The sequence below is a fragment of the Atractosteus spatula genome, chromosome 14 (genome assembly GCF_055471065.1).
Source record: "Atractosteus spatula isolate fAtrSpa1 chromosome 14, fAtrSpa1.hap1, whole genome shotgun sequence".
Lineage (NCBI taxonomy): Eukaryota > Metazoa > Chordata > Actinopteri > Semionotiformes > Lepisosteidae > Atractosteus > Atractosteus spatula.
Genome location: NC_142719.1, coordinates 42181764 through 42287593, shown reverse-complemented (window position 1 = coordinate 42287593; position 105830 = coordinate 42181764). Strand labels below are relative to the sequence as shown.

General features: G+C 45.8%; 2 protein-coding genes across 6 annotated transcripts; one reads left to right on the top strand and one right to left on the bottom strand.

Annotated features, from left to right (window-relative positions):
• Positions 1 to 5896: 5896 nt before the first annotated feature.
• On the top strand, positions 5897 to 10854 carry prr7 (proline rich 7 (synaptic)). 2 transcript variants are annotated; one of them, XM_088933358.1, is made up of 3 exons: positions 5897 to 6098; positions 6171 to 6248; positions 10395 to 10854. In XM_088933358.1, the coding sequence occupies exons 1-3, from the start codon at positions 5897 to 5899 to the stop codon at positions 10823 to 10825; spliced, it is 711 nt and encodes a 236-aa protein (XP_088789484.1). In that variant the 3' UTR covers positions 10826 to 10854. The 2 variants fall into 2 exon arrangements, with proteins under 2 accessions (XP_088789484.1, XP_088789483.1); XM_088933357.1 differs by having other exon boundaries at positions 5897 to 6248; positions 10392 to 10854.
• Positions 10855 to 17141: 6287 nt separating this feature from the next.
• dbn1 (drebrin 1) lies at positions 17142 to 105448 on the bottom strand. Of its 4 annotated transcripts, none has more exons than XM_088933140.1 (15): positions 105232 to 105448; positions 43511 to 43566; positions 41655 to 41767; positions 39622 to 39711; positions 36477 to 36623; positions 35311 to 35388; positions 33847 to 33998; positions 32968 to 33034; positions 31998 to 32051; positions 31400 to 31514; positions 28941 to 29063; positions 24182 to 24313; positions 21503 to 22056; positions 20068 to 20173; positions 17142 to 19760 (listed from the first exon to the last, which is right to left on the bottom strand). In XM_088933140.1, the coding sequence occupies exons 1-15, from the start codon at positions 105312 to 105314 to the stop codon at positions 19693 to 19695; spliced, it is 1938 nt and encodes a 645-aa protein (XP_088789266.1). In that variant the 5' UTR covers positions 105315 to 105448; the 3' UTR covers positions 17142 to 19692. The 4 variants fall into 4 exon arrangements, with proteins under 4 accessions (XP_088789266.1, XP_088789267.1, XP_088789268.1 ...); XM_088933141.1 differs by having other exon boundaries at positions 39637 to 39711; positions 105232 to 105447; XM_088933142.1 differs by lacking the exon at positions 28941 to 29063.
• Positions 105449 to 105830: the final 382 nt, after the last annotated feature.

Here is a 105830-nt window from a genome sequence, read left to right as displayed (position 1 = left end):
AACGTGGCCCTGGACAGGGGTGAGCTCATCCAGTCCGTGAAGCGTATGCCACTGGAGATCCTGAAGTTCCTCCTGGGAAGCATGCCTGGATACAAGGAATATAAAGGATGTTTTCAATATTCTCAACCCCATTTCCATTATTACAGCTCATGCCAATCAGAATTCCAGAAGCCCAGGGTGCAAGGCAGTTCTACGCCCTGGATGGAATGCCGGTCCCTTGCAGGGCACTTTCACAAGGGGCAATTTCTAGAGGCCCCAGGCAACCTTGCCAGCATGTCATTGTGAGGGGCGCCTGGAAAAAAGGCCCACGAACGCAGAGAGGTACATGCGAAATCCCGCACAGAAGGTGCCCCAGTCCACAGCTCGACCCAGGACCCGAGAGTTGTGAGGCAGCTGTGCTGCCAGTGCTACAACAACTCCCATTTTACCGTTACTGAAGAGTGTTGAATTCAGATCCTAGCAGATTTTAATGACTTTCATCACATCAGAAGGATTGGGATTCCAAGCACATGCTGTCTCGAACTTCCATACAGTATAGTTCTGACCTCGTCCCCCGAGGTGTTGTACAATGTGATGGGGCTGGTGTTTTACACTTATATAAAGCCAAGCTCAGGTTCTTTATTGGGGGGACAAGGAGCATAACCTTCCAATTCATTGCAATAATCTTTCTCAAGACCTGAAGACCTTCCTCTGTCCTCCAAACCAGTGTCTCCTGGCTTCTGTTCCAGCTGAACTCCGGAGCTCTTAATTGAGCCCTTAATTGAGGTAGTGATGAGCTTAGCTCGAGCCTTTTGTAATTGTTAACCTGTTGGAGATGGAACTGGAATTCTGCTTAAGATTTTTAAAGCTATCTAGTAAAAGTTTGGATAAGAAAGGTAAACTCCTAATTGAGCAAGATATGAACTCCAGTGCCTCTAAGTAGGGATTCACTGTAGCTGAAACGCAGGCAGTAGACAGTGGTGGGGAGGGGGATGCTGTCACGTCAGCTTGTCACGTTAGCCAAAGGCAATTTCAACATGTCCAGCTATTATCTGTGAGCCAGGCCACAGAGAAAGAAATGATTAAGGTCAGGGGAAAAAACAAAAATTGGAATTGTAATAGCAAAGTCATAGCGCAGAAAGGGAAATTTATCAAGACTTGGTTCTCAAATCTGAGCAGAATGTACTATGATCTAGTTGGAAAACCTGAAACGGATCCCTAGAGTTATGTACAGTTTGTGAATCCAAATATGGCACTGTATACTATAGACACAGGCCTGATGGCTCTGTCAGAAAAATGGGTGTTTTACTGGTGTGAAGCCTATTGACTACAGACTGAGCAAAAAACTACCCTTGACTCAGCTTCATTATTCCTCTTCAGGGAGTTTCTAGGTGAGGTGACAGAGCAGACGTGAGCCGGTTTATTTCTGAGGCTGAAACCTCAGGGTCTTGGTAAAATTCCTTTATTCTTCTCAGCTAGATTTAATTCGGAAAGGTCATGGAGATTAGCATCATGGTCTGCACTGGACTCGAGATAAAGAACTGCAGCAGCATAACCACAAAGTGACTGGTGAAGACAGAAGGGTCACAGTCGAGTTCCTGCTAGTGGATGTCCTTCAACAGCATAAGATGTGGGTTATTATTGGCTTGGCTTCAAGGAAACAGGAGAAGCACATTTGGAAAGAATTCTGTCTTATTCTGGAATCAGGTATAGTCCTGTTAAGAGTGTGGACATTTGTGTTGCTGCTGATGGTAAATGCTGTGGTGAGATCAGAATGGCTTTCCTGAACTGCGGAATTGCTGCCTAATCCTACTGTCATAGGATTGGGGTATTTCAGCCTGGAGAAGGGAGTTTCCTCAACTGCAGGGACTGTGCTTTGCTGAACAGTGTTTATTCCAGCTCTCAGTAGCTGGGGCTGCAGTGTCAAAGGTCTCTGTATAATTTTGTTTGTTTCTGGGACTTTGAAATACTGTGCATTTTGGGGGAGATAGCTGTTAAATTAGACAGACAGTTATGCTTCTTGGAGAACTATGATTCATCACGTATCTCTTGAGCATTGTAATGTGTGTGGAGAGGCCCTAACGCAGCTTCAAGGGCCTCAGTTACATCCCCAGAAACACAGTTAACATGAAATGGCACAATCAGGACTCTCCTTTGTTTCCCTCTTTCAGTGAGTTGTTTTATGGAGTCAGCGGTTTTGAAGAACACCTCAGTAAATTTGATGACTCTGCAAGCTGTCCTTGTGTAGTCGAGGGCCTTGTGTCTCCAAGGGCCACCGGTTCCACACCATTGCTTTAAACTGTTTCTCTGTGGAAGCATCTTTGTGGAAGGGCATCTGAAGCAAGCTCCGGACAGAGTCTTGACCTCTGCCAGTGACGTTTCATGGGTTAGCTTAGCAACAGTTCCAAAGAACCTAAAGAACTGTCCTAACTGAGTGTTCAGCAGGCTTCTAGATACTGTACTGTATGTGCAGTCCAGAATCCGGGAGGCTGCTGTGTAGATGCAGGGTTCTCAGATGTGTGCACTTAATATACTGACTCTCAAAAAAGATCATTTTGGTTAAATCAAGCCCCCGTGCAGTACGTATTGGTCACACCATGTTGGCTCAAGGAACTCGGGGTCTGTGCCCTAGTGTTTGTTAATACCAGCATGGCCTGTTAGTCTCTATCTGGAACAGACCTCGTGTACTGTTGTCTCTACACACCTGTATTTTACAACTTTATAACTCACTTGTACCGCCACGTGGGGAATATACCACAGTCACTTCCGGCTGCTGCGCTACATAATAAGGAGCTTCTACGTTTGAATGAGTTCAAAGAGTAAGCAGACAGATTGCCAAAATAAAAGGCCATTTCATACACAGTGTTCCTGACTTTCCCTGTGGGCAAACCGTTGGCAATTCATTTACCCTGGACTGGGCACCATGCCCACAGTTTTCCACTGGGGAAATAAGGACGGCGGAGCAGAGAACCGAGACACTTGATTCAGAGATTGAAGAGGTGAGACGAGCTGCTAAACTGAGCCACTGCTTCACGCTCGGTAAGGACAATAATTTTGTGACCTAGGCTGTTTGACCGAAACTGATTCTGTCCAGTTTGCCTTCTCTTGAGCTGCTATAACTGCAAGGAGAAATATGCTGCTTCTCCAAGTTCTCCCACTCAGCCGTTCTCCGGTTTCAGCCCCGTGTCGCTGCCTGCTGAGGCTCCCCCCTCGATGGGAGATATCATTGAGTCCCGCTACCTACTGCGCTCGTCAAAACTGTAAAATGTCTATTTCCTCTTCGGTGTTTAGGCATTTTACTGAAAACTTCATTGGTGTATCCAACTAAAATATTCAAGAATGCAAAAGTAAATTGGCAAAACAAAATTTCCCTAGCAGAACCAGCAGTTCAAATGATTTTTGGTGGTCACACTTGTATAAATCTACTTAGCAGGAAAGAAACGGGGAATTAGCCCATAATGAGATGGGAAGTGTATCAGAAGACTGTGAACATGTGGTATTTACTTTGAAAAAACAACTTAAATAAATACAGTATGTAGTTTTGAGAGATGTATTTCACATGTATGTGCTCTTTACAAAATGGATTTACATGGTGTAATTTGTAGAGAGTAGATCCTTTGAAAAAGAAAAGCTCAGTGCCCTTTCTGGTGCCACCTGTCACATGGAATGTGTGTGGTGTTTAGCCCTGTGCACCTGTGTGCTGAATGGTTTTACCTGAACAATCGTCATCTGTGGTCTGTCCAATTCATTCCATACTGTGGGGTTAACCAGGTGGAGTTAAATTGGGGAAAAAAAAGGAATGTGTCCCTAAAGGCTATCGTTTGGAAAATGTTTGTTTCTTAGCCATCGTTCGAGACCCCAGTCTTGGCCAGTGAAACGCTGAGACAAGTGTACAGGCATATGCATGCTGCTCCTGCATGTGTTTGCGGTTGCTATGTCTTTCAGTGGATAAATAAATAAGAAATAGAGACAAGTCAAATCTCTGCATTTATTTAAAAATCCTTGTTTGTCTTGAGGCAAGACAAGTGTGGGCGGGCGGTTGTCTGGCACTCGGTGCCACTTGCCTCAGTCCAACCAGAAGGACTAACACAGTTACCAGTCTGCACATGGAGCTGAGTTCACAGGCTGTGCCACAGTCTTCGCTCCGCTGTCTGCACAACAGCTTCACCGTTAGTGTCACTTTTACACGTTTATTTCTCCAATCAACAGCAGTGAATTCGGCTTGCAGTAGCCTCTTGTGTTAATGCGATTCATCCGGTATACATATCAATAGGGCTGTTTACATTACTGCTCCTAAACATGTTCACTGTTATAATCCGTACTGATCCATTTACTTTGTGAGGCTCTTGTGATGCTCTTCCAGCGTGTGCGAGCCTCATACCCATGTCATTACACTTCTTTTTATTTTCCTGCATTTGCATGCTTGGTTCTTGTTATACTTTCTGTATAGTAAGTCTCTCTGGGAGTCTGCTAAGCAAATAATAGTAATGTTGTAATGAAGAATCATTCATTTATTGCTTCTTATTATTTCATAATTTAACATAATGTTGATGATGGTGGCACATTGAGCTGCTCTAGGGGAAACCAAATGAAACCACTGAATTGCTGAGCAGAGTTAATCTGTGATCTTGTACTGTATTTCAGTTGGCAAAAGAATCCGCTGCCCACAGAAATATGGTCTAGATGTGGTCTGGTTGATAGAAACAGGATTTGTCTACAGGAATTACTTACATGGACACTTGAGAAATATTTCAACTCGAGTGTATGCCTGAGTGTAGACCTTATGCAATCTTTTCACTATCAAGGCAAAACGGCATTTCTCCTGGTGCATGGAGCATGGTGTTCCTTTCAACCAGAAATGGATCTGGTCACTTCTGTACTGTTTCTGGAGCAGCAGGATCTCTTCTGTAGCTTGGTGGCCAAAACTAAATTCAGATATTCTTAGTATTCTTGTTTCTTAGAATGCATTATCACTAAGCAACTACGTAAAGTAGTTTTAGAGACGCAGATTTGGGACTGTTGCTAATCAGCGACTGCAAAACCATGCCATGGTGATATGCATGTGCTTTTATGTCAAAGCTGCTCATTTTAATATGGAAAGTCTTTTTCACTCAAACCATGAGGTAACTAACTCAGACAATACATTTGCATGCAAATACTGTACTTAGCTGCCTCCTTCTATTTTTATAGCTTTCTGAAATGTCAGACGCCTCGCCAAGGTCAGGAATCACCCTGCTGCTGTGTGTTGTTTCTCCACTGTGCACGCAGGGTGTTATTTGTTCATTCTTTTTGCGTGAAATTGAATTAAATGGTCGTGCACACCCCCTGGGGTAACAAGTGTGGCTGAACAGCTGAGGCAGGGCTGGGACATCCCAGCGAAGTTCTTGGAAGTGCTGCATGCTTGCAAAAAACTCACACATGTCCCTTCTTCTTCTGTTGCAGCTCAGGAAGAGTCCTCGATTGCTTCCGGAGACCAGGAAGAAGATGTGGGAGCTTCTAGCCAGCACTGAGGGCCAGAATCAGTTTGGGTTGACCCTGCGGCAGGGTCTCCCCCTGGCTGGCTTCTGACAGCTGTCTCCACTCGGCAGACTAGAGCGCTGGCTTCTCCGCAGTCACTGCAACACCAGCTGCGCCCAGTAAGGACTGATCTGGCCAGGCCTGCCCTGTCAGTCGGAGTACCTTCTGGAGTGTCTGGGGTCAATCGGAATGGGATTTTAGAACGGCAAGCAGGAGAAATACGGAAGGCAACCTTTCTCTCTGGCTCAGGATAAAACTGAAGGAAGAGCTGCTCTTCGTGACAAACCCAGTAACGCTCATTCATGCAGGACTGAAGCCCTAGAGGAGCGCGGAGTTTGCTGTCTTGTGTCCGAGCGTGGATGTTGGTCCAGTGCCCCGTGGCGGGCGTGGTCTGCTCAGCATGGTGATGTCCCAGGGTACCTACACCTTCCTGACCTGCTTCGCCGGCTTCTGGCTGGTGTGGGCGCTGATCGTCATGCTGTGCTGCTTCTGCAGCTTCGTGCAGCGGCGGCTGAAGAGGCACCGGGAGGCGCGTCTGCGGGAGCGCGGCCTGCGCAGCTTGGAGATGGACCCGCTGGCCTGCAGGGGCCACCCGCCCCAGTTCTACCCCGCGCCCCAGCCCCCGGCGCCGCCGCTGCCCCTGTTCTGCCCCGCGCCCCAGCCCCCGGCGCCACCGCCGCCCCACTTCTGCCCCGCGCCCCAGACCCTGGCGCCGCAGCCCCTGCCTCCCGCCACCTGGACTCTTCCGCAAGGTACCGCTAGCCTTTCTGCTTTGGGGTTTGTCCGCCAGGAGTCTTCCCAGGTGTCATGGGTCCGAGCCTCAGCACGGAATAAACCTTGGCTTGTTTATTTCGTGTATCACACCGTATGTTAAGTATTAAATTAATATTAAAAATAAAAGTAGGGAACTTTAACAGAGCCAAATTTCTCAGCCGAACTAAAGCAGTTCTGACAGCTTCACTCCTGCACTGGCCTTCGTCATCGTCTGGGGGCGTCACGGTCTCTTTGTGTGGAGGGTTAGAGATTTCTGCACTGGCACATTGACGGAAGGTGAGGAGTTAGATATGAGGCTCCCAGGGTGTTTCTTGGAAAGAGTAGGGGTGTTACCCCAGCATCCTGGCCAAATTTCCCATTGGCCTTTACCAATCATGGCCTCCTAATAATCCCCATCTCTGAACTGGCTTCATTACTCTGTTCTCCTCCCCACTGAGAGCTGGTGTGTGGGGGGGCGGACTGGTGCATCATCCAGGTGGGGCTGCACACTGGTGATGGTGGAGGGGATCCCCATTACCTGTAAAGCGCTTTGAATGGAGTGTCCAGAAAAGTGCTATATAAGTGTGAGGATTATTATTATTATTATTATTATTATTATTATATTCAGGATTATTTTTCAAAATGTGATGCTCTCATCTCACAATTGCTTCAGCTCCTAACACTAATCTCTTAAACTTTTCTGTTTTCGGGACCAGTGACTCATGCTGGATTCGAAACTTTTATTGACAAGGTTTTTTTTTAACGCGATGAGGGGCAGGTTCTAACCACAGCAACAGGTGACGTGGGTTGTTTAGGATATGTGGTTTAATTGCTGACAGGTCAGTCGCATTTTGATTATGAACCCCTGCGTGTTAAGCAAATACTGTAATTATATAAAAAGAACAGCCATGATGTAAAGCTAGAACTATATTTATACAATGCAGTACAAAGCATTACATGAAGTATATCCCCTTGGTTTAAAAACACAGGAGCCTTTCCTTATGTCATATGCAAAGGCTTGTGACAGAAGGTCATAGAAAATGACCATATTCGTACCCAGGGAAACCTGGGCATTTGAGCATGAAGCATTGCTCTGTGAGGAAATTCATAAAGCAGTAGTCATGCTATGTAATATCTAACATTTGATATGCAATTTCCAGTTCCATACTGGAAATGCTCTGCAGATAGCTTATGCAACCACATACTTAAGCCCGTGTATGTGTGAGGCTTGGTTTATATTTAATTTTAGATGCGTTACTGGAACATAGACTGCTCCGTTGCATAACCTAAGATCAATGCTCAATAAAATCGTGTTTATTTCTGCAGGCTCTCGAAACCGATCTCTTGGTTTAAAAAGACATTAAAAAATAGCTGGTTACTCGCAAGGAGTAAGACTGGATAGGCAGACACTGACATCACAGCATCTCGCATGTGTCAGCGCAGGGTGGCAGTCGAGGGGGGAGAGAGGGGGTCCCAGGGCTCGGTTTGTCTCCGCAGCCCGAGGGCATCGCTCTGACTGACGGGGAGGAAAGACAAGCGGGAGGGAGGGCCTGTGAGCTGGAAAGAGGCCAGGCCAGGTGGAGGGTCCCAGGGCACCTACACCTTCCTGACCTGCTGCGCTGGCTTCTGGCTGGTGTGGGCGCTGATCGTCTTGCTGTGCTGCTTCTGCAGCTTCGTGCAGCGGCGGCTGAAGAGGCACCGGGAGGCGCGCCTGCGCAGCCTGGAGATGGACCCGCTGGCCTGCAGGGGCCACCCGCCCCAGTTCTGCCCCGCGCCCCAGCCCCCGGCGCCACCGCCGCCCCACTTCTGCCCCGCCCCCCAGACCCTGGATGGTCCTTGACTTAGGCCCCAGTGTTTCCCGGACCAGATAGCTCAGAACCGGCTATTCTTGTCCCGGGTCAAGTCCCGCATCTCAAACGTAAAATGAAAGTTATTTTCTCAGTCCAGCCAGGAGCGACTAACCGTGGTCCTGGAAGGCTGTAGGATATTCGTGGTCTGGTTGCAGACTGAATCCCTTGCTTACTGTACTGTGACTCAAGGCCTGGAGTCTCGTGACCCCGGGGCTAAAGCAGCAGTGCTACACCTGCTGTGTCTATTGATGGTCTCGACCCACCTCAAAGAACAGTATTCTGAAGACACAAAAGGGTTTGATCAAATACCTGGAATCATACCACCTAAACCATTTCCATTATACAGTATACCCCCTTGATCTTTAATATTTATGGACACTGAACCAAGTGCCTTGGACACGGAGCTGTAATGCACAGAAATGACTGAAATAGCCATGGTTTATTATTTGGTGCTAGGAGTTCATTCACTGGCTAAGAACCATTGAAAACCCATGAAAAGAAACTGGGTCTCATCATAGGCAGGAACAAGTAAAGGGATGGAAAATGAGAGACAAGTGGCTTCCTCTCGTATGTAACCATTCATATCTGTGCAAGTTATGAACACAAACGACGCACATAAAAGTGATCAGTGTGTTCACAGAACAAATCCAGACAGACCTGGTTTATACCTGTTATTACCTAAAAGAAAATCAATAATTATCACAATTACTGGTTGTGAAAACTGCAGGAAGGGTTGTCTTTTTTCCCCCCTTATACTAATGGGAAAACTAGCCACTAGCCTTGCTAGTGCACAGTTAGGCGGTATTGTAGAAATAGGAGGAGCGTTTCTAAAGACTGACAATGTGTGTTTGAGGCATAATTCAAAGTGATTGACCCTAAACCCCGAATCAAAGTGTTTTTTTTGTTTCGACTGCTTTCGCCCGGCCCTGGGTCGCAGGCTGTTGGACGAAAGAGCTGCTAAGTAGATTTCAAACGGCTACACTAGTCTCTGGACGATGCTGAAGCCTGAACATGGTGATTGTGTGACAGAGTGGCCAGAGTGTGTGTGGGTAACATAGCTAACAAAGTGGGATATGGCGATGTGCAGTACTTCCTGTTACATGTTCGTTTGAGGAACGGAATAACATTTCATGTGAATCGACAATTTGTGGTGGAGACTCTGTCAGAACTGTGTTTCAGTGAGGCAACCTGTTCTCCCCATGATTTGTAAGCCAATGTAAATATTCCAGGAATTGAATCACTGTTGCTGGTTTAGAGAGTTGTGAGTCTTGTGAGTTTTGTCACTGCAGGAAGTTGATTCCAGTCCTGGGGAAGTGCTTCTCTTATGGCCCATGTATTACATGCTGTGTCTTCTTAAAAAATGATTAATGATTTGTTTTTTTAGTCATATGAAGTGTAGAGTTTACTCATCATTGCTTTTGAACAGTCTAGTCTAAAGAAGTCTTAGAAAATAGATTGTTCTGTAAAGAAAAGCTTGATAGATCCAACTTTGGACCGTATTGCTGACTTTGTTACTGTTGCTTGTGAGCGTGTCCACTTCCATTTACAGAATCACTATAAAGACTCTTTCTCTTTAATCTTTAATCTTTCTCAGGAATAAACTTTAGCCTTAACTTCTTATCTATGGAATAATATAATTATATATTAGCTTTATACTGTATGTCCTGCAGTGCAGTAAATCTGGCCTTGTCTCATGTCTGTGATGTAGATAATTCAGAAACTATCAGTGTATCAGCAGTCACATGAGCACGACTAAAGAAACCTGAGCTAGAAAATGGCATTTTACTGTGATGAGAATGTTTCCTGAAGGCTTTCTTTCCCTGCAGACATTATTGTACTTAAGATAAGCCTTGTTCATGTGACTGCACTGGGGTTCTTCTTAGGCATGATGCCACATGAAAGCAGTCTTGTGTGAACCTGCTTGTTACTTGGAAAATTTTGAGCTGTGTTTTTATACCACTATACGTTTTTATAATATACTTTTTGCAATCTGCAAAATGTTGTTGTTCTTCATTGTTTAAGTGATGCACGAGTGTTACAGATCAACACCGATTGCATTGCGTTGCAGCACGATGGGATTCCAGCAATGGAGGATGTTGCTGACTTATTTCTTGTGCTTAACGCAGGATCTTATGCAGATGCTCACGGGGGTGGCTGAAGGTTTTTGCTGCAGGTTTAGCTGGTGTTATGGGGGATGCCTGAGGTTGTTTTAGGGGTGCTCATTAGGTCTTGCTGGGGCCCACCCGGAGGTTATGCTGTTGTAATCGAGTTTCCCCTTTTCTTCTTCCTCAGAAGCGGATGCTTACGGCAAGCCCCCCTGTTACGAGGAAGCAGTGATGATGGAGGACCCCCCTCCCCCTTACAGCGAAGTCCTGGCTGACTCCAGGGGGGGGATGTACACCAAACTGGCTGCCGGGACGTCCCGGAAACAGCACGATCCCGAAACTAGCAAGACAGCCCCAGAGGCCGTGTTGTCCGACAGGAGCTACGCCCCGCTCATCCACCTCCCTGGGTCGGGGCGCTGGGACTCCCTGGGGCGCCTGCTGTCCACCGCCGACCTGAACCGCAATAACCTGCCCTCGCGCCCGCGCGCAGGGGTGCTGGTCCCGACTCTGCCGAGCAGCGGGCGCGTGGGCGCGGAGCTCAGGAGGGCCGTGCTGCTGCCCGACCGGACTTGCACCTTGCCCACTGCCTTCCCTCTGTTCGGCAGGAGCACAGCTGTGTGAGGGAGCGAGTTAGCGAGCGGCCGACCCTGGAGGGAGTGTGGGCTTGTCGCAGGGCCTGGGTCCCCTATCCCTCTCCCAGGGAGCCCTACACTATACATTTCTGTGAAGAATCTGGGGAGAATGGACTTGCAGGCACTGAAAATAAGCGACTGAAGACCACGTGTGAGACAGGAGCAGGCTCCTCGCATAAGCGGATGAACTGCAGGGACTGTGGAGTCTCGGATTCCGTTGTCAGGGGTTACCGGTGACACCGCGGAGTGCTGTTCCCCTCCCGGCCTCCGGAGGAAGCGCCGTTACATCACCTCCCCTTCTCTCCCCCCCCCCCCCCACCCCGACGCAGACGCATGTGTTGCCATGGCGCCTCTTCTCTGGACCATTCTTGGCCCTCGGTAGGCCTTTCCCATCAGACCCTGCAGTCGGGGGCTGCAGAAGCTCTGCCAGCTGAAGCAGAGGGATCACACCCACTCTCCGTGCGACTGCGGACACCTGTCACTGCTCCTGGGCTCAAGAAAAACAGATCGTCAAAACCAGGCAAGAGTAACCAAAGAGAGACTAACCGTGCTTATTCTGGTCTAATAAACCTTACATTTGGTGTTTACAGCGCATTCAACATCTCCAGTATGTATACATATTATACATACACGCACATAATCGCACAGTTTCCTCACAGACTGGCCTGGGCTTGCTCAGTGTCAAGCAGCGCGTGATGGGTTTGAAGACCAGGAGGCAGACTTCCATCACCACCCCTGGCCGGAACAACGCCCAGACCTCAGTCCTGCTGGGACTCTCTCTGAGGTGCGATGTGCAATCCAGCCCCCACACACCAGTGGAAATTTGCATTTCAACTGAAGGCATTCCTACAAGATGAGTGGCACTGGACTGAGCCTCCAGACGAAGAGGAATTGTATAGATCAGGACTCGGAGAAGCTGGATTTGTGGTCCAGCAAGCTATTTTGATGTCAAATATTATTCTGATTCATCGGGAATAATCCTGTATTGCTCTGGGATATACTTATTCCTGACAAAACATTGCACATCTTGCTATTTTTGAATTTCACAATTGCCTACTGGAATCACAGAGGCAGTGTATTACGTAACCCTTTACATAAGTGACTGACTCCAGAGACTGACGTTTAAAGCCCAAGAGTGTCACCAGAGCTCTTTCTTTGCTCCGTTAATGGTAAATATATTACTGTGAGAGACAGGGACAGCAGGATCTATCCCTGAAGGATGCTTTAAAAGCAGCAAGTTTAATTAGAAATGGTGTGGCTGGAGAATGACTGCCTGAGCATCTCACAAGCACCAGTTCCAGAGGTTTTCCGAGGTGTTTGTCCTGTTCCCTTGTGCTGGACTCTTGTCTTATCAGAGCTTATTTTTGTAAACGTTTTTGACCTTTGTACGATGGAGCAAATATACTAGACTGCCCTCTTGTTGCTGAAGTTTTCAGTAGTGCCATCCAGCACTTCACCTGTATACAGACCTGCACATGAGTCTCCGGAATTGTGTCTCAGTTTTTAGGGAACTTAATGGTGCAAAACATGAACTCCTTCTCTCTGAACTGTGCTGCTTTCCTTTGAGAACAAGGCCAAGGGACCAAGACTTTACTGTACTGCCAAACTCCAAATCTGGTGTCATTGACATGGTCTTAATGCAGCCTGATGGGAAGTATTAACTCACGTGATACAGGAATACACTCTCCCTTTTTTTCTAGTGCAGCGACTTGTGTACTCTACCATTTCTCCTGTCCAAATGTCCTGAATTAACCTTCTCTACCTCACAGCATCCTGTATTTTTTTAACTTCTCATAAATGACTGTGGAATAACGCTCGGAGGTTCCTACAGTACGCTGCGACTGTGAGTTGAAGAATCACTCTTTGTGATTTTTTTTTAAAGATTTTTTTTCCGATTCTTAAATGTAGACTACTTGACTTTAAAGAGCACACTAGAAAAACAAGTTCTGTTTAGTGAAAAAACAAATACACAGTGGAAAAGAATTGCAGTGATTCATCTTCTAGCGCTACAGAACATGGCCTTCATCCCAAATTTGGATAAAGGGAAGATGGAAGAAATTGTGCTTGAATTGCTCTCATGGATATCTAATGCTGCCTGGCCTCTGGAGGAGCAAGCAAACGATTTCCTCTTCAGCTAAGAAACTTCATGTAATATCATCTCGATGGGTCAGCTAGACAAAGCTAAAACGATCTGGTGTGTGTCATGACAGCTGAGAGTGCTGGTTTCTCACATGTTCTGGAGTTCAACATTTTTTTCCAGGTTTGGCAGAGTTTTGGCACATGGGAGTGTTTTAAACCTTTACTAAGAGGGTGAGTTTACTACAGCTGATGTAACAAGTCTCACCTTTCATTACTGCTAGTGAATAATAGCCAGCAAACCGCCTAGCTCAAACTCGCCAGTTTATTGCTGGCAATCATGCCATGGTGGTTTCATGGCAGCTCACAGATTCCCAAGGGAATGAATTAGGTTTAGGGATTTTTCGGTGCTGCTTCCACTGAAAACAAAGCAGGGCCTGCAGTGGTGCGGTGGCGAGTATTGCTGCCTCATAACACTGGGGCCCTGGGTTTAATTCCTGGGGTGCTGTCTGCGTGGAGTTTGTATGCTCCTTCCTGTGTTTGCATGGGTTTCCCCCTGTTGCTCCAGTTTCCTCCCACAGTGCAAAGACATACTGGTAGGTTAATTGGCATCTTGGAAAACTGGGCCTGCTGTGAGTGTGGGTTTTTGTCTGTGCGTGCCCTGAAATGGATTGTGCCACTGTGCCCATTGCCTGCTGACACATCACCTCCGGCTTCCCTGCAACCTCGGATGGAGAGGTTAGAAAATAGAGGGATGGCTGAAAACGCAATAGTTCGACGAGGAGCAGAGGAGCCAAGCTCCAGTCCTTAAGTGCTGCTGCTTACAGGTCTAACTAAACCTCTAGCTTCTGAAGAACAAGGAGAGGCTTCAACTTGTCGAAGAAAGGAAATAAGGAGTTCGATTCGGTAATTAAGTGCTCCTGTGGAAAGAGAAACCTTCTGGGTCTGTAGGACTGTTCTGTCTCCCTCTGGTGTGATGATGAGAGTGATCTGTGGTTTGATTTCTCACTCAGTTACAAGGCGTCTCGAACCCTGGTTCTGGGGATCCCCAGTCCAGAAGTCTTTACAGTTCACCATGAAGTCAGATATGGCACAATTCTAGTATGATTAATTAAACAGGTGGTTTGTTTCATTAAATAATTTGGGGAACCATTCAAGACTGAAGTTTTCTTTAGCCCTCAGGGACCAGCGTTCTCTTGATTGAATTGATCATTTGATTGATTCATCAAAAGCCTACTGGAGACCTATAATTCTAAGGGGATTGGGGCTCTCCAGGACCAGGGTTCGACACACCTGCCCTCCATTTCCTAGTGAGTAAATTCACCTTTACCTTTCTTACACAAAGATCTAATATTAAGATTTCAATTTACCCCTAGTCAATACAGGGGAAATTAGTTTTTTGCTGGTTTTTTTCAGAATGTTACACATGAAAGGATAAAAGAGTTTTCCATGTGTCAGACAACAGCTGTCTGAGCCATTCCAGTAATTTATGGAAATAGAATGCTCTCATTCAGTACTGTTAAAAATGGTGCTTTTATGATGGACTTGAAGCATGTTCAGGCAGTGTGGAGCTTGTCAGCATCCCACATGCTTGTCTCCAAATGTCTTTTTTCTTGGCGCTCCGCTTTCTCCTTCAGACACACACTGAGAGTCCCTTTGAAGGGCTGTCAGCTCTCCCTGGGCTGCCCTGTGGGCATCTCGTGGCACAGAAGTGACCTCAGCCCAGTAAAGGCCTCTGGTGCCCCTAGCAGCTGTTCTTCAGCTACACGCGTCCCTCGTGCTCCTGATGTTCTCGAGCAAGCCGGCGTTCTAGAGCAGCGACCTCAAACGCGGACCCTGGGGGGCCGTGAAATCCTTCAGACATTCATTTGCCAGCTAGTTACATGTCTTTTTTGTTTATATTTTCCCCCACAGAGATCAGTTACTCAAAAACCACACTTGATGATTATTTTTATGTACGGAACCTTGAACTACTTGTGGGGCTGGAGAGAAGGGTGGCCTTTTTCCAGGCAGATTGAAAGATTGAAAAGGAAATAAAAGAACAAAACTTGGGAGGAACGAGAAAGGCAGGAGGCACTGAGGGCCCCCCTAGGTACCGGGTCGGAGGACCCTGGTCTGGTAGCGGGGATTATTGAAGTGAAATGCAATCATTCACAAATGCATATCCAGTACAGGTGCAGCAGGTACTGTTGGATAGTAGTTGAGCACCTCACTCTCTCCATCTCGAACTGTTAAAGCAGGGCTGTGGGAAGACCAGTGCCCTGACATGGAGCGTTTACATGCTCTTATGTAACCAGGGGCAATGAAGTAACTGGAAATGCATGGGTACAAGGGACAGAGTGGTGACGCAGCAGACAAAAACACTCTGCAGGTGAAAACCCATGAGATGCGTGCAAATGTAGGGTAAAACCAAGTAAAAATGTTGCAGAAATCACCTGAAGTTAAATTTCTCCTTGCTCTGTTTCTTGAGATTGAGAGGGGTGCGCGGAGTGTTTGTTAAAACACAACCATCAGCAGCTGAAGTAAAAGGAAAAATAATGCATATTCAATACTTACAGTTGTCTTCAGTTTACTTTATGAATTGGGCCCTCTAATTTACAGCAAGAAATAGAAGCTGAAAAGAAAGCGCTCCGATTGTCAAAAATCTGCTTTTCTGTTAGGCCAGTTATCAGAGGCCAGGGCATTTGGAGGTCCAGACATTTCCGAGTCTCTCCGTGTACAGTATTTCTGAAAGTTCCTTCAGAGGTTTTGTCCTGAGCTCCAGATCTGAACTTCCACTTTGTGACTTTAGAAAATATGCCTCTGCCTTCCTTAAAGTAACAATTAGCATTCATATGTGGGCAAAGCCTTCATTTTTGGGGTGTATTTTTCCATTGTCCTACAGGACGTTTATTAATCTTAGTATCGAAGTAATTATTTTGTAAAACATTATCAATGTCCATACGTGTATATTTTCACAAGTCTGTGCCTTAATGGACCATCAGTATTCTTGGCTTGTTTTGTTTCTATATAAACATATACCTGGAAATGTGATTAATGGAACCAAAGGAGCTCCAACATTTGTTTTTAATTATTCAACATTTAGAGCGCTGCACTCGCGGGTAGGAATGGAGCAGTAAACCTGATTTACTAGGTAAATAAATCTCTATGGCTTCCATGTTTTGCACAGCTGAGGCAGAAATGAACTGTGTTGTCTGCAACACACAGCTTCAGGCTTTACTCTTGATCATAAAACATGAAGGTACAATATTAAAAACCATTCTTTTAATGCACCACAGCTTTGGGAGCGCAGGGTGGAACAGAAAACACTGTGGGTTCATGTGAAGTTATGTGCCCCAGCGGAGTTTCCTTTAGGGGCTGACAAAAAGAAGCCATAATGAAAATCGAAGCAGAACTGTAAAAAGTCCAGTGTTGTTACTTAGATCTTACATTAATCCGCGCAACTGGTAAATGGGTTATGTACTGTACTGTCGAGCAATTGTACATGTGCTCTGTTCAGATCCTCAAACTATTACATCCTACATCTGCTTCCCAGGAGGCGAAGAAGACAAATAGCTGTACAGACCCACAAGTGAAGGTGCTGCAGTTCACAGGAATGCCTGCTGTGCATCACCTGGCTGCAGTGACAAACATTTGCCAACGTTTGTTGGACGTGAATGTAATTCTTGACAATCCACTGTCGAGGTATTGCTGTTAAGACTTTTAGCCTTGTTTGGGTCCCTTTTTATTTATTTTTAATGTCGGAACATAGGCCAGTGTAAGTACAATAAAACACAATGAAATCCCAGTGCACTTTGTGCGTTTTGTTTTTAAACCAACCTCACACCCCTCCACCTCTGTGATTGCCCACCAGAACGGTGGGAGCCCAAGGCAGAGCCGCGTAAATACTCACAATCCCTGGTATGACATGTGATGTTCTTCCTGGCCATTGGTGAGGCAGGCTTGATGGGAACTGAGAATTCCCATTTCTGCATCAGCTTGGCCAAACACCAGGAGCAGAGCTGCTCGACTCGCAATGCTGGTCTCCTGTTGCACAGCTGAGCTGACTGAAGCAACCGAAGTCAAGTACACAGCACACAACAGACTACCTGCAGCCCTTGAGGCATACCACTGGAGCAGGAGCCATGTCTCCCAGCTGTGCCCCCTTTCCATGAGCTCCACTCCTCGTGGGCCAGAAATACTCGAAACGCACTACCAAGAAACGCAGCAGCACCCAAACAAAAACGTTCGGAGGTTTCAGAAAGTCTTTTTATTAACATACATCAGCACTTAGCATGTCACAAAAAAATCTTGTGCTTATTTCGAAAAACAGAGTGCATGAGGTGCGGACAGAAGGAAAAAGAGTAAGAATGAAAGGAAATCACTCGAAACGAGCAAAGAAACAGGCTAGCCTGGCAGGAGGGGCGATTATGTCCTAGCGCTCTGAAGGAGAGGGGAAATGGAATAATAAACACTACCATGAAGTTTAAAAGAGAAGAATAATACATTAAAATGATTTCAAAAGCTCCACGGTTAACGTTAAAGATGCTGGCTCCTGCGTATAATGCTTGATGGATATCAAAGCTAAAAGAAAAGTAGAAATCACACACTCCCTAACACTGCCCAACAATGACCACACAATCCCACAACACACCTCCAGTATGTCATACAGGCCACAATTGCAAGTTATGTCATTATTACAATTACAGTTATTAATACAACTGCGCTACCTAGGTTATTCTTATTGCTTGTTCTGCTCAAATCCCTGCGTCCTGAAACATTTTTGCCCGTGTTTAAAACTGTGGAAACAGTACTTTCCTGGCCACAAGCCTGCTACTATAGGACTGAATCTTGTACCTACAGATGGAGTCAGTACCTCCTATGGTATGGAAGACAGCCAAACATGAAGGGTATTTGTTTGCATTTGGAGATAAAAAGGTGGGAATTTTAGATTCATGTTAATGATTTAGCAACCTCTGAGCCGCTTCCCTTGTTAGAGACTGAATTCCTACCAAATTAAACAGTCTTGACAATATATGAGGGATTTGAGTTACTGTTTTGTCAGTGGTCTTGTAAATGTTACTTTGAGCTTGATGGAGAAAAGAGCAGCAAAGCAAATGCAATATCACCTCCTGCTGGAATTACCAGCTCTTATGATGAACATTAAAAGGAGGGAAATTTCATTTTGCTGTATCTCACACCAGAGGTAAAAGCTTGGAAATAAATCACTTTCTTGTGTGAGGATGGTTTAAAATAAATTGATTCAACTTTAACTGCAGCAACATATGACAAGCCATGAATGTTTTCTCCCCATATTTAACACACTTCACTTAGAATACATCAGAAAAGTTGAGAAGTGAATACATTCAAGCAGAGGAGAAAAACCTCTGCTTTCAGGATTATCAGACAGCAGCCAGTTCTGTTCTTCATATGTTTTATTTATTTCAAGGAAAAAGCAGCACAGTTCTGATCATGTAAAACGCACTTTGTGAAACAGAATTTCAGTGTCCAGTTCAGAATAACCTGCATGTCCAAGTCTTTCCCCCTCAGCTCCCAGCTCCATTCCGACCTCCTGTGCAAGGATTATTGACTTGAAGCTGGTAAAATCATTACTTTTAACATACAGGTTACAAGAGACACTTTATAGGATGTGATTAGGAAACTATTAACAGTGAATTACACATTTGTAGAAGAGAACAGTGTGCCTTTTTGTTAATAACATGCATAACAGTGAAGTTAGTATTCGTAATGATTGGCTACTAGTAGGTTAACTGATGTGCGGCTTCCTACTTGCTCTCCTGCGGATATATTCCAAGTTTCTATCAGGGATTTGTAACCCCTGACGTTAGCATTATCACTTCCAGTGCACACATACATATAGAACTGGTTAAGAAGACGTAAGAGCAATTTTAAAATGCTAGGTTTAACACATAGAAAAAGGGACTATACCACTGTAAACTATGCTGGAGCACAGAATGCTGAGGCTTGAGGGTACAGAGAACAGTCTAGTTTCGGCTAGCAGTACTGGTACGGTTTCCACAGTTCCATAGTTAAAGATTGCTGTCCCCAATAAAATAAAACGCACACCATCTATCCATTTTCCCTCGACTGAGTCTTTTTTGGTGCTCAAAATATACAAGTACAAACAAAGCTATTTAAAAAGTGAATTGGCACGATCCTAAAACAGTCATTAGTTATGTAGTTGGCCTCCCGTTCTCAGAAGCAGAGTCAAATGGATCCTCTGAAAGCAGCAACTCTCCAATGTTGATAAAAAGGAAGGGACACTCAAGGAGCTCGCACGGCCTTAGGACCCCTCCCACACACACAGACTAGGGGGCCTCAAGGCCTCCTTTCAGGAGGTGGGAAAAAGACCCGATGGAACTCAAGAGAACTGACTGCAGGATTTCTTCTGCTAACTAAACAAGAGGAAGGGATCCACACAGGAGGAGCTAAAGCTACAGCAGCAGCTGCCAAGGAGTGCGAAGGGACAGCGAGGCCTCTACGCGTCTAACACACCGTCCACTTCTAGTGAAGCCAATGCAAAGTGCTTTATCTGCCTTACTGATTTTGCTCCCAAGTTAAGCTTCAGTCTTCCCTATAATATGCACCCAATCTTCCGTGCTAAAGTTTGCTTCTTTACCGAGGGCAGAGCAAGGACAAATGGAGCTCTTTTGCATCTTTAACAATAACCAGAATCTTTCCAGTAGTTTACCTTTTTTTTTTTACATTTTACAGATTTTTTTGATGCAAGACTTATTATTACATTATTAGTTTTTCGAAGACGCCTTCACCTTCCTCTCGTCACTCCGCAGCTCCGTACTCATCATCCTCCGTCACGGGGTCGTTGTCCCAGCAGGTGATGTCGATCTCTGTGGGGAGCACAAACACATTCAGGGTTTTCTTCGCCAAGATACGGGCTACAGTCTAACCAAGGGGAGAGTAAGTATTTAGCTCTTGGGGAAAAATGTCATAAAGTGGGCTACAGATGTAAAATAAATCCAGCTCATGAGTCAAACTTCTAAATTCGTGATCAGAACATCTTAAGCCAAAAAACAGGGACACCTCCAACAAAATCAGTGGCTCTTCAGTTACAGACCATGGTCTTCTTGTACTTCCTCTAGAAAGCTCCACTGCAGTTTCCACAGGGTGGCTCTATGGTTTCAGTGTCATCTTTACCTGGGGGCTTGTTATAGAAAACTGGTGTGGGGGTAATCTTCGCAGAGCTCTCCTCCGACTGGGCAAACTCTTCCTCCTGCGACTGGCTGAAATAGCCTTCGCTTGCCTGTACAAGGAAACATTGAACACCATGTTAGCCATATTAGTCACGGGAACATGGACAGAACCAAACTCCCACATCAATCTATCAGAATTTATTCAAAGGAATTAATATAATTTGTATAAGCATTGTATAAGAATACAGAAATATATATACACACATACTGTACTGTAGATGACCACATCAAAAACAAAACTTTTTTAATAGAGAAATCTAAAATACTGTTTTATATTGTAATGCTACAAGGTCTAAGCAAGGCTGTAGTGCTCTAGGTTATGATCTTGTTGCTTTGTCTGCCCTCTAATGGACACATGCAGGTCTGCTGCGAGTCCCATGTCCTCCTCTTGACACACAGGGTGTCAGTAGGGGCTCTAGCAGGCTGCAACACTCTGCTCTGATCTGAGTTAAGGCAGATACATAACCCCCAGCCCGTTAACCTCCCACTCCCACCGACAGCAGACAACTAAGAGCACTAGCTTCTCTTATAATCAAACCGCTGGAGCCTCTTTTAGATTGGCAAACAGCGAGGTTGAGTGATCCATACAAGACGAGAGACACCCCTTAATCTGTTTGGAATAGCTATCAGCTCTATTATATCAGCTCTTCAAATTGTTCACATGGAATAACCAGCTGCTACAGAGCTTTCTCCTGAGGCTTCTTCCATTACAAGAAAGCTGCTTATTCTTGGAATGTCTCAGAAGCACTGGGCTCAAGGTGGAAACAGGAGCCGGGCAGAATCCCAGTCCAGTGCAGGGCGAACAGAGAAACACCATTCAACCCAACCAGAGAAGCCCCCCCGACAATGGGAGAACAGGAAAACTCCACACAGAGGTGGTCACCACAGCCCAGAAGGGAACCCAGGACTGAAGAGCTGTGAGGCTGCAGTGCTCATGGACATGCTACAATGCCTCCAGTGTCACAAAGTCATTATGTCTCATGCTGCCAATCCCACAGGGCTCACAGAGCTGGCTGGCGGAGAGATAGAGCTCTCGCTGACAACACTGAAATGGTTTCGTCCAGGAAGTTCCACTGCAAACTCAAACCAACAGCTTAGGTTGCCCACACTGACAAAAACCAGCCTCAAACCCGTGACGTCTTGGATGGGGCTCTACCCGCTACGCTACTGTTGAGCACGGAGTGAAACAGCCTCCCCCTCAAAAATCTTAGATGGACCTGATGTTCTATAAACAGGTAGAAACCAAAGAGCTGGATGGGACGAGTGTCCTTCAATGGGTCTTGTGGCTTTGGAGGATCAGCGAAACGAGACGAAAGTGGAATCAGCCTCAAGCAGCACGTGTGGGCCCACGTGGGCCGAACCGCGGGCCGGACCCTCACCTGTGTCCCTTCCTTCAGCAGCGCCTCCCCATTGGTCATCAGCAGCTGGCCGTCGTCGAGGTCCTGGCTGTCGGAGCCCGAGGCCTGCTGCAGGGCATGCTGGTAGCTGATGGTCATCGGGTGAGTGCCGGCCACGTCCACCAAGCTGGAGGGGTCGTCTTCCTCCGCGGCGCCCTCGCAGAAGGAGGCAGGCGGCTCAGGCAAGTCGTCGAAGCTCAGGAGGGGCTGGGGGAGGGCGGCTGGCTCATCCCCTGGGCCCAGGTCCATCAGCGCGGCCGGGGGAGCCTGGGGGGACGTCTCCGTGAGGTCCACCAGCGCTGGCAGGGGCTCCTGGGTGGGGACGGAGGGGGCCTGAGGGTCAGAGCTCTCCCAGAGGTCCACCAGGCTGCCCGACTCCTGCGGGGCAGGTGCTGGCTGATCTCGGAAGCCAGCTAAGGCGGTGTCCGCTGCTTCTCCTGAGGGCACGAGGGGCTCTCTGGCCTGGGGGGCCACACTTTGGACAGGCTTGGCTGGAGAGGTCTCCTGCACGGGAGGGGGCTGCTCTGGCTCTGGGGCTGTGCAGGGTCACCGAAAAAGAGAAAAGAGAAGAGGGATCAAACCAAGAAGGGGATCTCCTAATCAAATTATAACCTTAATTTATTGTAATTGCTCTGTTGTTAGTATTTATTATGTTTGTAATGTACTGTCTACACTGTGTAGTGCTGTCTGCTGTACTGTGTCTGATTGCCTTGAGAGATCAGCGTGAATAAGAATTCCAATGTACATGTACATATGACAACAAACTCCTCTGCTCTCTGCTCTCAATTATAAGTGATAGTTGGGAGGACGATTAGGTGCTCATCTCACACATTCACCTTTGTACACCTCGTACCCAAGACTTCCTTTCGTATCTCTCTCACACACCCCCACCTCCCAAACTGCACCCCTGCTGCAGCTCCCTGGCTCATTCCTCACAATAGTGAGGGGGGTTTGGCCCGCCGGTCCAGCCTCAGATAGACTGCAATTCCCTTAGCTAGGCGAGCTAAAGAGCAAATGCTTTATACATAGGATTTATAGGATCTGAATTTACAGTGTGGGTGCATACAATCAGTATGAACGGCAAGCTCTTGCACCTAAACTAAGAGCAAGTGCTGGAAATGTTCTCCCAGCAGAATGGGAATTCAAATGCAATTTTAAAAATGTTTTATAGAAATGCCTGCAAGCCTGCATAAAAACCTGAAATGAATCCAACTGCCTTGCAAGAGGGGTACGTTGCGTGACCGCTAATTCACCCTGTTAGTGAGGGATCTGACTGGGCATGGGTGATGACTTCACTTCTCGAATGTCTAGCTTGGTGAAAATCAAAACACAGAAAGGGACCAATATGCCCCACTCATCCATAGAACGATGCCTTTGTGTCCTTGGTTAGCTGGAGCCACAATTCAAGTGGGCTGCTCGGGTCCTCTTCAGGGACGAATCAAAGCCCTGCGTTGTCCACCCTGATGGACATCGGCACACGTGGCACAGACATGCGGATTGACATTCTCTCTCTCTCTCTTCCTATTTTCTGCACAATTGCAGACGTGTGATCGGGCAGTAATCTGGTTCCCGTTTTCCAGGTGACTTTAGTGTGGGTGCACAAAGACCTGCCGTGCTGAACAAAGCTCACTGATCTGTGAAGTCAGCTTGATCTTAAACACACAAATGAGGAGGCATCCATGTCATTTTCTCCACGTTTATTTCAAAGAGATGAGCTGGAAGCAAATTTTTCTCTCTCCCTACCAGACAACCGTGACATCTCAGTTACTTATTAACGAGCCGGGCTCCATTGCAGCTACCACTCTTCTGTAGAGTCATTCTAGCAGGGAGACTTTTCACATACTAATGAGGCGATGGAAGAAAAATAAACCGGGCTGCACTGTGAATTAGAAGCTTGCAAGTTGCCCAGTAAGCTATTTAAAGCCAACGACTCGATATCCTTGAAGTCAGCAATTGCGGAGTGCAGCGTTCTCGTCGGGGAGATTACTTCTCCTGTCATTGACGCCTTATTTAGTCTTCGATGGTGATAACACAAGGGCAACCGTGTCTGAAAGTAGACACATTTATCACGTTTGGACCCTTCAACCTGCAGCGTTTGTGACCACGCAAGCTGGAGCGTTGCTAGGAGTGGCCGCACACACAGCTGTTTCATCAACTTGCACTCACTCCCCAGCCTCAGAACCTCCAGATATCTATTAACATTCCAGCCAGGACTCTCTGAACCTGCTCAAAGACAAGAGAAAGCCCTTCTGCCCTTTAGTCATTATTTCGCTTTGATGGGTTTTTGGTTTTCTTCCCTAATTCAACTGAATATAAGGCCCCTGACTTTTTTATTTTTAATTTTTGAGAGCAATCCACATTTTACTTCAGGGGGGCCTGACGAAGAAGAGTAGAAATACAGTCGTACAGCATGGTGCTGAAGCACAGCAATTCGTGAACGGAGAGATCACCATCTCGGAGTCAGGATCAGCATGGAAGATCCATAGGAGGTTTGGAAAAAGCACATGCTGATCTGGCTAATGGATATGGTCTACATTTCTGGCTCAAATGGCTCTAGAAGTTCCTCATTGTTCTCTACTGTGAGCTATGTTAACATGGAGCATGGGATGGCTTGTGATCACTGCCCCTGGTCTGGCAAAGAAGGGTGTCCTGTGCTCCTACCCCAGTCCTCCCGGATCTCCGGCTGGGAGTCGTCTTCCGTCTCCTCCAGGATGGGCGTGGTCACGATTTTGGGGATGGGTGTTGGGGAGATGGAGGCAGGGCTCTGGTCTGTGCCAGCATCTGCATTGTCATCTGGAATAAAGAGACAGAGGGAAATACAGCATGGCTTTACAATAATCAAAGGGCTTCAATGCTGCAGCTCTAAACTGGGGAAAGCACAAATAACACTTCTAATTGTGTGCAAAATATATTTCGTACTGGCTCTTGGGAACAATCCACTATTTCTGCTTTCATGCAAACAGAAACAGCTCTCGTAGGACAATGCTGCTTAACTGAACATCATTTCTTAATTATTATTCTAGCTGTTCTCCACACAACCACCGCTTCAGGAATCCTCTGATCTCAGTGTTCAGTCTGTTCCTAACTTGGTGATGCCTTATAACTCATAATAGGTTGCCTGACAATGACATTGAATTAATCATTTTTCATCCCCACACATGTCCACATTTTCATGTTTCAGACTAGCTAGTGTTTCTGAAAAAAGACAAAATAAGAATGGTACAGAAAACCAAGAATCTGGAAAAGGGCAGAAAATTAAAATAAATGTATAACCGAGCAGTTCTAGTAGTCCAAGTTATTAAGAGCCCACTACACAGGAGGAGCTCAAGAGCAAAACTAGTCAGCTGTACCTGTATAGAATTTTTTTTGTCACTGTATTAATTTTTCATGAGGCTCTAGAGTTGCCTACTATCAAATAATGGTTGACGCTGTCAACGTACTTGAATAAATGGTAAAACACGAACCAGAGGATACAAGTAGAAATACGCAGCAACCAATCACCTTCAGAACAAGAAACTTGGCAGTGCATTTAAAACTGAGAACAAGAGGCATGTGTTTACACAAAGGGCTGTGGGAATACGGAACAATCTGCCCAGCCATGTTATTGAAGTCAATATCCTGACTACCCTCAAGAAACAGCTGGATGAGATCAATTAGCTAGCTACTAATTACCACATAGGCTAGATGTGCCAAATGCCCCCCTCGTAATTATAACTTGCATTGTATTTTTGCTTTGCAGTGTAACGTGCAAGTTTTGAAAATACAAATTCTGTTAGACTTTTTTGTTAAATTCTGTTTAACAATAAGCGTGTAATATGACTTTAAATAGAACTGTATTATTAACTATGGTACCTTGCAGAAAGGAATCAGATGAATGCCTGAATAATAAAACTAATAATAGCTCAATCAGCGTGAAGTTGGCAGTGTCGCACAGACTGGATCATTTCTTTGGAAACAGAAGTGGGGGCAAATGTGCTTGTGATCAAGGCGAACAGACGTCAATACAGAATAAGTCATAAAGATTATTTAAATAGAATCTATGGGTTACATGTTCGACGGCTTATTAATACGGCAAGCTCATGCTGACACACTAACGTCATGGTGCAATCAAGACAAAATGCCCTTTGCTATCACAGGGCCACGTACCTTACCTACAGCTCTGTGCCTGAGAGACAATTAAATTTGGACTGGTGATAGAATGCCTCTTCACGCAATACTGACTACAAGCCCAAACCAGGAGCCTCTGGGTTCTTAAGAATAGCTGAAGTGTGAAAATAGCACATCCAGCTACTAAGGACGTCTATTATCGCTTTAAACATAATGGCAAGCGTCCTCAGATCTTCATTACAGATCCAAAATTAACACAGCGTGAACTGCATCTCTTCCCAGTCATCACGGGGCCGTGCTGATGGATATGACCTGCAGACAGAGCACAGTTCCTCTCAAGAAAGTGCAGTCATTGTCTTTAAAGAACCTCAGCTGTACCAGGGTGTCATGAAATATTAGGAGCTCCGTGAGCAGAGAAGGGAACATCAGAGTCATTCTTGCTGTGAGTCAAGTCAGAGAGCAACGTCTACGATATGGAGACCACAAAGGATGCAGCAAGCTGAAGAGAAAATCTAGTTCTCTGTTGTTGCAGAATCGTTTTTAGTTTATAAGTCAACCGCTGACATTCTTTCTTACCGAGACGATCTGGATCCCTACAGCCGGGCCCTTTACACAAATTAAGTGAAGATGCCGCAGACTGGCAAACTGTCCACCACTCTCAGTGGAGGAAAGTGAAGGAAAGTGAGCTCACATCATTAATTACATCTTCTAACACTAACATGGCACACACTTCCCTCAGGATGCAAAATCAAATATCAATCAAGTCCGATATCCAATCACGAAAGGTTTACAAATCTCCCAGTTACAGAACCACACCTGTTTACAGACTTTTTTTTTTGGAGACAAGAGCCCTTTCGAAAGGACACTTTGTAGCGCATACTGGGAAAATGACCTTCAAAAGAAGAGATGTGCAGAAAACGGAGACACTCTCAGTGAAAGAGGAAGAGCTTAAAGCAAAGAACTTCATTTTTGCCAGGTCACCTGCTATAAAACCAGCTCAACAGTGGTCCTACAGCACAACATTATCATGGACAGAATAAAGGACTGTCACACCTGAAGAAGGCTCCATGGCCGAAACGTTGTGTTCTCTTTCTTCTTTTTTTCAGCATGGAATAAACCTATTACTTGTTCCTTTGCAGCCTACGCATGCTGACGCAGCTCCCCACCAGAATAAAGGACTGTTGGTTTTCTGAATACAGGTTGTCAAATCAGCTGGACACATTTACAGGGCCACCTCCAAAGATCCGAGCTCCACAATAAAGCTGTTCAACAGTCATCTCAAACAAAAATCTCACTCCTACTGCCATATCAGCAAAAGACCTTTTCACACATGGCAAAATCTAACAGTTTTAAAGGGTTAATGGAGCCACCACCATTTTCTAGCTTTATTTTACAAATACAAACCCAGGAGAATTAAATTTGCTGGACACGGAGAGAGAGCAGGTGGAGTCTTCCAGCACCTTCTGTGTTGTCTCCTTTTGAATTAGCAGATTAGAACCTTGTCCCCTAGTGATTGCAACACATCGAGAGCAATTTGTTTTGCTCTACGACTAAACGTTCTGAAAATGAGCAGTATTGTCCATTTAGGGAGATGGGCATGGGGTGTTCAAGCAGGATTTCCTTCATGTTTAATAACATAGCCATAAAAGTGGGAACTTCCTCTGTAAACAAAGGATTCTAAAGCAGATGACAACATAAAGGTGACAAACTAACATTTTCTCTCAGCCAAATTCCACAGAGGAGAAGCTGAAATGGAGACACTACACGCAGCACAAAACAGGTCAGACAGACAATGGAGCCCATAAATCTGCTTAAAGGAGACATATAACATTTTTGCAGACTTATTGATTAACAAAGTATTGATTCTTTCCTACAGACAACTGCAGCCATTCGCACGCAATGGGCATTGAATAAGTGCAGGCAACACAGGTTTTATACAAACTTTCAGAAATATCCCAAAGCAAACTCGCTGCATTAGTCTGTATCTCACTAGAAACAAAATCAAGACACGAACATACCGTACTAACATTACATCCATTTCACATAGTATGGGGACTGTCCCAGCTTCCAAATGTACTTCAGTGTCCATAAAATAAATACCGGATCAGACAAACCGGCCATCTGCTTGTTCATCTTGTTCAGGCCCACAAAGCTAACATCCCAGATGCTGGTGTGTTTGGGGCAGCTCTGATTTGTGCCTGGTGCCTTTGTTATTGTCGTGCAGTCTTTGTGTCCAGGCTGCATCCTCCCCCAGGCATCCGTACAGAAAGGAGACGATGGATGCCGTGCATGAACACCAGTGGAATGTGCACAAGAGGAAAATCAGAAGGAGAAGCTGAACTGCAGTGGAGTCAGGCTGTGCAAGCGCTCCCTGAACGTTTAGATGAAGCCTTTGCAGTGAAAGCAATACAGGGTTATCAATGAACTGCTTCAGCAGGAAAGGCCAAAATGTTTCCATCACTGTTCGTCAGCGCAGTGCCACTTGCTGTGTCTTGCTGTGTCTGCTTCACTCTTGCAACTTCGTACGGCGTGGCCCGGGAGGAAATGTCTTGGCTCGCAGTCTTCCCTCACCAAGCGTGGAGCTCGTTCACACACAGGCTCCATACTGAGCAGCAGTCTTCCCAACCGCGGAGCAGCCTCGCCGACACACTGGAATCCCCGCTTCTCCAGCGGCTCTGGACCCCGCGGCGCTGTCCTGCCTCTCTCGCACACCGGGCTGGTCTTTCAGGCACGTCTTCCTCATGCGACTCCGGTCCTCTCTTTAAATCGCTCGATTCTTCTGCCACTTTTTAGCACGTGTGGCGATTTCATTACGACATACTATGTTACTTTCCTATGCTGAATTAAAACTAACGGTGTTGTGCTTGCAATTGCTGAGGGAGGAGTCTGTGCATTATGCTAGCCACAGATGAGTGTAACACAGACCGTGGAAACCCAACCCCCTGTTTTCCATGAATTTCAGCCTTTACCAAGTGTGGCTTTGCCAAACCACTCTGCGGCTGGTGAGGGAAAGCTTTATTTAGAATATCCATTTAGAAATTGAAATGCACGAATGCATTTATGAAAAGACAACACGGCAAACTGCTATAGAGATCCAGCATCCCTGATGATATGTCTAAGTTTGTCTCATTTGAATCCGGTTTAGCACTGGAGTTTTAGTTTTAGGGGGCGTTGGGGCAAGACGCAGGGGCTGTGCGAGTCAGCTGTTGCTGCAGCAGCAAAGGGATGGGCTCAACAGCCACACTACAGCCCAGCAAAGCAACTCCCTGGAGTTCAGCCCTCCAGCCAGGTGGGGGAGCTGTCCAGTACCTACCGGGCTGACCTGGCTGCAGCCGGGCGTGGGGCGGTGCTGGCGACAGCAGCGGGGAGCGAGGGGGGGACGAGCTGGGCTCAGGAAGACTGTGTTGCAACTTCAAGAACGGGCTGTCCAAGCGGCCTGAGAGAAGGAGACAGGGTGGGGGGGGGGTAGGACGGAGACCGAAGACATTGACAGAAGACAGAGAGTGGCAGGGAGAGACAGGAGAAACAGGAGGCAGAGGAAGAGGACCACAAAGACACGTGAAGCAAGATGTCAGAGTAGCAGAGGCAGAGAATAAAATGGAGCCGGGAGTGAGAGAATAGAGATGGGGAGAGGAGATCGATAGGCAGGCCAAGAGAGGATAGAAAAGAAAACGAATGGACAGTTGGAGTTGGTTGCAGCCGGGTGTTTTGGAAGAGGAGGAACAGTTGGGTTGTGGACAGGAGTTTGACGAGGGGAGTGGGGGGTGTCTCAAAGTAAACGAAGAGGCCATAAGAGACAGGTGAGTGTGAGAAGACAGGAACACAGACAACAGGATGGACAGACAGCCAAGAAAAAAAGAGAGAGACAGAGAGGTCAGGCGGAGTACAGACTTTGTTGGATCAAGCCTTCCTCGATGGAGGCTGGTTGTGCCAGCCTGTGAGACAAGCCTGGGCCCTCTCCAGCAACAGGCTGCTTACCCAGAGGAAGAGTCTCACAACCAGGCAGCTACTGATTACTGGTCCTTCTGTGTAAAAGGCTCGGAGATGTACCAACATGTTCGTATTAAGAGTTTCTATTAGATTCCGAATGCTGGGAGATCTGAGAAAGGAATCCTCAACAGTTCACAGCCAATTATCTCCCTCTGCCATTGAATCCGATTATGAACTCAGGACAGGAGGCCCCCTGTCCTGCAATGGTCTTTGATAAAAACTTGAAATAGTTATCCAACACCACATCCAGTCTGGCAGCACGTGAGGCCAGATACAGATGCATTTCTCGCTTTTGTTCTGTGCCTGGGGTATTGTCACAGTTTCTGTTTATTCACGATCATACGAAGGGCAGCAGTCAGGGTTCTGGCCTCGTGACTAGAAGGCTGTAGGTTCGAATCCCAGGTGACATGCTGCTGTGGTACCCCTGAGCGAGGCACACCGCCTGCACTCTCCCGGTAAAACACCCAGCTGTACACGTGGTTGCAAATGTAAGTCACTTTAGATAAAAGCATCAGCCAGGCATAAAAGTGGTCGTACAGAGATCCTATTTATAGGCTTTTTCCTAGCATAACTATATTTGCGTAAAGATTTTCTAACTTGCATGCCATGCTCAAATTCCTTGAATCGTGTTCAAGTGAACCTCCTGTCATTCTGTCTTTTGAAGTTTGCTTAGAACTGCTCTTGTTGAGTTTGCTTTACCTCAAGCACAGCACACATTACAGTACCAACAGGATGTGTCACCTGAGTAAGTTTCATCTACTTGAAGCGATCATATCGATCCCTTTATCCCTTTGCAATTAAGGACCGTCAGAGGTTTTGACCAGCAAATGTTTCAAATTTCTGTTTAGAAGGATAATGAAGGTACTTCCTCATCACAAGTCTGCCATCTGCATTAGGACTGGATCATTTCTTTTGCTTCTTGCTACTAGTACTACTCCATTGTTCCATACTGGACATTAACATCCGACTATGATTGTTTGAATAGCCCCAATAATGTTTTTCCTTACTGATAATAGTGATTTTTAAATAAGTTTATGAAATCGTATCAGGAGATTACCGGATATTGGCAACCAGGATCTCTCAGCTCGAATCCTGGGCACCAACTTTCCCTTGATCTTTTTGAGCCGCCAGGCACAAAAGCATTAGTTTAGATCACTCAGTTTTACATGCCGATTTAAAAACTCCCACCCCCTGTGGGATCAAAGCCAACAACAGAGGGCTAATCTTTGCTCACTGGTGGTCTACAAACTTAAAACCTATTTATCTGTCCATTCAACAGGCACAGCCTGGGCAGGAGCGGAGAGAGGACCCCTCCCATCAGCACCCCACTGTGCTTGGCGGGACCGCATGCCGGCCCTCAGTGCTGCACGCCAGCTGCTGCCGCGCCTCCGGGGAGGCCCTGCACTCCCCTGACCCCGGGCAGACTTGACGCAGTCTCCAGCACAGCAGCCCGAGACAGGGGAGCGCTCGGCGCAGCACGCTGCTGAAACCCACTGCCTCGCGCTGACAGAGACGTATGGGAGCAGCCTGAGCAGGCCAGGCCCTTCCAGAGCAGGACACGGGCTGAAGGGCTCATTTCCAGTGCAGCTGGAGCATAAAAGGCAAAGCTGGAGAGACTGCCTCAGGGCTGTGGTGAGGCTCAAAAACACAGGCCTCAGTGTCTCGGCTCCAGGCGTTCCTGGAAGCCAGGGGCGCTCCTGCGCTCGAGCCAAACCGGATTTCGGTGAGAGACGGACACCCCTGCGCGCCTCCTGCTCCTCTGCTTCCAGCCCCCAGCCTCACCTGTCCTGTGGCCGCTGACGGGGGAGCTATCGAAACTGCAGGCCACCGCCTTCTCCCTCTGCTTGAAGAACTCGCGCGGGTTCTCCGTCCGCTGAGCGATGATCGCAGCAGCCTCCTGCCGACAGATAGCACGCAGGCTGAGTCCTGCAGACACGCACACGCATGTATACACACAAACACGCACGCAAGCACATGCATACACATGTATACACACACACACACACGTGCACACACGCATACACACACGCACAAACAGAGTCTAACCTGAAATGGCAGGGCACAAGGTGTGATACTGCAGAGGGACTAGAGCAGCCCATCACAAGGTGGACACACGAGCACACAGGCACAATTTAGAGCCCTCAGCTGCTCTAACCTGCACGACTTTGGAAGATACCAGTTCCACACGGACAATCCAGGACCAGAACTGGACCCAGAACCTATGCACTAGCTAACCCGCCTCTGTGTTGCCCTTCGCAATATGCTGCAGGACTGAATTCTGCGGAAGGAGATCCCCAGACAAAGCGGAGGCAGCGTACTCACTATTTTACAATAAGCCGCCTTTTGGCGCCCCCATGTGGCCACGATGAGAATAACCCACCTCCACTTCAGACTCCTTCCTGTCCTGGGCACTGCTTTCGTTCTCTGGCTCTACCTGCACGGGGAGAGGAGAGGGGGAATGAAAAAAGGCTGACGTTCCACTTCTTAACCACCAGGGGGCTCTCCAGCAACACATTGTTAATAAGCTGGAGAGCACATCCAAAGCACCCAATGTAAAGGAGCATAAAACCGCGATTCAAAACAGCATTTTAAAGGGCTCCATCATATTCTCAGTATAACAGCTAAATTCAGGTTTGATATCTCAGTCAGGGATGTTAAAAAAACAATCTTTTTCGGTTCTGATTTTTCTAAACCACGGAAAAAACATTGAGAAATAGATGCGCGGTGTTTGGTGGCGGTGGGTTTATTTACAAGAGCGCTTAGAAACGGCTGGAGAGTTTCTAGTGTTCTGAGGGAAGCGAAACTGCTTTTTTAAAAAGAAGGTCTTTGCAATTCTGTTGGATTTGGGTTTTCCTTCTCATTTCTGGCAGCAGCAGCGGAAGCAGCGCTCCTGTGGCGAGCGACATGTGACCTTTCTGCCGGATGTGTTGCCTTTGTCCATTCTGCTTAACCCTTTCAGCACGGAGCCTCTGCTCAACAGACACCACGCTCCCCTCTGCTTGTGCAGGGCCCCCACCCAACCCTAACGCCAGGACTACGCTGCCCTCTCCTGACTGTGGGGGGGGGGATCTGATCTGACCGAGCAGGAGAGAGGGGGTCCTCCCCACTGGCTAAAGGAACTTTAAAAGGAGGAAATGGGCACCAACAATGCCACCTTCTGATAATCCGGGAAGTGAATGAAAAACCTAGGAGAGTTCACAAGGCTTGGAGCCGGCACCGTGGTTCTGCGACTCCCTTTTCAAACGTGCTTGCCCCCCTCTGGGGCTCTCATTAGTCCCATTAGGGTCTGTTTGCCTCTTCTGCGTGATCCTCCGGCTCGGAGTTGGGCGGCGCGGCGAGTGCTCACTTACGAAAAGGGACGGGTCTCTCGTCTTCTCTTTGGCTTCCTCATCCTCCTGGCTCTGTAGCAGCTTCTTCCTGTCCAACGGTAAGAGAAAGGATGAGGTGAACAGAAGGGCACTGCCAGCCCTGAGGGGAGGTACTCTGAGCTGTGCCAGAGGCGATTCTGGGCTCCTCCTATGGCACTGGAATTCTACTGCCTATAAAGCCAAGCCTATCGGAAAACCTTCAGTCCTGAACAGATTTATTCACCAATGTTCACCAGGGCACATCACACTTTTGATGCCTGAAAGGCATGGACACTGGCGGACTACTTCGGGACCATCTGTGAGGGGTCTGAGAACAGAAGGGGAATTTAGGACAACAGGCTCCCAGGATTGGACAAAGAGTCACTGTTTTACACCAAGGGTTGTGGGAGACTGGAGGCTGACTGGCTGGACGAGATCGTCAGATCGATATACTTTTGGCAGACTACAGAGCCAAGGGACCCCCGCCCCATGGTAACCCCTAGAAGTGCATTATACACCAGTTATCCCCTGAGTAAAGGGCTACGCAGCGCTACACTTACAAATACCTCCACTCCCTCTGTAGACCATGGCATGTCGCGGCCCAGAGCAGCAACACACAGCAAAGCACAGAAAGCATGGAGAGCCAAGGGCAAGGAACAGACCGAGAGATTTTAACGCACTTTCACTACAGCACTTTTGCACAACTGCAGTGAGACCGAAGAGACGGAGTTCGCAAGTCGAGGTGCTCAGGTGACTGAAGTTAGCAGTCACGCTCAGGTGACTGAACAACACACCCCAGCCCTCCCCAGTGGCCGGTCCAGTGGACAAGCGGGTCCGGGTCACAGGCTGAGGCCTGTAGAGCAGTGCAGGGGACCGCCGTACCTGTGCTCCTCAATCTGCTGCTCCCTCTCGCGGTACCGCCGCTCGCGCTCCTCCTGCTCGCGCCGCTCCTGCTCCATGCGCTCCTCCTCGAACCGCTGGCGCTCCTCGGCCGCCTTCCGCCGCTCCTCCTCCTTGCGCAGCTCCTCCTCGCGCTGCGCCGGGAGACAGACGCCCGCCCCACGTCAGCCCCGGCCGTTTTTCCGCACGGCCCCACCTTCGACCGTTCCCGCTACATCCTCGGAGCATGCACGGACAATCCGCTACTGAACTCCGAGCCAACGGAGATCAAGACTACGAGGGCTCAGTTACCTTTAAATAATGATGTTTTCTCTTATCATAATACATGCAGGGGGCACGGCTCAGCAGGCGCAGAGCCCTGCGTCGCTTCAGAATATCTTCCCTGCTACGCAGTCAGAAGACTGTCTCTCCTCAGCAGCGCCATCGGGTTGACAGAACCTACTGCACGTGTATGTTAATGGTTTCTTACCACATAGATCAGCCAATAGCTTAGGACAATTTAAACCATTAGAGTTCATTTGGAGAGAACACGAAAAACGCACTGAGGTTTTTTAAATATTTTATTCTTCTTGCAGCCTAGACCCCTTGTACGTGGCTGGCTTGCATACTGATGGCTCACTCCAATCCACAGACCTTGTTAGAGATAGCCCGTCTTACAACCAGTAATTAAGTCCTCAGCAGACAAGGTCCACAGAAAGCTAGACACCTCTGCAGAGGTGCTGGGATTTTTAATTCAATGCATATCAATGAAAGATGAGGCCCTGGAAAGAACACAGGAGTTTCCCCACCCTGGCAATTTCCCTGTCACTCCTTACACAGACACACACAAACCCCAGCAAGCGTTCATGCTTGTGTATCGTCCGAGCCCTTTCGCCCACGACTATCCAGACCACAAGGGGGAAGGCCACCCCTAACCATGGCCGACCATGGCTCAAAAACATTCTGTGTCAGTCATCATCTGACAGACACTGACCCAGGGAAGCTGTGTGAAAGAGCACCAGCCCTCCCAAAACTAGGCAGTTTGAGGCCAATTCTTAATTAAGCTTACGAGACAGCCAAAGAGCAATCGTCACAGGACGGTTTTGATCCACATTCACAGACTTGGCTTTTATAAAATGAAAAGGTAAAATGTTTGCATGGCTGAATTTGCCCACGACGAGCCTGCCCTGTACTTTGGAATCACGGAGGTCAGTAACGAGAGGCAGCAATCTACATTTTTAATACCAGGTTTTGGTAAAAAGGGCGTGCTTGCGGGTGAGGGGGAGTAACTGCTATGACAAAATGAAAATAAAACTCCCGTCTGCCCTCTATCAAAACTCTATCAAGAGCGCAGCAGCCTCAGCTCTGCTGTCCACACTGTGCTAATAGATGTCTATTCCTACGTTACGGAGACCTTGTCCTGGGCGCCGAGTCCCACCATCATTGGAAAGAGAATTAATCCGGTACCTTGGCTTGCTCCCAGAACTCCTCCCGGTTGATTTTCTTCATTTCGATCTCTGCATTGGTCTTCTGGTAGCTGGTGCCCTGTTGGAAAAAGGCAGCTGTGGCTTGCTAACAGCTCATCTCGTCCGACTGAAAGAGCGCAGCTGGTTCAGGGTGCAGGAGCGTGAGGACAGAAGACGGTAGTGCCGCTAGTGCGTTGGCCAAAATATTAGGAACCCACATCGACTAACAGCAAGTGCCTCTGTAACCTGCAAGAACCCATTCTCCCTGCAGGACGGATTTCTGCTGAGGGAGGTATATGCGGGTGAACTGCCCCTGCCAGCTGTTTCTGGTTTCAGGGGGCTTGTTCTGGGTGGGGAAGATGATGAAGACCTGTCTCCTACCCTCCAGGCCAGCCTCATACCAGCTGCCACTGAGGGGATCTTGTCACTTCAGGCCAGAGAGATTAACCAGATTCTGTGCTTCATATTCTAATTGTGTAGAAGGAAACTGTACTGCTTAATCTCCTGATGGAGCCCTTCAAATAACTGTATATTCTAGTAAGGGGTGTGAAATATCTCAAGTTGTTAGTGGAATAAGCCTTTTGTCATGCTAAGGAAAGATTTTTGGACTAGGCCAATTTGTCATCCAGGCTACTTTCAGCAAAGTTGATAGTACAAACAGACCAGTTTTGGATTTTACTAGAGATGTCCCATTATTTCAAGCCAAACACTACAGGAGAACTGCTGAAGACCAAACCTAGAGAAGGAGCCCTCTGAAGACCAAGCCCAGAGTTGATGCTGATGCTCTGTGAATGGTGGACACTTTTCTTTCCTTATTTTGTAATGGTGATCTTCAATCAATACTTCTCAATACTTCTGACAGACTGTGGAGAGCATCCAATGATTCCCACACAAGACCCCATATCCTCTGGGCTTGGTGACATCGCACATTTTCTGTCTTGTTTGGCTGTTGTGTATTGAGTTTATGTCGCAACTTGGAAGATCTGACATTTTGCCCGTACGAAACAAACGCACTGCATTTTGCCAGGCCGTTAGAGGGATTCTGGAAGCACCGCAGGGAGACACAGTCTCCAGCTCTTCCCAACTGTCCAGAGGATGAGGCCACGTGTCTGAGATGTCTGTAATCACCCCTCCACCCTTCCCAACTACCCCACAGGAAGCTCATACCACAGTGTCTGGGTGCTCCTCGTCTCTCATTCGCAGACGGCTGAGCACAGGGCTGGCTACAGGGCCCATGCCATTGGTCAGTCTCTGGCCAATGGCAGCAGGGTCAATGTCTTCAATACTGCTGGCGTTGATAATAACATCGACGCCCTAGTGCACAGAAAAAAGAAAGGTAAAATTGTGACCAGCCACAGTTAGACACCTAGATGCAGAAAATAATGCTGCCTGACTTTACACAATGAAGGTGGCTGACTGCAGGCAGGAGCACCGTTCTCTTTAGTGTTGCATGAAAAAAATTAGAAGTATTTAAATAAAAGATCCGCAAAATGTAATATGCCAAGAAACCGTGTCAGTGCAGTACAGTTCAGAGGAAAACGAAAAATATATTTCGGCACACACAAACTGTTGGGCAGTCCATCACTGGACACGCACACACACGGGACAGGGCGCCAGTCCATCACTGCACACACGCACACACCGGCCAGGGCGCCAGTCCATCACTGCACACAAGGAAAATTTTGTTTTTACATTTAAGGTTGCCGGTTCGGCCCCTGAGCAAGGCCCTTCACCCCAGCTGCTCCAGCGGCACAGTAAACGGCGGACCCTGCGCTCTGTCCCCCAGCTTCTCTCCCTGTCTGTGTGCATGGAGAGCAAGCTGGGGTCTGTGAAAGAACAAATTCCTAATGCAAGAAATTGTATATGGCCAATAAAGTGTTCTTATATCTTAACTAGTGTCCTCCTCTTCCATCGGGACACAGGGAGTCAAAGTCCACACAGACGACACCCAGGGGCCAAAATTGAACCCAGGGCCCCAAGGCTGTGAAGCAGCAGTGCTAGCTGCACTGCAGTTAGTTATTACGAAACATTTCTTAACATCAAAATCATGGATTAGTTGTCTTAGACAATTACTACAATTAGATCTACATTGTAATTGGAATTGTAGTTGGGCACTTCAAAAATCAAAACATTTGATAGCTACTTAAATAGGATCTAAACTATGAGCAAGTTATAACTATTAGCGTAAAGATTAATTACAGCTCATGAAAAGAATATTTAGACCACTCCACTACTCAAAGGAAAATAAGAGATCTCTCTTATGAAAGTCTTCCAAATTGACCCTTTTTAATGCCTGTTTCAGTCCTGCCTTTAAAATGACCTTCAGCTGACTAAAGGTAATATTTCCCTGTGGACTGTTTCAGATCTTGAAGCTCAGTTTCAAAAAGACTTAAATGTACGAGCAGCACGTTTTTCTACCGCAGGGCTGCAGACTCCAGCCGGCGAGTGAAGAAGGACCAGTGACACACTCCTAATAACTACTGTTTCCTCTCCCATCAGGCTGCAGACCGAACGTGAAAAGGTACCAAAGACGGTCAAGTCTGCAAGTACGACAGTGCTGACGTTTGTGAAGATGTCCAAAAGCTTACTGCAAATGTGTCTAACAGTCCATTGATTTTGATTTTTAAGAAAACCCCAGTGAAATTTAAGTCACCAACATACCTGCACATCTGAGACAAAGGTTTTGCAGACCTCTGCCCAGCAGGAGACTAGTTCTTTTTTAGGTTCCGTTTTAATATACTACATTTAAAAAGCACTGACAGGCTCTATGTACCGTGCAGAGCTGAGATGCAGTCCTCAAAGGCATGGTGATGCTACAAAGGGAAGCTATTTCTGGCCGTCTCCCACTCACAGATTCAAAAGATGTGGAAACAATAAGCACATACCGTTCGGCTCACTACTACGGTGAAGCGTTTTTGACATCATGACATGAAGAGTGCCACATTAGTCACACACAAACACACTTCACCACACATCTCCAGCCCTCAAATATCATTACTGGGTAATTTCATTCGCCGGCAATTTGAATTCTAATTTGCTTGCCTGCAGGTTTCATGGAACCAATCATGACGGTAGAGCACAGGCTTGAATTTTAATTCATAGCAGGAGGCTACAAAGTGCACTTATTCCACAACTAGTGTTACTATGCACATGAATTTGATATCTAGGGGGAGGCAGCCATGTTAAAATGAGGCTCTTCTCGCACAGCGAAGCTGCACAGATGTGTCTCAGCAGCTCTGGACTTCAGGTGAAACAGTCTCCTGCACGAGTGTCTGAACAGGGTCCCTGTGCTTGAGTCTCAGCACTACGTGTTGAGGACTCACTTCGGCTCTTCGGTATATTTAAACATGCCAGACATGATTTTCAGGAGGATCAGCACTCAAATATAAACTACATGTCACAAGTGGAAACCGAGAGGCATCACTTCATTACACAAAGGGTTGTGGGAGTGTGGAACAAGCTAGCCTGGATCCTTTCAATAAACAGCTGAATGAGATCTTCAGAACAATAAGCTACTAACTACCAAACAAGCTGGGAGTTCTTATTCTTTTTTAATATACATTGGCATTAGCATAAACATGAAAGATTTTTAATACTATTATTGTATTTTGTTTGGTTGCCTTATGATAACATCCCACTTCTTGTCCCCACTCTTTTTTGTACCTAAAAAGCAGGGGAGAAAAAAGTTACACATTGCATAATATATTTACAAAAACCATCACCAGGATCAAGTCACCTGACACTGCCCATTCAGGAAAATCAAACTGAAACTTTTTGATGCTTGTGAACCAGTCCTGACCCTATTTGCCATGGCTGTCCACCCTCTGTGTTGGTTTCACTGTGAAACAAACTGTATTAGGTGCTGCGTTGTGCCCAGAATTTCTTTAGCCTTCTTCTCTTGGTACTGCCTAACTTTTCACAGTTACGAGACTGCCTTGGAGACAAATGTCAGCCAAGACCACAAAATAACAAGGTTCTGGAATGACACTGGTAAATGACCTGCCTCTTCAAGATCTTGTCAAACATTCTGTATCAGGGATTTGTTTTCACTAAAACAGCATGAAATGTCACAGGAACAGGACATCACTGAATAAATCAAAGCAGACAGGGTGCAAACAATTCAGTCAGCTGCCTCCAAGCTGTTTTTTTCCCCACTCTTTTTTTTTTTCATCTCAAAGCCTGTTCATACTAGCTCTGCCCAGACCAGAAGGACTAAATGAGGCAGTTTAGGCAAACAATCTCTACTCCTCTCGCTTGGAACATTTCTTATGGCGTAAATCTCTAGTAAAGGTGAAAAAGGGTGGAATGTTACCTCAGTAGCACCGACCTGAAAAAACTCCGCAATCGTGGCCACGTGGCTGGCACACGCACACTTCCTGGCATCCGGCACGTCCTCACCCACCTGAGAGGAGAGCAGGGGAGTCAGACACTCCTCAGCCTTTCAAGGAGGGCTAGTACATCTCTGGGAGCTTCAAACTTTAGAAACAGCCCACCGGCATTCTGCCACCAGAGAAAGAGCCAGACAAGACAAATACTGTGTATATGTTGCTGTTCATTTGATTTGGAGAGCTGGCACTGACTGCAGAAGTGGCATTGCAAACGCCGGCAGCTGGCAGGTCACAAAGTCGCTTTTGGGCTGAAGGACCTCGGTCAGTCCCAGTGTGCCAGTATCAGGAGACTCTGGGCCATGGCCAGGTAAGGACTGAGGTCCAAACATGGACCAGTGACATCGGGACCACAGGGACTGGTATGTGCTATGAGGAGTGCCTTTCCTAGCACAAACGATGATTAAATCTGTACGGGGTACACTGATTTAATTACATTGTAAAATGCATTAAATGTTTAATTTGATTGCAGAAAAACTGACTGATTGCTGCAAATTGGTGTTTCTTCTTTTTAACAAAGAGGCGTAATCATGCAACAATCATGAAACAAAAGCATTAATCAACTGTTTTTAAGATCAGAGCGCTGTTTAACATGCTTTTGTTGGAGTTCTTCTGTGTACTATTTAAAGGTAGAGTGCAGTCAAAATCCCCAAGAGTTGGTAGATTTTAACTGCATTAGTCTTTGCTGGATTTGAAGTTTTCTGCAGCATTTGAATGAAAAAATATAATGAAATACCAGGTCTGCTGTAAATGGCAGTTGTTAAAATAAGTAACATTAAATCAACCAGTGTGAATGCTTACCATCATTCTTTAGCTAAATGACAGCTAAATTGCAAACTATTAACCACTCAAAGTTGAACAGTTAACCTTTTTCAATTAACAACTTGAAGGAAATCACTTCACATCAAAACAAGTGTGTCTTAATCGCACCAGCTGCTGTCCGTCAGAAACGCACGGTGGCAAATCTAGTTATGACACCATTCTTCCCCTCTCTGGCACTCTCGCCATTCCAGGACAGATGTTCCAGGAGATCAAATTTACATCTTTCAGAGAAGCCACAAGCCCCTGTTGGAATGTATGGGGGTAAAAGATAATGCTTTATTTTTATCTACTGCTGTTAGACCTTCCTAGGCATGGCATACAATTTTGTCCACCATCTTCTGCATTAATTATCTTTTGTTGTTATTGCTGCTTTGATTATTAAGTCCCAAGGTACTGTAATTAACTCCTCCAAGCAAACACTTTCTTAATTAGCTAACCAGCTGCTTGTGGAAACCAAGGTTACTGCAGTGGAGGAGGCACTTAAGGAAACACTGGACCTTCTGTATTCCAGGGCGGTTTGGCAGAGGATACAGACTGGGAATTCGAGCAAGAGGCTGAGGTTTGTAAAATCTGAAATCCCCACTGCGAAGCAATGGGAGTCTTGTTTTCCACGTCTGTAATTTAACTGAAAAACAGATTCCTGGTGGAGACATTTTAAGCCATCTTATCTTATACAATCTTACTTCCCAGATATAAGCTCTAAGAGTAAACCACAGCCTGAACCTCATGCCATGTATCAGATAGCGGCTTCCAGAGCTGGATAAATTACATGCTCCCAGGCAGCCAGCCCGGGTCCAGCACCATTAAACACTGAATGTCTCTGGGGATGAGCAGTCATGAATCGGGAAGGCAGAGTCCCAGTGTCCTGGCCGAATTTCCCCCTGCGCTTTACCAATCATGGCCTCCTAATAATCCCCATTTCTGAACTGGCCTCATCACTCTGCTCTCCTCCCCACTGAGAGCTGGTGTGTGGGGAGCGGACTAGCACATCATCCAGGTGGGGCTGCACACTGGTGCTGGTGGAGGGGAGTCCCCATGACCTGTAAGGCACTTTCAGTGGAGTGTCCAGAAAAGAGCTATAGAAGTGTAAGGAATAATTATAAGGTAAGCGCCCAGGATTGCAGAAGTACACACTCACCCAGTTGATGAGGATGTAGCGAGGCAGGGCAGCAGTGGGCTCCTTCAGACTGCAGAAGCCATACATGACCCGTGTGCTGTCAAAGGACAGGGTGATCTCTGGCAGCCCGCCTCCTGGTGGTGGAGAGAGGAAACGCAGCTTGAAGCTCAGGTCTCCATCATGGCAGCCCCCCAGTTTCAGCCCCAGCCAAACTGGCAAATACTTTATTCAGTCAAGTACTGGTTTTGCTGGTTAGTATGATCTGTTTGCCACTGACTGAAGACAGGAATAACACTTGCCTGTGCCGATTCTCCTGTTGTGAGAGCCAGTGAATATTACATGGGACGGAAGCTGCTGTACTCTGGACCTCACCTACAGTACATTGTATGACTTCCTAGTTGTTGGAGGAAACTGGAGCACATGGACAAAACCCACTAGAACCGCAGGATAACATGCAAACTCCACACAGAAAGTGTCACCATCACCTTTTCAAAGTATCTGTAACACTTTGGGCTACTAAAAAGATCCAAAAAGGCCAATCAGCAGTAGAGGAGTTTACTGCCATATGTACATGTAATTTGCAATTCTTACACACTGGAATCATTCGTGAGCATGGAGCTGGTGCAAGGGCCTGCCGTAGTCTGTACCAGGAGCTGCAAGTGTAAAAGCAACTGCGGTAGAAAACCTTAAAAACACCTGTGACACAGAGCAGGCCCAGTGCAACAGGACGCTGGTTGGACGCAGTCTGTAATGCTGCAGGTTGAGCACTGGCGGTGAGTTTAGTCAAGCCGTTGCAATGACAGGAAGCTTCACAGTCCCACAGGTCCAATCCTTCACAGCAACCTAACAATCAACCAGCCGGGCTCCTCACACCCCACTTACTGCAGTGGACACACTGGCTTCAGACTACCCTGGGGCTGCTTTGAGATCAAACCGGACCATCCAGAGCAGACGAGGAGAGCCTGAATCCCGTGTGTTTGAAAGGACTCTAAGCCCTGCTGTCACTAACAGGAGAAACGGTCAATATGAACAGCCCCAGCACCAAGGCCACGCAGGTATATCTTTCTATTTCTTCAGCAGTGATAACCACTATGGAAAACTTCAGCAGACGTTTTGGAGCTGCTTTCCATGAAAACTGATGCTGCTTCTACAGAGAACAGAAATGCTTGTGGTGAAAATGAAGATGTTGTTCTCCCAAAAGCTAATTCCGTATTAAGTTAGTAATCCTCACCAATATCTAGAAGGAAGTATTAAAGGATATCCAGCCAGTGCTCTTTTCTGACTTTATTACCGGGAAATGGTGAAATTCCTATCACTGAGAACCTGACCTGAGCAGCCCAGGTGTGGGGAGAATTCTTTCGTTCCAGAGCCGAACAAATATATGTGCAAAAAAATACGTATTTCATCTTTAAAACACACCGCATCGTCATTTACCATTAGATCTAATTCAATAATAATTAACACGTACAAGCTATTATTATTTTAATTGCTGGATAATTAAATCCTAGCTCTCTTTCTAGGCTTGTTGCTAAATCTTATAATCTTCTGCCAAAGGTTTTCTTTTTGCTGGTGTTACGCCTTGCAATTTTACAATGTCAAAAGCTCAAATACAGTTTTCTTACCTAAATGGCAACAAACATGCTTGATGTGAACAACAACAGTGCTTGTCAGCTTTAATAGTGGCTTCAATATTGATAAACACAGCCTTTGGTGTAGTTCTCGAGTTGCCTTTGGGGGACAGTCATTGCAAAATTACAGGGCTTGCTGGTTGCTTTGCCTTTTCACATTATTGACTTAAAGCGCACTGAATATGCTTCGAGAGTGTTAGCCAAAATGCTAATAAGATGTAACAAATACAATGCAAAGACTCTACATACCTCCGGAGGACGCCAGTGTTAGGTCATTGGTGTTGTCCTCATACGTGTATAAGGCCCTGTGGAGAAAAGACGACACCCTTAGGGTGAGGTACAGGGAAGGCGGGTTGTCACACACACAGATCAGTACGCATTGTAAAAATGGAGATGGCATCCCAGAGTGCTGTGTGCTCCAGGCACAATGAAGCTTGTAGGGACACTGCACAACCCTGATACACAAAAGCACATTTGAAAGAGCTTTTCAAGTGAGACTCACAAAACACTTTGGAGATTCGGCATACCCGATGGGATCTGAATGGAGAACTTCCACAGAGAGAACAGCTGTAGCCCCCAGCGTCCCAGAGCTTGCAGGGATGTTTTCCATCCCTGTGTCAACATTAGGAGTAGCTCACAAAAGCAGGAAGGTCTCTCACCCAAGAAAGACTTTCCAACCCATTGCAACTGCTCATTAGGGAATGAAACCGGTTCAAAACAACTGGTAACCAGTGTGTGGACCCGAGCTCTGTGTTAAATGAGATCTTCAATTAGAATAAACGAACTCGCAGTCACATTCTAAACAACCTAGAGTCTAGTAAACATTTTAGGCTAAAAGCCAAAGAAGCTCAGCAGTATTTTCATCTACACACTAACAGGAGGAATTTCAAAGCTTTTGTCTACTGTGGAATCATTGCTCTGCTTTTCCTGCTAGAATAGGCAAAATGTTCCAAAAACATTTAATTACAAATGTACATTTTTCAAACCAGTCAGCTATTAACTGAGACGTCCCTTAAAGTTCAATTTCAGAAAAAGGAGGGCAACATTTTCTCCAGCTTTAAAAAACAGGCAAGCCTGAAAACCCTTGTTAGATAGAAAACTCAGAATAAACATCCCATTACATGACAAAATCTGCTCCCCAATCAGAAACACCATGCACAAAACACTCATACATTCACACAGGCATTCTTGGGGTCATTTTTAACTGCTTTTTCTCATCTTCACTTAACCTAAGTCAGCTAAAACTTCTGTAATTGGCGCTTATCTTCCCAGACCATTTTAGTGCCCAATTTTGGCTTGCGGATGGGCTTCATCAAGTGATAATTAACTCAGTTACACACTGAAAGGCCACAATAATCAGAGCCTCCTTCCCCAGTCAATGTACATATTCTAAACCTTTTTCCAGTTACAAATGTTTAGTAGTTACTATCTAACTGATCCTTTAAGAGTCTTAACCATCGGTGTCCTGGAAGAAATCAGGGTATCAACTTCACCAACATGGCTGGGCAGCTTTTTCCACAGCCCTCCGCGTAACCAAGAGCCTCCTGTTCTCGGTTTTAAATGCACCTCCGAGTTTTTTTTCTGAAGGCGATTTGCTGCATCCGAGTTACAGGATAAATCGGATCACATTACGTACAGTCTGCTCTCACCGCCACAAACAAAGCAGACACTTCAGAACTGCCACCACTCTCACAGGAAACCGTCAAGGCCACTTCATGGCTGTTCTTTTTACAGACTAAAAGAGAAAAATGCACCCAAACAGCAACAACAATAATAAAACTCCTGTAGTTAGAAATTCATCAAGCACTCCGGGCAGAAGCAACATTCTCTCTTTCAGCTGGGACTCCAGAGATGAATTCAGAGCTTGCAACGATCTCACCAGCCTGTTTCTCGTGAATGCAGCTCTCTCATCACTGCCTCCCAGGCCTCATTTGCTCCACAGTGACAGCACCCAGGTTAAGCAGAAATCACAAAGCACAAAGCTGCCTGTAAGCTTTCTTGCATCTATCCGTTTTCCAAACGCTTCTTCAAATTCAGGGTCGCTGGGGAACTGGCAGGCCGCTCCCAGCAAGCAGTGGGCGCAAGGCGGGGTACACCTTGGACAGGACACTAGTCCACCGCAGGGCAGACGCAGACCCAGACGCCAGTTGACCTAGAAGCGTGCTGTGTGAGGAAACAGGAGCACCCTGAACACGGGGAGAACACACAAACTCCACGCAGACAGCACCCCGGGTCTGGAACTGAACCCCAGCACTGCGAGACAGCCATGCTCACCACTATACCGCCCTGCTGGCCGTCTGTAAACACACGGCCCCCATTTCGGCCTCGGATGTAGATGCTGCCAAAATGACCGGCATGACAAGGTACTGAGTCAGGTTTGCGGGATCCTCAGAATGCCTCAGGATCCCTCCTTCCTCTCGCTCGGCTGCTCACAGCTATCGGGCCAGGAGGGCCTTCTCAAAGGGACCTGCACAGTGCTCACAGCCTCCCCGACAACCGCGCCCCACCACAGCTTGGTTTCCCCCCAAAACGTCATTCCTTCAGCACTTCAAACCCTGGAATCAGATGATCTCCCACCTCTGCAAGCCCGCAGATACTTGTTAGGCAGGATGCAAACAGTCCCATTTTAATTCTAAAAGTATCCATACTGGCATAGCAGAGCTGTGCCAATGTCGTCAAACCATGAAAGTCTGAGTCATATATATGTACTGTATTTAATATACACACAGTTCACTGTCTATACATACAACCCTTAACAATTATTCATCACAACATATAGCATCTTCTGAAAGGAATAAAGCAAACAAACAGATACTGTTTTTTTTTTCTTTCTATTTTTTTTGTACATTTCTGCTTCCCAGCATGGGATGATCCTCCACTTGATCCTCTGCAGCCTGGGACACAGCTCTGTACTCAGATTCCTCCTGAAAAAACATGGCTTTTAGCAAAGCAGGTCCACCTTCTTCCACTCCGGAAGTGACAGCCAGCCAGTCAGTCAGTCGACAGCCGTGATGTGGGACTTGTCTGAAGTCAGTGCAAGCCCACAGCCTCCCTTTCAAGTATTCTGCACTGCAAGGCAGGAAGCTAAGACTGAACTAAAACTAAGCTCCTGGCTCCCCAAGTCCAGAGGGAGCCCATCTCTTCCAGGACCATGTGGGCCAGGTGATCTGGGCTAAATTCCAGCACGTTGCCAAGAGCGGATCAATCCGAGAAGGAATTCTTCCCACTGTCAACGTGATCCCAATAAACAGGAATTTCAAGAGGAATTGGGGAAAATTCCTCAGCCCCCCCAGCGCCCCTGCCTGCTCACCGATGTCCTTGAGAAAGAGACTGAAGAGGAAGGGAAGGGAGGAGGATGGGGGCTCAATTGTCATATATCACTGGATTCCAGAAACCGGCAGAGGGACATGCAGTTCAGACACAAGCGGAATGAAGAGATAAGTGAATTGATAACGGAGGTTCATTCCGAAATGGTATTAAGATGGAGTACCTCGGAGACAGGAACAGACACCATCAGCTCTGAATCAAAGATAGTACTTGAGCAGTCTTGTATAAATGAAGGTAAAAAGGACATTAACCTTTATATTAAGACAACTTGTTAGCGCTGACAGTCTATAATGGAACTGGGAGGGAAAATATAATGACTTTCCTTGTAGAAGAAAAGGAAGGTGAAGACTAATTGTAATTATAAAAAGCAGAGAACCGAAAAAGATTATGACAGCAGGTTTACATCAGAGATAAGACTTTGAACCTCCAGCACTTGAGATATGAAAACCCAAACTCCCAAATAGTGGAATTATACTGTACGATAATGAGGACTGTATAAATAACAATGATCTATCACTGTGTTAAAGCTGTGCTTCATTTAATACTTAATGTTGTTCACACTCACAACAGGACTATGACAAGCCTGCTCATTTTACTATGGCATGGCCCTGTATAACCTCTAGCCTCTACATTTGCCTGCTATTTTAATATGCAGCAATTAAATCTTAAAGCTCCCCTAACAAATTCCCCGGTGCAGGGACTTATTTCACTGTGACACCAGAGTAAGGGCCCCGTGCTGCACTAATGGGCTCTCAAGGGCCAATTAGAGTCCCTGCCGCCTCTCCCTTAAGTAAGCAATGAGATGTCTTTGCAGAGACAGAAACCCAACGATGGCCTGGTCCTGTAGATTTAAACGCGCTGTGAGATTTCCACACAGGTCTTCAGTATCTTAGGTGCATCTTTTGTCTCTCATCCTTTCCAATTAATTCCAACAAAGTCAGAATCGAATTTAAGTTCATGAACTGCAATCAACTAAATCAGTGGCAGAAAGCCTGCCCTGCAATGGCAATGCACTGGATGATCTGGAATCCCAAGCACTGCACAACTGGGCAATTCAGGACACAAACATCAGCTTTTAGATGACAAATTCATAAATACAGGAACTGCAGGACCTAAGAAAATAGTCTCAGCAGGCTTGTCTGAAAATCAACTAAAAACACAGCACATAAAAAAAGATATAATGCTGTGGCAAAAAAAAACAAAACACCACCAATTAAGCAAAATTAGCAGTCTCAGTGAGGAGAGGAGAGCAGTGCTCATGCATTGTATTTGCAGTGAAACATTCACAAAGCATCCCAGCTGAGGACAGGGCTGTTACTGCTCCGTTTCAGAAGCCGTAACTCTGTTCAAGCAAGGGGAAGACCAGGGCTAGCATAGCATTTCCGTGGACTAAAACTTGGAGCCATATTTGTAATTAATCAAATAAAGCTGTATCTTCACAACCACATGCAAAAGCCAAGAAGGCAGAATTTTAACTTTATAGTAAGGATAGCACAAATGATACACTACAAAATCTCAAACTGGATTTTTCATTTTAAATCGGAGGACACAATCGCCGATTTTGGTGGTAAATATTTTTGTGCGTTCTCAGCTCAATAAAGAGTGCATCTTGAGGCGCTTTAACAAAAGCGCACACTGCTGAGGCCTGTACCCAAGCAACACAAACACCAACTGTCACTTCCTCTCCCCCACGAGCAGCTCAGTGGAGTCCAGGTCCTTTTACGCCTCACTACTAAATCCTTCCAACAAAGAGCTCTACACTCCCGAGACAAAAACAGGAACACAAACCCAATACAGACGCCTTTCTGATCACAATTCTCGAAGGTCTTTCAGCATCTCACATAAAGCAGCCAAAGCTGGTTTTCCTCCATTACATTACACAGTGGAAATGTGGAATAATGTGGATGTGGATATAATAAATGGCTTTTAAATAAGAAAGGCAATGCTTTTCCAAGACAAAACAGCTTTTTCCAAAGTCATTGAATTTTCTGTCTCCTCATGTAATGTTTAAACACATGCATATGCCTCTAAATGTGGACTGGTCCAGTGGGACTGTTCCGGTGGCTCTGTGGCTAAGGATCTGCGCCTGTTGCTGGTTCGTATCCCGCGGCCGGCAGAGGAATCCTACTCCATTGGGCCCCTGAGCAAGGCCCTTAACCCCAGCTGCTCCAGGGGCGCTGTATAAATGGCCGACCCTGCGCTCTGACCCCCAGCTTCTCTCTACCTGTGTGTCTCATGGAGAGCAGGTTGGGGTATGCGAAAAGACAAATTCCTAATACAAGAAATTGTATTGGGCTTATAAAGTGATCTGATTTGATCCTTGCATCCCGAAGTGAAAATCCGACAGCTTAAACTCCTCAGACAGTCACGCACAGAATGATTCCCGTCCTAATACACGCATGACACAGGAATGCAAGGCATTATTAGTTTTAGAGTTGTACCAGCCTGAAAAATGAATGTTGAAAGAAGCTAACGAAATTTAAGATGCTGTAGATAAAAGTCACAACTGGGCCAACGCCTGATAGATGACATTTAATACAGACAGTGCAGTGCAGAGTTCTGTGAGCAGGTAGTTAAAACAAGCAGTAAAACGGCAAGACGAGGAACAATCGGCTGGAAGAGTCAACTTATAAGACCTGTGTTGATGTTAACAGATAATGTCCATCTTCTAGACATTACGTACGAGCAATAAAAAACATTACTATGTGTAGTTAAAAGCTCAGATTTTAAATCAAGGGATGCCGTGTCAAAGCTTTATAATGCACTAATAAGAACTTGAATAGAATACTGTGTACAATTTTGATCACCATATATATTATACAAATATATTGCTGCACTGGAATCTGTCCAGAGAAGAACAACAAGACATTTTAGGGCACAGGAGTGTCCCACACTGACAGGCTGGAGGAACTGAGTCTCTTTAGTCTGAAGGGAGTGTCCCACACTGAAAGGCTGAAGGAACTGAATGCTTTTAGTCTCGAACAGAGAAAATAGAGAGGGGACTTCAAACAAAGTGGAAGGAGACATAACACCCAATGTCCTGTTACTTGCCAAGCTATAAATATGACCCTTCCCATTTGGATAAGATGTGTCAACAATTATGCCACTTGGTGAGCTGCGTACACACTCTGCCAAGGGGACTGAAGAGGAGCAAAGGACATGGGACACAGGAAGAGAAGAAGAACCCAGCAGGAAGCCGAGGAAGCTTCAACGCCACAGCGCTCTCCACCGCGGTGAGCCGGAGCCTGCCCCAGAAGGCTCAAGGAGGTCCATCGCAGGGAGCTCACATGTTTCGTACAAGCCTCCTCTGCAGACATGCAGACACACGCCGCTCTCCCTTCCCTGAAGCCACAAGTCAACAAAACCACAGGAAGGAAAAGGACAAGGAAAGCATCTTAAAATCTTAAAATCTAGCCAACGTTTTGAAATCGACACAGCCAACCGACGGCTTTAAGAACTAGGAAGAGATCATTCAAGAAGACCTCCTTCACTCCCGAACCAAGAGGGGGGGAAATGAGCTGAGCGATCTCCATGGAGTACAGAACACGACACACTTCTTTCACACTGCATTACTTACATAAGCACCGTGGATGGTAACGAAGGGAGAAATAATTCCCATTTCGTAATTCAGACACCATTATCCTCACATCACTACAGTGCTGCTTGCCCGGGCAGAAAATAATGATCTGAGATTCTCTCTGCATGTGCAGTACATCACAGCCAAACTGTGACATTTCCATGAAAAGAAATCTCTGTTTTCCTGTAAGCATCCAAACTAGAGCACTCTGGAAACACCTCTCTTGATTAAATGCAGTACAAAACCTTTGGCTGTTCAGGGATCTAAGTATTTACTGTATATGCTGTATCAAGAAAAAAAGAACAGATTAAATAGCCAATAGAAAAAAACAATAGACAAAGTTAATCAAAGTTCATCAAGCACGAGACTTTACACACTGGACATAAACAGGTCTAACCTCCACATCGCCGCTTCAATGCAAGCATCTGCGATCACACATTTATGGGCCTTTGCTTCTTTCAAGACTCTGTTTAATGAGATACTTGGGAAACAGCTACTAGCAACCTACTGAGTTGGACGAGCCGAAAGGCCTCTTCTCCTTTATAACCTTTCAATGTTCTGTTGTTACGTTCAATTCTGAGTTTACTATCAACTTTATGTGGCTGATCTGAGGCCCCTCTACTGGTTGTGCGATTCTGGAATAAGTATGAGGATTAACAAACGCCCTGCTCCATTAAACACTATGCCCAGGTGCAAACGTGCCACATGAAATAATGGATGCCCTCCTGTGTTGGCCACTGGGAAGCACCACTGTATTTCAGGGCTGATTTCACTGATCTGTGGGGAGACCATCCAAAACTTATCTGAGATCTGAGATGTCTGATATCTCAGAAGAAATCTTTTTAAGCAAGATCTTAAAAAACAGAAACGTGCTGCTGACAGCAACAGATACATGGGCGACGGTTTCAAATCCTCCTTTCTCTTAAAGCGATAGTGTCACCCAACACCTACAGTGTAGACCCGGGTCATGTTGTTACACACAACTGCAGAGGCACGCCTGAGGCCATGTGCTCAAGACCTCCTCGAACCTGAGACCATGCAGTGGCGCTGGGGGGAGTTTGTCAAAGACAACAGCTCCGATGCCCAGGCATGTTGGAGAGATGAGCACTAAGGTCATTGCTTACCCTATGCAATACAGGGGTTGCAACCAACAGCTGAATTTCTTTCAAGAAAAGGTACAGTATGTCCAGTCAGTTCTGGTTTGGTTTTATAGCTAACAGCTGATCAGCTGATTGACTGCGCACACACATAAAACACGCATTTCATTTTAGGAAAGGCATAAGAGCTGAACTTGCACACGTGCGCTCTTTCAGTTTAAGGAGAGATGTCAACTCCTGCCCTGTCTCAGGAGTGTCCTGGTGAACACAGATCCCCATTTATAAGGTGATTCTGTATATCTGTTCTTTGTGAATACCCAGTGATCAGTGCACAGTGCTGTGTGAACAGTGCACAGTATGACAGTATTTAAAAGACAGGATACACGCATCGCCTCGGGAAAGAACAAGAAACAAAGGATTACACAAAAAGTTAATTAACAGGAAATTAAAGGGATAACCTAGCAGTTCATTTCAGTTCACTGGGGAACAGGTGTCTAAGCTGGAACCACAAATCTCAGCACGTGTTTATCTAAAAAAGGAAGGCTTGGTTCTGTGATATAATATAAATGTTTAGGTTGGTGGCGGTTTAATGCAGGGCTTCACTACTCTTTACTGACCAGCACTTGCTTAGAGAGCTGCATTCTCCAAACCCCACCTATCACAGCGCTGTCGGGTCAGCAGAAATCAAATCACACGGATCCAAGCTGGAGGCAGGGGGAGATCTGCACAAAAATCAATCTGCACGAGGCAGCCAAGCAGAAAGCAGGCGCAGAACAGGGACAATGAACATCTCTACCGCAGGAACAGGGGAAGAGGATCTGATTGCAAAAATCAGAATATCAATGAGTTTCTTTTTATATTCTTGGGCGTGTGGACTCTCCCTCCCTCTGTGCATAGATTAATTAGCAGGTTCACTGTCTGCAACAGGAAAGTGAGAATTGTATTTTTAGGCGGATGTTTAAAATCCTCTTGCACAGTCCTGTGGGGGGGGGTGAGGCTCTCCTGTCAATGTCAGAAAGCAGAAGGCGATAAAAGAAAACACCTGTTAGTTTGCCGCATGACTGAGGTGAGAAAAGAAAATATTCCAGAGAACAGCAGCTGCCTTTCCAGCATTTCAGCAATTAAAGGTCTGGTGGTTACCCTCATGGGAAAAACACAAAAAGCATGACTCCTCTACTGTGCAGTTTGAAACATTTCCGGCAGGTTTTCACATACTGTATCAAGTCACTCCTGGTCTGGGCTTGCAATTCCGAAGGGCGCCCAGAAATGGAAAGGCATCAGTCTCAAGAACCACAGCGTTCCTGCTCCGATTCACATCGTCTGAGGGAGCGTCGCTGTCTGGCCAGGGCCGATGTGGTATTCAACACTTGGTTGAATGCCAAGTCTTAGTTTCTTACTTTACATTTTGGCATTGTTAAATTTGGCAAAATGACTTGAGTTTAGCATGAGGTGCTGCATATTCTTTTTAAATTAAACAAAAAACACAGAAAATATGCTCAGAAATCTGCAAGCTTGATTTAAGCTGCCCATCCCTGCTGTTGAAGCCGATTCCGTCTTCTGAAACACTGCTTATTTTTCACTAGGGGTGATCAGCTCTAATATTTTACACGTGTCTTCATCTGTTTTTTTAATATATTATTATTGTAAGGTAATTTTATATAGGATACTTACATTTATATTAGTATACATATTTAGAATTCTTTTTATTCAGGAGCTAAACGATTTACATTTTGTATTTTGTATACCTAAGGAAAAAATAAAAACAAAGGGTGAAAAGTGCATTTGAACAGTCCGTGGTCGTACAGGTATACAGACTGCTATGGTCAGGCAGCGAAAAAGGTTTCGACAGAGCTGATAAATTCCCAGTTGCTGGAGCAGGGAGCTGGAGTTGTCAGTGTGAGGGAGAGGAGTGGCGGTGTGCGAATCGCACTGCACATCAGCTGAACAGGTCTATAAAAAGATCACACCACCTTATATAAGCTCTAGCTGAAGTTCCGAGTACAAAATTCTTCACACCTACAGGACAAAGATGCAGTGGCGGCTGCCAAAATATGTGGTCGAAGAGGGTGAGGCAGGTGAAAAATCTGTTTTTCTCCTGCGATAGGTTTTCTTAGTGAGCGACGATCCAGAAAAAAAATGGAAACGCTGCCTTCCCATCTGCTGCACTTTTGTGTGGGTAAGAATCATCCTGCTCATCACGGCCTGTTCCAGTTCCAGGAAAGTAGCAGCATGAGACTTGAGGACGCTGTCGAGACCCCAGTAGCGAGGGGGGAGGACCAAGGAAAACGGGGAAGGTTTTCTTTCCTTCTCCCTCATATCTTCTTGTGTCGCCTTCTGCGCAGACAGGTCACATGCTGAGAGCAGGCTTTGGGCCTATGCCTTTCAGTTAAAGAGTTAAACAGCAGCCAGGGGTGTGGCTTGCCTTGGGGCCCTGTGGACACGTTTCCAGAAAGGTCCCCCGATGCAAACACGGACATAGCATTCCATGTCTGACAAAACTCGTCATTTCGACAGGTTAAATGACATTATTGGGAGTTAAAAGAGAAAAATAATGCCCAGGACAGGGGGCACCAGGGGGGCTCAGGCAGTACAGGGTACCTCTGAAGGGCGTCAGAGCAGAAGAAAGGCTGCCAATGCAGAGGAGGCTTCTGGTCCACCTAGCCCTCGGGATCTCAGGATCCCGTCTCGGCTTCAGGAACAGAGGACGCGTTACGAGGCGGAGGAGGCCACTCGGCGGGCGACGTCGCCAGCACCCCCAGCCCCAGCGGCTGACGGCTCGAGCCCGTTCGGAAGCGGCGCTCCGGACGGCCGTGCCTGTACGAGGGCCCGAGGGGGCGGGATTAGGGACTGGCGGTGCCAGAATGGGAGGCAGCAGATGGAAAATAATTGCCCGTCGAAGAGAAGAAAAAGGAGCTAATGGCCATGATCGCCATTAAACAGCTGGGGGTCGCAGGCTCAGGAGCGGTCACCTAATCTGAAGCTTATTTTCAAACTAAATAACAGTGACCTTCCGTTTTTCAAACTAAGGAGCAGCTCATGGATAATTCCACTGAAGAAGACCAAGTGGACGATAAACCTCCTGGGTCCCGGGATTTTAATTCAGTCCCCATGTTAATGGATATCTATGCCAGAGAAATTTAAAGGGTCAAATCTCACATTGCAATGGAGTTCTCTCACTGAAACGCCCAAAGGTTAGGCAGCTGGGTTTGTTCAGAAAAGCAAATATAAAGAAGGCTTTAAGAAGATACCACTTAGTCCCATAGGCTCCCCTTATGCTTCTGACTGCTGCAGCACTTGACGGACCAGACTCGTACAGTATTCTCAGCACAGTCTGCCACCGCACCAGCGTGCAGCTGCAGTAGGGCTGTGATGGCAAAGGTCAAGTCAATCTCGCTGTGAGAGCCATGAGCAGAACTACCATCTAGCGTGGCTTCTGCTCTGCGCTTGCTGTGCCATTTCGAAAACGGACTCCTTTGAAGTGCCCTTGGCTTTGATCGTGGCTCGAGTTTAACAAAAAAATGGACTGCCATGATGGAATTAAAACCAGTAACCAGTAAGGAAACTACAAAGCATACTAAGGGTTCAAAGAGCTGCCCCATTTTAATGAGTACTCTCTGAAAACCCGTGCATTTGTTAATTTTCCCTACAGTATGTCCGTAGCTTGTGGCACAGACTGACTTCCTGCAGTGAATGCTTGCTTCAGGCTATGCGTCGTGCAGAAGGCATGGCTACCAGGTATAGATCTTCATGTCTGCTCTTTTTTTTTTTTTGCTTTGTGTGTTTTGTATCAAGGAGGTTTTGTCTCAAAAGGGTGAGGTCTTGTGTAATAGGTCTACTGAAGCAGTGTGGTTTCATAAGCCAAGTTTCCCCAGCTGACGCGAGTCAGAAAGAGGTCTTGGTAGTTGTGCCACTGTTACCTCTGGTCCCCCTCTCACCTAGTTATCTCTGCACCATCAGTCTTGTGGTATGGGTGTCAGTCCTTGCAGACCTATCAGAAAACAAACACACAGGCTGGACATGTTGAATTGTAGTTCTGCAAACAAGCACGGGAGCATCTCTTAGCAGGGGGAGTCGGTGGCATGACTAAGTGAAACATTTACACAGCAGGGAGATTATCGCTGTGTGCTGACAGCCGTATCCCACTGAGCTAGCCCTGCGCCTTGGCAGCAGTTGTGCGCAGTCCATACCACTCTCACTGTTTGTCTAATTACCGTCACAGGAAGCATGACATCATTACAGTAGGCTGCTGTTTTTAGTTTTCTTCTTTGAGTCTTGCAGTAAATTTGAATGCTCAGTGAGCACCAAACATCATACCTTTCATGTCTTTTTTTTTGTTTTCGTTAGCAAAATCGGGGAAACTGTTTGATTTCCAGCACATTGGGCTGGAAACACCTGTGTTTAAAAAGTCCTAAAAGCCTCCCTTGTGGGTGATTTTGGGTGTCCAGCCCATTGCTGAAACATTGCGCCGGCTGTCTCGGGCCACTGCGGCCTGCTTGCTGATGCAATGGTTTAGTCCTGTGTGATCCCCTCGCGCACATTTTAGACTGGCAAAGGTTAGGATGTCAGATATGACCTCGGCCTCCCTGACGCAGTAAAACAGTAAGCACAAACCCCTGGGCCTCTGGGGCAGTTCACAGTACGCATGCCATGCAGGGACTGTCGCAGGTGGTCAGGCTGAATTCTGATGTCTGTGCTATGAGAACTCCTTGGAAACATCGAAGAATCCCATTGTATTAACGGGCTCCAGTTGTACAAGAGAGATAACTGCACCTTCAGCCAATCGGCACTGTAGAAAAACTGGCTGTAGTTCTGCAGTACCTTATTAACTCAGCCAGCAAGTCCTGGAAAGGTGGAAAGAAAACTGCGGCACCCATAGAAAACCCACAGGAAGAAGAGGAGACCAGAGGTGCTCCCATCCAGAATCGGACCCATATAGCATGGGGATCAAATGTGTTAAAAAAAAAAAACACTTGCAGAAGGAAGACCGTGACATGATCTTAAGGGCCGAATGCATGCACCCAGAACTTTGATTCTGAAGTGCAGGAGATCATGACAAAGCAATCTGGCAACCCTACCATAGACATATGCTCCCCTAGCTTCTTACTCTCACACAGCATGGCACCCTCATGGGGTATCAGCTTACCAGATCTTTGAACTAAGCCATAGCTTCAGTCCCAGGCGAATAGTAGGAGTTTCACATATGGATCCCAGTGCTTAAATGACCACACAGTGCCAATGCAGCACCAGTCTAAATGCTGAACAATATCACTTATGCTGAAAAAGTGCGTTTCCCTGCTTGAGCCTCATCTCCACGACAGTGTAGCAGGTTTCAGCATCATCTCCTGCCTGGAACCTGGATGTCTTTGGAGACCTGGTCTTCTGAGGGAGCAGATTCCACTGCTGCCAAGGGAGTGGCCCTGTGTGGCTCTGAAGCCGGGGGTGCCCCTGAGCGGAACATGGCTGAATCACACTGGCAGTGGTGAAGCACGAGAGCACCTCAGACTGGGCAAGTCACTGGCTACACAGTGGCTAGACAGTCACGCTCAAGAGAACACCCTCCCTGCTGTCAGACACACTGTCTCTGTGGTAAACTCGGTTTAATGTGACAGAGTCTCTGAAGCGTGCTGTGGGTTAAAATGAAAAGTCTTTGTCGGCACTTAAAATTTCAAGCAGGGCTTCTCAATCCAGGGTCCAAAGTGATTTTGCGTTTTCATTTCAATCGCGTACTCAGCGATTTAACTGTGATTCATGTAAAAAAATGGCCGACTGGACCTTGCTTGTCCAGCTTTGAAAACCTGCCCCAGATCTCAAGCGATCTACTTTCATCAATACAGAACAGTCAAATCTAAAACTTTCTGGAGGTGCAAGGAAAACATAATTAGTCAATTCCATGCTCAGTTAAAGGTTCGAGTGAGTAAGTTAGATGGATTCATGGAGATTGAGGATGCTGAGCACTACTTTAATCACTACCATATTTTTGAAGTGTGACTGAATCGAACTGTAGAAATACCTTTCTCTTCCTGTGAGAAAGGGGTTAAGATACTGCAGCTCAAATATAGCTTTATTCCTCAGAGAACTCCCAAGACGTTTCATATCCAGCGAGAGAAATGCAATAATTAATCCACAGTCCACACCAACTGTAACTGTGTACTACAATTTAATTATTTCCCCACAGACATTCTCTTCAGCTATCAATTTAACTATTGGAAAACTTTGCAGCTTGACGTAGCATTAATCAGTAATGGGATTTTCTTGGTTTGTTAACTTATTTATCGACTCGTGAAGGGAAAGTGCTTATGAAACCAGAGGGGAAAGACCGTTTTCCCTGGAAAGCTGAGGGAAGGCACCTCTGTTTTCCTACTGCAAACAATGTTCTCAGAACTGGGAAGTAGACAATATTTCATTAACTTGGCTTGTAAAAGTTTTAAATTAAAAAAAGATGCATAAATGCGTATTTAAATACATTTATGTATAATAATGTGAAACCTTAAAAAAGAAAAATGTCTCAGGAAAACTCTACTGGAAATTTCAGTTATTAAAATATCTGCTCAAGATCATATCGGCAAAACCTCAGTTTAGTTCAGAAAGAATTAATAAGCAGACCTACATCTCCCAATTCCTCAAGACGTCTTCCCTCATCTTCAGCGGTGGTCGTGTTCTTCATACAGCACAACCTTTAGCCTTGAAAGGAGGATTCCTAAAAACTGGAAGGTTCTGCCAAGAGTGGGTTTTTCAGAAAATGAATCTATTGCTCTTCATAAGGAAGAGAACCCCTCTTCAGCTCCGGTGAGGAGAGGCGAAGCTAACAATGTGAAAGCACAGAGCAGCCCAGTCCGGGCGGAAAGGGCAGCTCCCAGAGAGAGGGGTTAATACAGACAGCTGGTCCTGTTTATTGACGAGTCCTCGGCTGCCTTGCCTGCTGCAACCGCTCAGCCTGTAGCCGTGACGACCGCGGTGTCACACCACTCAACCACCGAGGAATCCCCCCTCCCTCCACCTTCCAACCCCCCCCCCCCCCTCCACCTGCCCACCCACTCATTTCCGCTAAAGCGGAGAGAAACCGAGCTCCCCCCCACTGCATCACCAAGACAACCAGCAGCATCCCCTCCGTCGCCATGGAAACGGCAGTCCCTCACCAGGAGCTCCACACTGGCACTTTCCCAGCAGGTAGGCGGAGCCTGTTCTCAGCTGCCGGTGGCTGGCTGGTGGGCTAGCGCTCTCCAAGCGAATTATGGGGTATTCCGTCCACATCGCCCACAACATCGGGACCGGTGATCAAGAGGCAAAACCACACCGGGCGGCAAAAGTTTCAGTCTGCAACTCTTTGAGGTCTTCCTTCAGTACACTGGTACTGAAACATCCAAGCACATACAGGTTAGCTCCTCATACACAGTATGTCTTGCACATGCTGAGAATCAGGCACGGCCCCCAAACTGTGGCCCTATCATGTAATATCTGTCTATATCCAGCGCCTTGAAATCCACCAACAGACATCCACCCAGAAATGGTTGTCAGTCCAGAAGACCCCCCGTGTCAGACTTGTCATGACGCCTTGTTATTGCCTCTCTACCGCATCTTTCCACATCGACTCTTGTATTAGTGTCTATTTTTGTAAGGTGCAAACAGAGAAAATTAATAAAAATAAAAGAAAAATCAACTAAAATACCCCCCCCGAATAGCTCCATCGTTCACAACAGCTGCTCAGACTACAGGCGATATTACAATCCGAACAGGGTGGCGACTTCTTTCCAATCTGTGTTTAGCTCAACAGCCCAGGTGCAGACATCGATATTACAGGAAACCGGTGGATTTGTTAGCCAGGGTCAGCCCGCCCTCCTCCTTCCCTGAACAGAAGGCTTTTTTCCCCTCCCTGGGGGCAGGCAGGAGTTCCTGCAGCGCTGCGGTGTGAAAGTAACACCTGTCCTTCACAGGAGCCGGGAGCCGGGAGGCTTGAGCGGACCATCTGCAAGCCCACGAGCCTCCAGAGCCTCCTCACCGGGCCCGGCTGCCAGGCTGTGCCGAAGACCCAGGACTGGCAGGGCTCCCACGTCCCGCTCTTCGGAAGGGGCAGGTAAACGAGAGCGGTGCCCGATTGACAGGGTGACCGGGGTGAGCGCGCGGCGCGACAGAGACCGGAAGCGTTTCCCAGGTCCTCCCGGCACGCAGCTCAAACCGGACTCTCTCCATCAGGACAGAGGAGCGGCCCCTCAGACGCTCTCCCCGTCTCGACAAGCAAGGGGGCAACGGAAGAGCAGAAAGTCTACTTTACCGTTACGGGGATCCCCTGCCCTTCAGGCTAAAAAAATAAAAACGTGGCTCTGCAAACGCCTGACATGCACCTGGGATCTCGCGCCTTAGGACGCTGGATATTAATAGCCTGTTGTGTAGTGCAATTCATCCAAGATTTGGGAGTTTGTAAAACAGCTTTTGTTTTTTTGTTTTTTCAAGGCATTTCCTCAGCAGCGGGTATCGGGCCTGCCATTCCAGGAACATCAAAGAGCAACAGAACAAATAACTTAGCAGAAGCCTGGAAAAGTGCCATGAGAGAAAAAAAACTTTCGTGAAGTGATAGAAAGTTGACAGAACTGCCGAAGTGTCCATTTTAACCAGCCGCCGGTTATAAATGTCCTTTTATCTACACACTTGAAAAGGAACCGGCTTCTGTGTGGCGACAACGGAGTAAGCAAAGGAAAGTCTAACTGTTCTCCAGGTCTCTCGGTAATTATTAAAGGAGTTAATTGGAAGATGAATCCAGAGACGATAAATGAGAGAGTGATAAAAATAACACCGTGAGGTTATTACAGCAGGAGAAACAACTGAGAACTCAAAGGAATATATCAACCAAAGAGAAAATCAAGGCAAAGAATTTAAAAAAATTTTAAATCACTCCTGTATTTCTGTTACTGTGTTTAACAAACACCAAAAAAATTAAAATGAAACTATGTAAGCGTTTCATACAGCAGCCACAAGCAAGCAGTCTGGTAGTTTTAATTTGTAACGTATGCGTTCGGTATTACATGCATGACCCTGTCTACAACACGCAGGCTCTTCTGAGGTCAGCTCCCGGTGCTGTTGGTTTAAATCTCCCTGACAGGCTGTAAAAGAGAACCTTAAAACAAGCAACTCTTTTTATATACTGCATCTCTGCTTTACAACTACGGCCCAGTAAAATCAGGATACTTGCAAGAGCAGGTTTGCCTCAAGATAAGCTTGAGAATTGGCTTGAATGAGGAGCCTGGTTCGGGGATAGAAGGGAGCTAGAGTGTTAAAGGCATTTGGAGGAATAACAGTCCCCCTGATGAAACCTGAAACCCTGCCAAGGTCGTTAATAATATCCACTAATTAAAGCTTGGCTTGCAGCCCAAGCCTGACTGTACAGATAGACAGGCAGAGACAGCAGTGGGACGCTCGTTTATTACTGTTGGAGGCGAAGATGCTCAGGCCCACACTGCCGCGATGCTGCTCAGGGTCTGTCTGCAGTGGGCTCAAGGACCCACACCAGCCAGGAAAAACAAAGAGGGCTCTGTTCCAGCTCCGCTTTCCTTCCGACACCAGGCAGCTCTGAAAGCAACCCCAGACACAACATACTGAAGGGTACGGCAGCTTCGCGCCAGCAGAGCCTGTGTCGATGTGACCGGCTCGCCGGACGCCCGGAACAGCAAGACAAGGGTGCTGAAACGCGTCGCCTCTGATCTCACCCAAACGGCTCGCGCTCTCGTTAACGACGAACGGCATGCAGAGTGGCTACATTTAAAGCTGAACCTATATGCTAAACCCCGCCTCCTCTGCCAAGAAGGTTAAAATCTGAATAGACGGAAGATCATTCGCTAGGACCATGAGGGTGTTCTGAGACGACGATCTTTGTCATCTTCCCTCCCTCCACGGAGGAACTTGCTGAAGCCCCAAAGACAGCTGCAGCTAAGCCATGCACAGAGACACTTCGCCGTTTCCACGGCAACCGCCCATCTGACAGCCACCGGAGGTGTGAAGTTTTAATAAATTGTCAGAAAATTCCTCACTCCTTACGGAAGCAGCACTTTCTTTTTTGGGAAACGAAGCGGCCCGGAGAGCTTATATTTCACATACATGCCATGTTTAATACGACAAAGAACGAGCAAGTCCAGGAGAAGCTCACGTTTCTCCTCAATTCAGAACGTCACTCTGCCAAGCAGGCATGCTGGCATCCGAGCCACTGTCGGTCCGCTTGCGACCAGGGGCTCCTAGGGAACGCCACGCACGTGGCCGAGCACACAAGAACATGAGAAAGGTACCTAACAGGAAACCTCATCCAGCTGTTCCACGAAAGAAGCCAGGGTACAGGCAGCTTGTTCCAGACTCCCACCCCCTCTGTGTAAAGAACAAAAAGTGGCCTCCCCCTGTGTCCCGGAGCCCTGCTGAGGACGGGATGCAAGCCCTCCATCTGACATCCGCAAGGAAGGCCTCACAGAGCCTCTTTGTTCTGGCCTTACAGTGCATCTACCGGGCTGGCCTGCCAGCTGCAGCAGTCAGCGCTTCTGAAGACGAAATACCCGAGACAAAGCACTGAGCCAACAGCACGAACCCCTTCTGTGCAGTTTCTCCAGCCACTCTTCCCTGCACTCGTGTGCACTGGTCTGTCCCTCCACAAAGCGCGATTCCAGAGAGGGATTTGTCTTGGGGTTTGTTCTGCACGTCCTGCTGCAAAAAGCCACGAAAGGCATTGGTGAAAAGAAAGTGATACAGATTAAATTTTGCAAAACCTGGCAAGAGACAGTAAATTGCTACACATCGACAAGAACAAGCGCCAGGTGTGAATAAGCCGTTTCCTTAAAAATGACAGGCTGTTCCCTCCGACAAGCAAGTGCTTACAGTATATTTGCCATTAGTTTGAAAGGATGAATGGGTTTTAAGTGCTGGGTAGGCAGGAGCAATTACACAAATGGACTTAATCCATGCTCCACCTTTTGCATTTGGAAAGGATTGCTTCGATAAAATGAGACACCCGGGCGTCAAGGAAGGAGAAATACTGCACACAAGGACAGAGTGTATTCCCAGCCAAGGCCATGCTGTACGTGTAGCAGATCCCGAGGAAGACCTGTGCCATCGCTGAAGACCCACCTCGTATCCTGTGTCAGTCTTTGGAACTTTTGCCGTCAGAAAGACGTGTTCGCTGTCCACAGTGAAGGGTGAAATGAGCATTGTTCCAGCAGGCTTGCGAAAAGGCGACAGGAGACAGGACAAGCACACAGGGGGCCCCGAGAGCCAGATGGGGTTTACAGAGAGAGGGCTGGGCAGGACTCGGACACGCGGCTTCACCCTGGCTCGGGCAGGGCAGCTGGATTGCTTCCTCCTCCACACAGTGCCCCCTGGCACTGGCAATGAGTGCACGGACAGGGGAGGTCAAAGAGAGGAAGCGCCTGAATGATTCCCCCCTCCTTCAAAAGGAATCGGCTTCTCAGACCCACAGACGTGAGCTCAATGAGATCACTTCCTGTCTCCGGGTAGGGCTAGCATCTGTTGCAGAAGTTCGGGGGGGGTCTTGCAGAGGAGGAGGAGGAGGAGGAATCTAGCAGCCAGAACAATTCTGCATGACAAAAACAGCCAGTGTTTCGGGAGCCGTCTGTGTGGATGTGGGTGGGGAGGGGAGATTCCACAGACAATTCACATTACAGGGAGGTGATGCCTCCAAGGGAAAACATTCTACAGATTTCATGCAATTCTCAGCATCGAGCTGGCCAAAGAAACCCTGACTATACATCTGAAGAAACAACTGTCGATTTCTGTAAAACTGCAGCTGTGCAGTTCATTTTGTTTATCGTCAATTTGATGTGAAAGAAGGGAGCCCGGGTAGTTTTCACTAAATATGCAGAAAACTGGAAGGGTAGTTTCAAGATTATGCCCGTGTTCAGGAAATATGTTCAACCAACTGAGTCAGTACAATCACTGGACTGATACAGAAAGGATGCTGCTACTGTGCATACCACAGTGTTTGGACCAGAGCATAGAGCACCCTGCTCTTCATTTAAAATCTAAATATTTAAAGCACGTCTCTTTTTCTAATATGGTCTTTATAGTCAGCACACCTAACAATCTGCAACTTCTTTACATGAGGAAAAAAGAACTAAGTTTTCTAATGGGCTTTTAGGTCTGTGGTCGCACATCCCAGTGAACAAATTCAAGCGATACACATATGCAATACTCACCGTCAGCAGGTTTAATCATTTAAACTCGACTGCCAAAAATAAGACTGCCTTTTTCGGTGTAATTGTAATTTTAATCTTTTAGAGTTACTTCAGAAGCAAATACTGCACTAAAGGAAAAAGATTTAAACAAACCGGGTTCTCATCAGTGATTAGAGAATCCGGAAGAAAGCATATACTGTAGTACAAGAGCCTGAGAAAACTCAGGCCCTATTTCCATCATGGTAAACAAAATGAAAGGTATTGATGTCCATATTAATAAAAATATTGTATTCGCTGACAATGTGCCATTCAGGCGAATAACAATAGAGAATGTGTGAATTAAAAAGACTCTGCAAGAGTGCAGAGGAAGCAGACACTTCATTGTGAGCGAGATAGCTATTTCCCCACATACAGAAAGAACACATCATGTCCTTTTAGTCATTGCTACACACCATCACGAAAATATAATTACTGAATCCCCTGGACATCACGAAAAACACACCACAACATCGCTGTCAAAATACCAGGAAATATTCTTTCCATTACACTCTGCAGGCTCTCAGATGGCCCGACTAGCAGGGTGCCCACCCAAGCAAATGTTGAGCTCTATGATCCAGGAGTTGCGGGTTCGAGCCTGGCTCACGTCTATACAGCTGGCCGTGCACCAACAAGGTGGCCAATTCTCTCACCTCACAGCGCCCCCTGCGGTCTACCAGGTGCGCTTGCAGGTGTGCAGCCTGTTGGTGATGAAGGCGCCTGTTCTCCAATCAGAGTAGAGCCTCGAGTGGAGGGCTGAGGCACCGGTGACGATTGGCTCGAAGGCGAGCAGGTGGGAGGAGTCAGCCCACGCTTCCTCACTCTCCCCACGTGTGGCCACAGGGTTCAAAAGCACACAACTGACTACTCCAGATCAGGTGAGTACTGTATAAGAAAACTGACTGTATAATACTAAACTTACAAAGAAATGAAAAACATGCCGGGTGCCGGAAAGCCTGTGGAAGTCACTAGAGCTTGAGCTTAAAAAAAATAAACACTTTTGTAACCGTGCTTGTCAAAGGTCATGTTTGACTCTAAAACAAAAAAAGGTCATCAAGTGCCATCGGTAAGAAATAAAAGTTATATCGAGGGAACGATTTATAATTCGGGCGCACGAAATAACTAAATCGTTCCCTTCTCTTTAATTCGTGCTCACGAAATAACATTTCTTACTGATGGCCCCTCCCGGGCTCCGTACACAAGAACACTGCACAGTGAAGTGATTAAGAAATTATATCCTGCTTTTTAAGTCACACTACGTAAACCTCAACTGCATTTTTTGTGCCAAGATTAAAAAAAGCACGTTCTCATTTTTTGCTTTTCAGAGGAAGTTAAAGTAGTCAAAACCAAATGATCATTTTTCTTTCAGTGGTGCTTTCCACTTCTTTCAAATTAAATTAAAACCTTGCAAATAAGCATTTTGCATATTCCAACTCCAACAATTACAACAACGCGCTAGGTGACTTTGGTGCATTTTTAAGAAACTACAGCAGAGTGAATCCATATAGCTGCAGTAATTCAGAAACATTTAAAAGGTTCAATACCAATATGGTGAAAAGGATAAAAATAACTTGGTATAAACAATGGCTTTCATGGGTCAGTTCAGTACAAAGTTTGTATAAATCACTGGGTCAGTGCTTTAAGAGTATACAAAATGGGATAACTGCATAACTGAAGTAACACTACTGCATACAGTACAAGACCAAACCTGAATTCGTTCATCTAGTCCCATTGGTCAAATCTAGATGATTTTATGAAAGGCTTTTCTGTAGTAAGGTTTGATCACACATGAAGTAAAAATTAAATGAAATAAAAAAAATGATTCTTTGAACATCAGCAGCTGATTAGGTGTTTCCCAAAGCCCATAGTCTCAGGAACCGGACAGCATAGCAAAGTACACAGGAGGCTCCACAGCCCTGACCGTGCAGAGAAGAGCATCTCCTGTCATTCTGGCACTGAGAATGGAAACTCTCCAAACATGAAAGCAGTGACATCGAATGATGCTGTAATGGCTGGGGTAATGTGTAGAGAGAGAGATACACGTCCATTCAGTAAACCTGAGCAACTGTAATTTACCACTTAAGCCACACATTGCTTCGAGCCAGTAGTACGCACTCCTGGTCCGCCAGGTTTCAGAGGTAAGCCTTAGTAAGACCTGGAAGCAGTGGCAGATCAAGTCGTTAAGAGTCCAGAGTGGAATGAAAACCAGAAGACCTTCGGCCCCACAGGACCAGGATTAGATCTATCCGACAGGCTGCTGGGAGTGAAATCAATTTGAGGCCCACTAGTAAAACTCTGGATCTGCTATCAGGGGTTTGCAGGTTCAAGTCCTCAGGGTAAACACTGATGTCCTATCCTTGAGGAACATACCACTGCCATTGCCTCAGGGAACTTTGTTATGCAACTGGGTACCAGCAGGTTAATCAGTGATGGGCCAGGGCCCTTCCAGGGGGAGTCCTCTCAGCTGGTTTAAAGCTACAGCAGCAGAAAACAGCTTTGGTCCTGTGAGCTGCTTTGCTTAACATCAGATTTCATCCTCCACAGTTCATCTTGCCCCATTTCAGCGTCAGTCAGAGGAAAAGCATGCAGGAATCTCCCTCAGGAATGCGGCTACTTTACACAGAGAAGTGACCTTGTGCCCTTTCAGAGGTGAAAAGGCTGGAAAAGCTTCTAACTATGACTTCATTCACAAAGCATCTTCTCTTTTTTCAGGTTTTTTTCTGATGAACTGAAAGCCAGGAGGTTTGCTTTTTGAGGAACTTGTTTTATAGCAGCTGACATGTTTTTTCTTTGAAGAAAGCAGCACTCACGTCTTGGCCTCAAGGTTATCTACTCATGTTTTCTCAGCTAAAGGGGCACTTTTTTAAACCAGTATCACTCTCCCCCCAAAAAGAATCTCTTTGAGGTTAAATTTTCCAAGATTAAGTGTCTTTGTTTCTGGCAAATTTCTAAATGATTCCTGCAAAACTCATGCAGACAAAAAGCTGTAGCTGTGGCTCCAGAGGCTGTCAGTGTGATCACTAGCTTTACACGGAGAATTAAACTTTCAAGAGCCTGGCTATGGGGAAGCAGACCAAAACTGATGACATCACCGCTGAACAGTCCTCATTTCTGGGTGACCGCACCAACGCTGCTGCACGTCTGTTTCACCTAATCCTTTGTTATTGGCCTTCCCTTTTCTCATCCGTGGAAGCACATCTGAACACTACATTCACTTCGCAACACCGAGTGTCCTAAGGAAGCCATTAAAACGAACGCAGCTCTTAAAAGCATCGAAACCCTTGTATCTTCATTCAGTGAAACTCACTACAGTGTCTTAACGACCTTACTAGGATGTTCAACGAACCCAAGCACTGATTAGTACAGTATAACTTTATGGCGCTTAGAAAATTAGGGAATAGTTTTTTTGTAAGAGTTGTCACTCTGTAGACTTCCATTGACCTCAATTGTTCATTAAAACGCACATGCGGAACGAAACCGACATCTAGTCAGGTCAGAGGACAGCCCCGCCTTCCTCCAGTGAAAGAGCTGAGTGCAACTCGTATCTCCAACGTGGAGCTGAAACAGCCCACAGATCAGGCCAATGCGTGAGAGGCGTTCAATAAACAACATGACCAAACCATCATCTTCTTTCATGTAGTGTGCGCTGGGCTTTGAGCTGGGCCAGACCGCTCACTCCGCCCCGGCCCTGCAGTGGTTCCTCTGCGTGCGCTCGGCAGCGGCTCAGGATCGGCACAGGCACGGCGGTGTCAAGGCAGGAGGTCTCGCAGGGCTGCAGCAGGCCCAACTGCACTCCTCGGGGGTCCCCGCCCTGCCAGTGTCTTCACTGGCCTGTTCTGAAAGTGAAATGTTCCCCAGCCGACAAACACAGATGACCGACAAGGATTCACCTGAGCCCGTGTGGGGGAGACACCCCAAAAAAGACAGACACATCTGTAATAATAATAACTGCTTACACTTATATAGCGCTTTTCTGGACACTCCACTCAAAGCGCTTTACTTTCATCAATTTCCCTACGGGATTAATAAAGTATTATCTATCTATCTATTTACAGGTCATGGGGATCCCCTCCACCCCCACCAGTGTGCAGCCCCACCTGGGTGATGGAGAGCAGAGCGATGAAGCCAGTTCAGAGATGGGGATCATTAGGAGGCCATGATTGGTAAAGGCCAAGGGGAAACTTTGGCCAGGATTCCAGGGTAACACCCCAACTCTTTTCGAAAAACACCCTGGAATTTTTAATGACCACAATCAGGACCTAAGTTTTACGTCTCATCCGAAGGACGGCGCCTTTTTACAGTTTAGCGTCCCTCTCAGACTGGACAGTGGTCACTGGAAAATGTTATAATCTGTATTATCAGTCACTGTATAATCAACGACCTACTATTACCTCAAATATAAAAAAAAATATAAAAAGGAAAAGAAAAACCACAAGGTTTTTTGTTATGGAGCCTTATCGAGAGATTATTGTTTTAACCCACAACTTTCCCTAACCTGGACTGAATTTATTCTCTTCCCATTCAGGGCATGCCTCTGTATCCCCGGGTGTAACAGTAAAAGACTCAGGACAACTTTCATCCCTTCTGCAATCTCACTGTCAAACAATACGAACTAACTCTTATCTCCTGAAGCACTGCTGTAATGTATCCCTTGTTGGAGGTGTTGGCCTGTTTTTGTTGTATTGTTGTGTCAGACTCGCCATAAAAACAAACTTCCCTCAGGGGATAATAAAGCTTGAATTGAAAAGGGAAATATTGAATTACCCACTGCTCCACACTGCTGCCTGCTGCACAGCTCAGGGCTGCCAGTCCTGGTCCTGGAGGGCGCACCAGCTGGGTTTCATTCCAGTTGAGCTTCATTTACCTAACTGGAGTCTTCATCGAACCAACCAAGTCGCTCAACTGGAAAATGTGCACGTTTTTTTTTTCGTAATAAAAACTTTTGGGATTTTACTTTACTTATGAAATGCCATAGTTGAAAGACAACCTCCAACATGTTTAAGAGCTGGAAACAGTCGATCAGTTCAAATTAATCCTGCTATTAAGTCAGTTCAGGGTTCGAGAGCTGGGCTGGAACAGAAGCCAGTGGGTGTTTGGACCAGCAGGACCAGGACTGGGAACCCCCGCTCTACTACAGTTAGTCTCTTCTTGGTTAGGATACGTCTTCCATCTGCCAATAGCTCTGGATAACATATGAGAAAAAAACAGCCTTTACATCAAAGCCTCTTAACAGTAGTGCAAGAATCAACAAGGAAGTCAGTTGTGCACAGAGACAAGCATGAAGAAACACAAACAAACTGCATTTATGTTGCCTTTTAGCCTGCGGTCATGATGGAAATTACTCAGTACCTCTCCAACGGCAACAAAAAATTACACACAAAAAAGTTAGTCAAACGTCTTTAGTTCTAGACAGCAGGAGGTCATTTTGTACCAAACTGGACTGACATCACAGGTTTGCAGATACGCAGGAGCCACTGCACTGTGATGGTCTGTTAGCCAAGGCTGGATTTCAAAGGGCCATTAATTCCCCAGACTCACGGCGCAAGAGAGGAAGGATTGCAAAGGATTGACCGGAAGGACAAACCGTAGGAGAGGCCTTTGAGCACAGCAGCTAAAGAACAGTGGTCTGTTCCCTATCAAGATGCACAGTTAGAGCAGTTGTGGTCAGAACCTGGTCAGGAGTGGGCAGAGACAGCTGCTTGATCTCTACAGCTCAAGTTTTCCACCTGGTTTAAGACTAAGGAATCGCCAATCTGTTACCTGTTATCTGTCTCAAGCAAGAAAACTAAATATGCACTCTACTGTGGGAGTTAAGAGTGTTGAGTATCAGTTCACTAAGGTTTATTAGCAAAAACAGCAGGATGGCAAGACACGCCCTCTTATTAATTTCAACAGGCTGTGTGCTGTAGAATGTCCTGTACAATGTCTTAACCATGAGAAACTACGTGCCTAAGGACACAGCCTAGAAATGCTGCTCAAATGTTCCAAATTGTACACATTCTTAGAAGTTACAATATACCTCTCTGTCCAAGACTGAACTGCACTACAGGCTGGCTCTGTCTCCTAGCCGAATGACCACCTCTTGCAACCCTCCTCAGTGGTCTTTATGTACAATGAGCGAGAGGACGTGGGGAAGGAGGGGGTATCTTGCAGAGTTCCCATGCAAGTGGGCCAGCCCAAACACAGACACAAAACACACCAGTCGCACAGTGTGCCATATCCAAAATAAAACACACATGCAAAAATGTTTTCCCAGCTTCCAACCAGCTACTGTATGCAAGTACTGTACTTTAAACCAACACTGTGAACACATGCATTCTTACTCCCAGTGCAGCTGAGGACAGATTTCTGACGGTTCAGCACAATGTAAAACTGCATCTGGAAAGACCGGGCGACAGAAGACAAAGGGCCAAAGCCTCAAAATTTCATTCAGGAATCCCGCAAAATAATCCTTGCTCATCGAGCCAGGGTTCCAGGGCAGTCAGTGCGTTTCAGTGTGGCCTATGGGATTGGAAAAAAACCAGAGGAGAACATAATGAACCAAGTTAACAAACACGGATGTGACTCCCCAGCCCCCTCTGGAACTGAGGCAAGCTTCCAAGATACTGTAAATGTGTACCAGCAGAAAAAAGAAAAAGTTCCTATCCCTGAATCTGCTCTGCACAAAGACACTGGTTGAGTGAAGGCACTGGCTCTGTAGTTTAATGCAAGCTGTCTTATTTATTGCTAGCTTTTCAGAGTTTGTGTCCTGCTGCAAGGATGTTCCCTTTATCCCACAGCCAGTTTCTGAGAAAAGGAGTAAGAATTTATTTCTCTGAAGGTTCACTCCATGACTTTAACACAGAAAGCAATGAAAATATCCCATTGCTGTGTCCAGATGGTCAGTTAAAAACAAGGGTTTGAAGTGCCAAAAACAACACAAAAGGTCTTTAAGCACATGTGCAGTGGGCTGGGAAGGACAGAGGCTTATAACTGGATGGACCCTGTCCCTTACCCTTCGTATGGTCTGGCACTTCGACTCTGCTTTCTGACGCACAGGAAAAAAATCTACTTTTGTGTCTGTCTTGATAAAAAAAGAGGAAGACTTTGCTCAATTATGAGATATACTCACGGATTTAATCAATGCACTACAATTTTATTTGCTTGTGCAGTTTTTTGGGGTTTGAAATGATCTGTATGGGTCCACTTCGACAGGTCATCACTGTAAAGCAGAGCTGCTTCTTAACTTGCTTGCTTAGTTAACAGAAAAAGCTTTTTTTTTTGGTAAATGTATCCAGACAAATTCCCAGACAAAATATCAATGTTCTCTTCCAATGCTAAATGAAAAATTTCCCAGCTGCTTCCAGGAAATCAGAAGCAAATTTTGCCCTAGAGCAAAAACCATTGGAAATGGACCAGAAAGCCATTAAACACAACACAGATTTCATTTTACTCAAGGCTTACGAGACCACTTGGCTATTTCTTTGTTTGTGAAGGAGCCTTTCCTCCATGTAAAATTACAAAGAAGTGTTAAAGTTCCTTCTTCCCATACTGTCGAGAAAAACTTTCACAAAGAAAGTTATCCAAATGGCAGGAAGTGAAAAATTAAGTGAGTCACAACACTGTAAAAATTCAAATAATTCTTCTAGCGGTTATCACCAAGCAACATGACTTATTTTTCCACCTACAGTTGCTATTTCAATATAATGTACAGCAAAAGTAGGTCTCAAAAAACATCCTCACTTGACACAGTACGAATATGGGTAAATGGGTAAATGCTTGCAACTTAGAAAAAAGATAATCTGTCTAAAGCCCACCTAGCTGATCAAGTGAGGTGTTTTCCCAACACAGAAATAAAATAAGATCTGTGAAACCAATCCAGATTTACAAGTTGCAGACTCCGATAAAAGTTCGTGCCCAGGGCTGAATGTTTTAAGCTCACTGCCTTATTACATAGACCTCCATCGTGCACGCTAGGTTAAAACCTCACGGAAGAAGAATTCACTGTGTTTCTTCCCCGACAGTCAAGCAACAGTCTGCAGCTTCTAAGAATCCGATTTCAGTCTTACCGATACGCTATGGGAGTCTTTGTCGAAGTCTATACAAAATGTATGCATTTCTCTCATTAACATACTTTTGATTTTGTTTTTAGGGAGGGCAAACTGGAACCGGCCCAGAGGTTCCAGAGGTTCCAGAATGAGCACACGGGATCACAGTGGGAGGACACTCGTCACTCCACTCCGCTGCCTGGCCAGAGGCGGAGCGAGCTCTGTTTTTATGATCCATCTCTTTCCATTTGCAGACGCACGCTTGAGAGGTAATGAATCGCATCACAGCGCTAATTGAAGGCTGTCCACCTGTGTGGGCGGCTGCCTCTCCACAATGGAAGGAGAGCGGGCCGATTAAGAAACTGTAAAACGGTTTCACAGCGCTGGTGCAGGGTCGCTGGGGGTTTCTAGTTTTCATCTTCCCAGCCTCTCAAAACATTTGGAAGTTTTACTTTTCCTGTAGGTGGTGGCGGCACACAGCCAATAATCCCCACATTCGATTCAGGTCCCAGGACATTAGTGTCTTAACTACAAAGCTGCACCACTAGTGGGGTCCCTGTGGAGATGAACACACTGCTCACGTATCTGAACATAATGAGCCCCAGCTTAATATCTGCGTTACTGGAAATCCGTCTCGAACAGCAGATCTGTGGTTCTGCGCTCGTGAAGCAGCAGTGGGGCCTAAGGATCAGGGCCGGATTTGGAACTGGAAGGTAGTGGGTTCGAAACCCGGATGGGACACTGCTGGAGTGCCAACGCCCAGCTAGATCAACGAATACAAACGACAGGCAAAACCGTATGACAAATCTGTATGCTCCATATTTAATAAATAACAACAATGAAGAAAACTCCAGGACCTCTGCACGTTCAATTCTAAAACGCACAGTTTTAAAAATAAGCTCTCGGCAACATTTCTCATTATCCCCACTGTGCTCATAACGCCCCATGTAAAACCATTTTGTGACTGCTGCTTGGTCTCAATTTCTGCACCATACCTGTACATAGAGTATAATAGAGCAGAAGAGCATAATAGGAAGAGCTACACACAAGAGGAGGCCATTCCAATGTGGCCCATGTCGTTTGTTTGGTTGCCAGTGGTTTAAAAGATCCCAGAATCCCACTGAATTGTTTTGTGAATGACCCCACGAGTCGTTCAACCTTTCAAGAGAAGTTTTCATATCTCTCTGGAAAGAGGAGTCAGTAATTATGTTGATGCACAATGGCTTCACAATCCCTTCATAACTGCACAAGACATTATGATTACATGCATAATGCTTTACAGGGACATGAAAATGACATCATGTGTGCATAAGAGGTCATGCCTTTTGTTTTAGCATCATTTATAACGCTCGCTATGATAAGATGCTAAAGAAAATGTCCTGACCTCTTATGCACACACAATGTCATTTGCACATTAAGCCGCAGCATTCAAATAAAGGAGCTACAGAACACTCCTCTGCTCTCCATGCTTCACAAACCAAACTATAGGTATAAATGGGGAAACAATGAGCTTGAAGAAACCGCTTATGAGAAAGTCTAAGATATTGAAGTTGCTACACCCTTTCTCCCAGACATTGTAGGGAAGCAACAGAAGCACAGACAGAATGTTAGGACATACCGTACAGTTACAAGTTTAGAATTTAAATGAAGGGATGTTTTGTGAAAACTGTGCAATGCACAACCCAGAACTTGTTTAGAACACTGTGGATAAATTTAGTCACCACGATAAAAAAAAAGATAATCCTTCTCTGGAATCTGTCCAGACAACTACAGCCAGACAAATTCCCAGGATGAAAGGAATATCCTACTCTGTCCTGTCATGAAAACATCAACTAGGGGACACAAAGTGGATACTAGGTTTTGTTTTTAAAAATCAGGCACTTGTTTTTCTTTACACAAAGTGTTGTGGTAGTCAACGTGAACAATACCTTAGTATTTTCCTTTATTCCATTAAAGAAGTAAATTTAAAACCCACTTATCATTTACAGTATAACCAGCAGACCTACATGTATTTACACATAAGGTCCTTTACTGGAGAAAATGTCTTTCCAGAAACTGCTAGGTGAGACCCTTGGATCAATTAGCTGTGTTAGTAACCAAACAGGTCAGATGAGCGAATAGGCTCTAATTATCTGTAATGTTATACAGTATGTAGAGTGGGATTTTGATATTCTCCTCAACGTAATGTCCAATCATGCCCTCAGGACCTTAACCTTAAAGAAACTAGAATCTAATCCCCACAAAGTCTTCTCAAACCCAGACCCAAGGCATGAATGTCAAATGGTATAAGCATACCTACTACTAATTTATTTGGCTGGTGCTTTTATCCAAAGAGACTTGCATTTCCACCCATTCATTCAGCTAGGTATCTTACTGGAACACTTCAGGTGAAGCACCTTGCTCAAGGGTACAACAGCTGTGTCTCACCTGGGATTCGAACCCACAACCTTCCATTCACAAGCCCGGAGCCCTGACCACAGCTCCACACTGCTGCGCGACACCTGAAGAAGGCTCCACAGCTGAAACGTTGCGTTTCTTTTCTTCTCTTTCAGCAGGAATAAACCTGTACTTGTTCCTTTGCAGCCTACGCATTCTAACACAGCTGCCTATTAGAACTAATATAAACCTCGTTTATCCAACACTTTCATATAGCACTCTGCCATATTAAAACCAAAAAGTTAAAATAACATGAAGATACCCCATGATGTTTCAGCTTCAGCACCGCAGTATATACCAAAGCCTGGAGCTGGCAAAATCTGAAAAATCCATGTCTTGGGTATTGGGAGTCTGATCTGCTTCCCTAAATCCTCTAGGATTATCATGCCTTGTGTGGAGATGCTGGCTTCTGTTCTGCATCTCCAGCATCGACTGATCGTGCCTGATCCCCCAAAGCTCTTTAATTGACTGCCGTGGCTCTGACAGTGGAAGACTGAAGCCAAGCGTTACCATCTCATTCTTTTCTCCCACACGGTAATTAGCAGCAGAAATCTGCATCTCCTGACATCTCCGTATCTTGAGGGAGGGAATGGCTTTGTTATCAGCAGCCACCTGCTCCCTGCAGATTCAATTAGACAGCCCAGCGGGAGATCCGGAAGAGAGCTCGACATTCTGGGAGGAGGTAAAGGCCAGCGAGCAGAATCTGCTCGTCCATTTAAGTTTTTACATCTCTGTAAGATACTGTTCCTTCCCTGCGCGTTGCTAGTCTTAGAAAATGCAAGCAAGACTCGTATAACAGAGGCAAGATGATACAAGCCCATTTCTTGCAAGGAGAAGACTACAAGGGGACCCCATTCAAGCGTCTACAATCGTCAGACCTACTGATAAAGCCAAGCCAGCGGACTCCTCCAGAACAGCAGCAACCAGAGACACATGGAAACTGACCCCAAGACTCGTATACCGAGCAGCATCACTACAGGAAGAGGACTCTAGTGCTGCTACTCTCACATCTGCCCTCAAGATGGACAGGCAGGGATTAGAAGCCACTTAAAAACTAAATGACAAGAAAGGGAACGCATGGCATGAAAAACTATTTCGGGAGGATCAAAAGCAAAGGAACGATTTACAAAACATACAATATATTAAATTAGTTCTTTAAGATTTAGTACTTCATGACATCTGCATATTATCTGTAAGTCAGAGAGAAAGAGAATGAAGAAAATGAAAGTGAAGATAGAGAACACACTAAGAATCCTGCAATAAACTGCACAATATTACTCACAAACTATACCTTCCAGGTCTAAGAGACTGCGCTGAGAGAGCAGGGAGGTTAAAAAAAATATAGTACACCAGTTTTTATTACTTTACACAGCCTATCTTCTGATTCACATTTCAAAAGGTGGGCACTGGTGATGATCACTTCTTGGATCAATACTTGGAATTCAACAGTGTAGAATTGTACAGTTTTTAATTCAAATTGAAAATACAATCATGGAGTCACAGACACCAGGAAGGGCTAGAGTGGTGCTGAACTCTTGAATGGCATTTGTTCCAGTGGCATCCAAGTCATTACAGAGTGAGCGTTCAACATGCCATGCAGGAAGAAACCACTAACACAGCTAATAAGTACTCCAGACTACAGGAAGGGCTTGAATTCTAACGAGACATTGTAGACAAGAATGGAATACCTGATTAATAAACTTTCATTCAGTATCACAAGACACTGATGAAATAAGATAGATGTGGGAATTAGATTTCAGAAAGCTCCGCCAGTCATTAGATGTTTCACTTTAATACTTCAGTTCTGAGCTTCTTGCCAAAGTCAGGGTCCATAAATCAGGGGAGGAACGAACTGATTAGCAGTTTCACGGTCATGGCACTGCTAAATGCCTTTCCTTTGAACATTAAGAAAAGAAGGAACAGTATTCATTTAAAAGTTCACAGAGTAGCATCTTTCACAAAGAGGGATTGCAAAAGCCAAGGAACGACATTAGACTCTTGCCAACACGCCAGCAGCCTGGATCTGCCTGGGCTCTCTGGCGCATCACAAGTCAGATGACATTGCTGACAGGCGGGGAGGACAGAGCTTCACCATGCAGGTGCCCAGGACGTCTTCCTTCTGTTGCACGCAAGCTCCCAACTACTGAGCGGTTATCTGAATTTAACTGAAGCACATACATTTCACGGATTCAGACACACGTTCTGTTAGGCAACACCTTGCCAACAAAGGCTGAGCTAAAACACATTTCAGAAATCCCCCGCAGAGGTCGAAACAGTTCTTCAAGGTGAGCAGACAAGTAATGAAACACTGCCGTGCTCTAGCAGTCCCACGTCTGCACAGGTTCTGCTGTTCTGCTCCACGCACTGAAAGGCCAGGCGTCAATGGAGGAATTTCTTAAACCTAGCACCGAACCTTAAACCTTAAACCGAACCTAACGGGGTTACTGGAACAGGAGCTGCAGCCCCTGGAGTAACTATTGGAAACCACTCTGCTGTAAAACAGCTGTCTATGCAAACATCTTCAAGCACTTGACTTGCAGGTGAATTTTGTTAAACGGTCAATAAAGAAGGGGCGCGTTCATTACAAACAGAAAAGGCTCTCAAATCACTTTGCAGCTGCAGTTCTGCAAAGTTGTTATGTCTGACAGTTGAAGGTCCAGGTCTCATTCTCCGCCCATGGCATCCCAATGCCAAGAGCCCTGGCCCCCTGCCTTTTTAATAGCTCAAAGTGCCCAGTATTGACTGACCTGTCAATACAGTTAGTCCTTCAATCCAATTAGGTTCATGGGCACTCGCAACTCAACCGCCTGCACACGCAGTGCTCCAAAATACAGCAGGCCCTTCGGGTTTCGTTACAGAGCTGCTGGACAGGACAGGGAAGGTCAAAGAATAGCTCTTTAACTACCGAGGGTTGAACAGTTTGTCTTCCAGCATTTCAGGAAAACAACATCATAATAACAACAATAATAAGAGTTAATAAAACATTCACACTTTACCCGGGGGGGGAATCCTGTTGATAAAATATTTATCGATGTGTAACAAACACATTTTAAATATCTGTTTCCAGTACAAATTGATGTAAATGACTCAGAAAAATGTACATTATGTGATTATGCTTATAGTTTATTTCAGAGCAACAAGAACTACTTCAGCGAAGTAGCCCATAGCCCTTAAGTACAACTGGAGCTGTACTTAATCTATGTTAACCATCTATAATCATATACAAATGCAGCTACAATAGACACTGTCGTATGTCAGTAATTACCACTGTTTGTTGTAACTTTAAAAAGGTCGTTTTTACAGTAATTACTATCAAATAGTAAAATGATTCCTATAAAACAATAACATTTTTTCTAGGCAATCTAAATCCTAAGAGGTTTGTGTTTTTGATACCAGAAAAGGAATACCTCACCACCAGCCTTCAGCCTTATTTGAGGAGCTGAGTACTGTCAATGCATAATAATCTCCTCAGATAACCTCCGTGAAGACCCAGGTTATGAAACGCTTTAATAAAATATTATCATCTTGGCAGCATGCCATTAAGTCAGAGGAGATCAACACAAGCTAGCTTGTCAGAGCTCTTCATTCTCGCTCTTCAGAACCGTTCCAACAGTCATAGGTCCTCTGTCTGAAAAGGATGCCACAGATGTAATTGAGACGATTTCAGAATTGCTGACTTTAACAACATGAAAAGCTAGGTTATAGCCAGCACAAAAGCGGTTTCCATTAAACTGCATAAAAATACAAAAAAGGCTTCTGTGTGCATAGCTGAACAATCAAGGTTTTTCCAAGCCTGTGCTTTGAAACACTGGACTCCCATTGACTTGCAAAGCCACACTCACACAAGAAACTGGAGTAGGAGGAAGAGGTGGTGTCCTCACCACTCTGATCCTGCCAAGCCCCGTTTCAAGGCTGCTGTGTTATGTCGGCCCTGGACTGCAGTAATTTCTGTACCTAGTATTGTTTTTTGTGATGAATTATCACACTAGCTAACGCTCTCTGGAATGCATTACTCTTCAAGACTACTTGGATAAGGTCATCAGCAAGTAAATTAAGAATAATAATGACAGGGCTATCCATATACATTTGATAGTACTGGGCAGCTCAGGTTGAATACTTTTAGGGGCCAGATACACATCATCTTAATTTGTGCACTGAACAGTAACACAATTGTGGAGGTTGTGACTCGCTCTTTAGACATCTGGCTAATTGAGTGCTCTTGCAAAGACAAACGTGATTACAAAGCAGCCGGTTGTCCCATGTGGTCCAGAAGGGATCGGTTTTCACCTTGGGATGCTTGATCAACGCTAATTTCCAGGAAGTCCCCAGTCTTGTCTCGTTTGAGTCATCACCACGAAGATTTTATGCTTAATGACTCATCCAAAATTTTAAGTGCTTTCCAAAACAACTCCCCGAAATGCTGAGACCCAAATGTGAAAGTGTTGTTTTTGCAATTCATATAGTAGAGAAACCGTTTTAAGAGTGAGCTTTCCCCTACTAGTTCATACCTACCTGTATTTTTAGATATTTAATAGCATTTTAAACCAGTAATCGCTGTCCCATAGGGGAGGTCATTTCACACTCACTATGTTGGAGGCCACCCCGTGCATTGTGAGCTAATGAACAAATCTGCAGACAACAGAATTACAGCAGCATTACTGGAGTGGTAAGGAGTACTTGTACCACATTTGTTGCAAGCATTTTTTTCAAAAAATGTTTTGCACAAAACTGACAGAATATTAGAGCATTTACCATTTTGCTGGAATCTCTGCATGACTTGTATGTGTGTATACCTATGACAAGGTTATAAAAACTGCTGCGCTGCTTGGGTGGTTCAGTGCTTGGTAAGTGCATGTCTGGACAGTGGTACCGTTTGAAGTAACAGCAAAGAAATATTGACAGCAAACTCCCTTTCAGTGTTCCAGAGATGCATTAGTTATATACAGCATGCAGCTAGTTCCCAAGCTGGATTCCTCCTTACAGACAGGCTAATTGTGATTACCACTGAAATTTGAAAGTCTACACACCGTTACTCTCATGGTATTGCATTTACTGGATGATGAGCAAGACCCTGCGGTACCATATAAAGTGACAGACAGCCCAAACCTGTGAATCCTTTTAATATCCCAACCCTCACACGCTGAACCCTTTTTGACCAACATCAAGACGAATGTGCTGCTCGCAAAAGGAGAATTCACAGCACCAGTATTTCTAAAACTAGTTAAACGTCTGTTATTTTTAAGGACCCAAGATTTTTTTTTTTAAAAACCAAGCTGAAACCCTGAAGTGCCCATCTGCCAATGCTGGCACATTTGTCCAGCATGTAACAACCAAGTCATTCTGTTACCTCGCTTAAACTGTTCACTTCCCCGATATCACAGGGAGAGCACATCGCAGTTCTGCACTCGAACACAGTTACAGCCCTCCGTAATTCCTGAGATTTGCAGTGCATCATTTTTCCACCGAAGCTAGTTTATGGCTCATGGAAACAGGAGCACATCTGAAAGCACTATCCTGTGGACAGATGTCCAGCAGGCCCTACACTTTGTGGAGGTCAGCAAGGTCAGTGGGACATCATCAGTGAGGTGCCGCGTAACCTGAAAGAACAAAGAAGCTAGGTCAGCAGATTCGTCCACTGCTTCCAGGAAACATGACAACTCGCATCAGCGAGAGAGAGAGGCACCGGACAGCACTGGGGGTCAATCAGTCCCAACTTGACCCTCGCCCGTGGCATTTTTAGCAAGTGTCTGTCAGCTGCATCGGTCAGCAGAAGTCCAGTTCGTCTCGGTTATATTGAGCTAAACGAGCATGACTCTGGACACAACAGGGGAGAAGTCTGGATGAATGATCCGTAGTCCTGAAACAGGCCGAAGTACAAGAATGAGTCTGAAAAGAGGCTGTGAACACCAGGAGATCTGTATAACACTTGCAGCAATTAGGTGTCTTATCTCTCTTTCCATCTATCAGTTTTCTAACTGCTTTATTTATTACAGGGTTGTGGGGACCACTGTCTCTGAGCCCTGAAAATAAAAAATAAAAAAATGCTTTCAGGGGCTAATTTCAAAGCCAGCACACTATTCATTTATTCATTTCTACTGCCAAGAAAAAAAAACATTAGCGGCTACCTTGAGCAACAAAAAAAAGACAGAGGGATTAAACAAAATGTGCAGCACGAACAGCTCTTAGATAGGAATTTCAAATATTTCAAAATGTCTAAAATAGCACAAATCTAAAAGTGAAATTTAAACAGAACGCAAAAATAATTAAGCTTTTCTAAGCAGGCCAGATAGAGGAATTATCAAGCTACTGACTTTGCTGGTCTCTAAGGGAGAGATTCACATGAACACACCACCAGCTCATTGTGGCTTAGACCATTAAGGAGAATTTAAAAGTCTAGACTGGAGTGTGCGTCAGGGAACATCAGCCTGATGTCAGTTACTTCCAAATGTTACAGAAAGGGCCTGTTTCCAAGTCTTACCAGATTAAAAGGTCCTGACTTAAGAGTTAGTATGTACATATGAGACAACTGCAAACACAGTACTAACAGATCAGTAGCTGATAGCTTGGTTTAGTGCAGGGTCTGATGTAGACAACCAGGCAGAGTTGTGGTTATTTTATACCTGTGTTGCTCTTTTTACAGGTCAAAGCTCAGTATAAATTTCAGGAAAAATAAAACCAGCAAACACTGCTCTTTTCAGCAGACTGCATATGCTTTTTGTACCTGAAAGTTTAACATCCGAGAGAGGGATGGAATCAGATAGGCAGACTGCATCCAAATATCTGAAAGGATCTCATAAAAGCAGCATTTTCTTCTGAAATGGTCATTTCTTGTAAACATAATATTTAATAGATTAATAAACCGTGCTAAATCAGGTGACCCAATCATTTTGAGCAAGCCTACGTAGTTTCACTGTGTTCAGTAGCGGGGGGGTTGCACTTTTTAAAATGATGACAATCCATTGGTTGAAAATTCAGCTAGCCCTGGAGCCTGTGATGTCCAAAGGACTTTCTTCCTTCAACCAGCTACTCCTGCACAGCGACAAGCCTGTGAACATCCTGCCCATATGGTGCCCGTCTGGGCATCTTCATGCCTGGAGAAGGTCACACAAGCCCCAGCCACCAGCCACTACCCTCTCTAATGGGCTTGCAGCTTAAACTGTCAAGTGGGAACGATTCAGGGATAAGGCCACAGCTGCTGTCCAGAAGTGGGAAGAGAAAAAGAGAGAAAACCTGCATGTTCCTTATTTAATTTCATTTACTATCGGGCTTTAATTAGTGTGGCTACAGCAGTGCCAAATGATCAAGATAACTAAAATGGCCTCCTCTCATTAAAAACCTTTTCTGTTCGTTCGGCTTACACCTCTGATTCTTATGCACGCAACATTACTCAGTGGTTCTTAATCTGTTCAGCCCAATTTTGTCCTCAAGCCCCACTTAAATGCAAAGCAAAGTGACACTATAAAGCTGGTCTACAGGGAAAGGGGATCCTCAGTTAACACAGAGCCAGGGCATTCCCAGACAAGAAAATAATAAGATTATCAAGTGAAAGAGCAGAGTTTGACTGGCCTGTCCCGGGGTGAGGTGTTGTGAGGGATCCTGGGCTGTGAATGGGGACCCCCAGTTGGGGAACCATTTTTGTTGCTGTAGCTGCCAGTGCTTGGCAAGATGTTTTAGAAAGCTGGGCCAGATGAAGCTTACCAATTAACCGTTGGCAGTAAGCCACTAAAGGAGGTAACACACTGTACTGAGCTTTCAAAGACGAACAATGATACAGCACTTAGCTGTCCGCCAGAACGCCTGTCTAAATATTCTGTAAGACAGGCTTGCCGACAGGCTGTCAAAGGAAGGGAGGTGCAGGAGGAGTTTGAGAGCACAGCTTTATTCCTATGCACTAAGAGGGAAAGCAAAACCTTCCCAACTTCTAGAGTTGTTATCGTGCGTTTCAGGCAAGCCAAGTTTACAATCTCAGACTCCAACAGTAAAGAATCTAAGCACCCTGTCCATCAAAGATTTTTTTTTTAAAATGGAACATTTACTCATCTCAACGACAATCATTCATGACCATCCTGTGAATATCCAGTATTTGAAATCATGATCGTGGAATCGGAGCCCCTCTGCAAGGCGGGCTGCTCCCAGCGTGAATTGCTGCAGAACCTCCTCACACAGCACAGAAGCACCTCAGACATGCCCCAGATTCTTTCGGCATAAAAGCAGTGAGAGCTCTTCTGTGTTCCTGCATTCAGGGAAATCTAAGTGCACATCTCCTCAAATCAAAGCCCTACAAGCTCAGCAAAAAAAAAAGAGAGAGGGAGGCACCAGAACTCACCAATGGGGATCTCTGCTGGGCTCTTTCATCATGTTCACAGACCCCATCTCTGCCTCCTGGACTTGTGCGATCTAACTGTCCCTGTACTCCTCGACACTGCAGATCTAGAACTCCTCGAGGATCTGGTCTTGAGATCCAATGACTAGGATGCCCATTGGGACAGTTCTTACTTGTACTGGCTGATTCTCTATATACACTAAAATTCAGCAATCCATTTTGTCAGTCACTTATTTTTAGTTATTGTCTTATATTAAAAATGATTAAACCATCGCTGCTAACTTTAACTATTGCATTGTAATAGCCTGCTTTTGTTACAAATGCTCTCAACTAAGGGCAACAAGTATTTCTTTATACAGATGTGATTTTTTTATCTCTTCACATTGTTTTAAAGCAGCAGTGCATCCGTGATAATATTATCATATACTCACATTTCTCACAGTGAGCTCTCAAGGGTCACACAGGTCTTAGATTGTGGTTCTGCTGAACCACCTGATGACCCAACTGAACTGCTCATTTGTTTTAATGTGAAACTACTGGAAGTGCATTTAAAACCCAAGAACAGGAGGCATTAATTTACCCAAGGGTTTCTGGAAGTATGGAACAAGTTACCCAACCATTATTAAAGCAGATACCCTGGCTTCTTTCAAACAGCTGGTGAGTTGGTAGCTACTTAGCTACCCACTGGAAAATAATGAAAGTGAGCTTGATGGACCAACTGGCCACTTCTTGTCTGTCACTGTGCTTCTGCTCTCACCTTAAAGCACCAATGTCCTTTTTGAGTTCACGAAGATGATGACAGGGCAATGAGACCCATAAAAACTGCTCTTCTGCAGCCCTGAAGAAACTGTGCAATAAAGCACGATGTTAGTCCAAAAGACAGTGGACTCTCCCACAGCACATCTACATCCATGGCATAACATACAGTACGAGCCCTCTACGTGATGGGACTTGTGCCAGAGCTCTGCTGTACACGGCGCTTGGCTGCAGCTTTACTTTCACGTCGGGGCGGCTGAAGGATTCCCAGGAAGTCCACATCAAGAAAACGGCATGCAAAGCAAAAGCTTCTTTCCACCTTGACACGCACAGGGCCAGCACCCAGCAGTTCCAGCAAGTTCAGGCTGGGAAGTCCAGACCGAGTTCGGTGCTGTGCAACGCCCGAGCCTGCGGCACGTGTGTGTCAGACAGGGCACGCCTACTGGACACGCGCGCGCGGCCCCTGCCTGGTCCTGCCGCTGCCCGCGGGCGCGAGCCCCCTACGACCCCGCTGCGAAGTGCAGTGGGCAGGGCTCCTCACACAGTGCCAGAAGGGGCACCAGCCTTATTGGCACCAGGTACTGGGCAATCCAGTGCGAGCCTCCTAAACATTTCAGGGTGGGAGTTACGGGACTGGGACCCGATGTCCTGAGCCTGGCTCTAGAGTCCACCGCAGCTGGGTCAGGGACACTCCTTTTTTGTCGGAGTGTCCTGGCATGTCCCAATCAAATGCCCTCATAACAGATTTAATACCAGGGAAAATCATATCAAAAGCTTTGGCAACACATGAAAAAAAAAAAAACTTAATCCCTTCATTCTGGTCCTAAATACACAGCATGGACCTCAACAGTAGGGGAGTTACTTGGGGTCAAACCAATGTCCTTCCTGTTCCCTATTAAAATTGTTTGAGATTCTTTTTTTAAGAAGATTAATATGCCGTGTCATATTCAAAACGGACTCCTGAAATCAGAGTGAGATCTCTAGTATAAGAGTCTGTACTGCTGTACTATCACTCACTTTTCAGTCGCCTGGAAGACTGTCAGGTGTGAAAGGAAAGCATGGCGCTTTGAATTACTAGCCCAGCTTCTCATTGCCTTTTTAATCACTATTTAACTGCAGAAGACTGAAGAGAGAAGACCTACCAGCTCTGTGTCTAAATTTAGTTTGGAAAGATAGTAATACTGATACTTCCTGAATCAAAGAAACATAAAAAAGAATCACAGAGCCTTTGGTGTTGCCAATTCTGAAACAGAAGACAAACTATTTCACGGCTGTTGTTCCAGAAATAATGTTTTTTTTCTGGTCAATGCTCAGTTGTTTTTTTGCCGCTATGATTAGATTTGAAAAGAAAGCACTTTTAAAGCTCAGAAAAATCATCTGTCTAACTCCAGCAAAGCAACAAAAACCGTGGGTCACAACTTAAAAAAAACTCTGTGCAGAGACAAGAGACACAGAAAACAATAGGCATATCTTTGCTGAGAGAGTCATGACAGTGTGGGATCATCACATGTCTGTGATGCTGAAGCAGACTCTCCTGAGTGCCTCAAAGAGTGGAATTAGATTCTGGGATGGATTAGCTACAAGTAACCAAATACGCAAGATGTGATTTTCCAGCTTGTAGTTCCTGTAAGGTTATTGCACACAGAGTTGGGGGGACAGACGGTTAATAGACATTATTCAAGTAACAAAATAATACCAAATCTCAGCAGTGATGTTTGTTCTACATCAAACAGCACAATGGTGTAGACATTCGAGATAGAATAATGTGTAACTTAGGAGATAAAGTACTCTCAAGCAAGCAAATGACTAGAAATTATTTTTACTTTTTTAGACTTTTTTATCCTATGAATGTCGAGTAAAAAGACAAGCAAGAGAACGAACAGTCCAGGAGTTAGCAGATCAAAGCAGATCAGGGGCTCGGGATGCTGTATTTGAAAGGTGATGATTATACAGAAGTTAAAATGTACTCAGGGATCTGAAGTAATCGTAAATATACTGTGTAAGGCTGCCAAGATTTTTATAAAACTGATCCATCAACCCACAGACAGTTTGTTTTATTACGTCTTTCCCCCAGAACATGTAGGAATGATTCAAAACAGGTGGGAAAATATTTTGACAAAGCCATTTAACGAAGATGATGATGAATCCTCAGCCCCCACCACACACACAAACTGCTAAGCCCAGAGGAAGGGGAGAGATTAATGTTTGTTCATGTGGAGATGGAAACATAATATTCAGCAATATTAGCAGGCAGCTGTATCCAGTGGCAAATCATAAGAACTTAATGTCCGGACATAAAGAGAAAGCGGAGCTAATAAAATGCTTCTCCACGCTGAGATTAAAATTAATACACCCCAACCAAGGTTGCAGGATTTACAGACTGTGCCAGTCCAGGCCTCTGTCTGAAAAGCAATTATGGGCTTTTGCCAATGTGACAAATGCTAGAGTAGACTAAAACCTACTTCATTACTAGACGTTAAAACACAAATAGTGAATAAGAACTGAATTTAAACTCTTCCTTATTTTATCGGACCGGTAGTAACTTTAGGGAAAGGAACAGCAATGAGTGCAAGGCAGGGTACACCCTGGATGGGGTGCCATTTCATGACAGGGCACACACACACTCACACCGGGGCCAATGTCCCCAAAACTAATTAACGTACCAGTATGTCTTAGAAGTGCAGGAGAAAACTTTAGCACCTGGAGCACATTCACATTCACACGAACACGGACAGAACATACAAACTCCACACAGACGGGACGCCAGGAATTGAGCTAGGGGCCCCAGCACTGTGAGACAGCAATGCTAGCTACTGCGCCACCATACCTCCTAAGTAGGGATCCAGTAAAATGCGAGATAGAAAAACAGACATACTCAAAGATCATAAGGCTGACTAAAGTCTACACGGAGAAGAGAATTAGCCCACTGGGATCAGTGCAACAATATAAGTGGAACTTGCACTGAAAAAGGTACTTTTCGTAGAAAATGCTCTCCTGTATGACTTTAATAGAGGAAAAAAAGCACCTCAGGTAAATACAGCCTGTGACACTAGTAACACTGTACAGGTTAGGGACTCAATATAAACACAGCTGATGTCACAACATGTGGAAGTCCTGGACGCTTTACACAAAGCGCAACCATTATTAAAAGCAAAGCACGTGGTTCTGTTTTTTTTTCTTTTGCTTATCCTTACAATATATACAGTATCAGCAGCGTTAAAAAAAAGCAGCCCTCGTTTCTGCAGCCAGGCAGACCTGAATTAACCTGGAAGGTGAATACAGGGATGACACCAAAGTGTTGTGAAAATCCAACACATGAGATGAATCCAGGCAGAATCTCTGAGGAAACCAATATTCTACCCAGCATGCCACAGAGTGCTGTCATAATCTCTCCCCCACCCTCACTCTGCTGTGCAGTGTGTCTGCTTACCTCAGCAAACTGCAGTTTGGCACACAGCAGCTCTGTCGCGCACACACATTCACTTAGCCTTTCACAGCTTCAAAGGCACGCATCGATCTGGGCCACTGCAATCTGCGCTCACAGGCTCCTCCTGAGCTGTTGGTCGGCCTTTCAGCATCGAGATGAAGGATATTAGCATTACAAAAATAAAAAAAAAGTCCTCTACTTCTCTGATTAGCCTCTAATCCTGCCTGGTCAAATTTTTATCGGGTATTATTTTGAAATCAATTCCAGTTCTTCTGCCCAACAATTGACCTCCGTTATGAAAGAAGCATGACACCCATACAGTGGAATATTCCATGATCCCTGCGCAACCTTTGTCGCCTGCAGTATGTAGTATTTCAGTTTGCGGCATGATGCACAAGCCTGAGCTATAGCAAATATAGCAGCACTGGCAATTGCTGAATTTTTCTGCGAACATATTGGTCCCAGCCTTGCCTGTGGACAAACTGCCTGCTGTATAGTAAACAAATGAGATGGGCAGTTTGCCCATAGCTTGCCAGTGCTGAAAAGAAGAGCCATCATGCCTATGTCATGATTGATGTACAACAAGGATCAACAGTCCCTCACTTCTGCTTCTACCCTGCCTGCAGGGCTCATCAAAAATGCCCAACTCCCTCCATCCACATTCCCTGCACTGGACAGATCCTCCGCATTTTGTCTTCTGCCGCTTGCAAGATTAGAACACAATTATGTGCTATCTGCAATTTTATTTATTTTTACATCCGCTGACCTTGTGAGGGACGTGGCTGTAACTGGGGACCGGCGGCCAATTACAGCAGGACTGAGAGAGCGTGACTCTGTGCTCTGGACAGGCTGCACAGACGGGACAGGCAGACGAACCTCGCCAGGGTGCCCTATGAGTTGAGACACCTTTTGGGGACTCTTTTAGTCCCTCATCAACATGAAAGAACACCAATCCATATACACCCTACCAACAATTTTTCTGCTCCTCATTTGGTGCCCAGATACTTCTTTCAGAGGAGCGGCACACCTGCCAAACTCCAGCTTTAACAGACTGGAAGAACTCTCAAGGATTGGAAATCCCTTAAAGTCACTGACAAAGTAAGTCCTCCAGACTTCTTCAGGGCCAACAGTGAAACGCCAGCCAGAGGGCAGAAGTGAAGAACATGAGACGTTTCTTTCCCCAAAGAGTTGTGGGAGTCTACATTAGATTGTGGGTGTAACAAGTCCCCCAGCCGTGATTTCCAAGGCCTGGGGATCAGTGAGCTTCAGGCTGCATACTGTATGTGAGGAAGTCCTTCTAACGCTCTCAAAAAGGTTTGTTTCCTCTTCACAAAATTTGATTTGCAACCTTCCTTTTCCTCTGGAACATAAGGTGGTATTGTGGGAAATCTGCATGAATTTACATATGACAATAATAAAGCAAAACATCAATTCAAAAGATTACAGCAGTCACAGATAACCGTTCCAGGCTAAAAGGGAACAATCATTTTGTGCTAGACACAGCACATAGCTGTCAGTATTTCAATGCTATTTGTGCTTATCGGTAAGTTTCCAAATTGTGTCTGCTTAGAGCCAGAGACTCCATTTGTGAATTAATACCTAAATGCTTTTCTGTGCTGCTGGGGAGACTGTTTCGTGTGGGTGAAATGGAAGCACGCATCATGCATTCTAAGTAACTTAACGAAATCATTGAAGTTGAGCCCCCAGAAGGCAATGCACTTTGTCAGGTCTCTCCCACGTGACTGCTGTACGCTCTAGTGGTGCCATCGAGACTCACTTGTACCTCTAACCTTGGCTTGAGTTTCTGCGTCTCTGTCAGCCACTGCTGCCAGCCCATGTTAACCTTGTCCTGTAACAGCGTATAACATGTCCAGGTAGGACAGGACATCCACGTCTTTGCTGCACGCAAAATACCATAACAAAACACTAACCTTTACAGATAACGGTTACATTCAAATTGCTGTTCTGTTGGAAGCTGCGAGGTGCCAATTCGAAAAAGCAAACAGCTTCAAATCACTCACATCCGACTCAATGGGAGAGGTGTCTTTTTTTAGTATTTGGGGGAAAAAAGCGTGCTATCGAATACTTGTGTTCTCTGAAGAAATACAAGAAACCGGCTGGGAATTTAATTTTAAGAGATAAAAACCTTTTAACTGAAGCACTCGCATTTTGAATAGTTCAACATGGTAAAATAAACAAATGAACACACCCCTTTAGATTAAAAAGGGCTGTATTGTAATTTAATAAAGTATTTTGTAAAAATGCAAAAGTGCAAACCTAATCTAAGTCTAGATAACGAAACGAAAGGACCCAGAAGTCTCCAGCTTTAGCCAATTACCATGATGAGCTTTCAACTACTCAGAAAATGCGATGCATTTGCCTTAATGCCCTTAATTATCCTCTCTCAAAGGGAACCTGGCTCTTTCCGAAGTGCCTGTCCTCTAGATTTCGTTACCCCGAGCAGGAAGCCCATTCCTCTCCCAGGGCTCTGGTTACTAACAGCCCAGAGCAATTTAAGGTGAGGATGTCCAACAGCAGCCCTAGAGGAAAAAAGTCCAGGAGGTTTTACAGGCATTTTTGAGCCACCTTGAGAGCTGGAATAAGCCCCGAGTTAAACTGCCCCGATCAGTCCGATAATTAGTTCAACTGGCTCAGTAGGAAGCCAAGCAGGAATGAAAACGTACAGACACAGTCTCCCTCCAGACCAGGGCTCCAGGTTAGACTCAGGATTTCTGCAACCAAGAATGGGAGTGTTTCTGATAATGAACAGACAGATGGCTCAGCAAATAATTGTTTCTCCCGTCCATCCCACTACATCTCCATTCATGCTGGAAAAGCACTCCTACATTAGACATTTCACCTCGCACAGCAAACAACACAAGTAGAAACCACAGAATGCATGATCAAAAGACCCACTAAGAAAGGAGTAAAAAAAGAAAATTAAATGCCTTTATGTCTGAGTTTCCTGGTTTATTTTCCTTTATTGCATGAGAACGTGCTATAATATATATACTGTAATTCAAATGAGAAAGAGCAAGAAGACAGTTATCTGGGCAGTGTCAAATCAGGACTGGCCCTGATGTAGCTGTGAACACACAGAAGCGTGCCAGATTATTAGAACGCTCAAGGACCTGTCATTTATTGAAATTTTCCAATATAAAATTAAGCGAAAGGCCGTTAAGACTTGCTCTTTTATTTTACAATGAATCCAAGACAAAAATAGCTCTGTCTGAAATGGTCTTGGAACTATTAGGATATGGACCTGCAGCATCTATGCATCTCTCAAAGCTCCGATCTAGTGTCCCTATAAAATGATCGAATATGTTTATAAACTGCCCCCTGCACCTTACCTTTCACTGTGTATTCCCCATCTCCAAATCAGCAATAAATGAATAAAATTAGCACCATCAAGATTTTCTTATCTCAGCAGAGGAATTTCAGTTGTTTGGTTTGATGGGTGCAATGAGAATACAAAAATACCCAGGTCATGGGCTCTACTAAGCTTTCAGTGTCAAATTCACAAGGCCCCAGGGAAAAGCGAGCTCAACCCCAACCCCACTCTCATTTCTGTATTTCAGTCACTGCAGAAAACCAGGTGAGGTCCAAAACGGACTTCCTGTCCACAAGCCTGTCACAGTTGCTGAAAATAGCCCTGGCTGACGAACAGGCCTTTATTTTGCTGGGTTTTTTAAAAAAAATTTTAATGTGGCAGGCTCCGCACAGTGAACCGATGAACCAGAGAAACGGTGGATGTGAATGATGAAACGGATGAAGAGGACGACAGACAAGGGGGAGAAAAAGGAGCACGGGCAGACTTGAGTTTTCACACCTCCAGAGAGCCCAGCCTGATGGCCCTGTAGGACTCCAACCCCTGGTGCCCTGGACTCTGGACTCAATGTGCTGTCCTTAATCTCCCACAAAGTGCCCGCTTGGAATGGATCGGCATCACCAGTCTTTCGGAACTAATCCCCTGGAGCTTCACCCTCACAAACACGGGGGAAACGCAGATATCTGCTCATCATAACTGGGGAGGTATAAACACATTTTGCGCCTTCTAAAAGGTTCTTGTGGATATTCCAGTTATAGTTTCTTCTTGCATCACGTCACTTTGCTGTAGGCAAACGCAAGAAGCTGCATATCTGCATAAAGGAATGCCTATCTTGTAAAAAAAATGAAATCAAGCCTACTATTCTCTTCACATGACTAAAAATGTATTCATTCACAGCTACATGCAGTGTGACACTGTCTCTGGATCGCAGGAAGACAGCTTCCATGTCCAGACGTACAGGATCATTCAATTCCAAAATCCTGCACATATTCTCCTGCGACTTTGCTCATCACCCTTTCAATTGGCCTGGTGCGACCCTTTCTCCTAGCCTGTGACGACTGCACAGAAATTGTTTGAATATTTATATGTTAACATTTATCAGCATCTAACATGAGGCAGCATAGCTGGTTCCCAACGAAGAGGGCAAATATGACAAGTTTGCTGAACAAACTAGACAGCGCTGACATTTTTCTCTAAGGGGTCTCTGGCGCTTGTCCTCTCGCTCACACACATACAGCCTCTCTCCAGCGGCCTCACTCCTCCCCCTGGTCTGCAGGGGGGATGCTGTGTCTCACCCAGGTGGGGCTGAACTTCAGTGGGGAATGACAAGTCAGGCACTTCGGGATCCTCTGGGCTGTAAAGCACCACAGAAATGCAATGAATTATTTATTCCCTCAGATGCACCCCAATTCTCCCTTTTCTTCTTCCTCTACTGGCAGGAAAAAAAAGTCATATTTAATTAAAGATGCTGTTGAAATAATTCTTGTCCAGGAGGGACAAAAAGTCAGATGGAGCAACAGTGTTTTGTCAGAACTGGGCTGAAGACGCTGAGCTTCTGCCAGGGAAATTCTGCTCTGCACAGAAAGAAAGGAAGCAAATGTTTTGAGACATGTGGGAGGGCATTGTAACAGATTGCTCTTTTAAAAAACTGTAATGGAGACCAGCACTGATCACACAAAATAAGGGGATTTCTTTCTCTGAGACACTGAACTTCAGCGTTGACGTCGTCTTTATGTTTTGCCTTTGTTTATACACTGTTCCACAGGCGGAAGGAATACTCATTGCCAGACAAAAAATTCAGATTCTCAATTATTCCCTGTAACTTTGTCCCTGTCCGTGTGGGATTTTCCTTACCAATTCCAGGTAAGCCCTTCCATGGGTGACAAAAACACACATTTTAAAATGAAAAAAGAAAGACAAATGCGCTGCAAAATTGTCTTTGCCAAATTGAGGGTGTGCTATACTATGCGTGGCTTCTCTACCTCCAGAGAGCACTAGATAGCTGGACAGTGAATGCAGGAGTACTGCCTTAAAACATATTGCACCTCCCATCGATCTGTCAATCAAAAAAGTCCCAATACACACCCGATAAATGTTAAGAATAACAGTAGCTGCCTCTCACTAGAGATCGGAAGATGTTCAAATTCAGGCCGGTGCTCCTTGTATCACTGGATAAAAACAAAAGCAGAAGCAGCAGTATTACAGAAACAGTTTAAGCAGTAGGTGAACACTCAGACTAAAGTACAGTAAAACTATTTCAGCCACAACATGGTTGTCGTTATTCACTTTAAAACCAAAAAAAAAACACATTTATATCTAAGACTTCATAGCCTGATGCGAACAAGTGATCACACTGCACATAGCTCACATCTCCCTTTCCTTGAGAGGGACTGAATTAATTTGCTGCCAAATGAGCAGGATTTGCTGACTCTAGCTAGTCGATCCTCCAGCTCTCCCTCAGCCACACCCAGCTGCAAGATACACTGTCAGGCACAGCTCTGACGAACTGCAAGGATACCAAAATCTGCCTGTCGGGTCTTATATATAACAGCTTTGATTTTTTTGGGACGGTAGTGCACTGAAGATATCGAGTTTTGTGGACAGGAAGAAACAGTGCCATTTCTTATTATTATTCAGGCATACCAGCATTTCTAGGGACCAAAAGAAAGGGGGAGTTGATCTTTTTCTAATGGATGACCTCTGCTGGCTCTGTTGGCGTCACATCAGTACGGTTCCCTGCAGCACTTCTTGGCTTTCGGATGTTAAAAGCTTTCAGGACCCACTTAAACCAGTGCATCACATTAAACAGCCCAGCTGAGCATCAGACAGAGAAGCTGCACACAACACGTTCATGAAATAATGGAAAGAATTCACTAAAAACACATTTAGAAATAATTATACATACAATCTGCAGGATCCAACACACACTGTGGGCACATCCAGTTCTGGGAAAGCAATCAGCGACAGCGGAGTAATGGGATTTATTGGAGGGACTCATTCCTGCATATCGAGAAGGCTTGTAATTTAAAAAAAAAAAACAACCACACTGGCTTTGGAAGTCAACCAGGATGGAAAAACCATGCGACTAAGCGGCAGCAGCCTGGGCTGGCCTTCCAAAGCCCAAAGCTCAGCTGATATCTCATGAGCATCTCGCGAGGACACGAGGGCGAGAGAGTAATTGAAATAAAGTGACTACCCCCCCCCCCCCCATCCCAGCGGAAGGTTATGCTGAGGGTCTGCAGTTTTCTTCAAAACTCCTCTCCTCCACCAGAGATTTTTTTTTTTTGCAAAGCCAGTGCATTTACTATCTTAGCTATAACAGAAATCGCTCAAAGACAGTGGGGGTTCACCGTAGAAGGGGAGAGTTTTTATTGGTGTGCTTTGGCAGAAATGTAGTTTCTGACAAGATAGCCGGCCGTGTAGTTGAAGCCTTGACTTCTTTCAAGAAAGGTCTGGATGGGACCCCTGGATCCCCGAGCTGCCAAGCGGGCAGAATGGCCTCCTCTCGCTTGTAACGTCTCTTGTGCTCTTATTGGCAGTTTTAGTGAAGGAGACAATTGTGGAATACCTTGGTAAAAGCAGAATAAAAAGTGGGGAAAAGCACAATGACATCAGACTAAAAGCAAAGTGAAGAACCCAGATCATTAATGAAGAATGATGCACTGGGAGAAGAAAGTGCAATAGTGTAAATGTACGATATATGCGGAGAAAAACTGTACCCAAAAATTCTGCAAATGCAATCATGGTAAAATCCAGAAAGGCTGGACAGTGCTATATCAAAGAAGAGTCATAAAACCGTCAAGAAATTAGAAGGGAGTACACACTCGGAACTCTTTGTCCTGCCTTTAGAGCGTGTACTCGCTGCAAACAGAAGGAATGAAATGAGCTAACAGAGTAGAGCTAAAAGCACACTCTGCAAAGAGCTGAAAAGGGCAAACTGGATTCATCGATGCCAAGCTGGAAAACAACTGAGGGCAGGGAGCTGCGTTTGTGCCAGTGCTCTTGGATGCCTAACGTGTACCAAACCTCCAAAAGACTCTACAGGCATCTCTCGCATTCCAAAACCACAATGTGTCCCTTTTTTCTATCAAGGGAAACGGGTGAGGTAACTCGGTCTTAAATTTGTTTTACTGTTCACTCTTCAGGCGCATGCACAGTCCCCTACCAGCTTCCTTTCACAATATAAATTCCACAGTGCTAACAGAGCAGCTGGAACTCGGAGAACTGACCCAGCTCCCTCCCGACAACGCAGCACGCTTGCAGGCACCGAGCAAGTCACAGGGCTGATCGCTGAGCCCCTGGCCAACCTGCAATGAGCTGAGCAGTACCCAGCTCAAGACGGAGCCCGGACTCCAGCAGTCATCTCAGGACTCAGAACTACAGAAAAATACATAAGCCACAGTTCTCTTTGAAGTAGCGTTTCCCTTGAGCTGTGTCCGCAGATGCGAGGGCACAAGACTGAGAAAATGCCTGCTGGATGAGTGCTCCGAGTGCTTTGAAAACAGAGGCAGCCAGATGCACAATTCACAGGCACCCAAAGCCCACGAGGAATTCCATTCGGAGGAGTAATCCTGGTTGACGCAAGCCATTCATAAACATTCCCTTAAAAGACGAAAGGCCTGTTTTCATGATGAAGCCAAAGGGCGCGAAGGGTTTTGGAAGACGCTGGGCAAGACACACAAGTGCCAAACCAGTGCCAAACCAGCTCCAGTGGCACTGACTCAGGAGCAAGGGGTCACGAACAGCCGCTTCAGACAGCGAGGAACGGCCAGCTGCCCGAGCCGGTGGCAGTCAGCACACATCTGGCCTCTCCACAAACATAGAGGCACTATATATATATACTATGTATAGCTACACAAGAAATGCTCTTAACAAGTAAAGGCCATTTGGCCCATCAAGGCTGTAGTAAGCAGTGAAGTGACCCACAGACCTTATACAGCCGTTTCCTGAAAGAGGCCAGAGTCTCGGCTACAACAACATGGCCGGGTAGCTTGTTCCACACTCCCAAAATGCTTGGGCTAAAGAAGTGCCTCCTGCTCTCAGTTTAGTTTTTAGGTTCTACTAAATAAATGGGCATCGGTGAGGAGCACCAGGGAGGAGTCATTTATTCTCACTTCACTTGACATCACTGAAGAAGGATATGTTGCCGCCCAGTGCCAAAAGGCTCAAGGAGGACATTTAATGAATGTACCAGAAGAGCTCTGAGCAATGGCCTTTGGAACAGAGTGCTGTCTCACAGCAGTACAGAGGCCAGCGTCACATTAGTGCTGGGTCTTATAACACACACACACACGGCCTTTTAACAGGTGTAAGGGTAGGTTTGAGTTAAAACAATCCCGGGGGTTAAGCAGTCATCCAAGAAGATAGGAAGTTAGGATGTTAAAGCCCGCTGTTATACGGAGAAGGACCTGTGATCAGACTAGGACCTTAGAATACTTCATTTCACAATCTGTATCACGCCGCTGACAAATGAGCAGCTGACACTAGTGCACGGCGTGAGTGTGTCCTACTGCCTGAACACTCTGCAAATTTCAGCATTTCCCTGCAGGAAGTGTGGTTACAATCAAGCTCTATAATCACTGAATGGTTTTATAGGGCTGCGTTCAGCCCATAGTAGAGTACATTTAATTAGCTAGTGTTCCCATAGCAGATGACTTTAATTTAAAAGGAGTAGCCTGTTTGCAAGACAAGCTAAAGCCTATACATTATCATTACTATATTTTCTCTGTCTTTTCTTTTCAAAGTGTAACCATGACTTTTAAAATCTTCAAATAATGATGCTACTCCAATGAGCTTTTAAACAAAGAACAACCTGCTGATAGGAAGTTTACTGATCCTTTAATGGTTCAATGGATTGAAGTTGGTCAAGGAAGGTCTAGGAAGACCACAAGAGTTACTCTGTACAATGAAGGAGCCTATGACAGCAACCATGACTGATTTATCCTGTCAGGACAATGCACACAAGGGTTATTTCTAAATACCACAGTACTCCCCAGGCCAGGTCTAACCTCCCTGTAACACCGCCGCCCCTGTGGTTGGCGAAGGGATGGCAAGCATCAGAAGTGACTCTTGGCTCGACTTTTGTGTGCCGGTTCGAAGACCTGGGAAGACCCGCTGGGTTCCTCAGAGTATTTACAGCTTCCCTTCTGTCACAGAACAATAACCAAGAAAGCCATGCCTACCCTGAAATACTGTTCACATACCACTGGGCTACTGACGTCAATGTCTCCGTATTTAAAGTTAACATTCTCTGCTACTGAAGGTCACAGATGGGTGGCTGCAGTCCTGGAGGGGCCGATTCCTTGGTTTTAGAGGCCCCTTTCAATTAGCAACTGATTGAGACCTGAAAACAAAAACAAGCAAATCTGACTCCTTGCCCAACAAATTAGCTCAGTGAATTAAGATCAGAGGTGGAATAAAGACCAGGGATGCCCGCAGCCACTGAAGACTCGAATAGACTGGACTGGACTGGAGTACGCCATCCCTGCTCTCAAGGTGTCTTACCGGGCGCTGGACAGGACTGGCTGTTCCACTGAGGAGCCCCGCAGGACAGACTGGACTTCTCCGGCAGCACTGCCTTCCAAAGCGCCCTCTGCCTGCGCTGAAATCACCCAGCTGCTCATGCTCAAGGGGGAAACAGGAAGCACGTTTGCACAGAACCTACCATAAATGGAACCTGCCAAGAAGTTCCCTTCAGAATAAAAAACTACAGATTTCTATTGCTGGAAATGTCTTTTATTCTTTTGTAGGTCAGTAGTATGCTTTTTAAATTCATAGCTCTCTTTCTGTGCTCACGGCTTCAAAGCCTCTCATGCCGAAAAAGACAAGGTTGCATAATAGTATTATCACATTTCCATTTCGCTTGCTAATTCTTTATGTGATGCAAGCTTGCCTTTGGCATTACTAGAGTCGATACAAGACATGGCACTCTGGAAGCCAGTCATGGATAAGAATGCCAAGCCTCAGCAGCAGTACAGGTACAGTATCTTTCAGTTTATTACGACTAAAAAAAACAGGGGATTCAACTTCTTTTCCTAGTAATTAACATCAGAGCTCACAAAAACCAGGGAAGCCTTCGAGATTTCATGAACCGAAGCCACATATTTTCACTTCAGACACCTCCGAGTGAAAGGAAAGAAAATACATCCCCCTTCATTTTGTCAATCTTCTTTAATCCCCCCTCCAATCCAAGATATTCTGATTAAAAGCAAACTGCAAACACAAGGTAATAGAAAGAAAGTGACACCATTGCATTTGTTTGCTGCACAGAAGCACATGATATAAAAACAACCACATAACACATAACGTGAGACCAAGCAATACGTACTTCAATAGTTGAGGTCTGCTCTATTTTGTGCTTGGTGTTGCATCACCGTGGCTCATTGCCGTCTATGCTGCAGCCCTCCCAATCCCGGAACGGCCACAGGAATAAACATCATTTCTCACACAATACACGCCGTTTTTATTATTAAATAAAAATGTGGAGAGATATTCCTTCTGGCATAAGAGAAACAAAAGATGCGTGGAGCTCAAGTTGTAATGAAATTGTTCTGACATTTTTACAAAACAACAAGGCTAACACGCGTCCGGCCATGTTGCGATGCTGAATAAATAAAACGAGACATTCGGCAGAGTGGCTGCTCATTTGAAAAGCTCAAGGCGATGAGGAAGTCGGCAGTGCCAGTGCAGTGCAGCTCAAAGACAAACTATCCAGTTCAGAGAGCTGGGCTTGGCCTTGACCCACCAGCTCGCAGTGCAGGGCGGACGCTCCAGTCCAGAGGCAGCTGGTTAATTAGAGACTCCACTCCTACAACCGCGCAAGAGATGCCAAACGCTGAACGGGTCCAGAGTGGGCCAGTCCTTCCTCCATTCCCCGCGCAACGGTGGCTGGTGATCCCAGTGCCCGGTCAGGTGACAGAACCACGTCCTGCCTTCTATCGGACCCCCTGTCTCCACTGCTTCCGCAGGGCAAAGGACCAGGCGTCCGGACAGCAGAAGTCTGCTGGCATCGGCTCTCCTTTGCCCATGCGAGGGAGGCACCAGTGACCCTACGCAATCATTAAATGGCAATCCCAAAATCTATCTGGAGACTGAATACCCAGTGCTGTCACAGCCCCTACACAAGCAGCTTGCCAAAACTCGGATTGTAACAAAAGGCTTTAAAAATGAGCAAAAACAAACTGGTTCCAATACCACTTTGGTGAGGCTTTCAGCCTCGGAGTACTGACGTAATTCGTATTCGCAGGTCATCATACAGTACGTTCACAGGCAGGAGCTGGGCTGATGAAGTCTCCCTGGGTCTCCAAGGAGGGGGCAGGGAAGCGTTTACGCGTTCAGTTTCCCTTCCTTTCCTGCATCCTAACCCGGGCTCGGAGCAAGAACGAGACAGATGAAGATGCTCTCTTCTCTGTGCACTTAGATCGCAGAAAGTTGTCCAAAACCTCTGCTTTCAGGATCAGAACTCCATGTGGAGGGGTGTAGTTTTCACCATCCTGAAACAACACCTTGAATGGGACCAGCCATTTTGAAAACCATGTCTGCCTGTTTTTATTTTTTGCTATCTGGTGCAAATCTACAAGCATCATACAGTGCCGTCTTCAAATGCCAGACTTTCAGATCCAACCAAACTCAGACAGGCAACCCTGACACAGAGACAACCCGCATACAGGTCACTGAACACTAAATACAACAAACAACCAAATCTCTAGCCTGGTCTAATTGTCAAGCAAAAAGCTGACAATGTACATAACACAGACTATTCCACTCTTTGAACAAGGCAGGACAGGTTTGGCTTAAAATTCCTTTGACACTCAGTACCACGAGTATATAGAGTTACATAGAGTTTATGATTTCCACAGATTATCAATCACTATATGGTCTGCAACTCTGGACAGCACAATGTTTCATCTGCTCTGGAGAGTGGTAATGTTCAGTGGTCTGAAAGCAAAATGAGCTTTAACAGCCAATAATGGAAAATCCATGCTATCCCATACTTCTGTGCCATTAGAACCTTTAACATATTTTTCAGGAATACTTCCAGGAGAACACTGGCCAATTCTAGTCCTCATCTTCGCAGCCCCACAGATTCTCTCAATATTCTGACCCCCCCCCCCCCTACTGTGCACGTCTTGCAGGACCAAGCACCTAGCTTGGCCCTTCTTTAGATTCATGGATAAACCCAGAGCGGACAGCTTGCATCGCTCAGAATGCTGGGAGTGCTGATTCCTAATTGGCTGCTTGGCCTGTGACATGCCAGAGGAACAGAAATTCACCGGCTCTTTCTTTGGGTGCTCTAGGGAGGCCCACCATGAACATCATCCGGGTTTACCAAGCTAAGGGTTTCCTGTTTTAATTGTGAGGTTATTCCCAAAATGCAATTGTGGGGTAATTACTATTTGAATTTAAAGAAATTCATTTCTGTATTTTCTTAGGATAAATTTAACAGGCTGAGAAAGGGGACAGGGTTAAATCATAACACTCGCTAACCTCCCACTGACCCAGCGGGAAGAGCTTTATTCTACTTTTATTCCACTCCTTGGCCACAGCTATGTGAAGAATTCGCCCGTCCCCCCCTCTGGCCAGTTGAATCAGTTTCTTTCTCTTCTTCCTGCAAAGTTCTGATGAGTCAATACAGATCACTGCACAGCTGGCCTGCCATATCAAGAGCAATGGCCACTGCTCCTCAAATTAAAAACACTCCAGCCATTCGAGACTGAAAGGCACGATCATCCATCAGAACACGGGACGTTCTGGTTTCAGGTAGTCTTTCTTTCGGTTGAAAAAGTCTTTTAAATATTTTTCTCAGTACAGGGCATTACAGCTCTGGGGCTCCAAGAGTAGCCTCTCTGCATCCATTCCCTTTAGGAGCTCTAAATGTGGCAGTCAGTGCTGCAGCCTCACAGATCCTCGCTCCTGGTTTTGAGTCTGGACTATGGCACCTGCTGTGCAGAGTCTGCGTGGGCTTTCTCTGAAGCAGGGTGTGCCTTCTGCCTTTCCAATAACGGAAGCATGTTTTTACGAATGCTTCCATCCAAATGTCCGAGTGTCAATAAGAGCAGATATTTCCGTGTCAATCCATGCCAGTATTGCAGCAAACAAACGTTTCATTCAAACATGGAATGTGCCCACCACGCAGGTGCTTTGCAGGACTGAAGACTTCAGTGCGGAGAGGCTCTAAGTCAGGTACTTCACTCTGGAGCAGTTTTCTCTCACCGGACTGGGGTCCATCTCTTTACACCAAGGCGCATGGCTCCACACCAAGTGAGAATTATGACCGAAGCATCGATAACACAGGTCGTGCTTTTCATCAGGGTCCAACATCAGAGCCTCTTAAGATTATGAAACTGATCACAACACTCCACATAGGAAACCTTAACAGTTCCACTGTGTTAAGATTAGGTCACCAAAACCCACTGGCTAGGACTAATTTTTTTTTTTTAAACGGCTGCTTCCAAATTTAATACCAAGGGATTAGATGAGTGAATGAAGCTGACGCTCCAGACTGATACAAGCCGACAGTAAGAGGAGGTTAAGCTTTTCACTGGCGAGCTGGGTGAACCAAGAAGGTCAATTATCTGGATATAATGCATGCTTTGAAGCCTGGTTGTTGCTATTAATGGAAAAAGAAATATGCGCTGGAACAGGCCTATTATATGTCTGGTTTTGTTTTCTGAACCTTGACTGGAAAATGTATCCTGATACAAAAACAAGGGCTTATCACATTGTGTGGAGAAGGAAATGGTTCAGTGTTTTGCCTTTGTTGTTCTCACTTCACCTGAGATTAATGAGGGCCCCCTTTTAAGTGTGTGCAATCAGCTCCTTATCTCCAAAGATCAGATAAATAAACAAATATCAGGAGGTGGACACAAAGGTGAATGTCCTGGTGTCATTTCAACATCAGCCTAGAAACTGAGCTGTCTGCAGTTCTATCATCATACTGTACCTCCAGCTAGACAAAAACAATAGACATGCAATTCCCATTTAGAGACAAATGCCCTTGGCAACGCTAACAAGATGCTCAGCTTCAGAGAGACATGGTCACCCTTTTGCCCTGCAATGTCCTGCCCATAGCAACAGCAAAATCAGACTTACAAAGCCATTTTCTGCTTCTATCAAGAACCCGGCAGCTTGATGATAATTCCCCCCACCCCGAATGTGTGACAAATCTGGAGAAAGGAGTTTGAAAGTTCAAAATAAATCCTTATATTGAGATCTTAATTTGTTGTGTCTTTCTTGCTGATGCAGAATACAGCATTCACCCAGCTCTAGGTCATACCCACTCCCTGGGTAACTAGTGGGTTTCTGTAAAACACAACTTTGTACAGTGCCTCGCTAGAAGCACTTCCAGAATTTAACCAGAGGAACCCAGCGCAGTGCAGTGCACTCTCAAGATTGCAATCAGTAGAGGGGGCGTGTCGTCCAGTCTGCTGCTAGAGAAAAGGCAGCTGTAGGCGCAGCACATGCACTGCCTGAGGGTTTGGGCAGAGGCTGGAGATGGTGCAGCCGCTGGAATGACATCTCACAGACAGCCCTGAGGACACTCCCTCACTCTGCAATCAAAGGAGGCATCTTGAAAGCAGACAGGTAAGACTGAACTCAGTAAGAAGCAGAACTGTTATCGACAGGGCTGCAAATGCTCTGTTGCTACAACGCAATACACAGTACAGCACCAGAGGCATCAGACTCTCACGGCTTGCTTCTCAAGAGTACTGCAGACAATGGGCTGAGCCCACAAAAGGCCAAGGTTCGACTTTCCACTTCCCAGCAGGCCAGGGGTGCGGAGGCGGAGGCAGTCCAGCTTCCACCCTGATATTAACATGGAAATCCTGGATTCAGACTCCAACACCTCCCTTTCCCACAGGACCTTACTTAGCAAAAGACATCGGAGGAAAAAAGGCGTCTGAAATTCCCACTAAGAAAAAAAATCTCTCTCTCTGGTGAGATGTTTTACATTTTTTTTAGAAGGCGGAGTGCACATTAAAGACACTCACGGTGTGTTTTTAACCCTTAAAATGTTACCAGATCTATGTCATCATCGCATCACTTCAAGCAGTGGCTTGCCCAGTCGGGAGTCACGGTGGCCCGGACCCTGTCTCAGGAAGCAGTGGGCACAAGGCAGGACACACCCAGGACAGGACAGCAGTCCATCGCAGGGCAGGCACACAGACACTCGCACCCGGGCCAGTTTACTGAAAGCCACATGTCGTTGGACTTGAGGAAACTGGGGCACCCAGAGGAAAACCCACGTGAACATGGGGTGAACATGCAGTCAGTCCACACAGACAGCACCCCAGGAATTGAACACAGGACCCCGGTGATGGGAGGCCGTGACGCTAACCACTGCTCCACAGTGCCACCCCCAAAAGCACCGTGTGCGCCACAGTCATTCACAACAGTTCAAAGCTTTAAGAACCCAGTTACAAAATGGCAACAGGGCCTCTTGAAATCCATTCGCCGTCAGAAGCCTCTTATTCCTGATGAGGGCTAATACAGCATGCGGCCTATCCTGGCCAGTCCATCCCAGAGCACACAGAGACAACCGAGAGACCCCAGCCCACCGAACCAGCACTGGAAGGGTGCTGGAGCACCAGGAGGAAACAACTCCACTCAGAAATCATCCCAGTCCAGAATCCCACCCAAGACCCAGAGCTGTAAGGAAAATTCCAGATTTACTTATTTGGAAGTTCTGCAGATGTGTTTCAGTTTAAAAACAGAATTACAATACTGATAAGCAGAAAAAACCCTTCAGAGTTAGGTTTGACCAACAGTAATTGAAAATTAAGCATAAGCAACACTGTTTTATTTTGGATATTGGTTACAATGCTCTTTGGCTACAGTGACACCTGGGACCACGACCCCCCAGCTGTGTCTGCAAACTGTAGAAACAAAGGGGACGTTTCATTTATTTCTGCAGAAGAGTCCATATTAGGTACCCCATTTTCACACCACTCCTCTTTATTCTTTCGTATCACATCGGAGGACAAATGTCACGTTTTCAATTTCCAGCAGCATGAAAGCAATTCTGTGAAAACGAGATTCATGAGGACAGAGCGACTGTCATTCCAAGGCACATCACAAAGCAGCGCAGCATTAAAAACAAGACACAAACGCTTGCAGGACAGCCCCAGTCCAGCTGTGCATGACTGCTTTAACCTAAAATAATCTTAACTTTAGACAGTCCTAATGTGGAATGGAATTAATTTCTCTGGAGCCACAGAAATCTGCAGAACCCAACCAACTGAAGATGATGCTCAGTGGTCCACTTACTGATCTTAGACCTTTGTAAATGATTTGGAGTGTGTGGAGTATTTCCTGGACAAACGTAAGCCCCTTACCCTAACCCATGAAGAACATAGATATCACTTCTTTTAAGTGATGTCTTCTTTCAGGAAAGTGACATCATCTTCTTTAAAGCAAATGTAAAAGGTCCACAGGCAGCCACTACAGGGATGTGAGCACTGGAGTAATGTGTTCCGACACACACACAGGAGAAACTCTTATCGTATAGAAATGACCTATAGATGACCTATAGGTTTTTAGAGAAATCTCTATAGCATATATACTTGAGAAACATAGAATGGCAGCAGTTAGGGTTCAAAGTTGAAAGAAATCTTTGCAAAACACTGTGGGGGGCAGCTACAAAAACCACCACCTATCTAGTTGTCTAAAAGATTGATCCCATTAAAGACAAACGCACAACAACTTGCAAAGAACCGGGTTTCCTCTACAGATGAACGTTACAACGGGTAAACAAGACTCCCAATGCAAGCAGCCAGATCCAGTTCACGTTTTTAGATGACTTGATAAACTTATGCACAGGCAGAAAGGTACGTTAAGCTCAGATATTCACACATTTTCTTAATTTTGCCATTGCTCCATATACTTTGTTCACGTCCAGGCAACTCATCAATTCTAAAAATTGATTCAGATTTATTCAAAGGGGGGAGTCTTTGTCTTTGTTTCTACGCAAGAGGTGAATACAGTACCAGGGCCACTCCTGCAACAGTTACCACAGTCTAGTGAAACTGCTGTGTTCTCGAAGAAGTACAAGTAGACACCTAAGCTTTCCTCCCAGCAGTCCTCCTTAGCAAAATACTGCAGTCCTATTACAAGCCTTTGGGATTACATCTCTATGTCTTTATACCACCACACTCACTGGGCACCCTTCATAAAGCAACCTACAGATCTCTATAGAAAAGTCCTGGTTCTCTATATAATTGGGTTCTGTGGACATCCTGTTTAAACCTTTAGGTTATTTTCAAAAGGAAAGTCCTACCCTCCCCCCCAAAAAAAAAAAATCTATAGACCCTGCTGTCCCCTCTCCCCGGCACAGCTGCGCTCCGATGAATAATTATATCAGCGATTGACTCCTGTCTTCAGCCAAGGAAACATCTCATCAATCCGCTGAAACGCAGCTAAAACACTGCGTCCTCTAACGAGGCATGAACAACTTCTCATCACACCCCAGGTGCTCACGGGCTGCAGGCTGTAGAACATCGCCACCGCCGAGCCGAAACACCGCAGAAAGTTACTACGCCGTTGGCGTCGGATCCGACAGGATGCAAGGGTACGCCACACACTCGCGTAACGAGACAGTGGAGAGGCAGCCAGTGGGCTTGGGGGACTGAGGCGCTGAAAGCCGGTCCCTTCTCGCCTCGCCCACTCCACCACTCGCGGAGATGCTGTCAGGGAGCACAGCCGAGCGACGAGAGCGAGGGGGACCCATCCTCAGCCGTGCCCAGTACGACCAAAAAAAAAAACCCAACTGAAAAGGCTTCGGAACTACCAATTAGCCTGAACTAGCGGTCATCCGAGGCAGAGCAGCCTGTGACAGAGCAAACAATAGTACATCTTGTAAAACATTAGAGGCTGCTCGGATTTCTGACAATGCGTAATTCGTGACGGACTCAGGAGGGGTACATTTTCCACACAAAAAAAAGAGAACAAGAAAGAAGGCTGAATTATGTGCAATAAAAAAATACTAAAATATGGCTAACGAATCAATTGTCTGTTGAACGCAAAGCATTATCAAATCCCAAAGCTAATCAACTGTTTTTTTTCCCTTTTTCTAAAAAAAACCTGGTGTGTTAAAGTCTGACCTTTTCCCTTTTGGGGGGTAGAATAAGGTGGGGGGGGTGTTCGTCACGAAATCAACATGCCGTATCACGTAAGGTGATATCAGCTTACATTTCCATAAACTGCGGTCATTAAACATGCAAAGTAACTGATTTTGCACGGCTGCACCTCAAGTGCCAAAGCATTCATCGCCTGCCCAGAGTTTATCCACAGAAAGGCTGCTGCTGCATCTATCCGAGGCGTTTCAGCGCAAACCGTACAGTAGTATGATGAGGCATCATTCCCCGGCCGTAGACATCAGTACCCACATTGTTCGGCAGTGATATTGCACAAGCCTACGCCTTATAATAAAACCCCAGCACCACACCAGCGGGTGGGGATACCTATACGTTTGCCTTACCAGTCGGTGGACGAAGTCTCGCTGATAACATCCTGGTAGGCTGTTAACAGGGCCAGTCGGTTCTTGCCGAGATTCACAGCCATTTTGCTGTCCTCGCAATCATCCAGACCTGTGTAATACTGTAATGGAATAAAAGGAGAGGAGAGAGTGAGACTGCGGGGAGACAGATCTCGAGATTGGAACAAAGAGACGGTCCTTCTCTGCACTAACCTAATGTTCTGCTCGGTCCTAGTGCTAACACCACCGCGGGGAGGCGCAGGTTAAAACCCCGGGTCCTAGCGCCGGCCCAGCCCGGCCATATATGGACTGCGCTGATGATGTCATTCTTGACTGGGTATACTGACAATCAAGAGAAGCCAGCAAAGGTTTATTCCCTGCTGAAAAGAGAAGAAAGGAAACACAACGTTTCGGCTGCGGAGCCTTCTTCGGGTTCAAAAGAAGCTTATCACTCTACTGATGAAGGCTGGCCTTTAAAAAATACATTCAGATTTTGGTCGTTGATTAAACGTTTTTTGACAGACCGGTGATTGAACAATGGGGATACCGTCATTGATTATTCGGCCATTTTTACGACGGATCCTGACACACTCCAGTGACAT

What these genes read in the sequence shown, in the direction of transcription:
- prr7 (XM_088933357.1), top strand. Translation starts at nt 5,897, where the DNA reads ATGGTGATGTCCCAGGGTACCTACACCTTCCTGACCTGCTTCGCCGGC. An exon ending in CACCTGGACTCTTCCGCAAG is followed by an intron (nt 6,249 to 10,391) that starts GTACCGCTAGCC and finishes CTTCTTCCTCAG; the next exon opens with AAGCGGATGCTTACGGCAAG.
- dbn1 (XM_088933140.1), bottom strand. Translation starts at nt 105,314, where the DNA reads ATGGCTGTGAATCTCGGCAAGAACCGACTGGCCCTGTTAACAGCCTAC. An exon ending in AACACTGGCGTCCTCCGGAG is followed by an intron (nt 41,768 to 43,510) that starts GTATGTAGAGTC and finishes CTCCACCACCAG; the next exon opens with GAGGCGGGCTGCCAGAGATC. An exon ending in TGCTGAAGGAAGGGACACAG is followed by an intron (nt 20,174 to 21,502) that starts GTGAGGGTCCGG and finishes TTCCTTGTACAG; the next exon opens with GCAAGCGAAGGCTATTTCAG.